The sequence below is a fragment of the Schistocerca cancellata genome, chromosome 9, assembly GCF_023864275.1.
Source record: "Schistocerca cancellata isolate TAMUIC-IGC-003103 chromosome 9, iqSchCanc2.1, whole genome shotgun sequence".
NCBI classification, from domain to species: Eukaryota; Metazoa; Arthropoda; class Insecta; order Orthoptera; family Acrididae; genus Schistocerca; species Schistocerca cancellata.
The window spans coordinates 380,464,792-380,608,970 of record NC_064634.1 but is presented as its reverse complement, the minus strand read 5'-3'; positions in this window follow the sequence as shown (position 1 = coordinate 380,608,970).

The window sequence follows — 144,179 nt, the reverse complement described above, 5'->3', positions numbered from 1 at the left end:
CAACCTTTGGTTCGCCTTCCCCAAAATATTATCTATGTGGTCTTTCCGACTGAAGTTGTTCGTAATTTTAACACCCAGGTACTTAGTTGAATTGACAGCCTTGAGAAGTGTACTGTTTATCGAGTAATCGAATTCCAACGGATTTCTTTTGGAACTCATGTGGATCACCTCACACTTTCCGTTATTTAGCGTCAACTGCCACCTGCCACACCATACAGCAATCTTTTCTAAATCGCTTTGCAACTGATTCTGGTCTTCGGATGGCCTTACTAGACGGTAAATTACAGCATCATCTGCGAGCAACCTAAGAGAACTGCTCAGATTGTCACCCAGGTCATTTATATAGATCAGGAACAGCAGAGGTCCCAGGACGCTTCCCTGGGGAACACCTGATATCACTTCAATTTTACTCGATGATTTGCCGTCTATTACTACGAACTGCGACCTTCCTGACATGAAATCACGAATCCAGTCGCACAACTGAGACGATACCCCATAGGCCCGCAGCTTGATTAGAAGTCGCTTGTGAGGAACGGTGTCAAAAGCTTTCCGGAAATCTAGAAATACGGAATCAACTTGAGATCCCCTGTCGATAGCGGCCATTACTTCCCGTCAGATCATCGAAGCTGAGCAGCATCGGGCGTTGACAATTTTCCCTTCGCCTTTCCGGCAGAGAGGCAGGAGGGTTGGTGACGTCAAATCCCATATCATTAATCTTTGCGCCAGTGTCCTGAAGTAAATTCCAACTTCTCTGCAATGTCTCATGAAGTGGGGGCATGCGACACTGTTTATTGAGATCCGTTCGTCGGATGGAGACATTACGCCTGACGGCTCCCTTCGTGCTATTTGAGAGGAGTAGGCTATGTGCCGGCCCCGGGTTTCACCCTCTCCCTTCTCTCATCGTCGTCTACAACACGAACATGACACTACACTACACCCTGCCCCCCGTTACAATCACCTACACTTATCGCATACAGTTACATACACTGCTCTCAGACTTCGCAAAAGAGAGAAGCCTGCGTGCACGAAGGATAGGAAAAACGTCTTCCATTAAGCGGCTGAACCTGCCGTTCGGGGTCTCCCAGCCAGTGTTACTAGTGACGTACCAGCGTAATGTTGACTTCCTGATTTCGACGATTGTGTTCATCTTTTAGTCCATTCATTTTTGTTACTCTTATACACTTTTGTAAAAAGGTATTTGCCGGTACTTTAGCATGTTTTTCTTCTCCATCACATATTGCCTGTTTGGCCAGGCCATCTCCAATTTCGTCCCACTCTTTGATCCAATACATTTTGACATGACGTTTAATGTTTTGGATTTGTCTCAATAGGTGAAAGAGACGTAGTCGTTGGGAAAGCAGTGAGAGACGGCTGTAGCCTATCCCTCCCTGTTATTCAACCTGTATAGTTAGCAAGCAGTACAGTAAAGAGAAGAAATAAAAACTTCGAGATATGTTAATGACATTGTAATTCTGACAGAGACTGCAGTAGACTTGCAAGCTCAGTTGAACAGGATTGATAGTGTCTTGAAAAGAGGTTATAAGATGAAGATAAATAAAAGTAAAACAAGGATAAAGGAATGTAGTCGAGGTAAATAACGAGTTGCTAAAAGAATAAGATTAGGGAATGAGACACTAAAAGTGGTAGATCAATTTTGCAATTTGGGCAGCGAAATAAGTGATGAAGGCCGAGGAATAGAGGATGTGAAATGCAGACTTTCAATAGCAGGAAAAGCGTTTCTAAAGAAGAAAAATTTGTTAACATGGAATATGAATTTAATTGTAGGAAAGTCTTTTCTGAAGGTATGTGTATGGTTCGTAGCTCTTTACAGAAGTTACACATGAACAATAAGTGGTTCAAGCAAGAAGACAATAGAGGCTGTTGAAATGTGATGCTACAGAAGAATTCTGAACATTAGTTGTGTAAATCGAAGAACTAATGAGGAGGTAATGGACACAGTAAGCAGGTTCAAGAGGATGAACGTTATGCAAGCTATGCAGAAATGAAGAGGCTGTCACAATATACACCATGTGATCAAAAGTACACCTGGCTGAAAATGGCTTACAAGTTCGTGGTGCCCCCCATCGGTAATGCTGGAATTCAATAGGGTGTTGGCCCACCCTTAGCCTTGATGACAGCTTCCACTATCGTAGGCATACGTTCAATCAGGTGCTGGAAGGTTTCTTGGAGAATGGCAGCCCATTCTTCACGGAGTGCTGCACTGAGGAGAGGTATCGATGTTTGTCGGTGAGGCCTGACACCAAGTCGGCGTTCCAAAACATCCCAAAAGTGTTCTGTAGCATTCAGGCCAGGACTCTGTGCAGGCCAGTCCATTACAGGGATGTTATTGTTGTGTAACTACTCCGCCACAGGCCGTGCATTATGAACAGGTGCTCGTCGTGTTGATAGATGAAGTCGCCATCCCCGAATTGCTCTTCAACAATGGGAAGCAAGAATGTGCCTAAAACATCAAAGTAGGCCTGTGCTGTGATAATGTCACGCAAAACAACAAGGGCTGTAAGCCTCTCCATGAAAAACACGGCCACACGATAACACCACCGCTTCGGAATTTCACTGTTGGCACTACACACGCTGACAGATGACGTTCACCGGGCATTCGCCATACCCACACCTTGCCATTGTATCGCCACATTGTGTACCGTGATTCGTCACACCCCACAACGTTCTTCCACTGTTCAATCGTCCAATGTTTACGCTCCTTACAGGAAGCGGGGCGTCGTTTGGCATTTACCGGCGTGATGCTTGGCGGCTGGTCCCGGCGGAGGTTCGAGTCCTCTCTCGGGCATGGGTGTGTATGTTTGTCCTTGGAATGATTTAGGTTAAGTAGTGTGTAAGCTTAGGGACTGATGACCTTAGCAGTTAAGTCCCATAAGATTTCTCACACATTTGAACATTTTTTGATGTTTCGCTTATGAGCAGTCGCTCGACCATGAAATCCATGTTTTCTCACCTCCCGCCTAACTGTCGTAGTACTTACAGTGTATCCTGATGCGGTTTGGAATTCTGTGTGATGGTCTGGATAGATGTCTGCCTATTACACATTACGATCCTTTTCAACTGTCGGAGATCTCTGTCAGTCAAGAGACGAGGTCAGCCTGTACGCTTTTGTGCTGTACGTGTCCCTTCGCGTTTCCACTTCGATATCACTTCGGAAACGGTGGACCTAGGGATATTTAGGAGTGTGGAAACCTCGCGTACAGACGTATGACACAAGTGACACCCAATCACCTGACCACGTTCGCAGTCTGTGAGTTCCGCAGTGCACCACATTCTGCTCTCTCACAATGTCTAATGACTACTGAGGTCGCTGATATGGAGTACCTGGCAGTAGGTGGCAGCACAATGCACCTAATATGAAAAACGTATGTTTTTGGGTGTGTCCGGATACTTTTGATCATATAGTGTATACTAGCGTGGAGAGCTGCATCGAAGTTTTCCGACTGAAGACCACAACAACAGCACACCAAAAAGTACTGTTAATGGTCTGATATCTGAAAGGCAATGTACGTATCTGAAAGGAACTCGTAATGCGCGTGTAGAGAGATATCGCGTAGCGCTGCATGTCGCGAACACAAGAAACAGCAGGGCTGTATTTCCGTGCAGTGTATATAGGCTACCCAACGCCCTCGTCGCAGTGTTAACAGTGTTTCCCGTCGTATTACCGAAGTTAAACATTGTCGGGCGTGGTTAGCACCAGGATGGATGATCATTGTGGTCTGCTGAGCGGTGAGCGGCGAGCACTCAGCCGTCTGAGGCAACTGAGGAGTTACTTGACTGAGAAGTAGCGGTGCGCTGACCACATGCTCCTCCGTATCCGCACCCGGTATTGAAAGTGGTGTTTGAAGACCACTAACTTATGAATGTATCTCAAGAAATTTGATTAGTGCGAAGTGTAGGCGCAAACCAGTTGGACGCAAAGATTATTTGAGTCTTTCATTTTTAAATGGGAATGTACCGTATTGATTGGAAATGTACTGTATTTGAATTAAATAAAAAAATTGTTTTCTAAATTCATTTTGTTATTGTGCGTTTGCTCAAGGAATGTTTATTTATAGTTAAAATATGTTATTTAAAAAATTTTAATGCTGATTTTCACGCAGAACTGAAACCTGCTTTTAATTTTTTTCTTTTCTTTAAAAAAAATAATGGTTTACACCATTGTTAATTGAGTTAAATGCCTTAAAGATTTTAATTCTTTTAATTTTAATCATACATTATATAGTAAAATCGTATAAAAATGTTATTACATTGCTGTGGCTTAGGCATTCAGAAGCCGCAAATGACGATGAGAAAACGTAAGAATACGCTGTTATAAATCCGCAGCCTAATATATAAATATGAAACAACGCCAAATAGTTTTCTGAAACCCAAAGTTCAAGAAAGTTTACAGATGTCCACATTTCATTTGAAACATAAAAAATCACAAGAACGCATTTAGCAGACAAATAAAAACCAAGCGCAGGTCAACTACTGCAATGGTGAGCGTAGAAAGTGCGAATAGGACTCGCGCAGCTAGGTTTCCGTAAAACCTCATAATGTTTATAAATAGGCAGCCATCGAGGGAATCGAGAATCTGCACAATTTTATCTGTTATTGATACCGACACTGACGTGATATCGATTCTGGGAATTGCAAGACTTTCGAAAATGTTGTGATTGTAAACTTAAATTTTTGTGTGATTTCGCATTTACTATTGTAATTTGTCATTGATTTTATTAACTTTGGAGTTACATTAACATGCTCTGCTAACGCAATTGCAGATTCATTGACTTCTTCTGATCTCGTTCTTGTTGAGATTACTGGTAAGATCTGATGGAAGTCTCCAGATACGAAAACGGCATAGCCAGCCGTAGGGCTACTGTTGTTATGCAGATGTCGTATTGTTGTGTGAAACAATTCAGTGGATATTTATGGTGTATCGGAACCTCTCCCAATCAGTTCTGCATCAGTTACCAGCATTACTTTGCTGTGAAATATCACAGAGGGTGAACGTGTCGCCGCGCGGGATTAGCCGAGCGGTCTAGGGCGGTGCAGTCATGGACTGTGCGGCTGGTCCCGGCGGAGGTTCGAGTCCTCCCTCGGGCATGGGTGTGTGTGTTTGTCCTTAGGTTAATTTAGGTTAAGTAGTGTGTAAGCTTAGGGACTGATGACCTTATCAGTTAAGTCCCATAAGATTTCACACATTTTGGTGAACGTGTCGTAGGCATAGACTGCCAGCGCAGCAATCGGCAGCCTTGTCGATAGATGGCAAAGCCAGGGGACTTCATCGTAGATGAGCGGATTAACACGAAATATTTTTAGGTTATATACACGAACGTTCCTCAGAAATTACTGTCCCTGTTACAGAAAACGATATCAAAATTCCTACAGCAGTTCCCCAGATTTTGACGTATTAGGAATGCAATGTAAGTTTGTAATAGAAAAAAAATTCTTTATGTGATATAATTGCACTTTTTTCGGATTTTTTCCTTTACTTTTTCTGTGTAACCTTGGTTCGTGACAAATTTCATGGTTCTGGGTCAACGGGGACGTAGCATGTAGGTTTGGTAGCCTATAACTTTGTGACGTAAATGAACTTATCTTTTGATTACAGTGACTTAGAAACATCAATTTTTTTACACCGCCAAGGGACCATAGACATTACTATGTGACGTAAATTTCATCATGATACGTCTACCCGTTCCTGAGAAAAAGGAATCTCAGCAGTAGGACAGACAGACAAACGGGCAACAAAATGATACTACAAGGGTTCCCTTTTTATCGACTGACGTACGGAACCCAAAAGAGGGCGCGAGGGGAGGGGAGGCATATGCCGCAATTTTACCGGAACATATAGTTTGAAGATATATTCTAGACGAAAACTCAGTTGACATGTTGTTCTAACAATCCTGTGTTCCAGGTTACACGGCATATAAATTTAGACTTGTGGTTGATATATGTTGGCAGACACAGGGCACATATAATTTGAAAAAGTTAAAGTATGTACGTCACTTAAACACCAACAAAATCTGATGTCAACATATTCGTAACCTACATAAAATGTGGTGGTATATATTTCAGAAATAATAAAGGGAAATACCGACTGAAGAGTCTCAATTTTCGTGAAACTTGTTTGGGGATTGAACAAAACAAAACAAAAATTAAGAGGGAGGATCCTCTTTTATTTATTCTTCTTTCTCTAAGCACATAAACAGACTTTAATATTCCATTATAATAACGTATTCACTTTTCTCAGCGACAGCAGCCTAAACGTGCTAGCTTTCGTCTCGACAGCCTTTTACTAGCGCAACCTAGAGGCACTGCAGACAGCGCACATTTTCGTGCACTGGTGAGGCAGACCACTAGTCATTGTCCTGTGCCGCTAACTCCACGCAGAAATTTAACTTCCCTCGAGAAACGTCCAAGTAGGGTTCTAAACATTTCTACCAAGGAGACATAGGTACATGTTGTGTGTGAATGACGTCTCTAGCCAGCTCCTTGCTTTCAAACGAATGTCTTATGTGTTATTGAAGAGGTAGTGCCTTACATCGGACACACGTCATCGCTTCCGACCTCCTGAGCGGATCTTGGAAATACGACGTAATGAGGCGCTTTGCCGTGAAGTGAACGACATACGGTGGGCGTTGCACCCGGCTTCCGGCCGTTACTTTGATGCGAGGCTCGCGCCCGCTTCCTTCCTCATTCGATCGCTCGCAGAGGGTGACGACACGGAGGCGGGAAATGCACAGGGGCAGGCGTCCTTGCATTGTGCACTTCCCATCCCGTACACAGCCGCTCGGTTCTCGGAAACTCGTAAAAGCTGCCTGCCACGCCCGCCGCTGCACTCGCGGGTGCCTTCCGAAACGGGGAACGCGGCCTCCTCAAGGTTCAAAACGCCCTCGGCCGGCTCTGCACTTCCGCGTCGCGAGGAAACTCCGTTATGGAGAATGACTGGTGTGCTGACGCGGCCACACGGCGCCAGGCGACCAGGATGCACTCTCGAAGAGAGTGTCTGCGAAACGTATGTTTCGGCCAGCCACCCTTGTTGCCGCTCTCCAAGCCTTTTTCTGCGAACTGTGCTCTTCATTTAAGCGTAACTGTTGCATCCCACATCGACGATTTGACTTATGGGAAGTTGTAAGGACACATTTAAGTCAAGACGGTATCATACATTTAAAAAACACACTTCCAAAACATGAAGGCGCAGCATAATTTTCGTGTGCACGTTCATTAATTTCAGTTGTTAATTCAGTTTGAGTTATTTTCAGTTATGTACCAATGAGCTGTAGAAGTAACAACTGAAGCCATCTATTGATAGATTACGGGACTTTTGCACAGATGTTGCCATTTTCCTGTACGATAAAAGTCATAATTGTAGATATTGTTATGTTTATAATTCAATTTTTAAAACGTTAAACAACACAAAAACAGTATAATGTGAAATATAGAGAAACTGAAGTATGTAAAATATTTTAGTATGCCTTAAGGGAGCCGCACTGGTTAGGCAGAGACTTTGTTGCTCGAACAGTACACAGGTGTACTGCCGGTCCATAGTCTCCAACGGGCACAATATTTCGGCTATCAGACATGTCGCCATCGTCAGGTGCACTGACGAACTGAGCTCCTGAGGGTGTTACCTGGGTGACCGCCGATTCTGCACATAAGAAGACCTCGGGACGTCAGATATCTAAATTCTCTCGTGTCTCCGGCAAACCATCGCTGGAGGCCCCACGCAAGACGGCCATCAATCTCACGAACGTTGAGCTGACTGGGGATGTAGTTTCTGTTCTGGAGAAGGGAATTTTGTTCCCACACCTAGGTTCACGCCGGTAGCGGACATTGTCAGTGCAGTTGAACAGGTTGTTGCGCGACTACCACCTACCACAGCTGAAGAAGTACGCCGGGAAACCTGCCATGCTCTGACGAGAACTAAACCGATCAAGTAGAATATTACCAGCAGGGAGAGGGCAGCCATTCGAGACCTGAGACAGAGCCCTGAGATTGCTGTCTTACCGGATGACAAAGGCATTGATACGGCTGTTCTTTCCCATAAGGACTACACTGAGAAGATGCAGAGCCTGCTAAATGACTAAACTTACAGGAAGATCAACGTTGACCCCACAAAGAAGGTGGAGAACAAGACTAGAGTTCTTCTCAAGGACGCAGATTTAGCAGAGGGTGTCACCAAGAAATTGACACCTGAAGGACCTGTACCGCCAAGACTTTATGGACTCCCTAAAGTCCACAAAGAAGGGGTGCCGTTACGCCCAATTGTCAGCAATATTAGGGCAGCTACATATTTGCTGGCCAAATACCTGGCAGAATTACTAAGACCTTGTGTGGGTAAATACCCTCATCACGTTCGTAATTCTGTGGATTTCGTAAAACGTCTCGACAACTTCAAGCTCAAAGACTCAGATATCCTAGTGAGTTTTGACGTTGTTTCGTTATTCACCAGGGTGCCTCTTCGAGAGTCAGTTGAGCTTATTGCACAGAAATTTGACTATAAGACGAGCACGTTCTGACCTCCACGTATTTTCTGTTTAATGGAGAATACTATGAACAAACAGAAGAAGTCGTAATGGGGAGCCCACTCTCGCCTGTGGTCGCGAATTTCTGTGTGGAGTGCTTCGAGGAGGAAGCTTTGGCCTCATCCAAATGGAAATCTACTTGTTTTCTACGGTATGTGCATGACACGCTCGTGATCTGGTCCTATGGAAGGGACAAGCACCTAGACTTCCTTACACCTGAACTCCATATATCCGAACATCAAATTCATTATGGAGGCCGAAGCAGAAAGAAGATTACCATTCCTGGACGTCATGGTCAAAAGAAGAGAGGATGGCATCCTGGTCCACGGTGTATACAGGAAGAAAACGCACACCGACCTGTATTTGCATGCGGATAGCTGCCACCACACTGCGCAGAAGAATGGGGTGCTAAAACCACTGGTGCAAAGGGCGCGCACCATCTCTGACGCAGACTGTATTCTGGAAAAACGGGTACTCGGAATCACAGATCAGACGCGCTGACCACCCCACCTCTACAGTAAGCGTATGGAGACGGAAGAAGTCACGGAGAGAGAGATAGCCACCGGCTATATGCCGTATACTGGCGCACTGTCGGGGAAAATAGGACGAATATTGAGGAAACACCGAGTAGGAATTGTCTTTTGCCTGCCAAATAAAACATGAGCGTTATTGGGAAGTGTCAAATACGATCTCGGTTTGCGGAAGGCCGGAATATACCAGACGCCGTGTCAATATGAGAAGACTTACATTCGACAGAGAGTGCGCACTACTGAAGATCGTTGCCAAGAACATCAGGGGCACACTCGACTTTGGTACCCTAACAAGTCGGCGGTCACAGAGCACTGTTTGTCCGAAAATCACGAAATGGGCTACCAACATACCAGGGTCTTGGCAGAGACATCTAAATACTGGGACAGCGTCGTTATAGAGGCTATCGAAATTCATACAAGGGATGGACTCATCAGCCGAGATTGCAGCTACAACCTCAGCAGGACATGGGAACCAGCATAGAGTCTAATTAAAAATACGCTCAGCAAAGGAAACGAACGGGCTACTAGGGCGGACGAGGCTATTACACCGACGCCACCACAGACGCAGCGACCGCTGACGCGCGGGTGAGTACCACGGAGAGAACGCCTCGCGAGGGGAGGGGATTTAAATCGGCCGCCCGCCCTCAGGAGCTCAGTTCGTCAGCGCACCTGACGATGGCGACATGTCTAATCGCCGAAATATCGTGCCCGTTGGACGCTATGGACCGGCAGTATACCCGTGGACTGTTCGAGCAAGAAATACGCCGGGAGAAGAATCACAGAGACTTTATTTGCTGTAACAGCATTGAGTACTAGGGTAGCGCTCTGTGGCAGTCGTCGTTGTGTGTGTGTTTTGAGCACAGCTGTGTATGTATGTAATGATCAACGAAGAGCATACGGCAAAATAATATAATATGGTTACATGCTGAGACGCCAGAAGAAGTTGACTGCTGTGAAATAATTAATGTAACACTTCAACAGAAGGAATGATGGAGAATGCGAGAATTGTTTATCTGCCACTGAGCCCCGCCAGTATCCGTGAAAGTATTACATTTTTTGTGAAGTGCAGTTTCACGATGACCCTTTCTTTCATATTCTGCTATTCAAGACATAGAGATCTTGTTTCTCTTATTGGTTATTTTACAACCGATCACCATAAAGGTATACTGGTTGTTAATGGAAGTTTGGCACTAAAGTGCTGAATAGTAATACCACCGAATTTTTTACGTGGAAACTCTTAAAGGTTTTTAAATAAAAAAACGTTATTAACATTACAGGAAGTTATGCAACACATTTTCATGGAAGAAGGTTGGTTTTACTCAGAATTCCAATACACCATAACATACTCCACTCTTTTGGCCACAAACCGTTATTTTTCAGCACAACCTCCGTTCAATGCGACGGCCATACGCCACGTTACTGGGACGGACTGTAGGCCCGCATGGGACCATTCTGGTGGTCGACGTCTGAACCAGTGTCTTACAGCATCAGTGAACACGCCATCATCTATTGTGCCAAACAGATAGAAGTCGGAAGGTGCGAGGTCCCGGCTGTAGGGTGCATGAGGAGGAATAATACAGTGACGTTTCGTGAGCTCCTCTCGGGTGTGCAGATTTGTGTTAGACCTTGCGTTATCATGGAGAAGTTCATTTGCATTTTCGTGGCGACGAGCACGTTGAAGTCTTTCCTTCAGTTTCCTGAGAGTAGCGCAATATACTTCAGAATTGATCGGTGCTCCACGATGGAGGACATCAAACAGAATAACCCCTTCAGAGTCCCAGAAAACCATTGCCATGTCTCTACCGGCTGAGAGTACAGTTTTGAACTTTTCTTCAGAGGTGGCCTAGAAACAACGTTCACCCCTCCTCCGGTGGACCTCGTCGCCAACCCCCCCCCCCCGCCCCCCCTCGCAAGGGAACGTTTCACACCAGACGAGTGTAACCCCTATGTATGCGTCGTAAAGTAATGGTGGTGTACGCGTACGTGGAGAACTTGTTTTCGCAGCAATCGCCGACGACATAGTGTAGCTGAGGCGGAATAAGGAGAACCAGCCCGCATTCACCGAGGCAGATGGAAAACCGCCTAAAAACCTTCCTCAGACTGGTCGGCTCACCGGACCTCGACACGAGTCCGCCGGGCGGATACGTGTCGGGGACCAGGTGCTCCTTCCCAATCCGGAAAGCTGTGCGTTAGACCGAACAGCTATCCAGGCGGGCTTCAGAGGAGAGGTGGTGCGGCGCCATTTCATGGATTGCCGTTTTGCTTCCGGTTGGAAGTGATGAACCCACGTTTCATCGCCCCCTGTCACTGTGTTCTACAAAAAAAAATTGTCACGATCAGCCTCGTAACGCGCAAGCAGCTTCGTAGATGGTTCTTTATTGCTCTTTACGGTCTTCTGTTTGGCGGCAAGGAACACAGCGGGCACACCTTTGAATATGGCAATTGGTAACAAGTGTCTCGACACACTCAAAAGACGTCCAGTTGTGCAGCGAGGTGTTTGAGTGTGATCCGCCGATTGCCTCGAATGAGAGTGTACGCACTTTCCAACATTGCCGGAGTCACAGCTGTGTGCGGCCGGCTGGCACGCGGGAGATCGGACACGTCTGCACGATCTTCTTACGGTGGTGACAGACGCCTCACCCAACGACTCACAGTGCTTTTCTTCACTGTCAGGTATCTGTAGACATTCTTCAAGCGCCTGTGAACATCTGCAATATTCTGGTTTTCCGGAAAAGAAACTCAATGACAGTTCTTTGCTTGGAACGCACCTCCGTTACACACGATACGGAATTTCATGAAACTATAGGATCTAGCACAGATATTCCACGACATCCTGCAACAAATGCCGCATTTTTTAACCGAGACTGGACAAGAAAAATATGTGTAGCATTACTAACTCAACGCCCCTCGTACATAAGTTTACATATTTGCAGCTCTCTGGCGCTATAGGGCCTCAATTTGTAGCGTGTAACTCGGCGGTGTGTAATGTAACCATGTCGGCGCATGAGAAACAGCGTGCTGTAATCGAGTTTCGGATTCGAGAGTTCGTCCTCACGTGGAACACCCTATCCTTCAGCATGACAATGCCTGACCACTACGACATCTGCAATAATCTGATGCCTTGGGTTCACTGTCACCGATCGTTCTCCATACGAACCCGACTTGACCCCATCCGATTGGCATCTGTTTCAAAAACTTAGTGGACACTTTCGAGGACTTCACATTAATTGTGATGAAGCGGTGCGAGCTAGGGATGGGAAAAATCGACCGGTAATTTACTTCTGAGTAACATATTTCTCGGTATTTATTTGGTCCCGGTTATAACATGTATTTTTTTTAAATTTTTTTTCTTCTAATCGAGTAAAAAAGTCGGAATGTCGATTAACTGTAGCAGCAGTGCTAAAATTTTTCGATTTTAATCAAACCTTTTTTAAAAGTGTAGTAATTTTTATTCGTAAAATGTGCACTGGTTTGAAATATTGCATTATTATGGAAAATGGGAAAAGCAAACAGTGCTATTTTAATAACAGTTCCAACAGAAACGAGCAACAAACACGAGCCATAAGAGAGCTTACAGTGTGTCATGGCTTGGTACGCGTATACGTGCAGTGTTCAAGTCTTACCCCGCATGGGGTATACGGTAGTTTCTCGCTGCCGTCGCCGGACATCAGTTATTTTGTAGAATGGCACCAGCCCTAGTCTGGAAGTATTTTTAAGAAGTGACGTAGCAAGGAAGCACAATATTTCATTTGATTTGAAACATTAATGATTTGTCTGTCATTCCTGTGAAATAGTAAAAGAGGGGGCACGCGTAAAACATCATCCGAAATTGTGCTAAACGCATTATCTCAAAATTATTTCGAGCAGTTAGTTCATGAGCCCACGCGAATATTAAACGGTTGTGAAAACATACTTGACCTCTTAGCAGCCGGCCGTTCTGGCCGAGCGATTCTAGGCGCTTCAGTCCGGAACCGCGCTGCTGCTACGGTCGCAGGTCCCATCCCTGCCTCGGGCATGGATGTGTGTGATGTCCTTAGGTTAGTTAGTTTTAAGTAGTTCTAAGTCTTTGGGACTGATGACCTCAGATGTTAAGTCCCATAGTGCTCAGAGCCATTTGAACTGTTTGAACCTCTTAGCAACAAATAATCCTGAGTTAGTAAAGAGCATCAAAACTGATACAGGGATTAGTGAACACAGGCTTGTCGTAGCGAGAATAAATATTGTAACTATTGTAACCCCAAAATACTCCAAAAATAAACTAAAAATACACCTATTCAAAAAATCAGATAAAAATTCACTTGACACCTTTCTGAGACAAAATCTCCTCTCCTTCCAAATGAACAATGTAAGTGTAGGCCAGATGTTGCAACTGAGAGATTTATACAAAATAAATTAACAAACGAAAGAGCTGATCCCGCATGGTTACCAAAAAGGGTCAAAAAGATGTTGCAAGAACAATGGAAAAAACATGCCAAATTCAAATAGACGCAAAATCTCCAAGATTGACGATCTTTCAGAGAAGCTCGAAATTTAGCGCGGACTTCAATGCAAGATGGTTAAAATAGTTTCTACAACGAAACTTTGTCTCGAAACCTGGCAGAAAATCCAAAGAGATTCTGATCGTATATAAAGTACGCTTGCGGTAACACACAATTAATTACTTCTCTGCGCAATAGCGATGGAAATACTATCGAAGACAGTGCTTCCAAATCAGAGCTACTAAACACAGCCTTCCGAAATTCCTTCACCAAAGAAGAGGAAGTAAATATTCCAGAATTCGAATCAAGAACAGCTGCCCACATGAGTAACATAGAAGTAGATGACCTCGGAGTAGTAAAGCACCTTTAATAAAAACAAGTCTTGCGATCCAGATTGTATACCAATTAGGTTCCTTTGGTTCAAATGAGCCGAGCGTTTCTAGGCGCTTCAGTCCGGAACCGTGCGACCGCTACGGTCGCAGGTTCGAATCCTGCCTCGGGCATGAATGTGTGTGATGTATTTAGGTTAGTTAGGTTTAAGTAGTTCTACGTTATAGGGGACTGATTATCTCAGAAGTTAAGTCCCATAGTGCTCAGAGCCATTTGAACCATTTTTTTGATCTGCTATTCTGACACAAAACATTAAGAGAACAAAGTTGGTGCATCTACACTAACTGACAAAGAGCGCAGAATCCAGAACGGGAGGAGAAAGTGAGATGAGACTTCACAGATTGACAGGGTATGTGGTGTTATTTCACTAATTACAAAATCAAGTCAGATTAACAAAAGAAATTGGCAGTTTGAACACACTTACCTGTATGACATTGCAGGGGACCAAATAATTGTTCTCGGATGGCAGCCGCAGAAGTGAATGGTGCACATTTTAAGAGCTACGAGCACTGTGAACCACATCTCTTCTACTGAATAAGTACTCATATTTATTAATATAGGAATTTTAGAACCCATATTCTCTGGGTAATTTTTTCTTGTTTTTATGGATACTGGTTCCTTTCAGAGGATGCTGATACAGTAGTTCCATACTTAACAATCACATACAACCGTTCGCTTGACGAAAGATCCGTACCCGCAGACAGGTCATACCAATATTCAAGAAAGGTGGTAGGCATAATCTAATAAATTATGTGCCCATATCATTAACGTCGATGTGCAGCAGGATTTTGGAACATATATTGTGTTCGCACATTATGAATTACCTCGAAGAAAACGGTCTATTGACACACAGTCAACACGGATTAAGAAAACATCATTCTTGTGCAACACAACTAGCTCTTTACGAAGTGTTGAGTGCTATTGACAAAGAATTTCAAATGGATTCCGTATTTCTTGATTTTCGGAAGGCTTTTGACACTGTATCACACAAACAGCTTGGAATCAAATTGAATGCTTATGGAATATCGTCTCAGGTTTGTGACTGGATTCGTGATTTTCTTTCAGAGAGGTCACAGGTCGTAGTAACTGATAGAAAGTCATAGAGTAAAACGGAAGTGATTTCTGGCGTCCGCAAGGTAGTGTTACAGGTTTTGCTGTTCCTTATATACATAAACGATTTAGGAGACAATCTGAGCAGTTGTCTTAGGTAGTTTGCAGGTGACACTGTCGTTTATTGACTAGTAAAGTCATCAGAAGAGCAAAACAAATTGCAAAACGACCTAGAAAAGATATCGGAATGGTGGCAATTGACCCTAAATAACGAAAAGTGTGAGTTCATCCATATGAGTGCTAAAAGTAATCCGTTAAAGTTCGGTTTCACGATAAATCAGTCAAATTTAAAGGCCATAAATGCAACTAAGTACCTAGGAGTTACAATTACGAACAACTTAAATTGGAAGGAACACATAGAAAGTTTTATGGGGAAGGATGACCATAGACTGCGTTTTATTATCAGGACACTTAGAAAATGCAACAGATCTACGAAAGAGACTGACCACACTGCGCTTTGCCGTCCTCCGAATGCGCAAATAGAGAGAAACGTTCACTATGACAAAATAAAGATCAGAGCTCGCACGGAAAGATGTAGACGTTCGTTCTTTCCGAGCGCTATACGAGTTTGAAATAATATAGAATTGTGAAGGTGGTTCGATGTACCCTCTGCCAGGCAATTAAATGTGATTTATTCATGTAGATGTATATGTAGGAAGGAAATTATGGTAACAGTAGTAAATTAAAGACTTGACAGCAGTTCATTTATAGTATACAGTAAAAATGGAAAGTACCTTATCTGCTGCCTGTGTCGATATCATATACCTTTACCTGCTTGTAACCCACGGAAATGGACAATATAGCACGAAAAACAGAGTTCTTCAACCTTAGCATTCGTCCTATAGCACTGACTATTCGTAATACCTAAATGGTGATATGATTCCCGATTACAACATAATTTTTGAGTTGAGTTCCAAAAATTAGAATCGGTATGAGGATTCTGGTGATTGTTTGTAATATTTAAACACTTAACAGCTTCCGAGAAAAGCAGCTAACGATGGAAGACTAAGTTGTCCGTTATTTGCCTATTTAATATTTTTATTCTATGTATCCTGAAACTGAGAGAGTCAAAATTTTTCAGTCTTTGCTCGATTTCTACATTTATTACAGGAAATAATAGGAATAAGAAACCGATAACCAGTTATTTCACAATCCAGTTACTCTTAGTGGTCTTAATGGTCTGTAGTGGAACAACAGGATTATGACCCACTGTGCATTGTTGCCAAATTTATTCAAGATGGCGGATCCTAGATAGTGGCAATAGATATGGCAACGTCGAAGTATCGTCGAGGCGGAAAAATAGGTCAATTGGACTACCTCCACTATCCTAAAGCTCTCCCCTCCCCCCTCCCCTCCCCTACTTCCCTTCCCGAACCTAAGAAAACGGCGAGAAGTTCAAATTTTGGTAGGGAAAAAAGGGCACTTAGGCTACCTCCGCTAACCTAAGTCATCTGACTGCCACCTCTTCCATGGAATTGGCAGGAAAAGGACTCAGCCTGTGCTGGGCTGCTGGATAGGATGTACATAAGTCTTTATTTTGCATGCAGTGCTTATTTAAACAATTTGAGTTGTCATAGGCGGTTACTCCATCCAGTGTGTTCACCATGAGGTCTGGTGTCCAACTCACCTAGTACACATTACTGCCACTAGAGGGAACTTTATCCCGTGGTGGTCTGGGGAAGAATGGCAGAAAAAGGACTCAGCCTGTGCTGGGCTGCTGGAGAGAGGAAGGAGTGCACTTTATTTATTTTCGAATAATTTATTTAGGGATAGATTGCATATAGTTTATTTATTACAATGATGCAAAACACTCGCTCTGACATGCTTGGGGCCACAATACACAGCCTACAGACCTGCACACTACTCGTAAATCATCGAAATAATTCAGTACACTGATGTACAGACATGCAATCAACTTGTAAATCACTGAAATAATGCATAACACAGCTTACAGATCTGTTATCAAAATAATGTAACAGACACGTACACTATGTGCATAATTGTTAAAATAATGCATACATAACACTCTGCCAAAACGCTCACAATGCTTAAACAGCCGAAAATACTGTAGTGCACAAACACTTATTGCAAGTAAAATCACTTTCGATCTTTAGTCTCATTGCATGTAAAATTGGTTTCGAACTATCGTTAAGAAGTTCAATCTGCGATGTATCAGGGAAGTATCTCCCTACAGTGGTTTCAACATGTGCATGCGCTGATGCTGCCAACTCTGGATATGAGCTACAACTGGGAAGATGAACACAGGGGTGTGAGCCAATATTCTCACGCCGCTGTCGCTTACAGCTAGGAGGCGAAAGTCGTGTCTATTTTCGGGTATACAGTTAGAATTCTTCGAGTGTCATACTGACATTACATGTCTATGTCAATAAGAGCCAAGTCTTCCTCTGGATGCACACGTGTTCACCTAACCACTTTGGCTGAGGCATAGCTGTCGGCCCAGTGCTGAGAGAGATGTTTGCATCGTGGCTCACCATCACAGGCGCAGCTAAAAGGTTCTCAATGTTATTTTGACGTCACATGTCTATGTAAATAACAGCTAAGTCTCTCTCTGGACATGCTATAGAAGTTTATTGCAATGCTACCCAGAATAATACAGGGTGCATTCTCCCTAGCAATCCTAATGGGATAGTGATCCCCATGCGACATGCCTCTGGCCACATATCTGTTTATCCAGTCATCACAAATACCTGTCGGTCCAGTGCAGGTCTAATTGCCAAGCAAGAGATGGCTGCGTAGAAACTCACCCATGCAGGTGAAGCTAAAAGATTCTGAATGTTATACTGACGTCACATGTCTATGTATATAAGAGCCAAGTCTACCTTTCAGAAATAGTAAAGTGCCACAGAAATAGTTAGCAGTCGCCTTTGTAGGCGCTTTCATGATGTCTCAGCTTTTATGCACGGAATTTCTTGTCCTAACTGTGTCAGTGAGTGGGTGTTATGTTGCTGAGTTGCACAATGGATTGACCTGAAAAGTACCCTTTGGCTCCTGCAAGAAGCATTTTCCACCCCACACAACTACAGAAGTCAGACAGATGCTCCTAACGTATCGAAAAGAAATGCCTGAAAAACTTTCAGCAATAAATATCTTCTGGATTCGTCTACTGTAAGGAAAAGACACGAAAATGTTCTATTTTCTTATGTAACTAGTGGGATACCTGGGTACTGGAACATTGCTAGTTTGTGTAAGAAAAACATTAAACGAACAGAAAATATTATTTATTGCAAAATCTGAGAAAATCAAGTGAAACTTTTATTTATAAACAGATACACCAATTTCCGGGTTCTTTTCGGAATAGGAGGTTACCTCTTATTGATAGGAATCCTGTTAATGAAATTTATATACAAAGTGTGGGAAAGCCCTTTTATCCCTTTTCTTTAAGAATATTATTTACTCGGCAGAATGGCTGAGAGCTGTGCCTACTCAACTTGAATAATTATCCGATTGAATTTTTCTAAGTACGATCGAGGCTGTCAAGTGAGAAATGTAATGGAGTGACGTGAATGAAGTATGTTATTTCTAATGGAGGAAAGATGGAGCTCACCTACGCTGTAGCACACAATACCATGAGCTGTGATGACTGCTGCCTGTGTCGTTTGCCACTGAAAAATAACGAAACTATCTCTTTGTATGTGGATTGACCTTCGCCAATTGAACTCTCACTACGTATTGATGATGTCAAGGACTCCTATCTGCCCCTAGTCTATTGGCATGGTACACCGGACAGATAACCAGTCCACCACGATGCCACTCAATGTTCGCTCGCAAGCGCTAACTAATACTCTGTGTTTACACCACACATTAAGTGTCACAGCTAACACAGTGTACAAACGCTTAATCATGAGCGACTCAATATAGAGTATCACTCCGATCCGCTAGTGACAGAGGTGCTCTCTCAGTGAAATACTGAGTAGAGACGTTTCTCCTTGCTCTCTGTGTACATGCACGAGCGCACTCGCTCGCGCTACATGTTCCCACTTCATGAGCGTCGCCAGAATCGCTCCTCTCCACGCAAAAAGCGAAAGGGTATGTCATCACCTGTCTTTTCCTCACTCCGCCGTCTCATTGCGTCAGAAACAGTTCGCCAATCAGCGTTACTCTTACAAATGGAAGAATGGGGCTCCATTTTAGCCGAACAATCCGGAAATATATAGCACGTGCGTTAGGTGTATACTGTCCACCTGTGAGAACTCTGAAACTGCACACTAGGTCCATCAAAAAATGTGTATACTGGGGCTCTACCAAACAATACAGCGGGTTTTGGTTTTAAGGTGAACACGCAAGCCATTATCCCTTTTCTCTGGCAAAAACTGTTTTGGTCCCTGGGCGGTTGGCCGGCCGGTGGAGCTGCGTGCTAACTCACCCTCCTACGGACTTTCCAGTGGGCTGGTTGCCTCCGCCGAACAAAAACTCCTGTGGCCGTCGTGTCTCGCATGTTTGTGTATGCCAGCCTCGAATTTTTAATCTCAGTCTGCACCTGCGATTTATTTATTAGATTCACATATCGATTAAATGGAAATATTTAAAACTGACCGGGTTCCCGGGTTCGATTCCCAGTGGGGTCAGGGATTTTCTCTGCCTTGTGATGACTGGGTGTTGAGTGATGTCCTTAGGTTAGTTAGGTTTGAGTAGTCCTAAGTTCTAGGGGACTGATGACCATAGATTTTAAGTCCCATAGTGCTAATAGCCATTTGAACCATTTTTTTTTTTTTTTTTTTTTTTTTTTTGTAAAATTGACTCTACCCTATCGAGTATGCGCTTGAATGAAATGGCTTGATACGCAGAATACGATGGTGAGATCGGAATATGTAAGAAATGAAGGTCAGGAGATCACGCCACCTTACAACAGGACTTGTTTGCAAAAATAGCCCATAACACCAACTGCATTCTTCCTGATGATCCTAACGAAGTATCACCTTAGTTATGAAACTAAAGTCTCGATTTTATACCCAAGATGCGACAGGAAATGGAGTATGTCACATAAATCGCCATTCTTATAAAGGAATGTGTCAAAACATGATGGCCCAATTTCATCACACATGAGATGGAAGTCCTCTGAGCGATCACCCTACCCACCCTGTCATCCTTTAATGCAGTTGCATGTAAGTTCAGAGGCACATGGTTCTCTGTTTTCCTGGAAAGTATCAAATAGAGTATCAACTCGCATGTATCTCTGTTACCTCAATGGACATACAGTAGAATGCTGCCTTGACAGAAAAAAAAGTGAGTTTCTCCAGTTCCTGGAGTTTCCATTTCAATGCTCCCTCTTGCTGTTGCGTACTTGTTCCCATGTACAAATTGTTCTGCGCCAACCACAAGACACTCAAGTACTTCCTCAATTTCCCTGCATTTCGGTGTATTTTCCCTCAATTTATACGTATTTTCTGTCTATCGATTTTATGTCAGTTCTAGCCATCCGATCACGACTCACTTCCCATTCCATGTTTTAAAATTGCCTGCAAATGTAGTACAGCTGCCAACCTAGCTCAAATGCACTATTTTTCTGATGGGGTGGTATAGTACTCGAATGCATCCAGTTGCCTCCCTCACATATTCCACATTTGCAGTGTGTTTGCAGAAAGTGTAGCACTAGCGATCTGAAAAGCCTGTATACATTTCTTACGACCTCAATCAGCACATCATCTGCTGTTTGTGATCATTCTCAATCAACCATCACCTATAACCCATTGAATATATTGCAGAACCTCTGACATGGGATTGAGACAGAATGTGTTACAAATACTGGAGGAATATCTAGCGGCAGCCTGAGGGAGCTGCAAATACTGGCTTCAAGCCACGTTCCTTAGCTGAATCACTTTCTAAATTGGGTGATTTTATTATGAGCTTACACCATCGGTGACGTGTAACCGCACTTTCTGTCTGTTAATATACAGTCCAGCGATCACCATCTATATTCAGTGTTGCAGTATTTGTCTAGAAAAGCCACTTTATTCGGAGGTAATGCAATACCTCGATTTATAAAGCTAGTATTGCTTTTAACATGGATACCTGTGAGCACTTGTGGCTTAAACATGGTCGTTGCAATCGTGCTTTTCTGTTAACATCTGGCGGCTTGAGGTTACGTCTCTCTTTCTAAGACACAGTGGTACCACTCGCAGGAAAAAGCTTATGAGAGTTGTTCACCCATAGCTGATTTCCGCTCAGTATTGTTTTGTATCAGCAGCAATCAGTTATTGGCGAAGTATTATACTTTGTAGTAGGGAATGTGTGATATGTTCGCCTTGAGTATCAGGCTTATAAATTGTGTGTGTATGTTCCGACATGTGCAAAGAAAATGACTATGTCCAGTCGTAAGGAAGATATGGATTTGACGTGGAATACTGTAATAGCAAAAGGAACAGTATGTCAAGTCATAAGAATGCTGCAGATATTTGTATTTCCAGAGCCACAGACGTTGGCAGGGTGTATTAACGATCCTTCACTCACTGTCAAATGTCATCCAATTGAGACGGCGATCGTAATATTTAATTGTAAGTATAGTGACCAAATATGTGTGTGGCTGGTTTCCTAGGACAATTCAGTCTGGGGGTGCATGGCACGCAGCGGTGGTGGCCTGTGGCGGCTAATGGCAGGAGCTGTCCTAATGGAGAGGCCTGTTGTGTTGGCTCACAGATTGTACCTGACCTAACTATGTCATCCCCTAGCCGGCTGTATAGCGAACTAATACTCACTATGTGTTGGACAGCATTTGTGTTTTTGGAAAGATTCAATATGGACGTTTGTTTGCGCTTGACAATTATTCCCTACCATGTAAATTGTCTGGTTGACTGCTTCTGCACATTTCCCGTCTTTATTTTGTTGAGACAACATGGATTGTGGTGTGCATACCCAGCACGTGAAAGATGGGTGGAAGATATGTTTGGTGGTTCTCTAGACATGAGAAACACCTTAGTTGACTTTGTAAATTATAAGGATGTTTTGGAATCTGTTGTATCACCGACAATGGTATTTGCAAGTGGAAATATCAGTTTCCTCTATTTTTTTCGAGTTTTCACGTAAAGGTCTTCGCAGACGCGATAATTTTCTAGTTACTCAGTGGTTTACAGCACTCTGCACCTCACTAGAGTTCCGGATTTCTAGAGAAATAATGTCCAGTCTAAATCTTCGGAATTATACTGTGGAAGCGATCGGTAGCATACTGCTATGTGCTTGATATCGAAAAGAATCGCGAAAAAATGGTATGATATTCTGGTAAACCATGTGAAAGTACATATGTACTTGTAATCTCAGAGTCTGTAGATGGGTGTAGCAAGCAAGCAGGTCGGGACCAGAAACAGTAACACCTTTGAGCTGAGGGGAACTGACCCTGACTTTGTACAACAGTTTGGAGAATGACTTCGGTCCGCTGAGGGCTCTCTGGTCGTATGTCAGGGGCAGATGACTTTTGACCTGCTGCAGTGGATGACCACCCCTCCTCGCAGGAAATATTTAGTGCTAAGAGGAGTATTTATGATGCATCTGCTTATACTGTCTGTCTTGATGGTACATGTACCAGTGTCTGGCGGTCGATAACCATATGCATGATGAAAAAGGAGCGATTTTGTATGGCACAGGTTATGCACTTATGTTTACTACATCAACAAGGTACACGGTGATATATTGCCGGGTTAGAGATCTGTTTCACACTGTAATATTCAAGCTTCCATCCTCAGTGGCAGAGCGATGTAACTGAGCAAGTGTCTTTCCGTATTTGACGATCTGTAGATCACTTTTACAGGGTTTAACTGTCAGTGCAATATGGCGATCTGTACTAAATAGTTTTGCTGCTGAAAGTCTCATCTGTAGAAAAAAATGGCGGACAGTGCTCCAGCACTGGCAGCAGCAGGTAAATTCAGTAAGAGCCAATGAAAATGCTCCATTCATTCACAAGACATCTTTTGTGCTGAGACGTAGGAGCCTCCAGGAAGGGTAACTAATGATACATCGTTAAGGTCATCAGGAAGAATGCAATCGGTGTTACTCTGGGCTACTTTCGTGAATGGGTCCTGTTGGGACCAAATTTCCATGCAGACAAGCTGAGATGTCACGAAAGCTCATACAAAAGTGACCGTTAACTATTTCTGCAGTACTTTACTATTTCTGAGAGGTAGATTTGCCTCTTATATACATAGGCATGTGACATCAATATAACATTCAGAACCTTTTAGCTGCACCTGCACGAGTGAGTCACTCTGCACGAGTGAGTCACTATGCAGACATCTCTTGCTTGGTAATTAGGCCTGCACTGGACTGGCAGGTGTGGGTGGTGGCTGGGTAAACACATATGTGGTCAGAGGTGCGTTGCAAGGGGGATGGCTGTCCCATTAGGATCGCTAGGGGAATGCACCCTGTATTATTCTGGGAAGCAATGTAATAAACTTCTATACCATGTCCAGAGGGAGACTTGGCTGTTATTTACACAGACATGTGACATCAGTATAATACTGAGAACCTTTTAGCTGCATCTGTGAGGGTGAGCCACTATGAAAACGTCCCTCTCAGTGCTGGACCTGCAGCTATGCCTCAGTGACAGTGGCTAGGTGAACATATACATATCCAGAGGGAGACTTGGCACTTATTTACGTAGACATGTGACATCACTATAACACTCGAAGAATTCTAACTGATGCAACTTCCACCTGCTGGCTGTAAGTGGCAGCGGTGTGAGAGCAATGTCTTACGCCCCTGTGTTCGTCTCCCTGGTTGTGGGTCATGTCTGTAGCCAGTGGCATTGGCACATGCACATGTTGGAACCTCTGTAGGGAACAGTTCACTGATATGTTGTGGTCGATCTTCTTAACGATAGGTCAAAAGCGATTTTATGTGCAATGAGACTATAGTTCGAAAGCAATTTTACGTGTAATACATGTTTATGCACTGCATTATTTTCGGTTGTTTAAGCATTGTGAACCTGCTGGCAGAGTGCATTATTTTGACAATTTTACACATAGTGAACGTGCCTGTTGCATTATTTTGTAAGCAGGTCTGTAAGCTGTGTTATGCAGTATTTCAGTAATTTACGAGTTGTTTCCGTGTCTGTACATCAGTTTACTCACTATTTCGATGATTTATGAGTAGTTTACACATCTGTAGGCTGTGTATTGTGGCCCCAAGCATGTCAGAGCGAGTGTTTTTCATCATTGTAATAAATAAGCTATATGCAATCTATCCCTAAATAAATTGTTCGAAAATTAATAAAGTGCTCTCCTTCCTCTCTCCAGCTGCCCAGCACAGGCTGAGTCCTTTTTCTGCCATTCTTCCCCAGACCACCAATGGATAAAGTTCCCTCTAGTGGCAGTAATGTGTACTAGGTGAGTTGGACTCCAGACCTTATGGTGAACACACTGGATGGAGTAACTGCCTATGACAACTCAAATTGTTTAAATAAGCACTGCATGTAAAATAAAGACTTATGTCCATCCTATCCAGCAGCCCAGCACAGGCTGAGTCCTTTTCCTGTCAATTCCAAGGAAGAGGTGACAGTTGGATGACTTACATTAGGGGATGTAGCCCAAGTGCCTTTTTCCCCCACTAAAATTTTAACTTCCTGCCATTTTATTTGGGTTGTCGAGGCGAGAGAAGGGGGAGAGGGGAGGTCTTTTGGTTTAGTGGATGTAGCCAAATTGACCTATTTTCCCTCCAAAATTTGAACTTCCCACCATGACATCATTGCGACGTTGTCATATCTATCGCTGCCAACTTGGATCCACCATCTTGAATAAATCTGGCAACAATGCAGAGTGGGGTCATAACCCTGTTGTTCCACTACTGACTATGTTGAGAAATAAATATGTAGAAGAATAAAGCAGTAGAACGATAATAACATTTGTTTTATTTTAAAAACTTTGAGGTATTTTCGAGATGCACTCATATAAAGTTGTTTTCAAACGCACTTCACCATCATTGCACTAAACAAATACACTCCTGGAAATGGAAAAAAGAACACATTGACACCGGTGTGTCAGACCCACCATACTTGCTCCGGACACTGCGAGAGGGCTGTACAAGCAATGATCACACGCACGGCACAGCGGACACACCAGGAACCGCGGTGTTGGCCGTCGAATGGCGCTAGCTGCGCAGCATTTGTGCACCGCCGCCGTCAGTGTCAGCCAGTTTGCCGTGGCATACGGAGCTCCATCGCAGTCTTTAATACTGGTAGCATGCCGCGACAGCGTGGACGTGAACCGTATGTGCAGTTGACGGACTTTGAGCGAGGGCGTATAGTGGGCATGCGGGAGGCCGGGTGGACGTACCGCCGAATTGCTCAACACGTGGGGCGTGAGGTCTCCACAGTACATCGATGTTGTCGCCAGTGGTCGGCGGAAGGTGCACGTGCCCGTCGACCTGGGACCGGACCGCAGCGACGCACGGATGCACGCCAAGACCGTAGGATCCTACGCAGTGCCGTAGGGGACCGCACCGCCACTTCCCAGCAAATTAGGGACACTGTTGCTCCTGGGGTATCGGCGAGGACCATTCGCAACCGTCTCCATGAAGCTGGGCTACGGTCCCGCACACCGTTAGGCCGTCTTCCGTTCACGCCCAACATCGTGCAGCCCGCCTCCAGTGGTGTCGCGACAGGCGTGAATGGAGGGACGAATGGAGACGTGTCGTCTTCAGCGATGAGAGTCGCTTCTGCCTTGGTGCCAATGATGGTCGTATGCGTGTTTGGCGCCGTGCAGGTGAGCGCCACAATCAGGACTGCATACGACCGAGGCACACAGGGCCAACACCCGGCATCATGGTGTGGGGAGCGATCTCCTACACTGGCCGTACACCACTGGTGATCGTCGAGGGGACACTGAATAGTGCACGGTACATCCAAACCGTCATCGAACCCATCGTTCTAACATTCCTAGACCGGCAAGGGAACTTGCTGTTCCAACAGGACAATGCACGTCCGCATGTATCCCGTGCCACCCAACGTGCTCTAGAAGGTGTAAGTCAACTACCCTGGCCAGCAAGATCTCCGGATCTGTCCCCCATTGAGCATGTTTGGGACTGGATGAAGCGTCGTCTCACGCGGTCTGCACGTCCAGCACGAACGCTGGTCCAACTGAGGCGCCAGGTGGAAATGGCATGGCAAGCCGTTCCACAGGACTACATCCAGCATCTCTACGATCGTCTCCATGGGAGAATAGCAGCCTGCATTGCTGCGAAAGGTGAATATACACTGTACTAGTGCCGACATTGTGCATGCTCTGTTGCCTGTGTCTATGTGCCTGTGGTTCTGTCAGTGTGATCATGTGATGTATCTGACCCCAGGAATGTGTCAATAAAGTTTCCCCTTCCTGGGACAATGAATTCACGGTGTTCTTATTTCAATTTCCAGGAGTGTAGAATCGCTAGCTACACAGTATCATTTGTAGCAATATCAATATTGCTTAGTTGATGAGTAGTAATATAGTTTGTGTGTATGATTGTGTGAATGTTTACCACATTTAGTACGGTGCTTGGTTACTATGTGCTGCAGTGAAACAGTATATTATATTATTAGCAAACCTACATGAACCTTCAAATAATCGTTAACGTTTTCCTTGTTACCAATTTCAAACTATTAGTATGTGCACATAAAAGTGAAATAGTGTCACTGCGTATACTTAAAATTTTGTTATAACATGGTGTTGGGTAGTACGATGTTCACATCTTTTAATCAAGCAAGGTAAGTAAATAGCGTTATCAGGTGTGTTAAAAAAGTAACGGAAATTTTGTAATTTCACGTGTTATATTAGTACAAATTGCGCAGTTTTTTCGTCGTTGCGTTGATAAACACGTCTTGAAATTATCTGTGCATTTGCTGTCTTCCACAGATATGTGGCACAGTCGTCATACACACAGAAGGCGCTACACAGCAAGACTAACTGCAGAGAGGCGCAACATAGTTATGTGCAGAAGCCGCAGAGGGTGCACACATCACGTACTATGTTACGCTTCCGCTTAATGCCATCCAAATAGGTCCCAAGTAGAGTTGTGGTCTACCAAATCTGCGGTTCGGTAGTTGCGGTACAGTACGCAAATGACGTAGTAAATGGTACGATTACCGGTAGTTTTGGTAACAGTGATAAGGAAAGAAACATAAATGAATGTGAGACAAAATATGCAGCCAATAAGTTCTCTTCGTTTTTTGTTTGTTGGTCTGCACATAATTAGAACCGCACATCGTTAAGTGTTGGTCCGTTGTGTATTTTATATGCTTGCAGAATGTAAATTACATCATATAAGTAATAAAAATTATTTGATTATGTGACTTCTGCGCTTTTATGTAAGCGAAGCAATTACTTCTGAAGCAAGTGCAATTTACACACACAAACATAATATATTGTTGTTATTTTGTACTCAATAGGAAGTTCTTCATTATGATCTAAGCGAAAAGTTTCCTATTATTGACAAGTCCAGAAGTCGTTTATGATTAATATAAACGCCTATTATATAAGCTAGACAAAGTGCTTAAGCAATGCTTGATATGTTTTTATTTTGCGTTTTATTTAATTTTTCTATTTTTTTAGGACACTGATATATAAGTTTTGCTGCAACATTCCCCTGTTCACATTACAAATCAACAATTTTCGAGTAAAACTTGAAGTAAACACTGACAGTCTCAATTTTGGTATAAATACTGTTCATTTTTAAGTAACAGATAGTGGAATAACTATGTAGAACGTTGATGTCTTGACGACCAAACTCGCCTGATGTAAATCCTGTGGAAACCATCTAGTGGCTATCGGGTGCCATCACCGCGTACGCAATCAGCGGCTCGTTATTTACGCGAATTACATGAATTGTGTGTAGACATCTAATGCTGCATATCTCCACAAACCTACCAACAAACTATCGGATCCCTGATACGCAGAATTAGTGATGTATTTCGTACCAAAGACGGGCAAACAATCTGCTAAGCAGGTGGTCAAAATGTTTTGGCTCATTAACAGCAACTACTTTCGGTGGTTAGGGTTTCTCTTCCTGCCACTTATTTCCGTTTGACGCCAACGGTATTTGCCAAGTACTACATAAGAACCTGGCGACGAGGGAAAACGGAATATAGGAATAGTGTTACACATATTGGATAGTTAGTTTATTGTCAGCTGCCAAATTGGTTCCACGGGTTTTGGTATTACCAGCGATTTTATATTTTGTACAAAAATGGGTCAGAGAATTTGTATTAAATTTCGCTAGAAGAACGAAATTAACTGTCTCAGACTTTTGGAAATGTTAAACATTGCTTTTTTTGAGAATTTTATTAGTAAAACTAGGAACTAGCAATGGAAGAAGTGTTTCGAAGAGGGCAGTGAAGACAATGATGATGACGAGCGCCCTTTGATGATTTTTTTCGGATGTTATTGGTTTTTTTGTTTGTTTGTTTGTATATTTACATCACGCTCCATTACATACTGTTTGTATTACTGCATGCATGTGTGTGTGTGTGTGTGTGTGTGTGTGTGTGTGTGTGTGTGTGTGTGTGTCTGTGTCTGGTGCCGGCACCCAGCCCACTCCTCCCGAATAGGACTAATCGGTTCGTTAAGCTTAACTTCCACATCCGGCGGACGTATCGGCATCAACAGTGTCACATGCCCTCACTTCATCAGAAACTGCGGAGAGATTTGATATTCAAACCAGGACGCTGGCGCAAATTCTGGTGATCAGGAGCGTTATGCCACCACCTCTCCTGCCCTTGCCGTCCAAATAGTTGCAGAGGAAATTTTTTACACAGCCAGGTTTCGAATCAGATTGCTGCTGGATGGATGTTATGGGTATAAAATATGTGACGCAAAACTTGTTCCAGAATTGTCGAATTTCGAACAAAAACAGCGACGAAGGCAAGTTGGTCACAGAAGTCGCTAGATGAATACAACAATGATGCGTGGCAACTGACACGTCTCGTAACAGAGGATGAAACACGTGTTTACGGATATGACGTCCAAACTAAGGTTCAAACGTCCCAGCGGTGGCATTCTGGACGCCCGAGACCGATAAAAACTCGTCAGATGCCGTCAGATGTAAAGGTTATGTCCACTGCGTTCCTCGCAGAGCACCATGAATTCTTGCCACTAGGTCGAAGGTAAATAAGTACTTAAATGTTCAACGGCGTTTGCGTGAAGCAGTCAGAAACATATTCCCGGCTGCACCACGATAATATATCCGTTCCTACACCTTGCTTGTTTGTGATCTTTTTGATCAGAAACAAGTTTGTAGTGGTGCCGCAGCTTCATATTTGCCCGACAAGGCCCCACGTGACTATTTTTGCTCTCCAAAATAAACCGGAAAGGGCCGTCATTTTAGAAGCACACGTAACTTTAAAAGCACGTTGCGGAGAGAGCTAATAGCTGTCCTAAAAGACTAAGTACAAGAAGTTTTTCAGGATCACAAAAATTACTGACGTAAGAGAATAATATCTAATGGGGAAAATTTTGAAGAGGACAACATTCGTGTAGACGAAGGAAATTCTTTCCAAAACACAAAAATCCCCGTCTGCGTCTGCGACTCTTTCTTTCCACCTACACTTCTATCAGAGTTTACGGCAGTAAAACATCTGCAATTCATTATGTTCATTTACTAGATTTTTTAAGTCATTCGCTGTAGGTCGGCTTTATAGTTTACTCTATCCTTCGATTTTCAACAGTCTCCAGCAAAATCACATTTGAAAGGCTTCTGATCCTTTTATTTTTGCCTCCCCACCGTTCAAGTTTTACACCAATAAAGAACTTTACTTCAAACGTAGCTTTTGACCAATGTTTTACTGTTTTCAGGTTTTTATATTTCTTGATGTTATAAGGTGTTTCCTTTTTCAGAAAACCCGTTTGGCTTGAGCAGTCCTTTACTGTGTCTTTCAGACATCTAACTTCTTTACCTGTTCTACTTCTGACACAGCAAAATTCACCGATGTCTTCAAGAGTCTTTTCTTTAAGTGTAACATTTAGCCGTTGCAAGCGTACCGCTCACCGTAGTCACGGCGCTGTATCCTTCCCTTTACCGTTGGTTCTTTTTTAACAACAGCACGGCTGGTGCGGACGACAGGCGTTGTTTGAGTGAACCACGTGGAGTTTGTCGAGTCTGGGGCCGAAGCACGGACACGAGACGCGTGGTGGCGTCAAAGTAGCTGTATGACAGTAGCTGTATGACAGTTAATTAACATGGAACAGACGAAACGATATTACTAATCATGTACTTAGGCTGTATCTTACGTTTATTACATCAGAAAGCTGAAAGAATTGTCCCTGGTAAAGGACTTACGTGTATGAAATGTAGAAATGCGATTTCAGCAGTGTGTCTATAAGAGCCGAAATCATAGCGACTAATACTTGGTAATACATACCATAACTGTCTTGAAGCTTGACGTTAACCGTCGTAATTTAATACTTCACCAGTCATGAATAGTACATACTTGTACTAATGATTTTAACTCTGGTCGTGTTGGTTAAGGACACACAATCATACTTAAAAGCGATTGCGGCCAATGGATGTGAGTTTTGTTACTAATTAAACAGTCCGACTGCCGAAAAGTAATTAAACTGTGATTAGACTTGACTAGTAGAGAGTTTGTGGGATGCTGCATGCGCTGCTGTTGCGTGCACCACATCTTTAAGTTTCTTTACACTTACGTCAATATTACAGCACCTCTAATGGAATGTCAGTTGATTAGGAGCAGTTGTTCATAATATGCATTATTCATTTCTTAAAATGGAGTCCTCCTGTTTTCAATAATTCCACAGGAGTATTTATAGGTCCAAGTGATTGACCATTCTTCATATTAGCAATTCAGCTGTTTGCTTCCTCTACCGTAATGACCATATTCCGAACAGTCTCTTCAGTCTTAACGTCTTCTTCTCTTGTCTGCTGGGTTTATTTTCATTAGAAGATCCGTATAATGCTTTTTCCAGTTCCTTAAAAAATTAATTTGGTTACTGCTTTGTTTACTGGTGTCTTCCTCATATCAATAATATCCTCCACATTTCTGTCCTTTGTGATCCGCTTATATTACATGGTTTCCGTTTTCAAGAAAGAGAACAGAGAAGACGATAACTGCTACAGAGGAATTAGTGCGAAGTGCCTGACGAGCCGCCTATTTGGCAAAATGGTATACGAGGAAATAAGGCAGAATTTTGGCCACTGTATTGGGGAAGACCAGAGTGGGTTCATACAGAACAGATCCTATCTATGTAACATCTTCATTTTACAACAGCTGATGGAGAAATATATGACAGTAGAGAAGAAATTATACATTGCCTTTGTAGAGTTTATCAAATGCTTTGACACTGTTCCTAGAGCAAAACTGTAGGAAGTTCTGAAAGATATAGATGGAGATGACCATCTTTTACAGATTATTATTGACATGTAGAGAGATAGTAAGGCACAGATTAAAAGAAGGTCAAAATTATCAGAATCTGTTAATGCCACAAAAGGGCTGAAACGAAGTTGTAGTATGTGGAAGTGACTCTCCGAAGATGGAAGAACAGCCGTGGAAGAATGGGAATCATTGTTAATCAAGTGCAGCTATTTTGGTTAATATTTCTGATGATCAAGCCATTTTATCACAAGATGAATACAATCTAGAGTTCATGGTACGACATTTACATCAGGAATATCACGAATGAGAACTACAAAGGAGTCTAATAAAACCAGGACATTTGGTAGTCAATAGTGACACTAGATTTGAAGTTCACGTCAGTGACGATGCAGTCACGGAAAAGGTAGGAAAGTTTAAATATCTAGGAGCACATATGATATTGACAAAAATGGATCGGGTAATACAGAAGTAAAATACAGAATACAACAAAGCAGAGAAGTAACAGGGTGTATGAATTCTTATTGATGGGACAATAACATTTCTAACAACAATAAGAAAAGAATGGGTAGGCTTTAATGGTTTAAGTTGCCCCATGTTATGGATCAGAAACATGGATTTCAAACACTGACCTCAAAAGAAGAGTAACAGCTGTGGAAATGGATTATTTAGGAAGGAGCGACTGAATATCAAGAATATAGAAAAAAAAAGTGTTATAACGAGCGTAAATGAGGCACTGATAGACAAAATTGAAAGAAATTATGAAATTGGTATGGGTTTTTATTGAGAATGCTAGATCATCAGTGGCCACAGAAAACTTTTTTTATGGAAATCACCTGACAAACATAAGTTCGGTAGACCACAACGTTCTTGGAATGACCATATCATCAAAATAACGGAGCATCACGGTACGCAAGTAGGATGCCCTGAATAGAGAGGGTTTGGAGAACATAACAGAAATACAGCAAATTGTTGTTATTAATTGATCTTTAATAATAATGATGTTACAGACATCAGCTAGCACCTTCCCCATTTCATTAAATATCCCACTCAGTTCGTATTCACTTTCGGCAACCACTACCGTGTCATCACCGAAACATAATAAGCTAGCTGTGTATCCGCGACAAAGAACTCCTACACCGAGATAGTCGTTCTAATTCCTTCATTTTGTCTTTATTACACAGATTATCAGTTACTCAATAATCCAGATGACAGGACAGTTGCGATGAAACGCATTATATCGTATATGGTGGGGGGTAGGATGTAGGATGTTGTTGGACTGGAGTGGTGTGTTTATGTTACGGATGAGGACAGTCGTTTAAAATATTGTGGGATGGGCTGAACGTGTTACGTCAAGCTCAGTAAGTAAGGAACCATGAAATGAAGTAGGGACGAGAACTCAAATTCAGACATGTCTTGTAGCCATCAAAATTCATAATGCTGAAACGCAGCTGAATTCTGACGGAGCAGAATGATGGTTTTCCCGAAAATTTCAGCTCGTGCAGGGCATGAACTAGTACAGTGACGCGTGTGTGCAGTGCGGCCATAGCATGGGATGACCACCACCTTGTTAGCGTGGCCATAGAGAGTAAAAGGCCTCATCCACAGTCTTACACTTCTGCAGCTGGTGTGGATTTGTGTTGTCGATGGTAGTCGCTGCCTCCTAAGGGCAGTAGAATTACCGAGGCGTGAAACGAAATAATAAAATAATAATAATTATTTTTACTGTCGTTCATTGTTACTGGTTGTGGCATCTGTCGCAGAAGATATGACTGAGTAGTCATTGTCCAGTCGATAAAAAGGCAATAGATAAAAAACGTCAGCGTTATAGTGTTTGATGATAGGTGTACACTCATATTATTGTATTACGACCATAAGCGTAAGTCTGACGCGACAGAAGTATTTCCTGACTTTTTTTATTGTAGTTTCAGTGCAGGAAAACAAGCAAATAACAATAATGCTTATACAGCCCAGCCAGGTAAAGTGTTCGTTTGAGAGCCTCAGAATACTGTGACTCGGAAGGAATCAGACGGAGTTTTTCGTGTTCCTGAGTCAAATGAAACATGAACCTTCCTCTCCAGGAAGGAAAGACAAAAGAATAACGAAGAAAGGCGTCTCGGACATACGGATTGCCATGTAGTTTCACATTATACCATTAACCAATTCCTTTCCTTATTGGTTTCTCAAAGATTATAGAAAAGCTCACATCTACAGGAGTTTTAAGACATCTAGGTGGATATATTTTCAGCAAAAGACAATTTGGTTTTCTAAAGGGTCTGTCAACCGAATACACAATCCACGCTTTTATAAATAAAGTTCTGCCGACTGTAAATTATTTTGTGAACACAAAATACTATTAAAAAAGCTAACTTTTTAGTAACAAGTGGTGTAGCATATACGTGGCTACTGTCATATCTGAAAGCTAGGAAGCAGTGGCATTAGCAGTAAATTTTGTGTTGTGAGCATTCACGGTTGCAGAACTGTACCATGATGAGAAAGACCGCTTCAGATGTATGATAAATATTTACTTATTAATTTACTTAATACCCAACTACTGTGAAGAGTCAAAGAAACAGGTACACCTGCCTAATATCTATAGGGCCCCTGCGAACATGGAGAAGTGTGGCAACATGACGTGGCATGGACTCGACTAATGTCTGAAGGGAATTGACGCCATGAATCCTGCAGGGCTGTCCATAAATCAGTAAGAGTACGAGGGGGTGGAGATCTCTTCAGAACAGCACGTTGCAAGGCATCCCAGATATGCTCAATAATGTTCATGTCCGGGGAGTTTGGTGACCAGCGGAAGTGTTTAAACTGAGAACTGTTCTTGCAGCCACTCTCTAGCAATTCTGGACGTGTCGGGTGTCGAATTGTCCTGCTGGAATTGCCCATGTCCGTCGGAATGCACAGTGGTCATGAATGGATGCAGGTCATCAGACAGGACCCTTACATGCATATCACCTGTCTGAGTCTATCTAGATGTCTCAAGGGTCCCATACCACTCCAGCTGCACACGCCCCACATCATTACAGAGCCTCCACCAGCTTTATCAGTCTCCTGCTGACATGCAGGGTCCATGAATACATGAGTTTGTCTCTATACCGTACACGTACATTCGGTCGATACAGTTTGAAACGAGACTCGTCCGACGAGGCAACATGTTTCCAGTCATCAACAGTCCAATGTCGATGTTGACGGGCTGAGGCGAGGGCGTAAAACTTTGCGTCGTGCAGTCATTAAGGGTACACGACTGGGCCTTCGGCTCCGAAAGCCCATATCGATGATGTTTTGTTGAATAGTTCGCACACTGACACCTGTTGAGGGCCCAGGATTGAAATCTGCAGCAATTTGCGTAATCGTCGCACTTCTGTCACGTTGAACGATTCTCTTCAGTCGTCGTTGGTCCCGTTCTTGCAGGATCTTTTTCCGGCCGCAGCGATGTCGGAGATTGATATTTTACCGGATTCTTGATATTCACGGTACGCTTCTGAAATGGTCGTACAGGTAAAGCCCCACTTTATCGTTACCTCGGTGATGCTATGTCCCATCGCTCGTGCGCCGAATATAACACGACGTTCAAATTCACTTAAATCTTGATAACCTGCCTTTGTAGCTGCATAACAGATCTAACAACTGCGCGAGACACTTGTCTTATATAAGCGTTGCCGACCGCAGCGCCGTATTATGCCTGTTTACATATCTCTGTATTTGAATACGCATGCCTATACCAGTTTCTTTGGCGGTTCCGTGTAGTTTCACGGCTTTAGAGCCACGTTTCCAGAGATACTTCTGTATACCTTCGTTACTTACAGTACAATGATACAGGCTCTGCTTTTGTGAGATTTATTTTACCTTACCATGTGAACGTAGGCTTCATTTGTTTTATACTTAAACAGTTGATCTGGTTTATCACTTTATTGTTGTTCTTGAGCCTCTGTATCGGGATGATGTTCGCTGCATTCTGCCGTATTTTAATTGGACTACCGATCTCTGTTAATGTTTGAAATAAATCATGAAATAAATGTGACTACATAATTTTTCTATATAGTTTCGTGTACAGTTCAACTATATTTTTAACCGAAACAGGCTCTTTATACGCGTTGCTCTTGTTTATACACAGATGTTTCCCTGAAGATTTGGCTCTGATGCCGCGAAACGAGGTTAATCACAAATAAATATTTACCATACAGCTAAAGCGGTTTTTTGAATAATGATGTAACTAGAATTAGACAATATAGATGATATTTACGGTTATTGGACTCCTTCATAATGGAGAAGCGTCAAATGTGTAGTGCCACAAGGATTTATTCTTCGTCGTTTACTGTTCGTGATATCTGTAAATGACTTATCACAATTTCCAAAACTACAGTGCTATTTTACTATTTTTGCAGATGAAACCATCATTATGACATGGTCGTACGTGTGAAAACATTTACGGATCTATTAAAATATTTTCGTTGATTTAGTAAAAGGAATTAGTCTCATTGGACTCTCGTTACACATTAATAAAACTTACTGTATATAAGGAAACTATACACAAACAAGTGATGACAAGGAAAGAGCTTCGACCACAAAAGAATTGAAACTAAATATATTTAATTTGCTGCAACTGACAGAAATAACTGTAAAATGTGCCATATAGACAACAGAAATAGCTGAAACAATGAACTTGCTGAGTGTTATGATTGATTCGAGAGTAAACTAGTCTCTCATGTAATAAACATAGACAGGGGACTCAGATAATGATATTTGTCTTACGTATTATCTCTGAGGTTGAGAAATTAAACACAATGAAAGCATCATACTTCCATTTTCTAATAAGTTATGGAATTATATTTTTGAGAAACCAGTCACTAGCAAAGAGAATATTCTTGACCCAAAAACGTGCTGTAAAAATAATTAGTGGTGCAGACTGTAAATGTAAGTGCAGAAACCTTTCAAGGACACTAAAAATTCTTACTACTACTTCTCAATATACACTCCTGGAAATGGAAAAAAGAACACATTGACACCGGTGTGTCAGACCCACCATACTTGCTCCGGACACTGCGAGAGGGCTGTACAAGCAATGATCACACGCACGGCACAGCGGACACACCAGGAACCGCGGTGTTGGCCGTCGAATGGCGCTAGCTGCGCAGCATTTGTGCACCGCCGCCGTCAGTGTCAGCCAGTTTGCCGTGGCATACGGAGCTCCATCGCAGTCTTTAACACTGGTAGCATGCCGCGACAGCGTGGACGTGAACCGTATGTGCAGTTGACGGACTTTGAGCGAGGGCGTATAGTGGGCATGCGGGAGGCCGGGTGGACGTACCGCCGAATTGCTCAACACGTGGGGCGTGAGGTCTCCACAGTACATCGATGTTGTCGCCAGTGGTCGGCGGAAGGTGCACGTGCCCGTCGACATGGGACCGGACCGCAGCGACGCACGGATGCACGCCAAGACCGTAGGATCCTACGCAGTGCCGTAGGGGACCGCACCGCCACTTCTCAGCAAATTAGGGACACTGTTGCTCCTGGGGTATCGGCGAGGACCATTCGCAACCGTCTCCATGAAGCTGGGCTACGGTCCCGCACACCGTTAGGCCGTCTTCCGTTCACGCCCAACATCGTGCAGCCCGCCTCCAGTGGTGTCGCGACAGGCGTGAATGGAGGGACGAATGGAGACGTGTCGTCTTCAGCGATGAGAGTCGCTTCTGCCTTGGTGCCAATGATGGTCGTATGCGTGTTTGGCGCCGTGCAGGTGAGCGCCACAATCAGGACTGCATACGACCGAGGCACACAGGGCCAACACCCGGCATCATGGTGTGGGGAGCGATCTCCTACACTGGCCGTACACCACTGGTGATCGTCGAGGGGACACTGAATAGTGCACGGTACATCCAAACCGTCATCGAACCCATCGTTCTACCATTCCTAGACCGGCAAGGGAACTTGCTGTTCCAACAGGACAATGCACGTCCGCATGTATCCCGTGCCACCCAACGTGCTCTAGAAGGTGTAAGTCAACTACCCTGGCCAGCAAGATCTCCGGATCTGTCCCCCATTGAGCATGTTTGGGACTGGATGAAGCGTCGTCTCACGCGGTCTGCACGTCCAGCACGAACGCTGGTCCAACTGAGGCGCCAGGTGGAAATGGCATGGCAAGCCGTTCCACAGGACTACATCCAGCATCTCTACGATCGTCTCCATGGGAGAATAGCAGCCTGCATTGCTGCAAAAGGTGGATATACACTGTACTAGTGCCGACATTGTGCATGCTCTGTTGCCTGTGTCTATGTGCCTGTGGTTCTGTCACTGTGATCATGTGATGTATCTGACCCCAGGAATGTGTCAATAAAGTTTCCCCTTCCTGAGACAATGAATTCACGGTGTTCTTATTTCAATTTCCAGGAGTGTATATTTTCGCATATTTCTTTAATACCATTCGGTATTTTTACTAATGAAAAGTAAAAATACCGAATGGTATTAAAGAAATAGTGATCGTCACGAATGCAACATAAGGAGAAAGCATGATTTCCACAATGACTGTAAAGAACTGACGATGGTACCGAAGGATATGCAGTACACTGGCAGGGGAGTTTATAATGCTCTCCCTCCAGGTATTAAATGTAACTCTGATAAGAACACCACGTTTATGGTGTCTCTGAGGCAATTTCTTCGGTAAAGATCTTTTTGCAGTTTGGGAGAGTTTCCTAGTCACAATGAAAAACCCCCTAGAATTATAAAATTCATGTTCAGTGTAATATAATGTAAGATTAAACAATAATAAATATAGTCATGTAACATACATAATTCTTTTCAATGGTTTCCTCGTTATTTTTCACTTGCTTTGTCTACTATATGGTGTAATCTGTCATGTATAATGCAATATTGCTTTTGTATTTCTGTAACATTAGTACGTATAAATTGATTTGTTCAGAGAGGGCACACAAATTGTCATACAAGGAAAAAAAATGTACTGACAAAAATCTTCGTCAGGTTATCACAGATGGATCGATTGAGTAAGAAACAAATAAATAATAAAAATAACAAGTCTGACTCTTCGCTTATCAGGGCTATATAATTTTATAAAAAACTGGGAGGCGTTGTTATAAATGTTTCTAAAACTGCAACTGGAACCTAAAATAAGTACACGCAAACAACATCAATTTTCTGCTTTAGTCGCTCTTGTTATAAGTCCACTACTTGTTTCAATAGTCGTACCCTCATCATCATTCAGTTTGCGTGTTGCACTGTATCTGTGGCATGCACGCGCGACTTGTTTGTAGCAGTGTTGAGAGAAGAAGGTCATATATCGTCTAGAATGCGTAACAGAATGGAGACACTCGCAACTGTTTCTGTTTTATTATGCGTACATGGTGACACATAACCAACCATCTTGTCTGACTGCTGTCTGCCAGACGCGTCACAAGTGAATACCGCAACTGCAATCCAACAAGTTAACAGAATGAAATATACGTGATGATGACGATACCTGGCGCATCGAATTGCACAGTTGCTAAGACAGGTAACAAATGATATTAGTGTCTTAGTTTATCGACCCAGAAACGCTCCCTCCCCACCCCTCTTCCCCAAAACCATAATTCCTCAAATAAATCGAACTTCCATCTATAAGACATCCACTTCGCACATCGCAATATTTATAAAGTCCTATCTCTTGAGGTAACTGTCGTACAGTGATATGATTTTCAGGTACATTCAGTGGTATGTGTGAATACTGTCTACAAAATTTGTTGCAAATATAGAGTTAGTAGAAAAAAGTGTTAAGTTAAAGCGTCATCGCTGATGCTACAGTTCTACTGCATGAACAGCGGCAATGTAATAAGTGATAAACTTTTATTGAATCCGTTATTTTGTGGGAATGTCGGCGAGAAAAAGCTTCGAAAAGGTTTGGAATCATGTGTAAAAGTTACTGGAAGACACTAAGTTCTCTCTGTCTCAAATACTGAAATAATACGGTACGGGTAAATCGCACCTCATGAGTTACACTGCGTGAAAATATAAAAGCTTTATAACTTTAATACTTGGCTTCCTGTGATAACCTGTACCGAACGATTATAGTTCTTCATGCGTAGATTAAATGACAATTTAATTTTTAAATTTGGTCAACAGTTGTATGAATTACTGAAAATCCATTTTTTTTTTACCTGAAAGCCGTTCGATAGATAACCTGGGTCCAGATGATTGGCGACCGTTTTATACGTTTAGTAATATAGATTGCTGCCATAGAAAGTATTCCGTCATTTATTTATTTTAGAGATTTAGCTCGCGCAGCTCTATTGGAGATAATATGTCTTTGCCTTCATCTTATCTTTGAACTGATACCAGTTATAAGGGTGGTTCTCACTTGGGTTTAGCTCTCACTCATTGAGCCACACAACCACGCTACTTGGCGGAGAAATATACAATATTAAACTCCAAAAAATGCGTTTAGAAAACATTTATTTATTTATTTTCTTAAACCTTTTTTTTGTTTGAACATGAATTAAATGTATATTGTCTATTATACGAGAGGCGTTCAATGAGTAATGCAACACTTTTTTTCTGAAAGCAGGTCGTTTTTATTCTCGATTCCAGTACACCAAATTATTTCCCACAAGTTTGGCTTCCAAACCCCATTTTTGAACATAATCTCCGTTCAATGCGACGGCCTTACGCCACCTTACAGGAAAGACCTGTATACCCGCGTGGCACCACTTTATTGGTCGATGTCGGAGCCAGCGACTTGATGCATCAGTGACCTACATCCACGTGCTGCTACCCCGGAGTGCATCCTTCATTGGGTCATGCAGATGTAAGTCGGAAGGGGCGATATCGGGGATGTAGAGTGGATGAGGAAGAACAGTTCAGTGAAGCTTTGTGAGTTCCTCTCTCGTGTGCACAGATTCGTGTGAGTAGTGGAGAAGGAGGAGGTCGTTTGCATTTTTGTGGCGACGAACACGCTGAAGTCGTTTTTTCAATTTCCTGAGGGCAGCGCAATACACTGCAAAGTTGAACGTTGCACCATGATGGAGGACACCATCACTTCCAAGATTAGGGTGTGGGTTCTAAGTTTTTCTTCGTGGGAGAGGTGGTGTGTCGCCACTCAATGGATTACCATTTTGTTTCCGGTTCAAAGTGATAAACCCATGTTTCATCGCCTGACAAAAAACTGTCACGATGAACATCGTAACGCACAAGCCATTCCGCACAGATGATCCTTCGCTGCTCTTTATGGTCTTCTGTGTTAGGCTGAGAGGATCCTTGCCCTCACATACCTCTGAGTACCCCACCTTATGGACGAGTGTGTCAGCACTACCAGCAGATGCGTCAAGCTGAGAGACGAGGTGTTTGTTTGTGATCCGTCTATCAGCTCGAATGAGGGTATCTGCAGGGCCCAATGTTGGAGGAGTCATAGATATGTGCGTCCGGCCGGCACGGGTGAGATCGAACAGGTTTGCGTGACCTTCTTTCGATTATGGCAGACGCCTCTCCCAACGACTCGCCGTGCTTCTGTTTACTGCCAGCTCCCTTCAGACATTCTGCTAGTGTCTATGACTACGTGCGATGCTTTAGTTTTCTGCCAAAAGAAACTCAGTGGCAACCCTCTGCTTGTATTGCACCTCCGCTACAGACGGCACTTTGAAGGATACGTATAGCGACGCAACGTATCGGAAATACATGAAATCATAGCGGCTAAAGCGTGAATATTCAACTATTTCCTGCAACAAACGCTGAATTTTTACTGAAATTTTCCGAGAAAAAATGCGTTGCATTACATATTGAACGTCTTTCGTACTATTTCCCTAGTCTTCATTTTGCCTACTACTGTCATTCTAACATTTACATGGCTGCCTATAGTTTTCATATAGCACCCTCAGTCGGGTCTTCCATTACTGTGGAAGAAACAGAGCCATAGGTTTTCGTTATTGTTAGCTGACTAATTTTATACAGTTATCATTATACTGAAACTTCCTGGCAGATTAAAACTGTGTGCCGGACCGAGACCCGAACTCAGGACCTTTGCCTTTCACGGGCAAGTGCTCTACCTATATCCTTTCTTCCAGGAGTGCTAGTTCTGCAAGGTTCGCAGAAGAGCTTCTATGAAGTTTGGAAAGTAGGAGACGAGTGACTGGCAGAATTTAAGCTGTGAGGATCGGTCGTGAGTTGTGCTTGGGTAGCTCAGTTGGTAGAGCACTTGCCTGTGACAGGCAAAGGTTCCGAGTTCGAATCTCGGTCCGGCACACAGTTTTAACCTACCAAGAAGTTTCATATCAGCGCACAGTCCGCTGCAGAGTGAAAATCTCATTCTGCTATCATTATACTACTTGCTGATATTAGAACTATTACCACATCATATACTACTGCTATAAAACAGTGTAATTACTACAATTAAAAGAAGTGGCTAATAGTGCTACCATCACCTAGATGATTATTTATTTCTTTTTCAGCAAATGCTGCTAATACTACCGTAAATCATGGTACTATAAGTGGGTCATCAAAAAGTATCCGTCTGAGGGCATTGCTGCAACGTGTATGCAACGTAGCAAGACTCCGAAGCCAGTATATAAGCATCTGCTTGTAGGAAATGGATTAGTGTGGTATTGGTGTGTTTCCAGCATGCGTAAAATAAATGCGGAAAATTGAACTATAACGACGTTATTATCTAATGTGTCCAAACAAGACCAACGTACTGTTTTTCTTTTCTTGGCTGAGTGAAGAATATATGTGGGGTAGAATGTCTGTCGAAAACTACCAAGGGGCGCTGCTGCTTCATGATAACGCACGTCCCCATATCGCAGATATAACGCAGGTGTTACCAGCGAAAGTGGGAGACACTCGAGCACCCGCGCCATAGTCCTGATCTCTCCCCATGCGATTGTCACGCCTTCGGTCCATTAAAAAGGGTCAACAATTCCTGTCGGACGAGGGTGTACAGCAGAAAGTTATGCACTTTTTGACGCAGTAGGACACGGTGTTTTACCAGACGCTGTAAGTAGGCTGTTTAGGCTTTTATGTTGGTAACGTCACGTAGCGCTCTATATGAAAATCACTGACTGTGCTGTGTGAAGTCTATGGCTGGTTTGCATTGCTGGAATATTCGCTATTGTAGTGTTAGGCAGCTGGATGTGAACAGCGCGTAGCGTTGCGCAGTTGGAGGTGAGCGGCCAGCAGTGGTGGATGTGAGGAGAGAGATGACAGAATTTTGAGAGCGGACGATCTGGACGTGTGTCCATCAGAAAGAGTAAATTTTTAATACTGTATATAATGAATTTATATATATATATATATATATATATATATATATATATATATATATATATATGATGACTTTTGAATATGATTAAGGTAAATACATTGTTTGTTCTCTATCAAAATCTTCCATTTGCTAACTATGCCTATCAGTAGTTAGTGCCTTCAGTAGTTAGATTCTTTTATTTAGCTGGCAGTATTGGCGCTCGCTGTATTGCAGTAGTTAGAGTAACGAAGATTTTTGTGAGGTAAGTGATTCATGAAAGGTATAGGTTATTGTTAGTCACGGTCATTCTTTTGTAGGGATCATTGAAAGTGAGATTGCGTTGCGCTAAAACTATTGTGTGTCAGTTTAGTGTTGATCAGAATAAGTAAAGAGAGAAATGTCTGAGTACGTTCACTTCTGCTCAGCTGTTTGAAAATCAAATAACGTAAGAGGTTTATCAGCACAGTAATTCACTAATTTTTGTAAGGGGATGTTACAACGTGTATCTTGAACCTGGTGCGTCGTTGCGATGATTACCTCAAAGCTGACGGCAATTTTGCCTGATTGGCATACCGATTTTGGACTGTACGGCATTAAAACGGTAATTTATGTAACGAACACTAATACTAATGATTTGATATTTCTATTATGATTATAAATGATCAATAGCCGGCCGGAGTGGCCGTGCGGTTCTAGGCGCTACAGCCTGGAGCTGAGCGACCCCTCCGGTCGCAGGTTCGAATCCTGCCTCGGGCATGGATGTGTGTGATGTACTTAGGTTAGTTAGGATTAATTAGTTCTAAGTTCTAGACGACCAATGACCTTAGAAGTTAAGTCGCATAGTGCTCAGAGCCATTTAAACCATTTTAAATGATCAATATTTGTCTTCATTGTACTCTGATATATATACATACAGTCGCATACCCTGGTATTATCGAAATGTATCTAGTCTCTCTCTATCTCTCTCTCTCTCTCTCTCTCTCTCTCTCTCTCTCTATCTCTCTACGTTTCGTACCAGGTCGGCTACTCCGTCAGGTGGAGCAATATTTTGCTGGCTCCAGAATGCAAGGCAACTGATCAAAGAGTATCATTGATGTTTCACTAGTCCGCCTGCTTAGCCGGTTTGAAGATTTTCACCGTTCGGGAACTGGGTGTTGTATTGTCCTTATTATCATTTCATCCTCATCAGCGGCCGCAATTCGTCCAATGTGACGCTACCTGAAATAAGACTTGTACTTGGCGGCCGAACCCGAATGGGGCCGCCCGGCCACCAATGCCAGACGATCATTTCATTTCATTTGTTACTTATATTTCACTGATTCCTCTCGGTCTTCATGCGTACACTTGTCACCACTTCCCTTCATTCATTCCTTTATAGAACCACGTGGTCAAACAACTACCGGACTTCGTTCACGTTCCCTCTGATCGCATAGAGGTCTTACTCGTCTCTGCTGTGGTGTCTGTTGGCTACAGTTACGTCTTGCCTTTTCTAAGCCAGCATCATCTACAAGATACGAGGTTTGAAAGTTTACTTTTTCTCTGTAATGTCATAAACACTTTTACCTTTAAAGCTTGCCAAGCAGTCCTCGTTATATCTTCAACTAAGGGACATTCCCGTCGGACATGATTTGTCTGTCACTGCGCCACAGTCACAGCTAGTCGTTGCCTTTTACCAATTCTATTTAGATATGTGTAGATGTGGTGCTGAGGTCTCCGAGGCATAGTAGTAGAATTGCTCGCTGCACGTTTCCTACCGCGTATCCGTTAGAGCAGTGCGGTGAAATTTGGCGTTGATGGGCTATATGTAGCAGCAGACGACCAACGCGAGTGCTTTTGCTAACTGCACGACATGGCCTGCAGCGCTTCTTCTAGGCTTTGATCATTTCGTTTGGACTCCACACGACTGGAAAACTATGGCCTGGTCAGATGAGTCCCGATTTCAGTTGGTAAGAGCTGACGGTAGCTTTCGAGTGTGGCCCAGACCCACGAAGCCATGGACCCAGGTTGTCGAGAAGGCGCTGTACAAACTTGTGGCGGCTTCGTAATAGTGTGGGCTGTGTTTACATGGAACGTTCAACTGAACCGATAATTGACTGCAAATAGTTATGTTGGGCTACTTGGAGACTATTTGATCCTATTCACGGACTTCATTCTCCCAAACAACTTTGGAATTTTTATGGATGACAATACGCCATGTAATCGGGCCACAATTGTTCGTGACTGGTTTGAGTAACATTCTGGACAATTCGAGCTAATGATCTGGTCGTCCAGAACGTCTGACATGAATCCCATCGAACATTTATGGATCATAATCGAGAGGTCAGTTCGTGCACAAACTCCTTCAGCGGCAACACTTTCGCAGTTATGACCGGCTGTAAAGGTGGCATGGCTCAGTATTCTGCAGGGCACTTCCAAGGACTTGTTTAGTCGATGCCACGTTGAGCTGCGGCACTACCACGGGCAAAAGCAGTTCTGACGTGATTATTATGAGGTATCCCTTTACTTTCGTCAGTGAATATTGGAGCTTGCTCCCATCCTGTTTTGGTAAGTAGAGGGTTACAAGGAAGATTATGGACACATAAATGTAGCTCCAGATTCGCTCCCTCGAATTTTAATTACCTCTATCATTTGATGTTTCACTGTGCCACAGGACGATTTCGCGCTTGCGTGGATACCAATTACAACAACGATAAAGAGTCTGACAAATGTGTGTGGATATTTCATCACTGTATTGCAAGTACAAAATGAGAATAAACCAACTGGTGTCCGCAGTAATAACTTTGACGACTACGATGTGCTCATCACATACCTGAAAGCAGGTTTACTTTTGATCTATTGTTGAGTGCTACTGCTGCCGCCATTGGGCATCTCCCTTCTTTATGACTTGCGCTGTTGTTGACGTGGTAGGTATCCGAGTACGGTTCTTGCATAGAGATTACCTCCAATTTCTGTTGTTCGACTTCTTCCGTAATTCAGGTAGCACCGTCACACAGTGCATTGAAAAATGGTTCAAATGGCTCTGATCATTATGGGACTTAACTTCTGAGATCATCAGTCTCCTAGAACTTAGAACTTCTTAAACCTAACTAACCTAAGGACATCACACACATCCATGCCCGAGGCAGGATTCGAACCTGCGACCGTAGCGGCCTCGCGGTTCCACACTGTAGCGCCTAGAACCGCTCGGCCACCCCGGCCGGCTAGTGCATTGCATTCAGCTGTGCTATTGGTGACGACTGAACGTTGGACGATGGGTATGAAGGTAAAAAAGCGGGATGATTTTGTATGATCAAACGCCACGCGTCAATGTGTGTCTACGGGTTGCTTGTGTAGTTGTTGTAAATTAAATTCCTCTTCTATTCTTTTTGCACTCTTTTAGTTAATCCAGTAAGCTTGTTTGTGCACGTCGTTCACTGCTTTTAGCTAAATTGTGTCTATTAATTCGGGATAAGGAAACATAACAAAAGTTACCATGCGGTATTCCACATGCAGTTCTCAAGGTAATGTTTAGAGTTTGTTTAGAAAACAGTCTTCCAAGTTAGTGGTGCTAAATACGATGAATACTACAAGGAGCACCCAGTAAGAGATGTAATACATTTCTTTTTCTGAAAGCAGATTGGCTGTATTCTGGATTCCAATCCACCATGCAATTTTCCCACCTTTTTGGCAATAAAATACTATTTTTCGACATAATCTCCATTCCGTGCGACGGCCTCACGCCACATTATTAGGAGGGCCTGTATGCCCGCTTGGTACCACTTTACTGGTCGACGTCGGAGTCAATGTCTTGCTGCATCAATAACCTCCCCTTAATCCACGTACTGCTTCCCTCGGAGTGCCTCCTTTATTGGGCGAAACAGATGGAAGTTGGAGATCCAGAGTGTAGGGTGGATGAGGAAGAATAGTCCATTGATGTTTTGTGTGCTTCTTTCTGGTGTGCGACTTCTGTGAAGCCTTGAGTTCTAATGGAAAATGAGAAGTTCGTTTGCATTTTTGTGGTGACGAACACGCTGAAATGGTTTTTTAATTTCCTGAGAGTAGCACAATACAGTTCATAGTTGATCGTTGCACCATGAGGAAGGGCATCAAACCCTCTTCAGAGTCCCAGAAGACCTTCGCGATAATTTTGACGATTGAGGGTTCGGCTTCGAACCTCTTCTTCGGAGGACAGGCCATGTGGGGTCACTCCACGGAATTCCGTTTTGTTTCTTGTTCTAAGAGGTGAACCCATGTTTCATGGCCTGTGGCGACGTTAGAGAAAAATTGGCACAGTCGGCTTCGCAGCGCGCCAGTAGTTCCTCACAGATTGTCCTTCGTTCATCTTTATGGTCTTGTATTACGCGAGAGGAAACCAGTGGGCACACATCTCGCGTGAGAGTGTCCGCACGTTCCAACATTTCGGGAACACAACTGTGTGCGGCCGGCTGGCACGCAGGAGACCGGACAGCTTTGTGCTACCTTGTTGCGATGACAGACTCCTCGTCCAACGACTCACCGAGCTTTTGTTGCCAAGTTTCCGTAACATTCTGGAAGCACCTATGCATATCTGTGACGCTCTGGTTTTTCACCAAGCGGTACACAATTACCACTCTCTGGTTGGAATGCACCTCCGTTACAGACTCCATTTTCAAGGGCACGTATAGCGCCGCCACTTGTCCGAACCTCATAAAGCTGTAGGGACTGAAGCGGGAATATTCCCCGATATATCACAACAAATTCAGAATTTTTTCAACCGAAATTGGCCGAGAAAAAAATGTGTTGCATTACTTATTGAAATTCCTTTGCATCTCTTCCGAAGTCATTAGCATTTCAGTCGAGCAATCTCGCAACATGTCATTAAAGACAACCTGCATCAAAAGAGATAAATGTTGCAGATATGAGCAATTACGTAAAATCCATAGCGGATGCAATCAATACCCGCAACGTAATCACTTGTAACTGAGAGACGGGAAGAATTTCCAGGAAACAGAACAAAATAAGGTTAACAGTGTTATTAAATAATTTAGACAGAGCGAGGACACAGCTACTATGCAGAAATGCAGAGAGAGGAAAGTCAATGAATTAAAATGTGTTCATTTAGACAGAAAGACTCAGCGAAGGAAATACGTCGGTCTCCACAAACAGGAATACAGAACAGCTCCATTAGGAGGCAGTTACTTCTAGGAACAGCTGCGCCGGTCTCTTTTACAGCTGTCTACCGTAAGTACTTGCAGAAACGTAACGAACAATCAAGGTTGATACGTCATACTTCTTGGAATAACGACAGCGAAGCAATTTGCTCTTTCGCTTATTTCACAGTAGTGTGAATACACACAATCAAAGTACATAATGTCTACAAGCCACAGGTATTTTAAACACGCGCCGTTTATCTTCCTTGGAATCTGTTTCCAGATATTTTACGTAAATGCAGTGTCTAACTATAAGTTTGTTGCAGTAAAACAATTGCATAGCTATTTGACCGTTTCGGCGAATAAAATAAACTTCTGTTCCTAAACTTTGGTTTATCTGTATTTATATCGAATAATTTATTAAATTATTTGTCGGTTTCGGGTCCATAGACCCAAATGCAACATTAATAAAAAAAATGACACTAGTAAATTAAAAATTACTTCACTTGACCTTAATATAATGACAGAAAAAATTGATACCCCAAGAAGGATTTTTTTTTTTTTTTGTGGATTGTCTCATAATAAACATAATCTAAATCATTTCATTCAGGTACGGGAAACATGTCAAAATTATGGTAAAATTTCACCTTGAACATAGAAGAGCTGATGCTAACAAATAGCATCGTAATAATAATACAATTTTGTTATATATACATACAATCAAAACTAACACTTAATTACCTCTTTCTGAAATTATCATTTTATCGTCAGTGAATTCTTCTATTGAATAGTAGCATTTGTCCCACAGAATTTGCTGCAGTCTCCTTTTTAAAATTTCTGACTTCATATTAAATATGTTTTTGCCCTTTAACTCGTTACGTATTGCCATCACTGTTTACTGTGGAGTCCGTGCATATAATTTCAACTGCAGCTGGTGTGTGAATAGAATAAAATTATTTTTATTTCTCGTGTATGTGTGGTTAAAATGATTCTCCTCAAATAATTTTTGTCCGCTGTGTAGGAAAACCATAATTTTATAAATGTATATGGAGGGAACAGTTAGGATTTGTAGTCCCCGAAATAATGGGCGACAAGACTCTGCTGTGCGGCACACATGTATCTGACAATTTTATTTTGCAGTTTCAGTATCCGAGATATACTACTTGAACTTCCCCAGAAAATTATGCCTAATAACAGATTCAAAATAACTATAATAAGCAATTTTTCGTGTACTCAAGTCAGTGAAATTAGCTAGTATTTTCATTGCAAATGCAAAACTTCATAGTTTTTTGATAGGAAGTCAATACCTGTATTCTAGCTTACGTTCTTGTCCTAGGAATTTCAGCGTGTCAACTTCTTCCATATGTTAATTGTTATGTTGTATTTTAAGTTTCACACATTTTGACTGTTTGGTTTTTAAATGTTCCATATGGGTTTTTGCAGTGGTCAGTTTCAACCCATTTAACTGGAACCAGTTTTATAACGTATCCAGTGTGCTTACGATGGAACGCGGAATTTTTTCTGCATCGTCAACTTCAATGAAAACAGAAATATCGTCTGCAAACAGAACTGATGGGGAATTTATATTTGTGGGTAAGTCATTTAAGAAGAATATGGGAGGACGACGGTTCAATCCCGTCTCCAGCCATCCTGATTTAGGTTTTCCGTGATTTCCCTAAATCGTTTCAGGCAAATGCCGGGATGGCTCCTTTGAAAGGGCACGGCCGATTTCCTTCCCAATCCTTCCCTAACCCGAACTTGCGCTCCGTCTCTAATGACCTCGTTGTCGACGGGACGTCAAACACTAACCACCACCACCACCAGCACCACTAAGAAGAATATGAATAGGATTGGCCCCAAAATAGAGCCTTGAGGCACACCTTGTGATACTATAGCCCATTTAGAACAATAACTCAATGCATCTGAAGTGATAGTTCCCCCTTTGTTTTCTGTTGTGTAAGTATAATGCGAGCCGATTTAGAGCACTGTCCTTAATCCCGTATTTGTCTAATTTGTAGCTAAACAAGTCACGGTTCACGGAGTCAAATGCTTTTGTGACATCACAGAAGGTACCCACAACTTTACTCCTCTGATCCAATGATTTGCGTATCTTCTCAATAAAGTTATTCAGTGCATCGAGAGCGTTTTTTCCAGGTTGAAACCCAAATCCATTATTTATAATAATGTAATTTTTTACAGTAAAATTTTTGATCTGGTTTGAAACTACTTTCTGTAACACTTTTGACAGGAATGGAAGAACAGAAATAGGAAGATAGTTTCTCATGTCTTCCCTTTCTTGAACAGAGGTCTGACTTCGGCATACATCGGGGAAGCATTCCTGTTAAAAGAGGTACGGGAGATGCTATTATGTCACACACTGTTTTAATCACTTTAGAGAGTATCTCATCCCACATAGTAAAGTTGTTATTTTTTAATACCAACCAAAACATGAACAGTCACAACCGCAAGAAACTTCTTTTTTTATAAGGTTACCGGTTTGCGTCTGTTGTAGACCATCCTCAAACCTCACATTGAAATACGTACATGCAATAAAATTAGAGAGATGTAGTAATGTATAAAATAAATCTTACATAACAAATAAAAAAAGAAGAAATTATACCCAATGTGGTAGACGATGGCTGTGAACGGAGCAGGCGCTTCGACTCCACGAACGCTAACAGCTAAGGAGAACAACGCTTAAATACGCGATGCTCCACCCCCTGCACACCGAATTACATCAGCGACAGTCAATCAGGCAGCAGGACGTCAAACGGTTGTTACACTAAAGGACATACAAAATGGTCATAGGAAAGCTAACAACAGATGAAGAAATAGGTGCCTTATACAAAGTAATAGCTATAAACAGCATTACGTTAGTCTGCGATAAAAATATACGAGTATATATGAAAGTGATAACCGATCATAATCCGTTATAAGAATACCGTAGTTATCTGTGGGGATTTATCGTAAACTCGTATATTGTATGGCAGCAAAGATGGCGGTTAGGGGACGCTAAAGGTTCCCATTGAGACGGCGAGGTCATATCGATATGCACCATCTAGCAGGAGAGGACCTGACAGCTGTGACAGTGGCTGGATGTCTAATACGTACTGGCATGCAGGTCGACACGTAGAAACGCGTGCAAGTGATTGACTGTTGCTCTTAGATCGTAATGCCAGCGAAAATACAGCTTGACCGACGCCGTTATTTATCACTGGAGCGGCACGGAGGTGACGTCATACACGTTTCACAATTTCGACAGCAACTAGTTTTACCAACTATTGACATGCAAGTAAGACGACTGTCGTAAAAAGTGTCAAATCCCCTCGGTGCCGTTAACCAAGTAATTAACAAGATAACAGATGAAGTGATGATGATGACGATGTCCCATACTCCTTGATAGAGCGTAGGAGACCCGCACCGCCGTACTAGGCAAGGTCCTAGTGGAGGTGGTTTGCCATTGCCTTCCTCCGACCGTAATGGGGATGAATGATGATGATGACACAACAACACCAGTCATCTCGAGGCAGGTGAAAATCCCTGACCCCGCCGGGAATCGAACCCGGGATCCCGTGCTCGGCAAGCGAGAACGCTACCGCTGTGGACCAACAGATAAGTATGATTCCTGAAGCATGAAAAAAGAAACCAATTATGTTAGCCCCCAATGAAGCTGATTATTTGTTTCGTAAATTGCAACACTGTCACAGAAAAATTGACAAAAATGACATACATGTGCCAAATTTCTGACAAAATCGATAAACTTTTCAAAAACATCAATTTGACAATAGCCTTTGCTACTAGTAACCTTTCACAGAATAGACTGAAACATACAACTGGAAAATGAAATAATGCCTATCTTAATTCCAGTGTTTATAAAATATTACGTAAAAATTGCGACAAACAGTACATTAGCCAGACAGGTAGGAACTTCTCTACTCGTTGAGAGGAACACACTTGCAGTACATCTCGTAGTAAATCAGTATTTGGCAAAAACCTAACACATCACAGTCACTCAGAAGGATCTGTAATGAAAAACTGAAGAATCCTTCACAATGCACCTAAAGGATTGTTACTTAACACATTATAAGGGATAAAAATTTATGCTCATTACAAAAATAAACCCTCATCCATACTCAACGAGCAACTAGACTTCAGAGAAAAATATTTCTATGATCTTTTTGAAGAATGTTCCTGCTCTTCCCTTCCTTTTTATTCTTTTACTTTTTATGGAATGTCTTCATGATTGTAATAAACTTTGTGCGCTTTATTCTAAACGCTTGAATGCTTAGGTTTTTATACTTTTTCATGATTATCTTAAGAGGCCCAGTTAGTGGGCAGTGTCTCATTTCATGCAATATGATGGTTATGTTCTAGGTTAACTAAAGAACGCTTACTGCAGTTCGTATTTATTCGTCTTTTATTTCTCCAAATAATGATTGTAACTTCGTATTTATTGCTACTTTATGGACTTTTCGAGTCTGTAAACAACTACAGTCACAGAATCCTTTAACGTTTGACCACGCCGTCCCCATGGGAACCTTAAGCGTCGCTTAACCGCCATCTTTGCTGCCATACAATGTACGAATCTACGATAAATCCCCACACATAACTATTGATGTTCTCATAACAGATTATGATTGGTTATCTCTTTTATATATATTTTTATCACAGTCTAACGTAATGCTAGTTATAGCAGTTACTTTATATAAGGCACCAAGTGGGGTTGTTAGTACGCCCATCGGGCGCCTCCCCAGGTGGCGGATAGGGGAATGCCTCCTAGATATAGGTGGTACTGGGGAAATCAAATACCCAGGGCGGACCAAAAACTAACGAAATGTAGCGTCTGAACTCCTAGAGGAGCGGCTACAAACAGCGTCTGTTCTCCATGTTAGGAGCGGCTGAACACACACTCTGGAACTTACAATCCCAGTTTTAACCTCGGAATGGCCCAAAAAGCCATCTCCCCCCTGAATTTCAAACAACTATGCATGATGTCAATTTCTCTAGATAGAACTACTCCAGGAGGTAACCAATCTTCCGCCGCTAACAGCAGCGCAATCACGCCTAAGGATTCTGGAGAGCCTGAAGCACCATGTCGATCAAGAAATTCAAAATCCTCTAAACTGAATAAAAACAACGTAAATTTCTTTGGAACCCTAAATATTAACTCGCTCTTGAAGCCGGGAAAACTGAAGCAGCTCACCAAAGTCTTGAAGGTATATAAAATCCAAATATGTGCGCTGCAGGAAACCAGATTTACAGATGAAGATTTAATGGATTATGAAGGATACAGGATATTTAAAGGACAGAAAGGCTGGAACCCATGTGGAAGAGGCCTTCCCCACCTTGGAACAGGCTTCATCGTGAAATCTAACTGGGTAAACTCAATAACCGACTTCCAGTCACCTAATGAACGCTTGTCTTTTCTCACATTCCGCGCCCTAAATAAAACCTATACACTTATTAATTGCCACGCACCCATCAAAAATGACAATAAGAAAAACCCTCAGAAAGTAGATACATATTGGGAATCTCTAGACCACGAACTTTCTAAAATCCCAACATCAAATGTGAAAATACTGTTTGGGGACTTCAATGCACAAATAGGCCAAGAAAAAAAATACAAAAAAACAGTAGGAAACTACCCGGCTCACAAAAGGACAAACAGAAATGGAGAAAGATTAATAGAACTATGCAAGGGTCATAACTTAAAATTAATGTCTACAAATTTCAAAAAACCTCCTAAGAAACAGAAAACATGGAAATCACCAAACACAAGTATTGGAGAGTTCCAGATAGATCACATAGCCATCACACACTATAATCAAAAAGAAATAATGAATGTGAGAGTTCGGAAAGGGGCAAACATTGTAACTGACCACTACTTATCGACAATCAAATTAAATTTCATACCACAAAGAAAGAAACAAATACAAAACAGGAAAACTCAAAAGATAGACGCAAACATCTTGAAAGAGAAAAGAGAAGAATTCTGTCAAAACATAGTTATATGTTCGGATAAATGGGAAGATATAAAAGAAGGAATGATAAGATCTGCTCAAGAAGTCGCAAAAATGAAAAAGAGAAAGAAACACGAATGGTGGGATGAGATATGTGAGGAAGCAATAGAACAAAGGATGAAGGCATGGAAGAAATGGTACTCAACCAAAAGTGATAAGGACTACCTGGAGTTCAAACAGCAAAGATCTTCTACATCAAAACTCATTAGATCAGTAAAAAGACTATTTGAAAAGAACCAACTTATACAAATGGATAAAGATTTTAAGAGAAACAATAACAGATCCTTTTACAGCACATTCAGACAGAAACTACAAAAGAAACTACAAAAATATGTAGCACCAAATCTGTGTTTTAAAGATACCAGTGGAAAACTGGCAATGAATAATGAAGAAAATTGTGAAATATTAGCAAAATATTTTGAACAGCTCCTCAACTGTCAGGAGCCTATTGAAAAATTACCAGCCAGCACCCCAAACACAGTAAACAATAATTCTGAACCCTCATGCCTCATAGAAATCAGTGAAATCATTAAAAACCTTAAGAACAATAAAGCACCAGGGGAAGACATGATAATTGCAGAAATGTGGAAAAGTGTGGATAATACAACTCAAGAAAAACTACTGGGAATAATCAATGAGATTTGGAGAACGGAACGTATACCGGAAGAATGGAAAACTGATTAATCCACCCCATCTTCAAGAAAGGGGATAAAACCGATGCAAATAACTACAGAGGGATATCTTTACTTCTGGTAACGTATAAAATTCTATCTAAGGCCCTACAAAACAGATTGGAGAAACAACTTGATGAAGAAATTGGTGAATACCAAGCAGGCTTTAGGAAGGGAAGATCTTGTGTGGAGCAAATTTTAAACTTGAAGTTAATTATTAAATATAGACGATTAAGAGGAAAAGACATCTTTATCACGTTTGTTGACTTCAAGAAGGCGTATCACTCCGTTGACAGAACAACCTTGGTTAACATCCTTAGGGAGTTTGGAGCAGACAAGAAAACAGTCGCAATCGTCAAAGAAACACTTATGGATACATATGCAAAAGTAAAGTTCCGTGGTGAGGTATCCAGACCATTCAAAATCAGAACAGGATTAAGACACGGAGATGGGTTGTCACCTACCCTATTCAACTGTGTGTTAGAAAAAGTTATTAGAGAGTGGAGGAAGAAAACGACTGAAGAAGGAATACAAAAAATCAGATTAGGAAGAATAAAGGATGGATTAGAAGTAGATTGCCTCGCTTTTGCTGATGACTTAGCGATTCTGGCAGGAAGTTTGGAAGAAGCAGTCAAACAGATCAATATTCTGAATGAAACAGCAGAAAAAGCAGGACTGAAAATCTCCTTTGAAAAGACAGAGTACCTAACCAATGTAAAAGAGGCACCGAACAATATGATTACAAAGTATGGCCAGATAAAGAAGGTTTCTAATTTCAAATATTTAGGGGAAATCATCCAGCCCAATGCTTCAGATAAAGAAGGAAATAAAACAAGAACAAGAAAAATGGAAATGGCATTCCAGCTAACAAAGAATGTGTACAAGAAGAAGTCAGTATCAATTAACGCAAAAATAAGGCACTACAACACTGTGATTAAGCCAGAGTGTCTGTATGCATCTGAATGTTTAGCAATGAACACTAACAAGGAAATGGAAGCTATAGCAAAAAAGGAGCGAAAAATCATTAGAAGACTACTTGCGCCGAGGTTTGAGAATGGGACTTGGAAGCTTAGAAGTAATAGAGAAGTGTGTGACAAAATTGAGAAAGTGGGAGATACTATGAGGAAGAGAAGAGTAAGCTTTTACGCCCATTTGAAAAGAATGAATGATGAAAGGCTGACAAAGAAAATATTCATGTTTTTTGACAAGAACCCCAGAACCCAAATTACCTAGTTCAAAGAAGTCAAAGCAGACTTAGAGGAGATGGGTATAGAAGAAGATGATATAACCAACAGAGACTTAATGAGAAAATTCAACATTTTGAAGGATTTGAAGTGAAGAAGAGAAGAACTGGAGGAACAGTGTGGACAGAAGACCGAAGGGAGCAGCACAGAGAGAGGATGAAGACATATTGGCAGAAGAGAAAAGAGGAGGAGCGCAATAGGAGAAATGTACATTGAAAAATAGTTGTTTAACGCGGTCCCTAGACGGCCAAAATCGGAATAAAAAAAAAATAAGGCACCAGTTTCTTCATATGTTATTGACTTTCGTGTGACAATTTTGTCTGTAGCGTTTGACGTCCTGTATGCCTGATTCGCTGTCGCTGGTGTAATTCGGTGGGCAGTGCGAGGAGCATCGCGTATTTAAGCAACAGCTGCGTTGCTCTCCTTAGCCGTTAGTGTTCGTGGAGCTGAAGCGCCTGCTCCGTTGGCAGCCACCGTCTACCATCATGGGTAAAATGTCTTACTTCATTATTTGTTATGTAAGATGTATTTTATATATTGCTACATTGTACGTGTTGTAGTGTGACGTAAGGATGATCTAAAACATATCGAAACCGGTAACCTCATAAAAAAAGAAGTTGCTTCCTGTTGTGACTGTTCATGTTTATTTTTAAGTAATAAAAAACCATTGTAGTCCAAGAGAATTGTTAACGAAAATTACAGAAAAACTTTAATTTTATCTTTCTCTAGCACTCTAAAATAGCAACTATTACAACATTTCGGTCCCTCAGCTCGGTACAGCAGCTTTCAAATATACACTCTCCATTCAAATGATTGAAATCATTTCTTATTTCATATTTTATATCAGAATGAGTAATTATGCAAGAGCCTCCATGTGAATCCTCTCCTCTTCAAAAGCTGTTGGCTAATTCGAAATTTTCAATTTTATTAAGAATTTTAATGTTGTCGAATGTAAGCCAATGTTCATTGAGGCAAATACTTTGATATTTCTACATTCAGATAGAATAATCTGTGATTCGTCCACTTTATGACTTTTGTTTGAAAACTCAACACTAAGGCCGTTTATATTAAACTGCATTATGTAGGTACATTATTTCCTATTTATGGTGTGAAGCATACTCTTTCTCGCGTGCCGTTTCGATCTTGCCATTTTTGGTACCAAACACTGTATCTCATTCCCATCATTTCTTATGTTTCCACTATTTTTCAGAGTATTAGATGTTTCAGTGAACATTTTAATAAGAATTTTGGATCTAAATCTATTTAAATGAAGACCAGCTTTAGTCTAACATTTAGTGCTTAAGAACTTATTCGGATTTATGAACACAGCTCCTAGATCGTCACAGTTTTCGTTTAAATCATGATTTATTCTCTCTATATATCGATCACTGACTGATATTCTGTAGATAATACCATTCACTATGATTCTAGACGTTCCGTAGAGGTTACTGGCATTCGAATTAAGTTTCTTGTTTCACTTACAATTTCCTCTTCAGTCTTGCTTCTACGATGAAGACTCCTTGGTAATCCTTCCGAGATGCCTCTGCAGAACCATCGTGCGAGCTATGTGTAGTGTAAAATTGTTTCTTCAACTGGTGGGTCTTGATTCCTGGACGAACGTCTATTGTGGAATTTGACAGTAGAACATCCTTCAGCAGAGGATCGCCTATAACAAGAAATTCACTTCGTTCGGTCAGTTTTTCGTTATTGAGACATTTCGAATTCTTTTTACTGTGTGTTACACTTGTCCACTCATATTTATTTTTGGTTCTTGAGACTTCTGCCCGAGTTTCTTCCGTAGGTGCAGCAGCCTCGTTGTTTGAGGAAATAACTGTACCATTTCCGCCTGTTTTTGGTGTTATTTCCGTCTATCGCCTAAGCTGTTTTCGAACAACTTTTTTCCCCGCGAATCGAGTCACGCGAAGCGACCTTAATAATTTCTTCCTGCGGACTCATTGTGGAAGCTTGTTTTGTGTTTTCGTCCTGCAAACAGTCAAGGCATGACCAGTGCATATTTTCGCACACCCTTCATGCAACTAGAAGTTGCACTTCACACATATGATTCCTTTTGCAACCCGTTTCTTACACTTTTTACACGCTCCACAATTTAACTTTTTCATGTTTACGAGCGGTGTGTCACTGCGCTTTTCATTGGGCGCCATCTTGTGTAATACTAAGTTCTGCGACATACATGAAAGTTGGTAGGCTTATTTCTACATCTCTAAGATGATGTCTATTCAAATTTCGCACCAATCGCATAAGAGTGGCGCCACTATGACGATGAAAATCCCGTTTGTTTGAAATACACGATGTAACGGACGTGAGCGTTAGTTATCATTGGGATTGGACGTGGTGAGTTGGTGTTAGTCAAGAATGTCTTTAAGACGACAAAGGCGCCTTTATCAACATCTCACTGAGTTTGAACGAGATCGGGTAATAAGGCAACGAGAAGCCGGATGTTCCTTCTGCGATACTGCGGAAAGACTTGGCAAGAATTTAGCCACTGTGCATAATTGATGGCAGCGTTGGTCAGGAGAATATACGCTCGCAGGATGACCGGGCTCCAGACTGTCACGTGACATTAGCCGAGAGGGAACACCATCGTGTTCAGCATATGTACCTGGTGCATTGTACTGCATCTGCAGCAGCAGTTGGCATGACAGTGACACAACGGACTGTTACAAATCGATTAGTTCAAGGATAGCTCCGAGCCAGACGCCCTGTAGCGTGCCTTTCACCGACCCCAAACCACCGCCATTTGCGGTTTCAGCTCTGTCAAGCGAGAGCTCATTGGAGGACAGGGTGGAGGTCTCCAGAATGAAATTTTCACTCTGCAGCGGAGTGTGCGCTGTTGTGAAACTTCCTGGCAGATTAAAACTGTGTGCGGAACAAGACTCGAAGTCAAGGGCTTTGCCTTTCACTGGCAAGTGCTCTACCATCTGAGCTACCCAGGCACGACTCACGGTCCGTCCTCACAGTCTTAATTCCACCAGTACCTCGTCTCCTCCCTCCCGAGCTTCACACAAGCTCTCCTGCGAACCTTGCAGAACTAGCACTCCTGGAAGAAGGGATATAGCGAAGACATGGCTTAGCCACAACGTGGGGGGTGTTCCCAGAATGAAAGAATGAAAAGCGACACAGTGCGGATTTTATTCTGGGAACATCCCCCAGGCTGTGGCTAAGCCATGTCTCCGCAATATCCTTTCTTCCAGGAGTGCTAGTTCTGCAAGGTCTGCAGGAGAGATTCTGTGAAGTTTGGAAGGTAGGAGACGAGGTACTAGCGGTATTAAAGCTGTGAGGATGGGTCATGAGTCGTTCTTGGGTAGCTCAGATGGTAGAGCACTTGGCCCCGTAAGGCGAAGGTCTTGAGTTCGAGTCTCGCTTAGGCACACAGTTTTAGTCTGCCAGAAAGTTTCAGGATGGAGGCCTGTTGCGTTTTCTGATGAAAATTGGTTCTGCCTCAATGCAAGTCATGGCCATGTCAGTTGAGGGCCTGGAGCCAGCCTGTCTACATGCTAGACACACTGGACATACGCCTGGAATTATAGTCTGGGTTGCAGTTTCGTATGACAGCAGGAATGTGACTTCATTCAAATTGTTTTATCCTCAAATGTTATTAAATATGGCACAAAACTATTGAAGGGTATAGATATGTCTTACGCAGCAGATAGACACAAAGACCAGACGCGAAGCCTGTCATTGGCGTAAAACCTAACAGGCAAATTCAAACGCAAGTCTTTCATGTTATTACATAAAATCATACATAACTATATTTAAAACTAAATAAGAGTGTTAGTTTTTATTTTGGAGAAAAAACTGCTAAATGTTTGTAGTACCCTGAACCACTAAAGGATCTGCATTATTTATGTAAAAAAGTAGGGTTTCTTAGTGGCGTGAGCCGAGAAGTGGAAGAGACACGAAACTGGGTCGTTCGTGAGGGAAGCAAGCAGTAGATGTGGTGGCAAGCCACCACGTGTAGGCGAGATACGAGCCACCGGTAGCAGCAACGCAGCATCCAAGTTCAGCTGATCCTGCCATTATATGCCACGGATCAGACGCCGTTCTGGAGACTCCATCCAAAATTATTAGCTAAGGAGAACCCTGGAGATACGGGAAGATTTCAGTTAGATTACATAATGGTCGGGCAAGAATCGGAAATCAAATACTGGATTTTAAGCATACCCAGGAGCAGATAGAGACTGTTCACAATTTACTAATGATGAAGAGCAGGTTGAAATTTAAGAGACTTGCCGGGGAGAATCAATTCTCAAAAAAGTGGGATACGGCAATAGTAAGGAATGAAGAAAAGTTTTGAAGCTATAGATAATGTGATAGTAAATAACTCAGTTGGCATTTCAGTTGAAGGGGAATGGACATATCTAAAAAGGGCAGTTGGAAAGAAAATCATACACAGAAGGAAGGTAGTTCCAAAGAAACTATGGGTAACAGAATAAATACTTCAGTTGATCAACGAAAGAAGGAAGTACCTAATTATTCAGGGAAATTCGGAAGTACAGTAATACAAGACACTTAAGGAATGAAATAAACAGAAAGGGCAGGAAAGCTAAGTCGACATTGCTGCATGAAAAATGTGAAATCTAAATAGCAATGATTGTCGGGCGATACACGGCATATAGCATAGTCAATCAACCTTCGGTGAAATTAAAAGCAAGATAGCAACACTACGAGTGGAGTGGGAGTTCCACTGTTAAACGCAGAGGAGAGAGCGGATAGATGGAAAGAGTACTTTGAAGTCTTCTATGAGAGAGAGGCCTTATCTGCTGACTTGATAGAAGAAGAGGCAGGTGTCGATAGTGAAGAGATAAGGGAATCGTTATTAGAATCTGAATTTAAAAGAATTTTGGCAGACTTAAGATCAAATGAGGCAGAAGGGATGGATAACACAGAAATTTCTACAATCATTGGGTGCATTGGCAACAAAAGGACTACTCACGTCGTTGTGTAGGATGTACGAGACTGGTGCTATACCAGCATACTTTCGGAAAAACTTCATCCACACAATTCTGAAGAGTGCAAGAGCCGACAAGTGCGAGAATTATCTAAAGGATCAATATCTGAAAGTAAATAAATGTTCAATGCACTTTATGTGCATTAAGAACTATTTTTATTGTATATCAAAGTAATAATTACATTTTGTGTCCCACAACTACAACATTAATATAAATGTATGAAGCTGACGATTAGCTTTACAATGTGAGGCATCTTGAGTACAAAAATGGATCAATAAGTGTGGAGAGCTCCGAATGAAATAAGTATGTCAATACGTACTTTTGCTTTCTCGTGAGAGTAGCTTGAGCGGAGGCCATTAATTTTCTTTTTTATGTCGTCAACCGTGCACCAGGCCCGTATCTCACGGCTAATGACCTCCGCAAGTTTTTGTGCCTCACGCTGTAAAGCGCATCGGCTTCATACATTTCTTTTAACTTTGTAGCTGACGGCACACACGACAGCCATGTCAATACTGGTGACAGAACGCTGCAGCGCTGCTAGCGCTCCAAGTGGTAACATTCCACAATGCAGTGACCAGAAGACAAGCGACTTTTATGATCAAACCTACGGTGAGGCCCTAGATTTGATCATATTTATTTGACAACAGATGAGATTTAACAAAGTTCCCTATTACACCATCACATTTCTTTGACATAAATATTTGACATATCAACTCTGACAAAGAAATATGATAGTGTAATACGAGCCTTATCAACGTTGTGACGAGCATGGGACCATGTTGCAACATCGCAAAGCGAGCGTTGCCGTCCGTAGTGATAGCACACCCTAAGAACCACGTTCCGCTGTTTGTAATCTCTACAGGACCACCACGAAGCGCAGCGACTTCAGTGTAATTATTGTCTTTGAATGAAAGTGTCGTTTCTGTTTTTCTCGTTGCATATATCTTTGAGTTACCTTCTGTACTATGCTAAAGCAGTTCTTTGTATGTATGGTCGAAGTTTTCATCGAGCTATGTTACTTGGCAGTGAAACAACATGCGAAAGTTACTTCGGTACTTAAGCTTTGTACACGAGTTTAAATTAGTGACTCTGTCCCCATCGCAAACATTCCTCCGGAAAATTCAGCGGTTAGCGATACCAGTGCAATTAGGGAACTGTGCGACATCATATCGGCGAAATCACTGCTATGAAGACGTATCAAGTACGAGGACTTTTTAACTACATAGAAATGTGACAAGCATACTTTATGGAAATATACTTAACCACCTGAATTAACCTTTGCTTGGTTAGCTGTCATTGTTTTAGCTTCCTACCACTACGTCAGTTACTATTTTTGTTCTCAATATTTCAGTTGTAAAGCTAATAAGGAATTTATTTTTCATTTCATTCGTGTATATACGACCTTGTTTTTTTCCGCGAAGTCGAGAGTCACCTTTCAGCATTGTTGGCCGAGGAATTATATTCAGAGCGCAGGTTAATGTAGAATGTAGCAATGTTTACTTTTTGGACAAGTCCCATTCACCCGCTGTGACGAAATATAAGCTAGAGTAGGAAAGGCTAAATAGTGAAATTAGTGGCAGTTGTGGCCCAGTCTGTTGCCTAGGAGAGAGATTTTTTGTATGGTGTTTATGACCACCTTTTAGCGGAAACAGAGTACTAGCATCATACATAAAACTCGCATTTCTGTCGTCAATAACTTTTGTTTTGACCATGCAGTATTGAACCTGACTCAATACCGTAACAAAAACGAAGTCCAGTTACCAAAAAATTGCTGCGACTAGTAGGAAAAGCCAGTTTTTGTGTCGCACAGAGAATGGTGCATTATAGGGTCGCGATTTAAATATCATGAGTGTAAGCAAGTATTGCAACACTCGCGGCCACAGGCAGATTCCACGCCCTCTTGGCAATGTCTATCATGTGAGAAAAATTGCGTGAAGTACTGCTTCACAGATTTAATCAAAAACGTTTATTGGCGGACCGGATAAATCCTCTTCACTGCTATACGTATAAAGACAGTTCAGTGGTCGCCAGCCTCAGTTTGACCCGCAATACAGGGTTCAACTTCGTACGGCTCCAATGTCAATAACTGAGAGCCACTGCCAGAAACATTCTGAGATCCGACTACTGGACTGAAATTTGCACGCCACTAGCAGTCCAATATAGCGCCTTCAGCTGCCTCCTAGTAACTTCCGCCGGTAATGTAGTTCAGTCAACAGGTAAAGAGTCAGACAAAACACGACACTCATATTTCTACGGAAGAAAATATTATTTATCGGCTTCAAAAAAAACGTCGCCAGGTTCGTATTGTTTAAGAGACACCACCGACCAGCTAGCTTCTTGGCTCCAGAAGATAATTTGAGGTCTCTTCCTGTCGAGCGTTTGCTCACTCTTTAAATGACAACGACCACGCTCACCTAGAAAACTGGAATGACTCCATCCGAAATTCAGGCCCGCTCACGGAAATGCACTTTCGGAGACTCTCGATTTGCCGTACGGCACGAAACAACTCGGCTGAACGTGAACAACCACCTTCTCTCGTCTTCTAAAATACACTACGTAAGAACCACCTCTGCACCAGAGGGCTCACGCCACGTACTCCACACGACGGACGGTTGCCGTGATTTCGCAGTTCGGCGAAGCCACTACATTATCTAACACACAGCCCTTCTAGCCTGTCAGTCTCAGGAGCAGGATATGGGCATTGGTCATTTTGTGGTCTCGGTCATAGCACTTCTGTAAAGTTAAGCGCAAATTGAGACGCATATAGCACGTGTGGACTGCGCGACGTGCTCGTTCCCCACATGCCGTGCGGTCTTGCTCATACTGAGACACATAGACATTCTTTGCACGCTCTCTCTGCGCTGATAGAATCAGAGCGTTCACCCTGTAATCTTTCTCAAATGATATTAAAAAAATTTTTTATTTTTATTTTGCTTGTAGCCTTATATACCAGCTTGATAGTGAAGAGTCCATCTGCTCGCTAATGGTCATACTACTTATGATTTTTTGCGTTTAAGTGAGACGCTTTTCGAAATTCATGAAGTTTGCATTGAATAACAGCGGTCGCTACGATTTTGCTTTTGTTGCTTATTACACCATACGTTGCTACGTATGAAATTTACTAAATATGTTGAAATTTTCATTATACTTATCATCAGGCTTCTGTCTCCAATCTTGAGAAAATGGATTTTATGTATCGCGTTCACTTTCGATACCACGTGCGCGAGAAAGAAATTTTCATAATATCCCTGATATCTCTAAACAGGCCGAGAAGTCTAAACGAGATGATAGCATGCAAGGACGAAAGTATTTGGCCAAATGGTTAAAACATAGAACTTCTTATCTATGGCGATAGATTTTTTTTTCAATCCAGTACTGTAATTTTCAACAGTCATCAACAACTAAAGTAAAGATAATTTCCGAGTATGAAAATAAACATTAAATTTCTTCTCTTATGTTATTGAAAACCGACATAGTGAGTTTCTCCGTAAGCTATTGACCCCTCTGATCGCCAATTGCTTGTTTAATGAGATACTCTGTTTCAGAATTCTGTCCACAATAGCAGCTGCACGGTGCGTTTCTGAAAATCATTGTGTGTTTCGGCAAAAGAAGCACAATTAAACCTGGCAACACGTGAAATGTAGCGATTACTCTTAATGGTGATAAGTCTTCGAATGAGAAAATGTTAACAATTTACACAAAGATAAATCGCAAATTTTGCTGCGATTTTGGTTGAATCCCCGTAACCCGTTGTGTTTTTAGCACCGAACGACTGGAATGGAAACTTGCCAAAGGGTTTCAATCCTGTTGTTCTTCATGTGAGAGATATTAAAATAATGACGAACGAGCCCAAAGGCGGAGTGGCGCGGACATGCCAGACGATGGTTACTTACCTACGGCTCGCTAAATTTGCAATGTGTGATTAACGAATAGCGTAGTTATTATTGAGAAAAGTAAACCATTGATCTTTCGCACAACACGATGGTCAGTGTACTATCAGCAGCTGAGAATAATGCGTGCGACATGTATATCGAAGCTTGCGCCTTGAGTGGATTTGAGTTCACGTAGTTCGAAAAGACATTGTCATCATTGTAGGCCTGCCTAGTCAGCAACACATTTCAGTAAGAAAAATATATCATACCACCAGACATTTCCAGGAAACTCATACTTTCAGAATACTACCGACCATATTCTTAATTCACACCCCCCCACCCCTCCCTCCAAGAACCATGGACCTTGCCGTTGGTGGGGAGGCTTGCGTGCCTCAGCGATACAGATAGCCGTACCGCAGGTGCAACCACAACGGTGGGGTATCTGTTGAGAGGCCAGACAAACATGTGGTTCCTGAAGAGGGGCAGCAGCCTTTTCAGTAGTTGCAGGGCCAACAGTCTGGATGATTGACTGATCTGGCCTTGTAACACTAACCATAACGGCCTTGCTGTGCTGGTACTGCGAACGGCTGAAAGCAAGGGGAAACTACAGCCGTAATGTTTCGCGTGGGCCTGCAGATTTACTGTATGGTTAAATTTTCTGTCGTCCTCTTGAGTAAAATATTCCGGGGGTAAAACAATCCCTCATTCGGATCTCCGGGCGGGGACTACTCAGTAGAACGTCGTTATCAGGAGAAAGAAAACTAGCATTCTACGGATCGGAGCGTGGAAAGTCAGATCCCTTAATTGGGCAGGTAGGTTAAAAATTTAAAAAGGGAAATGGATAGGTTAAAGTTAGATATAGCGGGAATTAGTGAAGTTCGGTGGCAGGAGGAACAAGACTTTTGGTCAGGTGAATGCAGGGTTATAAATACAAAATGAAATAGGGGTAATGCAGGAGTAGGCTTAATAATGAATAAAAAAAATAGGAATGCAGGTAAGCTACTACAAACAGCATAGTGAACGCATTATTGTGGATAACATAGGAAAGAAGCCCACGCCTACCACAGTAGTACAAGTTTATATGCCAACTAGCTCCGCAGATGACGAAGAGATTGCTGAAATGTATGATAAAAGAAATTATTCAGATGCTGAAGGGAGACGAAAATTTAATAGTCATGCGTGACTGGAATTCGGTAGTAGGAAAATGAAGAGAAGGAAACGTAGTAGGTGAATATGGAATGGGAGTAAGGAATGAAAGAGGAAGCTGCCTGGTAGAATTTTGCACAGAGCATAGCTAACACTTACAAGGGAATGGTCAGACTTGTCATGCCGAAACATGTACTGATTTTTTTAGCACTGTTATTTAACTGTGCAAAAGGTCCGTTTGCAAAATTGTAGCTGCTGACATGAACTGGAAGTCCCTAAAAAAGAATCACTAACATGGCTGTGTTTCCTGCTTGGCGCTTGCAGTGACGGCTGGCCACCCCTGGAAATGGCGAGTCGCGAGCGTTGTGCGCATGGTCGGGAAGTGCGGCCGTCTTATCGCGGCGTTCACTAAAGAGGAATATCGCTGCACGGTTTTGGTGGAAAGGGGAAACGAATATTCATTTCTGTGGCATGCACGTCCTTTTAATTTCTGGTACGTATTTCGAAACATACCGTCCTGAAACTGGTTAGAGATATGAAAGATGTTCTGTACATGTTCATCTATACTCCGAAGCCACTTTACGGTGAACATTCAATCTCCCCTCACAGGTGATGGCGAAACCTGTAAATATTTTGCTGCTTGCCATGGAGATATACCACAGACGCCAAATGAAGCAATCAACAGAAAACACGCTTGAAGACTATGTGTTGTGCGACATGGTTGTTAAACTTCTAGACGAGCATGTAAATGGCGCAGACATGTGGCTAGAGCCGGCCGCGGTGGTCTAGCGGTTCTCGGCGCTCAGTCCGGAACCGCAGGACTGCTACGGTCGCAGGTTCGAATCCTGCCTCGGGCATGGATGTGTGTGATGTCTTTAGGTTAGTTAGGTTTAAGTAGTTCTACGTTCTAGGGGACTGATGACCACAGATGTTGAGTCCCATAGTGCTCAGAGCCATTTGAACCATGTGGCTAGAAACAACTGGAACACTCGATATTGCAGACTGTGACTCTACAGATGGCGAAGACACCGACGAAAGTTGCACTCATGGAGACTCTTCGAGTGATAGTGCCACGTACCATCATCAATTATCTCCGAAAGTAACACCAGCAACTACAATTACCTTATCAGACAAAGAAAAAGCGGTGACGTATTGCTTGAACGAAAGTGGTAAGAAACGCCTACGTGTCAGTACTGTTCAAAATAAGTATCGCTTTGTCCGTTCTGAACGTGAATTATATAGATGTAAAAAGCAAGTCGCTCGATGACGTAATAGTCGACTGGAAATTGCGACGGAGAAAAAACAGCGACTTTTTGAGTTATTTACCGATGCCAGACAATAGTCATTTGGTGTGAGCAATACAATTTTGCGTGATTGGGCGTTAGAGATTGCCAACGCGATAGGCGCTAAAGAATTTACAGCTTCTCAAAGTTGGATTAGTCGCTTCAAAAGATCACATAAAATTGTGGCAAGAAAAATAACAAAATTTGTATCGAGAAACAGGTCGGAAAATGAAGTGACACAAATCGAAATGATACAAGCTTTTCTTACGAATGTAAAAAAAAATAAGATCGCTAGTTTTAGTGAATCGTACGTGTACAGTGCAGATAAATCAGGTTTTCAAAAAGAAATGCGTGCGAAAAGAACACTGTCATTCAAAGGGGAAAAACATATTGAGGCGATTGCGCAGTCCACGACTGCACTCGCCCATTCATACACTATAATGCCCATAATTAGTCTGGATGGTTCATTGATGCCTAAAATATATGTGTGTCTTCAAGAACCAACTGGACGTTTTGGACCACGTGTCAAAAGAACAATGTTCTACGCCAACAGTCTTGTAGTAGACGCATCGAAGTCTGGAAAAATGGGAAACGAAAACGTTACACTTTTCATGCGTCATGCTTTTCTTCCGTTCTGCGGGAACAAATCTCTTCTCCTTCTAGATTCGTGGTCAGGTCATAAAAGGTCTGATTCATTAAAAGCTGTATTTCGAGCCCACCCTGACAAAGAAGTAGAGATGCTTCAGGAATTTTTCCGCCAGTGGAAGGCATTTTACAGAAAACTAACAGAGAAAATTATTCTGTGCTGATCACTGCAATTTACTGTCTATCACCGTGACAATATTCTCAAGCTGCAATCAGTAGTACATTATCAATTTTCCTCTCCACGATTTCAGAAAAAATGGTTCAAATGGCTGTGAGCACTATGGGACTCAACTTCTAAGGTCAGTAGTCCCCTAGAACTTAGAACTACTTAAACCTAACTAACCTAAGGACATCACCCACATCCATGCCCGAGGCAGGCCTGATTCATTCCTAACACCAGCCCAGTTTTGTCTACGGACATTTAACAACGTCTGTGATGCGTAGGGCTGTCATATGTCGTCTTTGCTTGTATGTTCTTGTTGCACAAAAAACCTATGTTTTGAACATTGTATCAATGTTTCGCATTTTTGCGGTAATTACAAGAAATAAAATTTGGACGTGTTCTAAATCGTATATTTATTTGTGTTTATTTCATAGCTATTTGGAAAGAATGTCGTAGATAACATATCAGCCATATTTGTCAACGAATGTTTAATTATCATACGATCGCTTTCACTGGGGGAATCAGCTCTCTCCCCGCTGTGACAAGAGAGCGGCGCGTAGCTAACGCCACCTTGTCCCTAGATGGCGTTGGTATAACGTAGCGAGAGAGGTCAGGGTTGTACAAGAGGCAGTTATAAGCGTGGAAACCATGCGACAATAATGTCTTACTTCATAAAATAGTTTACGGACTTCCAGGTCATGTCAGCAGCTAAAATTCTGCATACAGACTTCTTGCAATGTTAACTCACAGTGGTAAAAAAAGCAACACAGGTTTCGACATGACAAGTCTGACCATTCCCTTGTTAGTTCAAGAATCATGAAAGAAGGTTGTATACATGGAAGAGGCCTGGAGATACTGGAAGGTTTCAAATAGATTATATAATGGTAAGACAGAGATTTAGGAACCAGGTTTTAAATTGTAGGACATTTCCAGGGGCAGATGTGGACTCTGACCACAATCTATTGGTCGTGAACTGCAGATTAAAACCGAAGAAACTGCAAAAATGTGGGAATTTAAGAGGAGATGGGACTTGGATAAACTGACAGAACCAGAGGTTGTAGAGAGTTTCAGGCAGAGCATTGGGGAAAGATTGACAAGAATGGGGGCAATAGATAGAGTAGAAGAAGAATGGGTAGCTTTGAGAGATGAAATAGTGAAGGCAGCAGAGGATCAAGCAGGTAAAAAGACGAGGGCTAGTAAAAATCCTTGGGTAACAGAAAATATATTGAATTTAATTAATGAAAGGCGAAAATATAAAAATTCAGAAAATGAAGCACGCAAAAAGGAATACAAACGTCTCAAAAATGAGATCAACAGGAAATGCAAAATGGCTAAGCAGGGATGGCTAGAGGACAAATGTAAGGATGTAGAGGCATATATCTCTAGGGGTAACATAGATACTGCCTATAGGTAAATTAGATAGACCTTTGGAGAAAAGAGAACCACTTGTACGAATATCAAGAGCTCAGATGGAAACGAAGTTTTAAGCAAAAGAAGGGAAAGCAGAAAGGTGGAAGGAGTATATAGTGGGTGGAAGGAGTATATAGTGGGTCTTTACAAGGGCGATGTACTTGAGGACAATATTATGGAAATGGAAGAGAATGTAGATGAAGATTAAATGGGAGATATGATATTACGTGAAGAGTTTGATAGAGCACTGAAAGACCTGTCTAAACAAGGCCCCAGGAGTAGACAACATTCCATTAGAACTACTGACAGCCTTGGGAGAGCCAGCCTTGACAAAACTCTACGATCTGATGAGCAAGATGTATGAGACAGGCGAAATACCCTCAGACTTCAAGAAGAATAGAGTAATTCCTAACCCAAAGATAGCAGGTATTGACAGATGTGAAAATTACCGAACTATCAGTTTAATAAGCCACGGCTGCAAAATACTAACACGAATTCTTTACAGACGAATGGAAAAACTGGTAGGAGCCTACCTCGGGGAAGATCAGTTTGGATTCCGTAGAAATGTTGGAACACGTGAGGCAATACTGACCCAACGACTTATCTTAGATTAAGGAAAGGCAAACCTACGTTTCTAGCATTTGTAGACTTGGAGAAAACTTTTGACAATGTTGACTGGAGTACTCTCTTTCAAATTATGAAGGTGGCAGGGGGTGAAATACAGGGAGCGATAGGCTATTTATTATTTGTACAGAAACCAGATGGCAGTTATAAGTGTCGAGGGGCATGAAAGGGAAGCAGTGGTTGGTAAGGGAGTGAGACAGGAGTGTAGCCTATCCCCGATGTTATACAATCTGTATATTGAGCAAGCAGTAAAGGAAACAGAAGAAAAATTAGGAGAAGGAATTAATAACCATGGAGAAGAAATAAATACTTTGAGATTCGCCGATGACACTGTAATTCTGTCAGAGACAGCAAAGGACCTGGAAGCGCAGCTGCACGGAATTGACAGTGTCTTGAAAGGAGGATATAAGATGAACATCAACAAAAGCAAATTACGATATTGGAATGTAGTCGAATTAACTCGGGTGATGCTGAGGGAATTAGATAAGGCAATGATACACTTAAACTAGTAAATGTGTTTTGCTATTTGGGGAGCAAAATAACTAATGATGGTCGAATTGGGGAGGATATAAAATGTAGACTGGTAATGACAAGGAAAGCGTTTCTGAAGAAGAGAAATTTGTTAACATCAAGTATAGATTTAAGTGCCAGGAAGTCGTTTCTGAAAGTATTTGAATGGAGTGTAGCCATGTATGAAAGTGAAACATGGACGATAAATAGTTTGAACAAGAAGAAAAAAATGGTTCAAATGGCTCTGAGCACTATGGGACTTAACATCTATGGTCATCAGTCCCCTAGAACTTAGAACTACTTAAACCTAACTAACCTAAGGACAGCACACAACACCCAGCCATCACGAGGCAGAGAAAATCCCTGACCCTGAACAAGAAGAGAATAGAAGCTTTCGAATTGTGGTGCTACAGAAGAATGCTGAAGATTAGATGGGTAGATCACATAACTAATGAGGAGGTATTGAACAGAATTGGAGAGAAGAGAAAAGAAATTTGTGGCACAAATTGACTAGAAGAAGGGATTGGTTGGTAGGACATGTTCTGAGACACCAAGGGGTCACCAATTTAGTATTGGAGGGCAGCGTGGAAGGTAATAATAGTAGAGGGAGACCAAGAGATGAATACACTAAGCGGATTCAGAAGGATGTAGGTTGCAGTAGATACTGGGAGATGAAGAAGCTTGCACAGCATAGAGTAGCATGGATCGCTCCATCAAACCAGTCTCTGGACTGAAGACCACAACAACAACAATTCTTAATTTGTGTAGGCTGTTGTATAATTAATTTATTCAGTGAACATATGCGACTTAATTGTTTTTTCTCGTTATTACAATTTTAAAAAATTCATTCGTGGGAGTTTCTTGGCTGTTTCCAGCTTACAGTTAGAATGTAGTGTATTCATGCATGTAGTATAATGTCTCTTATTCCATCCACATCCAAGTAATCAGAGAAGAACTTATATACCTCATATCTTGGACGCTTTTTTGACCTGGAGCACGAAGGGGATACACCTGTGGGAATGCCCACTTCCCGAATTCTTGTAATAGATCACACAAATAAGCTGGCATAGAAGCGACATGTAGACAACCTTGTTCCACTGTGTATTTAAAATTTCCTGCCTTGGTTCTCGGTCACATTATTTCATAATATTCCTTGCAATTACACTCCATAACAATGAATTGTCAGTGCCTTCATGCAAACGGAAATATTGTGGAGGCTGAAGATATAATACCACGGGCTAATGGCTCACCAATTATTGAATTCTGTATTGTCTTTGACAAAATAAAACGATAAGGAAACAAAACAGCAGAACTATACAGATTTAAATAATGAAAAATATAATGTACTAATGTAAAAAAAGAACGAGATCTTACATGGCGAGAAACGAAACACTACTCAGAGACAAAAAAGTAGAAGGTAAGGTAATATTTTTCGGACAACCAATACTACCACTGCCCGTATGCGTGGTGTCGAAGGTAGGGTACGGGAGAACTGCTTTTCCGGTCCCCGCCTTACCCGCGTGGCGCGCCGCGTAAGAAACTGTGCCACAACCACAACATAACGCGAGACGCGTCACCGTCGCGTCGCGCCCCTGTTTGCGCCGCCGCACTTGAATCTGTTAAGTTATAAAAATGCGCGCTGCCCTGCGCCGCGCTACACGCGCTATGTGCGTCTCAATTTTCTCTTAGCCTAAGGAGTTGCTTCCTTCCTGGGCGTTCAGTGTTGAAGAACACCAGTCTGCGTGGGAAAATTACTCTCCCTTGAGCCTCGTAGGCTCCGATCACCACTATTTAGGAGGATTACGGGAAAACCTGCCCATCAACTCCAGACTGAAGAAAATCCCCATTTCCCAGTTACCACAAAAGGGCCGTGCAGGCCAGACGATACAGACAGGACGAAGAGACTGGTGTGGCCAGGAAATGGTATGTTGAAAAACGCGATTCTGAAGATCTGTTTAATTTTGTCTGAAAGTACAGTAAAGTGGTTAGCTTGCTGTTCAACGTATCATTAAATGCACCATCAAGCTGAAAGGCAGCGGGAGAAGCCTGACGTGTCAAAAAGGTATTCCCAACGGCATTTTAAGGACAGTGTAGAAGATGCTATCTGGTAGCTAGAGAAGACAGACGTTGAAATAAGAGTGTCAGACCTGGTTAGATATTTTATATATTAGGTATGCCATTATCTTCATCCCTCTCCTTCCCCAAGGACGTCAATACATTATCGTAATAATCCTGACATCTTGCAAGGTAATAGTCTCAAGCAACAAAATATCATTATATGCATTATTAAATTGCAGATTATGGGGAGCCAAGATTGTTTTCTCCCATAACAAAGTTACCTCCGTCTTTATGATAATTTATGAAATGGTAGTCCGTGAAAAACCGTGTTGTCAGTGAACCACGTCTCAGAAACTGACGCCACAGAGCCACGTCGAGACAGAAGCTATAAAACCATTTCATTAATTTCCAGTGCTCTGTGTAGTCCATAGCTTACTAAGTTAATTGTAAGTTGAGCCCCTTCACTATTAAACACGATGCAAATGTTTGTAGAGTTCATGATGCGGTCTTTTTGTGTTCTATTAGTAGTTTTTTAAATTATATTCTGTTCTCTTTATAAATTCTTTTATCCGACTGAGAAATGGAACCAAATTGTCTCGGACTAAGCATTTCTTATATACTGATATTTTTCATCTATAGGAATTAATTTTTTCTGTTCTGTTACTGCCTCTGCAGTGGTTTTGGATGATGCGGCTCAGAGTTCGAGTTACGCGTGGCAGTAGATCTAAATTGCTAAGTTGACGTATGGCCGCTGCCAGCACACAACTGGCGTATCGAGGTCGTCTTCAACACTGCGCACTTACTACATTGAAACATAGACAACTATAACATTGTGTAACTGGAGGAATGTGGGGTAGAACCAACTATGACACGCACTGTAAGGAGATATGTTACGGAGGTTCAAAAATATGAATGTCAGGAGAACAACTGGGGAATGAGCGAAAGCACGTGTAGTTAGATCTGTGTTCGTCAAGAAGCACCTTTATTTGCACAGGGGACCAAGACTATATATTTTGCAGTATGTACCTTCTTTAAGTCTGTGTCAATACCACATATATTTTCTGCTTTTGTGTCATGTATGCTGAAACAAAAATTTCAAGCCGGTTTTTAAATTTTTTAAGCAACGGTGATATTGAAAGTTGCCTTTTGTTAATGAATATGTCAGTATCCTCCTGATAGGATGAGATACATGAAAGCTATCTATTATGGGGGGACTAGGTATCTTGACAGTGAGTTAAATGAAAGAGTTTCACTGTTGTTGTTGTTGTGGTCTTCAGTCTAGAGACTGCTTTGACGCAGCTCTCCATGCTACTCTATCCTGTGCAACCTTCTTCATCTTCCAGAACCTACTGCAACCTTCAACCTACAACCTTCATCTCTTGGTCTCCCTCTACGATTTTTAAACTCCGCGCTGCCCTCCAATACCAAATTGGTGATCCCTTGATGCCTCAGAATATGCCCTACCAACCGATCCCTTCTTCGAGTCAAGTTGTGCCACAAATTTCTCTTATCTCCAATTATACTCAATACCTCCTCATTAGTTATGTGATCTACCCATCTAATCTTCAGCATTCTTCTGTAGAACCACATTTCTAAAGCTTCTATTCTCTTCTTGTCCAAACTATTTATCGTCCTTGTTTCACTTCCATACATGGCTACACTCCATACAAATACTTTCAGAAACGACTGCCTGACACTTAAATCTATACTCGATGTTAACAAATTTCTCTTCTTGAGAAACGCTTTCCTTGCCATTGCCAGTCTACATTTTATATCATCTCTACTTTGACAATCATCAGTTATTTTGCTCCCCGCATAACAAAACTCATTTACTACTTTAAGCGTCTCATTTCCAAATCTAATTCCCGCAGCATCACCCTTTTTAATTCGACTACATTCCATTATCCTCGTTTTGCTTTTGTTGAGGTTCATCTTATATCCTCCTTTGAAGACACTGTCCATTCAGTTCACTGCTCTTCCAGGTCCGTTGCTGTCTCTGACAGAATTACGATGTCATCGGAAAACCTCAAAGTTTTTATTTCTTCTTCATGGATTTTAATTCCTACCCCGAATTTTTCTTTTATCTCCTTTACTGCTTGCTCAACATACAGATTGAATAACATCGGGGATAGGCTACAACCCTGTCTCACTCTCTTCCCAACCACTGCTTCACTTTCATGCCCCTCGACTCTTATAACTGCCATTTGGTTTCTATACAAATTGTAAATAGCCTTTTGCACCCTGTATTTTGCCCCTGCCACCTTCAGAATATGAAAGAGAGTATTCTAGTCTACATTGTCATAATCTTTCTGTAAGTCTACAAATGCTAGAAACATAGTTTTGCCTTTCCTTAATCTATTTTGTACGATAAGTCGTAGGGTCAGTACTCCCTCACGTGTTCCAGCATTTCTACGTAATCCAAACTGATCTTTCCCAAGGTCGGCTTCTACCAGTTTTTCCATTCGTCTGTAAAGAATTCGTGTTAGTATTTTGCAGCCGTGGCTCATTAAACTGATAGTTCGGTAATTTTCACATCTGTCAACGCCCGCTTTCTTTGGGATTGGAATTATTGTATTCTTCTTGAAGTCTGAGGGTATTTCGCCTGTCTCATACATCTTTCTCGCTATATGGTAATTCTGTTAGGCCCGGCTCTCCCAACGCTTTCAGTAGTTCTAATGGAATGCTGTCTATTCCCGGGGCCTTGTTTCGACTCAGGTGTTTCAGTGTGAAACTCTTCACGCAGTGTCATATCTCTCATTTCATCTTCATCTACATCCTCTTCCATTTCCATAATATTGTCCTCAAGAACATCGCTCTTGTATAGACCCTCTATATACTCCTTCCACCTTTCTGCTTTCCCTTCTTTGCTTAGAGCTGGGTTTCCATTTGAGCTTTTGCTATTCATGCAAGTGGTTCTCTTTTCTCCAAAGGTGTCTTTAATTTTCCTGTAGGCAGTATCTATCTTACCCCTTGTGATATGCCTCTCTACGTCCTTACATTTGTCCTCTAGCCATCCCTGCTTAGCTATTTTGCACTTGATCTCATTTTTGAGACGTTTGTATTCCCATTTGCGTGCTTCATTTACTGCATTTTTGTATTTTCTCCTTTCATCAATTAAATTCAATGTCTCTACTGTTACCCAATGATTTCTATTAGACCTCGTCTTTTTACCTACGTGATCCTCTGCTACCTTCACTATTACATCTCTCAAAGCTATCCATTTTTCTTCTACTGTATTTCTTTCCCCCATTCGTGTCAGTCGTTCCCTAATGTTCTTCCTGAAACTCTCTACAACCTCTGGTTTTTTCAGTTTATCCAGGTCCCATCTCCTCAAAGACCCAACTTTTTGTAGTTTCCTCAGTTTTAATCTACAGTTCATAACCAACAGATTGTGGTTAGAGTCCACATCTACCCCTGGAAACGTCTTACAATTTAAAATCTAGTTCCTGAATATCTGTCTTACCATTATATAATCTATGTGAAACCTTCTAGTATCTCCAGGCTTCTTCCATGTATACAACCTTCTTTCATGATTCTTGAACCAAGTGTTAGCTATGATTAAGTTATGCTCTGTGCAAAATTCTACCAGGCAGCTTCCTCTTTCATTCCTTACTCCCATTCCACATTCACCTACTACGTTTCCTTCTTTCCCTTTTCCTACTACCGAATTCCAGTCACCCATGACTATTAAATTTTCGTCTTCTGCATGCCCTCGGGAAAAATTACGGCTGTAGTTTCCCCTTGCTTTCAGCCGTTTGCAGTACCAGCACAGAAAGACCGTTTTGGTTAGTGTTACAAGGCCAGATCAGTCAATCATCCAGACTGTTGGCCCTGCAACTACTGAAAAGGTTGCAGCCCCTCTTCAGGAACCACACGTTTGTCTGGCCTCTCAACAAATACCCCTCCGTTGTGGTTGCAGCTACGGTACGGCTATGTGTATCGCTGAGGCACGCAAGTCTTCCCACCAACGGCAAGGTTCATGGGGGAGGGGAGGGGGGGAAAGAGTTTTACTATTATCAAAGTAATAGTAGAGTTTTACTATTATCAAATACACTCCTGGAAATAGAAATAAGAACACCGTGAATTCATTGTCCCAGGAAGGGGAAACTTTATTGACACATTCCTGGGGTCAGATACATCACGTGATCACACTGACAGAACCACAGGCACATAGACACAGGCAACAGATCATGCACAATGTCGGCACTAGCACAGTGTATATCCACCTTTCGCAGCAATGCAGGCTGCTATTCTCCCATGGAGACGATCGTAGAGATGCTGGATGTAGTCCTGTGGAACGGCTTGCCATGCCATTTCCATCTGGCGCCTCAGTTGGACCAGCGTTCGTGCTGGACGTGCAGACCGCGTGAGACGACGCTTCATCCAGTCCCAAACATGCTCAATGGGGGACAGATCCGGAGATCTTGCTGGCCAGGGTAGTTGACTTACACCTTCTAGAGCACGTTGGGTGGCACGGGATACATGCGGACGTGCATTGTCCTGTTGGAACAGCAAGTTCCCTTGCCGGTCTAGGAATGGTAGAACGATGGGTTCGATGACGGTTTGGATGTACCGTGCACTATTCAGTGTCACCTCGACGATCACCAGTGGTGTACGGCCAGTGTAGGAGATCGCTCCCCACACCATGATGCCGGGTGTTGGCCCTGTGTGCCTCGGTCGTATGCAGTCCTGATTGTGGCGCTCACCTGCACGGCGCCAAACACGCATACGACCATCATTGGCACCAAGGCAGAAGCGACTCTCATCGCTGAAGACGACACGTCTCCATTCGTCCCTCCATTCACGCCTGTCGCGACACCACTGGAGGCGGGCTGCACGATGTTGGGGCGTGAGCGGAAGACGGCCTAACGGTGTGCGGGACCGTATCCCAGCTTCATGGAGACGGTTGCGAATGGTCCTCGCCGATACCCCAGGAGCAACAGTGTCCCTAATTTGCTGGGAAGTGGCGGTGCGGTCCCCTACGGCACTGCGTAGGATCCTACGGTCTTGGCGTGCATCCGTGCGTCGCTGCGGTCCGGTCCCAGGTCGACGGGCACGTGCACCTTCCGCCGATCACTGGCGACAACATCGACGTACTGTGGAGACCTCACGCCCCACGTGTTGAGCAATTCGGCGGTACGTCCACCCGGCCTCCCGCATGCCCACTATACGCCCTCGCTCAAAGTCCGTCAACTGCACATACGGTTCACGTCCACGCTGTCGCGGCATGCTACCAGTGTTAAAGACTGCGATGGAGCTCCGTATGCCACGGCAAACTGGCTGGCACTGACGGCGGCGGTGCACAAATGCTGCGCAGCTAGCGCCATTCGACGGCCAACACCGCGGTTCCTGGTGTGTCCGCTGTGCCGTGCGTGTGATCATTGCTTGTACAGCCCTCTCGCAGTGTCCGGAGCAAGTATGGTGGGCCTGACACACCGGTGTCAATGTGTTCTTTTTTCCATTTCCAGGAGTGTATATGGAGAAGACTAAGTATCCTGTTGCTGTTACAGTCCATTAATGAATCAATACAGGGGTCACCAGATGCCTGAGCATCAATGATTAATACAATGCAAAAGCTGATAGAAAAAAATGCGTCATGTAAAAGAAGATATATAACACAGAACTGTCATTGGAAACAATCGCCCTCACAATTAAGCATGACTGATCGCCTTGACTAGCCTGTGTTCAGGTGACTGAGGACCAATTAACTACCGAAATGATACGCAGAAGAATCCCATTACCACACACAAAGATTCACACACATGGGAAAAGCTAGAGATGGTCAACGCCTTTGTCCAAAATAAATAGAAATGCTTGAAGTATTAAACTGTGTCAGTTACAAGTAATGCACATATTGTGGGTCCGCAAAGTACAGCGAAACACACTGTACAAGAGGCTTTACTTCCAGAGATCGGTATTGAATAGACTTTAAATAACATGGCAGGAACAAGAGCGTCGCCTATTGTATTACAGAGGCTATACGTGCACCGGAATTCATACGTGCAACAGGCGAGTTAACAAGCATAACCCATGATTCCCTGTAACAAACTTTCCATCCCGAAACACAAAGAATTGAAATGAGAAGATGAAAATCACGAACACGTCTGTGAAATGGTTCTGAATTGGTCGTAAGGTTCGTAAATTACACACGAGGCCCATCTCAATTAAATTCTTACATTGCAGCGCGAACAGTCACCATTCTGGCTGCCGCCTCGGATCCCGAACGAAGACCAGTTGCTCTCCCTCGATCTCAGAACCAAGAAGCTGATGTTCTCTACCGCTCCATGAAACAGAAAGTCCGCTCTACCGGTCTCCGAAACAGAGTGTTTCTCGTATTTGTCGTTTCTCTAGCTCTGGCGTCCCGACACAAATATTTGCACCAAAAACTGTCAGCCGACCAGCGCCCATGATAATTTGTTTGATGTATTGGAAGAGAGACAATTTTCAACACGAATTCCTTCCTCTCGTTTTATGAGCCTCAGAAAGGTCTACGCCAATGAATACTGTAGTCTTGGCGTCAGCCTTTGAGACATGAGCAAATGATCATTTCTTCCCCTACCATCCAGAACATTTTTTGAAACTGTCTTAACTCTTGCCACGGTTCTGGTAAACATATTTGGGGTCGATATGTCTGTCGGGGACATAATTAATCATTGACATAATTGATCATTGACTGTCAGTTTTCTACTGGCGCCAGCATGTTGCCTAGGGGTGTACACAATTTCCGAGCTGTTTTTTCGGGTCTGGAGCCTTGTGTCTGCAGGAGATGTGTCTCCATCCCCGTGCATATTGCTGAGAAAGGACCATGACAAACCCCCATTGAGCTTGTAAAGTGACCACCTCCGGGCACTGCCTCCCGGTTCTGCCTTGTCTAAGGGCCACAAGAAGGTTCATCTTTTCGGTAAGGGTGTACGACTCGCATGTGAAACTTGGTCGTCCTAACATTACCCCATACGAAAGAGAAACTATTATTTCAATTAAGTCTGAATTTCTTGTTCCTTGAGGAGTATCAAGTTGTCTATCTGGATTTTATTAAAAGGAGCTAATTACAAGGGTGGCTGCAAATCCTACTGCTCTGTTCACACTGAAATTACTGGTGGAAACCCATCTCAATGGACTTTTAATTACAGCAGATTGATGCCTCGGTCAAAATTCAAGTAGTGAGACACATGTCAGGATTTTCCCATGTTCCTCTTATTAACCTACCTCTCTGTCGTTTGTTGTCAGAATGTATTTTCATATTAGTTTGATTAGGAAGTAAATGATGGGTGTGGACTCAGACTATTATTTATCAAACATGCAAACCTAAATAAAACAATGACATTTAGTAAGCGGGAAGAGCCAATGAACAGTTTAGCAAAACAAAAAGATATGAGACGGGTATGACAGATCTCTCTCAGTGTAGCGGATAGAAAATAAATTCGAAGCTTTGGCACTGTTAATTTAAAAACCAATTATATTCCCACTTTTTTTGGTCATCAGTCTTCTGACTGGTTTGGTGCGGCCCACCACGAATTCCTCTTCTAGGCTAACCTCTTCATCTCAGGGTAGCACTTGCAACCTACGTCCTCAATTATTATTTGCTGGATGTATTCCGACCTCTGTCTTCCCCTACAGTTTTTTCCCTCTACAGCTCCCTCTACTACAATGGAAGTCATTCCCTCATGTCTTAACAGATGTCCTATCATGCTGTCCCTTTTCCCTATCGGTATTTTCCACATATTCCTTTCCTCTCAGATTCTGCGTAGAACCTCCTCATTCCTTACTTTATCGGTCCACGTAATTTTCAATACTCGTCTGTAGCCCCACATCATAACTCCTTCGATTCTCTTCAGTTCCGGTTTTCTAACAGTCCATGTTTCACTACCATACAATGCTGTACTCCAGACGTTCCTTCTCAGAAATTTCTTCCTCAAATTAAGGCTCGATATTTGATATTAGTAGACTTCTCTTGGTCAGGAATGCCTTTTTTGCCATAGATAGTCTGCTTTTGATGTCCTCCTTGCTCCGTCCGTCATTGGTTATTTTACTGCCTAGGTATCAGAATTCCTTACCTTCATCTACTTCGCAACCATCAATCGTGATGTTAAGTTTCTCGCTGTTCTCATTTCTACTGCTTCTCATTACCTTCTTCTTTCCTCGATTTATTCTCAATCCATACTCTGTATTCAGACTGCTCATTCCTTTCAGCAGATCGTGTAATTCTTCTACATTTCGATCAGGATAGCAATATCATCAGCGAATCGTATTACTGATATATTATCACCTTGAATTTTAATTCCACTCCTGAACTTTACTATTATTTCCTTCATTGCTTCCTCGGTGTACAGATTGAAAAGGAGGGACGAAAGACTGTATCCTTGTTTTACACCCTTTTTAATACGGGAACTTCGTTCTTGGTCGTCCACACTTTTTCAGAATTCCGAACATCTTGCACCATTTTACATTGTCTAACGCTTTTTCCAGGTCGACAAATTCTATGAACATGCCTTGATTTTTCTTTAGTCTTGCTTCCATTATTAACGGAAACGTCAGAATTGCCTCTCTCGTGCCTTTACTTTTCCTATAGCCAAATTTATAGTCATCTATCGCATCCTCAGTTTTCTTTTCCGTTCTTTTGCATATTATTCTTGTAAGCGACTTGGATGCAAGGGCTGTTAAGATGATTGTGCGATAATTCTTGCACTTGTCAGCTCTTGCCGTCTTCGGAATTGTGTGGATGATGCTTTTCCGGAAGTCAGATGGTATGTCGCCAGACTCATACATTCTACACACAACGTGAATAGTCAGTTTGTTGCCACTTCCCCCAATGATTTTAGAAATTCTGATGGAATGTTATCTATCCCTTCTGCCTTATTTGACCTCCAAAGCTCTTTTAAATTCCGATTCTAATACTGGATCCCCTATCCGATCTAAATCGACAGTGTTTCTTCTTCTATCACATCAGACAAATCTTACCGCTCATAGAGGGTTTCAATGTATTCTTTCCACCTATCCGCTCTCTCCTCGGCATTTAACAGTGGAATTCCCGTTGCACTCTTAATGTTACCACCCTTGCTTTTAATGTCACTGAAGGTTGTTTTGACATTCCTGTGTGCTGAGTCGGTCCTTCCGACAATCATTTCTTTTTCGATGTCTTCACATTTTTCCCGCAGCCATTTCGTCTTAGCTTCCCTGCACTTCCTATTTATTTCATTGCTCAGCGGCTTTTATTTTGTATTCCTGAGTTTCCCGGAACATTTTTGTACTTCCTCCTTTCATCGATATTGAAGTATTTCTTCTGTTACCCATGGTTTCTTCGCAGCTACCTTCTTTGTACCTATATTTTCCTTCCAAATTTCTGCGAAGGCCCTTTTTAGAGATGTCCATTCCTCTTCAACTGTACTGCCTACTGAGCTATTCCTTATTGCTGTATCTGTAGCCTTAGAGAACTTCAAACATATCTCGTCATTCCTTAGTACTTCCGGATCACCCTTCTTTGCGTATTGATTCTTGCTGACTAATGTCTTAAATTTCAGCCTACTCTTCATCACTACTGTATTGTGATCTGAGTCTATGTCTGCTCCTGAGTACGCCTTACACTACAGTAACTGATTTCAGAATGTATGTCTGACCATGATGCAATCTAACTGAAATCTTCCGTATCACCCGGCCTTTTCCAAATATACCTCTTCTTGTGATTCTTGAACAGAGTATTCGCTATTACTAGCTGAAACTTGTTACAGAACTCAGTTAGTCTTTCTCCTCTCTCGTTTCTTGTCCCAAGCGCATATTCCCCAGTAACTTTTTCTTCTCCTCCTTCCCCTATAACTCCATTCCAGTGTCCCATGACTATTAGATTTTTATATCCCTTTACGTACTGTGTTACCCTTTCAATATCCTCATACACTTTCTCTATCTCTTCATCCTCAGCTTGCCACGTCGACATTTATACCTGAACTATCGTTGTCGCTGTTGATTTGTTGTCGATTCTGATAAGAACAACCCTATCACTGAACTGTTCACAGTAACACACACTCTGCCTTACCTCCCCATCATAGCGAATCCTACGCCCGTTACACCATTTTTCGCTGCTGTTGATATTACCCTACACTCATGTGACAAGAAATCTTTGCCTTCTTTCCATTTCTCTTCACTGACCTCTATTATGTCTAGATTGAGCCTTTGCATTTCGCTTTTCAGATTTTCTAGTTTCCCTACCACGTTCAAGTTTCTGACATTCCATGCCCTGACTCTTAGAAGGTTATTCTTCCATTGAGTATTCAATCTATTTCGTATGGTAACCTCCCCCTTGGCAGTTCCCTCCCGCAGATCCGAATGGGGGACTATTCCGGAATTTTTTGCCAATGGAGAGATCATCATTACACTTCTTCAATTATAAGCCACATGTCCATTGGATACACGTTACGTGTCTTTAATGTAGTGGTTTCCATTTCCTTCTGCATCCTCATGCTGCTGATCATTGCTGATTCTTCCGCTTCTGCTACTGCTATCTTAATTTTCACAATTCTATTCTTGCATACAGTAGTCTCCTTATGACCATAAGATACACATTGCTTGGCCAAAAGAAGTGAAGCACCCACAAGGGGAAGAGGAAGCAAACCAAAACTTCTCACCTGGAGGGGGTATATTATGTTATTTCAGATATTACAAAATCGAGTAAAATTTACAAATAAGCGGGCAGTATATGCATAATCATCCCTATCTGTTCTGGACGCGTGCACTGTCTCCGTTCGTAAGGGTGTCACCAGTTCGTGGTATCTTCTCCCATTCATGTAACAGACTGTATTTTACCGTTATTTATTTACTAGTAATTTTATTCTCAACAAATTTTGCAAGCAGTATCCTTATGTATTACTGGATATACCTGCGAAATTATATATTGTACTTAGTTCAGGAGAGTATTCGATTCTTTAAAGAATCGGGATGCGATACAACTGGTAACTAATTTAAAAGTGTCAATATTTTGCAAACATGACTCATTAAACTACTGGCTCAGTAGTATCTACAATTGATAGCACCTGCCTTTTTGGGAACTGGAATTATTACGTTCTTTCTGCAGTCTGGTGGTATTTCTCCTATGTGGTATATCTTGTATGCCATATAGAATAATTTAGTCATAGATAGCTCCCTAAAGGATCTCAATAATTCCGAGGTAAATCGTCTACTCCAAGTGCCTTGTTTCGACTGACGTCTATCAGACCTGTCTCGCAGTATCATATTTCTACTCTCATCTTATTTACTTCCTCTTTTCTTTTTCCAATATTGTATTCAAGGTCGCTTCTTTGTTATAAATCTTCTTCATATTTCTTCAATCTTTCAATGTCTTTTCTTTGCGTAGTACTGGTTTGACGTCTGAGGTCTTAATATTTAAATGCCTACATTAAATAACATTCAGAGTGTGATTTTAATCGCATATGCTGTTCTACTACTTGTTTAGAACTCCCATTTTATCGTAACTTCAATATGTATTAGTGATGTAGCCCTAAATTAATATTCCGATTTTTAAATTACGTACAATACTACTTTTTATAATAACATCACCTCATTTGGGTATCTCAGTGTGCTGTACCCATGTGTTAAGCTCTTGTGTTTTTTTTTATTTTTGTGACATCGTGTGGTAGTATTCCTTTCAGGCCTTCTAAAAGAGCCGGCCGGAGTGGCCGAGCGGTTCTAGGCGCTACAGTCTGGAACCGCGCGACCGCTACAGTCGCAGGTTCGAATCCTGGCTCGGGCATGGATGTGCGTGATGTCCTTAGGTTAGTTAGGTTTAAATAGTTCTAAGTTCTAGGGGACTGATGACCTCAGAAGTTAAGTCCTATAGTGCTGAGAGTCATTTGAACCATTTGAACCTTCTAAAAGACGTCACTGCTGGTTCTTATTTTTCTTGTTTATACGTTGTGCTTGTCGTAATTTTAGAAGTATAGATTTAAGACGCGTATAACGCCACAGTCGATAGTTTGAAGTATTGTTGCGATATACTTGTAGTTCCTTACTCCGTCTGAATTCTTTGGTTCGTACATATTTCTGCGCGATTTTATGTGTTTTTACATAGTAGGACATGGATAAGGTTTTTGTTTGTTGTCAGCGGACACTAGATGGATTGTCCGCTGTCCGGAAACAGCGAGAAGCTGCATTGACCACGGTTGACAAGTTTCATTGTGTTGACCTAAGTTGCAGCAACATTGGGGCACCTGTGACGAAAGATGCTCACCGCTTTTGCCGCTGGAGTTAGCAGGAAACCGCCATGGTACTGGGCGATCCGACGTGAAACGTCTGATCACTTTGTGCTCATTGCAGGGTGAGTGACAGATATTGGTGGGATCGCGTATCTTTTGTCGAACGGCTACACACTTCCTACTTAGCGATACACTACGTGATAAAATTATCCGGACACTCCCAAAAACATATGTTTCTCATATTAGATGCATTCTGCTGCCATCTGCTGCCAGGTACTCCACATCAGCGACCTCAGTAGTCATTATACATCATGAAAGAGCAGAATGGGGCGCTCCACGGAAGTCACGGACTTCGAACGTTGTCAGGTGGTTGGATGTCACTTGTGTCCTACGCCTGTACGCGAGATTTCCACACTCCTAAACATCCCTAGGTCCACTGTTTCCGATGTGATAGTGAAGTAGAAACGTGAAGGGACACTTACAGCACAAAAGCGCACAGGCCGATCTCGTCTGTTGACTGACAGAGACCTCCAACAGAGGGTCGTAATGTCTAAGAGGCAGACATCTATCAAACTGCATCAGGATCCACTGCAAGTATTACGACAAGTAGGCGGGAGCTGAGAAAACATGAATTTCATGGTCGAGCGGCTGCTCATAAGCCACATATCACGCCGGTAAATGCCAAACGACGCCTCACTTGGTATAAGGAGCGTAGCGTAAAAATTGGACTACTGAACAGTGGAAAAACGTTGTGTGGAGTGACGAATCACCGTACACAATGTGGCAAATGCCCGGTGAACGTTATCTGCCAGCGTGTGTAGTGCCAAAATGGAAATGGGCATTTGACGTCATTGGCTGGGAGGAGCCTTGCGGGGCCGGTCTGGCCACCTTGGTACCGGTCTTATTACATTCGACGCCACATTGGGCGACCTGCGCGCCGGATGGGGATGAATTGATGATGAAGACAGCACAACACCCGTTCCATGAGCGGAAAAAATCCCCGATCCAGCCGGGAATCGAACCCGGTGTAGCGCCAATAGTAAAATTCGGAGGCGGTGGTGTTATGGTGTGGTCGTGTGTTTCATGGAGGGGGCTTGTACCCTTTGTTATTTCGCGTGGCACTACGTCTGTTAGGCACAGGCCTAAATTGCTTCCCACTGTTGAAGAGCAGTCGGGGATGGCTATCGCATCTTTCATCACGATCGAGCACTTGTTCATAATGCACGGCCTGTAGCGGAGTGGTTACAAGACAATAACATCCCTGTAATGGACTGGCCTGCAAAGAGTTCTGACCTGAATCCTATAGAACGCCTTTGGGAAGCTTTGGAACGCCGACTTCGTGGCAGGCCTCATCGACCGACATCGATACCTCTTCTCAGTGCAGCACTCCGTGAAGAATGGGCTGCCATTCCCCAAGAAACCTTCCAGCACCTGACTGAATGTATGCCTGCAAGAGTGGAAGCTTTCATCAAGGCTAAGAGTGGCCCAACAAAATATCGAATTCCAGCATTACCGATGGAGGGTGCCACGAACTTGTAAGTTATTTTCAGCCAGGCTTCCAGATACTTTTGATCACATAGTGTAGGTACGATGTGCTACCCGGTGTTGATAAGACATCTGCTAGGCCTGTTTCCGATTGTCCTGCCAAGTCAGGTTTTACCTATACCAAGCCTGAGGCAGATGATGTAGTATTCTAAGGAAATAGCAGTCAGTACGCGAAGAAAGCCCAGTATGTGCTCGATATGTTGCAGGGAGGTCTTGTCCAAGAAATGGGGGAGGCTGTGCCAGCGGCTTTTGGACTCTCTGGATCAAACTTTCTGCATATACTGGCTCATGTCAGCACGAATACCGCTTGCCGCCTGGATTCTGAGGCCACCCTCGGTTCATTTAGGAGGCTGGGTGAGTTGGCGAAAGTAGCTGCCATCGTACGTAGAGTGCAAGTGCAGCTAATCATTTACAGCATCGTACCTAGAGTCAATCATAGGCCCCTCTTTGGAATTTAGTGGCAAGCCTGTTTCTTAGACTCAGACGATTATGTGATGATCTCGGATGCGGATTTCTCGGCGTTGTACGTTGGAATTTCTTAACTTAGATGATCCCCATCATAGGTTCAAGATGAATTACCTGCCGTAATCGGGAAAAGCTCAGTCACATTACTCTCAGAAAAGAACGTTCGCTCAGCCACATCTACATACAAACTCTGCAAGTCACCGTACGGTGCATACCTGTATCACTATTAGTCGTTTCCATTCCTGTTCCACTCGCAGATAGAGTGAACGAAAAACAACTGTTTATAGAAATCCTAAATTGTGATTCGAATATACACTATCCGAACACTTTTGCGTAAAACAGAATAGACCACTAGTATCATTAAAGGCGGATGCGCAACAATAGAAAAGTATGTGGTGCATATTGTGCTGTCAAGTAGAGAAGCAGTAACACCAGACTTGATCAGTCAGATGAGCTCAGTGATACCCGACGTGGATTGGTCAATGGATGTCACCTGAACAACGAATCAGTCTGGGACATTTCAGTCTTTCTAAATCTGCCTACATTGACTGTTAGCTATATGACTGCGAAGTGGAAACGCGATGGAATGATAACAGCTAACCCAAACAAGGCAGACCTCATATACTGACGGCCAGAGACCGTCGCCATTGCAGAGGGTGATGGAAAAAATATCGCATGAAATCAGCGGAAGGAATTATTCGGGAGCTCCAAAGTGCTACCAGTTAGCACAATGACTATGGGTAGGGATTTCAAGATAATGGGCAACAGTCGTCGAGCAGTTCCTCATAAGCCACATATTTCTGGAGTCAATACTAAACGGTGCTCCAAGTCGTGTGAAGAGCCACGCCACTGGTCGGTTGATGACTGGTAAGTGTGATTTGGAAAGATTAACCTCGTTACACCATGTAGAAAATGGATGATAGACTTTAGCTTTTGGTGGACAACCTGAAAACGTTACCTGCCATGATGCACATTTTACAGCACTGTGTATTGCGTACAGCAGTCGTACAGTTCGGAGACGATAGTGGTTTGTATCAGCCTGATAATGCACCCTGTCGTAAAGCAGACAATGACATTCCTGAATTTGAGAGGCCTATTCAGAACCCCGATATCAATACAATGAGCCGTCTTTGGAATAAGTTAGAACATTGACTGTGCGCTGGACCCAGCGTCCAACATAATTACCTTCTACAGTTTCGGCTCTTGAGGAAGAATTGGCTGCCATTCTTCCACAGACATTAAGACACAGTAGAGTTCAAGCTGTGATAAAGGCGAAATTTGGCCACGCCGCATATTACTGTTGAGTAACAGGTATCTGGATATTTTTGATCAGGTACTATATACTACAAGAATGGTCTACGTACTAATGGCAGAGGTGTATTTGTTGCTGCAAGGAACTGAATGATATGCTGTCTGACAAAAAAAGTGAAACGCCGGGAAGACATGGTCTGATGTCAACGTAAATTCGTACGCGTGCACACTAGCGGCTTGTATGTGATTATAGTTACAGTTCTCTGTGGAAGGTAGAACGGCCACCAACATGCAAGAGTGTTGTTCGTTTTGTTACCAGGCCTGGTAGGGCATATAAGGGACGTGAAAAGCATCAGACGTTGAGAGATTACTGTGAAGCAGAAGGAGATGCCGTGTATTCGGGAGAAAGAGTGAACAGCGTCATCGACACGTAGCAGAATGTGAGAGCAAGCATACTCATCGTCAAGGTGCCTATCAGATACGGGTGACCACCACAAGGGAGGGCCGGCCGGTGTGGACGTGCGGTTCTAGGCGCTTCAGTCTGGAACCGCGTGACCGCTACGGTCGCAGGTTCGAATCCTGCCTCGGGCATGGATGTGTGTGATGTCCTTAGGTTAGCTAAGTTTAAGTAGTTTTAAGTTCTAGGGGACTGATGACCACAGATGTTAAGTCCCATAGTGCTCAGAGCCGTTTGAACCACAAGGGAGGACCGCCATATTGTCTACCCAGCAGATCATAACCCCTTCATATCTGCGCCTACTATCCAAGAAGAAGTAATGGACTCCTAGCAACGTTCTGTGTCATCATTGGTTGGAGACTGGCAGCAGCTGGACTGGATTATCAACGTCCCTTGCAGCAGCGTTCTGTGCCATCCCCCGTCATTGGTCGGAGACTAGCAGCAGCTAGACTAGGTGATTACCATCCCATGTTTGGGCTGTTGTTAACATCACAGCAGAAAGGCATGCATTTGAGTCTTGCTGCGACCAAGGAGCATGGACCGCTGACGAACAGCAGTTCTTCATTACACCGGATGCCCATCGCTGGCGACTGTGGCAACAACCTGGGAAGACGGTCCATTAGTCCACTGCTTTGGAGAGACACAGTGGTTTTATGCCTAACATCATGGTGTGGGGAGGCATTGGATATGACTTAAGGTCACGGCTGGTAGTGACTGAACGAACTCTAATGGCATAACAGTATGTCATGGACATTCTGCGTCCTCGTGTGTTACCTTTCATGCGACAGTGTTGTGGTGCCATTTTTCAACAGGACAATGATCATCCACACATGGCACGTGTCTCTATGGACTGTCTGCATGATGCCGAGGTATTCCCGTGGCCAACTATATCTGCAGATCGGTTCCCGATAGAATATGTTTGGGACCAGCTCGGACATCGACACCGTCCTGTTGCCAGTATGCAGGGTATTAAGAGGACCATTTACAAAGGTTGTAGTATAGCTTGCCTCGGCAGACAGTAAATTGGCCTTACGACACCCTTCTGAACCGAATCAGTGCATGCATCCAGACCAAAATGGTTCAAATGGCTCTGAGCACTATGCGACTTAACTTCTGAGGTCATCAGTCGCCTAGAACTTAGAACTAATTAAACCTAACTAACCTAAGGGCATCACACACATCCATGCCCGAGGCAGGATTCGAACCTGCGACCGTAGCGGTCGCTCAGCTCCAGACTGTAGCGCCTAGAACCGCACGGCCACTCCGGCCGGCCATCCAGACCAGAGGGTGTACAATGTCGTATTGATAACTGGGCTCATATTGCCAAGATGTTTATACATCTGACTCTTATTTGTAATTACTGAAATAAAATTACATACCTTTTCAGGTGGTGAACTTTCATTTCGCTTCCTCCTCCCCTTCTGGATCCTTCACTTTTTTGGTCAGAATCTCTTAACGACATTGCTGATTCTGGATGTACAACAACGTAGGTAAAGTTAAGCATCAAAGGTTAGTCAGATATCGTAATCGGATGTGTTTACAAAACACGAGACTCAGGAGCTGCAGTGAGAGAGCGCTCCAGAGGACTTGGAGAAAGTCGCCAATAAGTTGTCTGATCATGCTGTTATAATGACGGTAGGCTTCAAATAGTCAGCTACAGAATGGAAGGAATATGCCATTGAAACTGTGTCGCCGACAGGGATTTTATGTGAGATTGTTCTCAGTGTCTAGCCTGAAAATTATTTTTAGCAAATAGTGAGAGAACCGACTTGTAAGGATAATGTTCAAATGGTTCAAATGGCTCTGAGCACTATGGGACTTAACATCTGAGTTCATCAGTCCCCTAGAACTTAGAACTACTTAAATCTATCTAACTTAAGGACATCACACACATACATGCCCGAGGCAGGATTCGAACCCGCGACCGTAGCAGCAGCGCGGTTCTGGGCTGAAGCGCCAACAACCGCTCGGCCACAACAGCCGGCTAAGGATAATGTCTCATTCCTGGTCATGAGCAAACGCAATGTTTTAGAATCGCCTTACATTGAGAGGGGTATCAGTGATCATAAGGATGTTACAGCACTAATAGCTATAAGTGTTAGACGGAAAGTTAAGAAAGGTAGTAAAATGATTCTGCTAAGCAAGAGGGACAAGAAACAAGTTGCAAAGTATCTGAGTAATCAACATCAAATATCGAGCTCTGGGGACGAAAATACGGAGCAAAAATGGATACATATCGAAAGCATTGTACTATAGGCTTATAACAGCGTGTGTCAAGCAAGGTTGTTGGGTGTGGGAAAGATGGGCCTTGGGCAGCAGCCATGTTGGAAAGTTTAGCATCCGTACAAAGCGTGACAGCGTTGCGAACTGTAACTGTGCGTACGAACGTAAATTGTACAAGCCGACGGTGACTCGACAACAAGCTGGGAACTGAACGCCGGAAGAGGGAACGAAACGTGACGTGCGAGTCGATCTACGGGCGAACAGAGAGTGCGAACACTGCTAGAGACGAAGGACGGAGATAAGGACAAACTCGACCAACGCGAACGTCTGTTACCAGAACGCAGAAAACAGAGCACGCCGTGAGACGAGAGTCTGCTTCGAGATACTTGAGATACTTGAGATCAATGTAAGAAATGCGGGCCGGGCCTATCGCCACTGAAAAGCAAACACCTGAGTCAGCGGCTCTGCCCATGGGGTATATATGCAGCTATGGAATAAGTGTAGTCTATTGCGCATGTTCTCAACATCAAACCGGGCAAGTCACGTGATTTTTGGTCGACATTGCTTGCTTATATTTGGTAGTAATAGTGAAACTACAATATGACACGTATTCGCCTTCTTGTACACTCCTGGAAATGGAAAAAAGAACACATTGACACCGGTGTGTCAGACCCACCATACTTGCTCCGGACACTGCGAGAGGGCTGTACAAGCAATGATCACACGCACGGCACAGCGGACACACCAGGAACCGCGGTGTTGGCCGTCGAATGACGCTAGCTGCGCAGCATTTGTGCACCGCCGCCGTCAGTGTCAGCCAGTTTGCCGTGGCATACGGAGCTCCATCGCAGTCTTTAACACTGGTAGCATGCCGCGACAGCGTGGACGTGAACCGTATGTGCAGTTGACGGACTTTGAGCGAGGGCGTATAGTGGGCATGCGGGAGGCCGGGTGGACGTACCGCCGAATTGCTCAACACGTGGGGCGTGAGGTCTCCACAGTACATCGATGTTGTCGTCAGTGGTCGGCGGAAGGTGCACGTGCCCGTCGACCTGGGACCGGACCGCAGCGACGCACGAATGCACGCCAAGACCGTAGGATCCTACGCAGTGCCGTAGGGGACCGCACCGCCACTTCCCAGCAAATTAGGGACACTGTTGCTCCTGGGGTATCGGCGAGGACCATTCGCAACCGTCTCCATGAAGCTGGGCTACGGTCCCGCACACCGTTAGGCCGTCTTCCGCTCACGCCCCAACATCGTGCAGCCCGCCTCCAGTGGTGTCGCGACAGGCGTGAATGGAGGGACGAATGGAGACGTCGTCTTCAGCGATGAGAGTCGCTTCTGCCTTGGTGCCAATGATGGTCGTATGCGTGTTTGGCGCCGTGCAGGTGAGCGCCACAATCAGGACTGCATACGACCGAGGCACACAGGGCCAACACCCGGCATCATGGTGTGGGGAGCCATCTCCTACACTGGCCGTACACCACTGGTGATCGTCGAGGGGACACTGAATAGTGCACGGTACATCCAAACCGTCATCGAACCCATCGTTCTACCATTCCTAGACCGGCAAGGGAACTTGCTGTTCCAACAGGACAATGCACGTCCGCATGTATCCCGTGCCACCCAACGTGCTCTAGAAGGTGTAAGTCAACTACCCTGGCCAGCAAGATCTCCGGATCTGTCGCCCATTGAGCATGTTTGGGACTGGATGAAGCGTCGTCTCACGCGGTCTGCACGTCCAGCACGAACGCTGGTCCAACTGAGGCGCCAGATGGAAATGGCATGGCAAGCCGTTCCACAGGACTACATCCAGCATCTCTACGATCGTCTCCATGGGAGAATAGCAGCCTGCATTGCTGCAAAAGGTGGATACACACTGTACTAGTGCCGACATTGTGCATGCTCTGTTGCCTGTGTCTATGTGCCTGTGGTTCTGTCAGTGTGATCATGTGATGTATCTGACCCCAGGAATGTGTCAATAAAGTTTCCCCTTCCTGGGACAATGAATTCACGGTGTTCTTATTTCAATTTCCAGGAGTGTATGTACATTTCTGTGTGTCTGAGTCCTAGTAACAGCTATTGCTACGGTTATCAAGAGAAATATGTCAAATGAAGACCAGTTACTTTTCAGAGGTATGTACAGCAAATGTATAATTGTAAATGTATTTATATGAGGCACTTCATATGCTGGAAGAAAATCAAAATTCGGTATTATAGTCTTGTGCTGTGTCATTGTAACGTAATTAATTAGAACAGGGATTCGGCGGTATGAATAAATGTAATAGAAAACGTAAAAAATGTTGGATGCCACATCTTCCCGTAACCGAAAAAACGCAATTAAAGTGGAATCTGAGCTATCACACAGCGGCGAAAAGGCAAAATACTCTTGCTCGTCACATCTTTAAAGTCCCAAGTATCAAATGTTTAAAGATGCTATAAAACATATATACAAAGTTTCATGGTATTTCTGAAGGTGATCTATCTGTACCAGCGAAGTAACGTCACCTCAAATTCGCTAAGTACTGTGGGGCTAAAATACGCCATTCCAAAATCACGTGACTTCTGCTGCAGGAGACGCTGCAGACACAATTCTCGTTTTGCTCATCCGAATGTACACTTCATAGATAATTATACTTTACGTCCTCCGTGTCACACCAGGTCATCCGCATGCATATCGATGTCCGCTGGGGGGGAATACTACAAGAAATTAGTACGAAAGCAACGATAAGTTCATTATAGATCTAATCGAAATAAGATTTGTGAACAAAAAAACTGAAGGAAGCCAAAATGAATGTAAGAAGAGTAATGTGGGAAGCGTTCACTGAATTTGAGAGTAAAATTTTGCTGATCTATGTGGCCAAGAAGTCTAAGAAGTTTTGATCCTGCATGAAATCAGTCATCGAACGGAGATGGTCTATTCAGCCATTCAGTGATCATATCACACCAAAACGGACGATGACAGAGACTGAATTCGATCTCCGGAATTGTAGCACTGCGGAAGATCTTATTGGGGTTCCTTCTTTCAGTAACCGTACGAATGTTGGCAAATTCTGACACGGAGACAAGTGATTGTGGAATAGAAAATCAACTCAAACTCCACAGCAATGTAATGGCATATAGATCGCATTAGATACCTGTGGGATTTCGCAGAGATTTTGCGAAAGACATTGCTTCTGCCCTCGCAGAAGTTTACCTTAAGTCTGAAACCTCTGAGTCTTATTTTTATCATTTAAACTCTCGTCGTCATCATCATCATCATCATCATTTAAGACTGATGCCTTTCAGCGTTCAGTCTGGAGCATGGTCCCCCTTATAAAATTCCTCCATGAACCCCTATTCAATTTTAACATTGGTGCCTCTTCTGATGTTAAGCCTATTACTTCCAAATCATTCTTAACCGAATCCAGGTACCTTATCCTTGGTCTACCCCGACTCCTCCTACCCTCTACTGCTGAACCCATGAGTCTCTTGGGTAACCTTGCTTCTCCCATGCGTGTAACATGACCCCACCATCTAAGCCTGTTCGCCCTGACTGCTACTTCTATAGAGTTCATTCCCAGTTTTTCTTTGATTTCCTCATTGTGCACACCCTCCTGCCATTGTTCCCATATACTAGTACCTGCAATCATCCTAGCTACTTTCATATCCGTAACCTCAACCTTATTGATAAGGTAACCTGAATCCACCCAGCTTTCGCTCCTATACAACAAAGTTGGTCGAAAGATTGAACGGTGCACAGATAACTTAGTCTTGGTACTGACTTCCTTCTTGCAGAAGAGAGTAGATCGTAGCTGAGCGCTCACTGCATTAGCTTTGCTACACCTCGTTTCCAGTTCTTTCACTATGTTGCCATCCTGTGAGAATATGCATCGTAAGTACTTGAAACCGTCCACCTGTTCTAACTTTGTTCCTCCTATTTGGCACTCAATCCGTTTATATTTCTTTCCCACTGACATTACTTTTGTTTTGGAGATGCTAATCTTCATACCATAGTCCTTACATTTCTGATCTAGCTCTGAAATATTACTTTGCAAACTTTCAATAGAATCTGCCATCACAACTAAGTCATCCGCATATGCGAGACTGCTTATTTTGTGTTCACCTATCTTAATCTCACCCAGCCAGTCTATTGTTTTCAACATATGATCCATAAATAATATGAACAACAGTGGAGACAGGTTGCAGCCTTGTCTTACCCCTGAAACTACTCTGAACCATGGACTCAATTTACCGTCAACTCTAACTGCTGCCTGACTATCTATGTAAAAACCTTTAATTGCTTGCAAAAGTTTGCCTCCTATTCCATAATCACGTAGAACAGACAATAACTTCCTCCTAGGAAGCCGGTCATATGCCTTTTCTAGATCTATAAAACATAGATACAATTGTCTGTTCCATTCGTAACACTTCTCCATTATTTGCCGTAAGCTAAAGATCTGGTCCTGACAACCTCTAAGAGGCCTAAACCCACACTGATTTCCATCCAATTTGTCCTCAACTAATACTCCCACTTTCCTTTCAACAACACCTGAGAAGATTTTACCCACAACGCTGATCAAGGAGATACCTCTGTAGTTGTTACAATTTTTTCTGTTTCCATGTTTAAAGATTGGTGTGATTACTGCTGGAACCTGTCCCGACTCCCACGCCATTTCAATTATCCTGTGTAGCCATTTAAGACCTGACATTCCACTGTATTTGATGAGTTCCGACTTAATTTCATCCACCCCAGCCGCTTTATTGCACTGCAATATATTGCCCATTTTCTCAACTTCCTCAAATGTGATCCTATTTCCATCATCATTCCTGTCCCATTGTACATCGAAATCTGAAACATTACTGATCGTATTGTCACCTACATTGAGCAACTCTTCATTTAAACACTGACCTACGTAATTTTCGCTGACAAAGACAACTCAAACTTAACCTATTCATTTATTTACTACCCACAATTTACAAGCCCAACGCTACCAGCCTGCTATACACTGACAACATGGCTTCAGATAATTTACACAAAAATTGGCCCTGAATTGCAAGAAATCCTAACAATTTTTGGTAAGTCACTTACCTCACAGAAAATCTTCATAACACAAACTACAGCAATTACAGTAAGCAGCAATTACAGCCAGCTAAATAAAAAGATTCTAACTACTATAGACTCTAACTACCGGGAGGCATATGGTTAGCAAAAGAAAGATTTTGTTGAAAGGTAAACAATGTATTTTGAAGATTTTACCTGATTAATGTGACATCCACATCCAAAAATTATATAGCTGTCAATACTTCCACTACCCGAACATTAGCAACTACATCCATTGTCATTTTATAATGCATGTCCTACCAACATTGAGCCTCCACTAAGAAAACCATGTCCAAACGCTTCTGTATCCGCTCGCTAACAGCTAGTCCGTCCAACCACAGAATCTCTTGCTGAGGGCGCAGAGCGCTGTCAGCGACATTAATACAGTCTATAGCGCTTCCAACATATAATCAGACTACTTACAAGTCGTTAGAATAACGAAAGGTACTAAACGATTGAAAAATAAAAGTATATCCCATGTTCAAGAAATGTCGCCTGACGCATGCATATGATTATAGGTCTATACAGTCTATACAGCTGTCTTCAACCTGTTGAAGAATTATGAATAGTATTTATCGCTCACTTAATATTTCGGGGGTACCCGTATTGCGTTATTGTGTGCAATATGTATAAATGTTCTAGTGCCTAACGTCTGAAACTGCTGTTGTCTGCAGGAAGGTAGCAACGTCATAAGACGAAATGAAGATACGGAGATGACCGACGATTGGTACAGGAATTGGCTGTTGATCTTGAACATGGATAAATAGCTCTAAGCACTATAGGACTTAACATCTGAGGTCATCAGTCCCCTAGACTTAGAACTACTTAAACCTAACCAACCTAAGGACTTCACACACATCCATGCCCGAGGCAGGATTCGAACCTGCGACCGTAGCAGCAGCGCTGTTCCGGACTGAAACGCCTAGAACCGCTCAGCCACAGCGGCCGGCTTGAACATGGATAAATGTATCACATTGTGCATATGTTGGCGATGAGATCCACTAGTGCCCGATTACAGTATTGACGATAGATCGCTGAAAAAAGTAACAACAGTGAAATACGTAAGAGGTGCCATCCGTAGCGATGGTACGACAACATTAGTCATACGAAAAGCAGATTCCACAGGTTCTGTATGCTTTTCAAAGGAACTTTATACCATTCTTTCCGTAAAATAGTTGCAAGTTTGGATAACGAAGATTGTGATGGGTAGCGATCACGCAATCTTCTCTCCAAAGTAGGACACAAAGGCACAATAACATTAAGAACTGGTGACTGTGGCGGCCAGGGAAGATGTGACAGTTGATCCTTCTGTTTATAAAACCAATCCTGGACAATGCGAGCCGTGTGATCAGAGGCCCCGTCTTCTTGGAACACAGCAGCACCATTTGGGAACAAACACTGTATCATGGAATGGACCCAGTTACAGAAAATGGTCACATAATCTTTGGCAGTAATGCGGCCGTGTGGAGTAACCATGGGGCACAAGAAATAGGAAGATATGGCTGCCAAAATCATCATCGAACCCCCCGCCATATTTCATTGTCGGAACATGAACTCAGCCAGACGGTGGAACCATTGCGAAACAAGACTTGCCCCACTAAATGACTTTATTCTGTTACTCCATAGTCCATGTTTTATGGCTTCGGAATCACGTTTTCCGGTTACGGGGGTATCCATCAGTGACGAGTAACTTTTGAATTCCAGCTCGCCTTGCAATTCATCGAGCGAGGAGGCATAGAGGTTAGCACACTGGACTCGCATTCGGGAGGACGACGGTTCAAACACAACGCCCGGCTATCCTGATTTAGGTTTCCCACGATTCACTAAATCGTTTCAGGCAAATACCAGGATGGTACCTTTGAAACGGCACGGCCGATTTTATTTCCCATCTTTCCCAAATCCGATGGGACCGAAGACCTGGCTGTTTGGTCCCATCCTCCAACTCAACCAACCAAATAACCAACCAATCAACCGCCTTGCAGTTCCCTGCTTATTCGTGCTGACAGCCCGCGAGTGCGATATTCAGTTCTGTTGTGTCTTCTGCAGCTGTCGTCGTCTTATTTTTCGTCACAATCCTCTTCAATCATCGTCTGTTACGACCTCTCAAAACACACCTTCGTTCGTTTTGTGCCATAGTGGATGATTTTTTTCTGATTTCCCCGCTTGCGATAATGGTGCAAATCTACGATGTGGCACCTCTTGAAGCGCCAAACACTTCGATTAGCCTAGCTACCGAAGCACCCACCATACGAGCAGCAACAATTTGATCCCGTCCGAATTCGCTTATCTCTGACATAATGTACTCACAACTGCACAGAACACTCTTCCGACCACGACTGATACTTGCAACATGTTGACGACGTAGCACTGGTGCCGTTTGTAGTCGAATACAGCATTGCAACCTGGACACTTGTCTACCTTCTCTATTTATGTCCGCCTCGGTAGCTGCGCTGTCAGCGTCGTGGATTGCTAACCAAATGGGCCCGCGTTCGATTTTCGGCCGGGTCTGAGATTTTCTTCGCCCGATGACAAAGTGTCGTGGTATTGTGTTATCTTTACGTTCGTGACATCAAAAATGATATTCTACTGATGAGGTGGCTGTATGGGCACGTCCCGAAAGCCAACAAATTAAAAAATATTTGCATTTATGTTGACGCATTCATTTCGCTCGGTATTTCCATATTTTTGTCCAACCCCTGTAGTACATCCACGAAAGAGAGGGCTTACAGAACATCTGTTAGAGAGATTCTTAGGTATTACTCGTCAGTTCATGATATTTAGCAGGTTGAATTAGTGGACATACAGAAAATCTAAGAGCAACACGTTTCGTTACAGTAACAACCGTGAAATACGTAGGAGTTGCCGTCCGTAGTGATGGTACGACAACATTAGTCATACGAAAAGCAGATTCCACAGGTCCTGTATGGTTTTCAAAGGTTCGTTCAGTAAGTGCAAGAGAGTTACGTAGATGATCAATCAACTCCAGTGGTGATATAAGAGAGGCGTTGTGCATCACGAAGACTTTTGCTGTTGAAATTCTAAGAGCGTGCTTTGGGAGAAGAGGCGGGTAACATATCCTCAAATTACTTCTTCCCACACACGCCTCGAGAAATGAACATTACGAGAAAAATATATATGACAAAAAAATCTTTGTCATTTACAGTATATGCACTCCAAAACTAAGTTACTTCAGTCAGCGTCTAGTTGTTGATTACATACTTAAGAAAACGTAACATTTGCTTCATGAACTACCGTAAAAAACTATGAAAGAAAGCGTTGAGCGTGCTGATAATGTTGTGCTGTACCATTCCAGCTTATTAAATTTGTTGAATCTTAAGTGTTTGAGACAGACGTACAAATGAAGCTACCAAGTCTACCCGTGTCGCAGTCACAATGCAGAGCCACTGGTGGGAAATAGCTCGGTACGCCACAAGCGACGATAACACGGTCTGTTGTAACTTCCTGCCACAGTTTTGTCCATTTAACCGTCTGTAGCTACTTCACGGAAGAATCGGTGATGTGCGCGGAAAGGTCGTGCAATATCAATCAACGTACTGCTGGAAGGCGCTAGAAAAAAATTCAAAATATAGAGCGACTTACTCGGCGTGTGTTATTGGGACAGTGGGAATGAATGACGCGGGCTGTAACGTGTGCCACACATGTCAGTGGTGGTCATTGTTACGATAATACTGTCTGTACGAAAGTGATGGTCTTTCAAAAACATGAACGCTACACGTCTTTCAAAAAACTGCATTTGAAAAGTTGTTGTAAGATAAACCTTCGCAAACCATAGCCCTGTCACCAAAAAACTGTGTCATCACAGAATTTATTTGAAACATCATACTACGAATTCCTCTACTGTGCCAATCTGTTCGTTTCAAAGTATATTTAAACAGGTCCTGCAGTTCTTCCCCTTTTTTACGGAGGATAGCAATGTTGTCAGCGAGTCTTATCATTGACATCCTGGCACTTTGAATTTTAATTCCATTTCTGAACCTTACTTTTAGATAAAATAATAGTGGTAATAATAATAATAATAATAATAATAATAATAATAATAATAAACCCCTTGGAGGCCCAGGAAGAGAACAGGCCTCCGGTATGTTCTGCCAGTCGTAAAAGGCGACGAAAAGAACAAACCACTAATAGGGCTAACCCCCCTTTTAGTGTGATTAGTTGGTTCAGGACAGAACTAAAGAAGCCTCGGACAAGCGCCGTCGTGGTCGGGGACGACGTTTGAACCCTATGCCCGCCCACAATGGTAACGACACTGCTAGCCAACTGGAAAATGATTTAAATCCAAATAGAGGTGTTTTGCAGGATATGCTTCCTGCAACCACCCTAGAAGGAAAACAAAGACAGAGGATGAGATGGTCAGATGAAGTTAATCGACACCTCATGTACTGTTATTACCAAGCAACACACCTAGGAACCAACACAACTGGATACAGATCACAAGTATACACAACATTTATTATCAGATACCCAGAATTAAAATTTTTAACAGAACAACGACTAGCTGATCAGATCTGTGTAATAATCAAAAATAACAGGATACCCCAGTCAGAATTAGAAAACATCAAACAACAAGTACAACAAATACTGGAACAAAATAATGTGCAATCAGAATAAGAAGAAGAAAATACAGTAATGGACTCAAACATCCCAGAGCAAACAAACAAAGAACAACACGCATCAATTAAACAATCAGAGAAAAACGAAATCTTAAGACAGCCACCAGAACAAGCACAAATAGAACTCAAAGTAACACACATGTTAGGTATAGAAGAAAAATTTCAGCTGACATATATAGAATACAAAGACACAAATACAGACATTAGACCATTCTTGCATAGACCGCCAAATAACCCACAAGTCGAAACAACAATAAAAACTTTCAACACAATCATACACAACAAAATAAATAAAAACACAACTATGGAAGAGTTACAACTACTGGTTTATATAGGAGCACTCACTACACTTAATATACACACTAGGCAGAGATCGGAACCAACCAACACACAGAAGAAACCCACAAAACCAGCATGGCAACACAGGCTACAGATCAGAATAGAAAAACTGAGAAAAGACATCGGACAGCTAACACAATTTATAAAAATGAAATGTCAGAAAAAAAACGAAAAAGGTTAGGTAAAATCTCACAACAAGAAGCGATAGAGCAATTAGATGAAAAGAAGCAGAAATTATAAGCATTGGCCAAACGACTTAGAAGATACAAAAAAAGTGAAAATAGAAGGAAACAAAACCAAACATTCAACACAAACCAAAAGAAATTTTACCGGACAATAGATAACACACACATTAAAATAGACAATCCACCAAACATAACAGACATGGAACACTTCTGGAGCAACATATGGTCAAATCCGGTACAACATAACAGGCATGCACGGTGGATACAAGCAAAAACAGATACATGCAAGATGATACCACAAATGCTTGAAGTGATAATTTTGCAACATGAAGTCACCCAAGCAATTAATTCTACACACAGTTGGAAAGCCCCTGGAAAAGTTAAAATAGCAAATTTCTGGCTAAAGAAGTTCACCTCAACACATTCACATCTAACTAAATTATTTAACAGTTACATTGCAGACTCATACGCATTCCCTGATACACTTACACATGAAATAACTTATCTGAAACCTAAAGATCAAGCAGACACAGCAAACCCAGCTAAATATCGCCCCATAACATGCCTACCAACAATCTACAAAATATTAACTTCAGTCATTACACAGAAATTAATGACACATACAACACAGAACAAAATTATAAAAGAAGAACAAAAAGACTGTTGCAAAGGAGCACGAGGATGTAAAGAGCAACTGATAATAGATGCAGAGGTGACATATCAAGCCAAAACTAAACAAAGGTCGCATACATTGATTACCAAAAAGCTTTTGATAGTGTACCCCATTCATGGGTACTACAAATATTGGAAATATACAAAGTAGATCCTAAATTGATACAGTTCCTAAACATAGTAATGAAAAATTGGAAAACCACACTTAATATCCAAACAAATTCAAATAACATCACATCACAGCCGAAACAGATTAAGCGTGGAATATACCAAGGAGACTCATTAAGTCCTTTCTGGTTCTGCCTTGCTCTGAACCCACTGTCCAACATGCTAAATAATACAAATTATGGATACAATATTACTGGAACATACACAAAATCACACATTTGCTATACATGGATGATCTAAAACTACTGGCAGCAACAAATCAACAACTCAACCAATTACTAAAGATAACAGAAGTATTCAGCAATGATATAAATATGGCTTTTGGAACAGACAAATGTAATAAAAATAGCATAGTCAAAGGAAAACACACTAATCAGGAAGATTACATATTGGATAACCACAGCGACTGCATAGAAGCGATGGAAAAACTGATGCCTATACATATCTAGGATACAGACAAAAAATAGGAATAGATAATACAAATATTAAAGAAGAACTAAAAGAAAAATATAGACAAAGACTAACAAAAATACTGAAAACAGAATTGACAGCAAGAAACAAGACAAAAGCTATAAATACTTATGCTATACCAATATTGACCTAATGATTTGGAGTAGTGAAAGGGAGTAACACAGACCTAGAAGCACTCAATACACTTACGCGATCACAATGCCACAAATATAGAATACATCACATACATTCAGCAACTCAAAGATTCACATTAAGCAGAAAGGAAGGAGGAAGGGGATTTATCGACATAAAAAACCTACATTATGGACAGGTAGACAATTTAAGAAAATTCTTTCTAGAACGAGTAGAAACTCGCAAAATACACAAATCAATCACTCATATAAATACATCGGCTACACCACTGCAATTTCATAACCACTTCTACAACCCTTTAGATCACATAACATCAACAGATACGAAGAAAGTAAATTGGAAAAAGAAAACACTACATGGCAAGCACCCATATCGTCTAACACAGCCACACATCGATCAAGACACATCCAACACATGGCTAAGAAAAGGCAATATATACAGTGAGACGGAAGGATTCATGATTGCAATACAGGATCAAACAATAAACACCAGATGTTACAGCAAGCATATTATTAAAGATCCCAATACCACAACAGATAAATGCAGACTTTGCAAACAACAAATAGAAACAGTAGATCATATCACAAGCGGGTGTACAATACTATCAAATACAGAATACCCCAGAAGACACGACAATGTAGCGAAAATAATACATCAACAGCTTGCCTTACAGCATAAACTTATTAAACAACACATTCCCACATACAAGTATGTACCACAAAATGTACTGGAGAATGATGAATACAAATTATACTGCAACAGAACCATTATAACAGATAAAACAACACCACATAACAAACCTGACATCATACTCACCAATAAAAAGAAGAAATTAACACAACTAATCGAAATATCCATACCCAATACAACAAATATATAAAAGAAAACAGGAGAAAAAATTGAAAAATACATCCAACTGGCTAAGGAAGTCAAGGACATGTGGCAGCAGGATAACGTTGACATTATACCAATTATACTATCAACTACAGGAGTCATACCACACAATATCCACCAGTACATCAATGCAATACAGCTACATCCAAACTTATATATACAACTACAGAAATCCGTAATTATTGATACATGTTCAATCACCCGAAAGTTTCTAAATATACCGTACAGTTAAAAGGAAGTCACGCTTGATCAAGGTCCGCGACACTTTCCATTTTTGACCAGACATAACGTCTGAGAAAAGAAAGAAGGAAAGAAAGAATAATAATAATAGTAATAATAATAATAAATATACCGATATGTATGTTTCGCAATTATCGTCTCCACGACATACGACGAAAAAGAACAACCTCTGCATCACCGGATTGGTGAAACACCAATAATTACTGTCTCGTAACGAGAAGTGTAGTTACTGCGGACTCCCATGTGAAATTTTGTCACTCCCGAAGGAAAATAATGACTCTGGATCAGTCGTATGTGGTGCTGATCTTGCCCAGTACTGCTTCCAGCATATTCTCAGACATGTTCTATAGGACTGAGGCGGCTCGCGGTGCTCGCTTCGTCATCCTCCAGCTCATACTGTTGGAGCTAAAGTTGTCAAAAGAATGTTAAAATATGTGCGAATTCCTAAGGGACCAAACTACTGAGGTCATTGGTCCCTAGACGTACACACTACTTAAACAAACTTATGCTAAGATTAATACACACACTCATACTCGAGGGAGGAGTCGAACTTCCGGCGGGAGAGGCCGCAGCTAAAGCTGTCGATCGTACAAGAAAAGAATCACCAACAGCGCCAGAATGCAGCAGAGCGAACTGATATCACTCCCTTGAGCGGTCAAATGATCGTTTTGGATAAGATGGAGGTTCTTGCTTCCACCAGTTCTGCTTTCTTGACTGCCCACGCCATCAGCGAGACGAAGCACTGTTTAAGAAACTTTGGAAAAACTATAAAAATAACTATTCCCGAACGTCACGATTATGCCCACGCTACTGGCCCCATTTGTAATGAAACTGCAGTCTGTGTGGAGGTCGCAGTTGCATCTTAATGCATCAGGAAAGGTAGCAAAGTTCTTTAAATTGTACTCACTCTTCACTCCAAGTAGCTATCCCTGCACAGAGAAAGGCGGTACGTCGGATATTCATAGGGAACTGCTGGCTGAAACGGATTGCTACCGTACGTGGAAGACTAATGACGTAGTCGAGATTTAGGAAAGGATGCCAATTATTTTATTCACGAAGTTAATTAATATTAGTTAAACACGATCATAACAGAGTTGTGTGCTCACATCGATAGGCGATCAATGCCCAATATAATCCATATGTATAATTAATAAGCTTTTCATACATTAAGTAATCAGAGATAAAAATATAACACATAATTTGTCTGCGCTGTTCGAAGACTCGCAGCACGAAATACTTGTTTACTGGTTACTGCGAAGATTAGAATCCTAACTGTCTATCGCGTCAACATAGAACTTCAATGGTCGCCAGTAGGACCACAACTCTACTCACAGCCAATTCCTATCTCTTTTGTGGGGTTTCGTTCATGACAACACGAAGGCACACGAAGTGATTCTGGCTTTCTATTACTTTTTTTCTACTACAAATGTTATTGTCCGATTATTTTCATTACTACTAATAAATACGTTGGTGATGGACCCTTTACACTTACGCAGATTTCTATCTGATGTATTGGTAACTAACAATAAATAATGAAGTAGTAAGTTTTAGCGCGCATGCAGAATCCCAGAACTCAATAAGAAAGTAGGATCGCTCCGCCGGTGCCACTTCAGCTAAATGAACGAGAACCCTGTTGTGCAGTACAAGACGACACGTGTAGTATTCCTTAGCCACATACGCCAGTCAAAACTTTTTAATACTGCCTCATACAGTACGTAGCATGATTCAAATTACGAAGGCTTTTCGTGAAGCAAGGACAATCGGTCGCGAAATGGGAACCTCAGTCAAGACCCAATTAAGCTTTGCACACGTGTGTTGGGTAGTGTCTGTAGTACGTCCGTCGATCGTGTCGCGTCGCTCTTTGCAGTTCTAAGCCCACAGTGAGCTCGCAAAAATTCCTAGAAAATTGTGTCTCCCGTCAAGAATGGGCGCTTACAGACAGATTTCGCTTCATTTCATACAACCCTACATAACGTAATTGTCATACATTTTCTTCTCCATGACGGTTCTCGGCTGCAGACTGCAGGGGCAATGATGGCGCTCCTGTAGCGTTTTCGATGGGAAGTGTTTGACCCGATCACCCACCATACATCCCGGACTTGGCTCCCTTCGATTGGCATCTCTTCTCAGATGAACCAACAGCTGTGAAGACAACATTACGGCACAGAGAGCGAGCTGCAGACCAGCGTAGAAAATTGTTGAGAAGCACAGGAGGCTGCCTTCTATGACGAGGGTATTGGAAATTTGGTACAACCCTACGACAAATGTTTAAGTCGGAGCAGGGACTATATAGAGAAGTAGCTGGCAGGTGTAGCTAACTGTTCTGATTTTCTCTGTGGTTTCCATTCAGCGACAGATCGTTCCTTACTTTCCGAATAGCCCTTCTACAATAAAGTAATAATGGCTGCAAGGGCAGAAATATCACAAGTATTATTCAGGTCTCAGCCCATTCATACCGAATAATATTTTCTGTGATCCCTTTAAATCACTTCATGCGAATGTTCGGATGCTTCCTTCGACGGGATCATGCCACAGGTCATTACCCATTGTTAACTATTTAGTATTTCTTTTCTTCTCAATTTGGCCAGCCTTCCGAAATTCCTTCACCAAAGAAGACGAAGTAAATATTCCAGAATTCGAATCAAGAACAGCTGCCAACATGAGTAACGTAGAAGTAGATATTCTCGTAATAGTGAAACAGCTTAAATCACTTAACAAACGAAAGTCTTCCGGTACAGACTGTGTACCAGCAGTATATGCTGATATAATAGCTCCATACTTAACAATCATGTACAACCGTTCGCTCGACGAAAGATCCGTACCCAAAGACTGGAAAGTTGCACAGGTCACATTAATATTCAAGAAAGGTAGTAGGAGTAAGCCACTAAATTACAGGCCCATATCATTAACGTCGATATGCAGCAGGATTTTGGAACATATATTGTTTTAGAACATTATGAATTACCTTGGAGAAACTGATCTATTCTTGTGAAACACCGCTAGCTCTTTACTCACCAAGTGTTGAGTGCTATTGACAGAGAATTTCAAATTGATGCAGTATTTCTAGATTTCCAGAAGGCTTTTGACACTGTAATTTCGTCCTTGTGGAATATCGTCTCAGTTATGTGACTGGATTCGTGATTTCCTGTCAAAAAGGCCACAGATCGTAGTAACTGTTGGAAAATCATCGAGTAAAACAGAAGTGATTTCTGGCGTTGCCCAACGTAGTCTTAGGCCCTTTGCGGTTCCTTACCTATATAAACGATTTAGGAGACAGTCTGAGCAGACGTCTTTGGTGGTTTGCATACGACGCTGTCGTTTATCGTCTAGTAAAGTCATCAGAAGATCAAAAACATTTGCAAAACATTTTGTGAGAGACATCTGTATGGTTCGAAAATTGGCATTTGACCCTAAATAACGAAAAGTATGAAGTCATCCACGTGAGTGCTAAAATGAATCCGTTGAACTTCGGTTACACGATAAATCAGACAAATCTAAAGGCCGTAAATTCAACTAAATACCTAGGAATAATAGTCACGAACAACTTAAATTCGATGGAACACATATAAAATGTAGTGGGGAAAGCTGACCGAAGACTGCGTTTTATTGTCAGGAAAAAGTAATAGATTTACTAAAGAGGCACTAAGCTTGCCCGTCGTCTTTTAAAATACTGCCGGCCGGAGTGGCCGACCGGTTCTTGGCGCTACAGTCTGGAACCGCGGGACCGCTACGGTCCCACGATCGAATCCTGCCTCGGACATGGATGTGTGTGATATCCGTAGGTTCGTTAGGTTTAAGTAGGTCTAAGTTCTAGGGGACTGATGACCTCAGCAGTTAAGTCCCATAGTGCTCAGAGCCATTTGAACCATTAGAATACTACTGCGCGTGTGGGATACTTACCACATAGGACTCACGAGTACACTGTGAAAGTTCAAAGAAGGGCAGCGCATTTTGTATTATCACAAAATAGGGGAGAGAGTATCACTAAAATGGTACAGGATTTAGGGTGGACATCATTAAAACAAAGGCGTTTATCGTTGCGGCGGTATCTCCTCACGAAATGCCTCGGGCATGGATGTGTGTGATGTCGTTAGGTTAGTTAGGTTAAGTAGGTCTAAGTTCTAGGGGACTGATGACCTCAGCAGTTAAGTCCCATAGTGCTCAGAGCCATTTGAACCATTAGAATACTACTGCGCATGTGGGATACTTACCACATAGGACTCACGAGTACATTGTGAAAGTTCAAAGAAGGGCAGCGCATTTTGTATTATCACAAAATAGGGGAGAGAGTATCACTAAAATGGTACAGGATTTAGGGTGGACATCATTAAAACAAAGGCGTTTATCGTTGCGGCGGTATCTTCTCACGAAATGCCTCGGGCATGGATGTGTGTGATGTCCTTAGGTTAGTTAGGTTAAGTAGGTCTAAGTTCTAGGGGACTGATGACCTTAGCAGTTAAGTCCCATAGTGCTCAGAGCCATTTGAACCATTAGAATACTACTGCGCGTGTGGGATAGTTACCACATAGGACTCACGAGTACATTGTGAAAGTTCAAAGAAGGGCAGCGCATTTTGTATTATCACAAAATAGGGGAGAGAGTATCACTAAAATGGTACAGGATTTAGGGTGGACATCATTAAAACAAAGGCGTTTATCGTTGCGGCGGTATCTTCTCACGAAATGCCTCGGGCATGGATGTGTGTGATGTCGTTAGGTTAGTTAGGTTAAGTAGGTCTAAGTTCTAGGGGACTGATGACCTCAGCAGTTAAGTACCACAGTGCTCAGAGCCATTTGAACCATTAGAATACTACTGCGCGTGTGGGATACTTACCACATAGGACTCACGAGTACATTGTGAAAGTTCAAAGAAGGGCAGCGCATTTTGTATTATCACAAAATAGGGGAGAGAGTATCACTAAAATGGTACAGGATTTAGGGTGGACATCATTAAAACAAAGGCGTTTATCGTTGCGGCGGTATCTCCTCACGAAATGCCTCGGGCATGGATGTGTGTGATGTCGTTAGGTTAGTTAGGTTAAGTAGGTCTAAGTTCTAGGGGACTGATGACCTCAGCAGTTAAGTCCCATAGTGCTCAGAGCCATTTGAACCATTAGAATACTACTGCGCATGTGGGATACTTACCACATAGGACTCACGAGTACATTGTGAAAGTTCAAAGAAGGGCAGCGCATTTTGTATTATCACAAAATAGGGGAGAGAGTATCACTAAAATGGTACAGGATTTAGGGTGGACATCATTAAAACAAAGGCGTTTATCGTTGCGGCGGTATCTTCTCACGAAATGCCTCGGGCATGGATGTGTGTGATGTCCTTAGGTTAGTTAGGTTAAGTAGGTCTAAGTTCTAGGGGACTGATGACCTTAGCAGTTAAGTCCCATAGTGCTCAGAGCCATTTGAACCATTAGAATACTACTGCGCGTGTGGGATAGTTACCACATAGGACTCACGAGTACATTGTGAAAGTTCAAAGAAGGGCAGCGCATTTTGTATTATCACAAAATAGGGGAGAGAGTATCACTAAAATGGTACAGGATTTAGGGTGGACATCATTAAAACAAAGGCGTTTATCGTTGCGGCGGTATCTTCTCACGAAATGCCTCGGGCATGGATGTGTGTGATGTCGTTAGGTTAGTTAGGTTAAGTAGGTCTAAGTTCTAGGGGACTGATGACCTCAGCAGTTAAGTCCCATAGTGCTCAGAGCCATTTGAACCATTAGAATACTACTGCGCGTGTGGGATACTTACCACATAGGACTCACGAGTACACTGTGAAAGTTCAAAGAAGGGCAGCGCATTTTGTATTATCACAAAATAGGGGAGAGAGTATCACTAAAATGGTACAGGATTTAGGGTGGACATCATTAAAACAAAGGCGTTTATCGTTGCGGCGGTATCTTCTCACGAAATGCCTCGGGCATGGATGTGTGTGATGTCCTTAGGTTAGTTAGGTTAAGTAGGTCTAAGTTCTAGGGGACTGATGACCTCAGCAGTTAAGTCCCATAGTGCTCAGAGCCATTTGAACCATTAGAATACTACTGCGCGTGTGGGATACTTACCACATAGGACTCACGAGTACATTGTGAAAGTTCAAAGAAGGGCAGCGCATTTTGTATTATCACAAAATGGTACAGGAGAGAGTATCACTAAAATGGTACAGGATTTAGGGTGGACATCATTAAAACAAAGGCGTTTATCGTTGCGGCGGTATCTTCTCACGAAATGCCTCGGGCATGGATGTGTGTGATGTCGTTAGGTTAGTTAGGTTAAGTAGGTCTAAGTTCTAGGGGACTGATGACCTCAGCAGTTAAGTACCACAGTGCTCAGAGCCATTTGAACCATTAGAATACTACTGCGCGTGTGGGATACTTACCACATAGGACTCACGAGTACATTGTGAAAGTTCAAAGAAGGGCAGCGCATTTTGTATTATCACAAAATAGGGGAGAGAGTATCACTAAAATGGTACAGGATTTAGGGTGGACATCATTAAAACAAAGGCGTTTATCGTTGCGGCGGTATCTCCTCACGAAATGCCTCGGGCATGGATGTGTGTGATGTCGTTAGGTTAGTTAGGTTAAGTAGGTCTAAGTTCTAGGGGACTGATGACCTCAGCAGTTAAGTCCCATAGTGCTCAGAGCCATTTGAACCATTAGAATACTACTGCGCATGTGGGATACTTACCACATAGGACTCACGAGTACATTGTGAAAGTTCAAAGAAGGGCAGCGCATTTTGTATTATCACAAAATAGGGGAGAGAGTATCACTAAAATGGTACAGGATTTAGGGTGGACATCATTAAAACAAAGGCGTTTATCGTTGCGGCGGTATCTTCTCACGAAATGCCTCGGGCATGGATGTGTGTGATGTCCTTAGGTTAGTTAGGTTAAGTAGGTCTAAGTTCTAGGGGACTGATGACCTTAGCAGTTAAGTCCCATAGTGCTCAGAGCCATTTGAACCATTAGAATACTACTGCGCGTGTGGGATACTTACCACATAGGACTCACGAGTACATTGTGAAAGTTCAAAGAAGGGCAGCGCATTTTGTATTATCACAAAATAGGGGAGAGAGTATCACTAAAATGGTACAGGATTTAGGGTGGACATCATTAAAACAAAGGCGTTTATCGTTGCGGCGGTATCTTCTCACGAAATGCCTCGGGCATGGATGTGTGTGATGTCCTTAGGTTAGTTAGGTTAAGTAGGTCTAAGTTCTAGGGGACTGATGACCTCAGCAGTTAAGTCCCATAGTGCTCAGAGCCATTTGAACCATTAGAATACTACTGCGCGTGTGGGATACTTACCACATAGGACTCACGAGTACACTGTGAAAGTTCAAAGAAGGGCAGCGCATTTTGTATTATCACAAAATAGGGGAGAGAGTATCACTAAAATGGTACAGGATTTAGGGTGGACATCATTAAAACAAAGGCGTTTATCGTTGCGGCGGTATCTTCTCACGAAATGCCTCGGGCATGGATGTGTGTGATGTCCTTAGGTTAGTTAGGTTAAGTAGGTCTAAGTTCTAGGGGACTGATGACCTCAGCAGTTAAGTCCCATAGTGCTCAGAGCCATTTGAACCATTAGAATACTACTGCGCGTGTGGGATACTTACCACATAGGACTCACGAGTACATTGTGAAAGTTCAAAGAAGGGCAGCGCATTTTGTATTATCACAAAATAGGGGAGAGAGTATCACTAAAATGGTACAGGATTTAGGGTGGACATCATTAAAACAAAGGCGTTTATCGTTGCGGCGGTATCTTCTCACGAAATGCCTCGGGCATGGATGTGTGTGATGTCCTTAGGTTAGTTAGGTTAAGTAGGTCTAAGTTCTAGGGAACTGATGACCTCAGCAGTTAAGTCCCATAGTGCTCAGAGCCATTTGAACCATTAGAATATTACTGCGCGTGTGGGATACTTACCACATAGGACTCACGAGTACATTGTGAAAGTTCAAAGAAGGGCAGCGCATTTTGTATTATCACAAAATGGTACAGGAGAGAGTATCACTAAAATGGTACAGGATTTAGGGTGGACATCATTAAAACAAAGGCGTTTATCGTTGCGGCGGTATCTTCTCACGAAATGCCTCGGGCATGGATGTGTGTGATGTCGTTAGGTTAGTTAGGTTAAGTAGGTCTAAGTTCTAGGGGACTGATGACCTCAGCAGTTAAGTACCACAGTGCTCAGAGCCATTTGAACCATTAGAATACTACTGCGCGTGTGGGATACTTACCACATAGGACTCACGAGTACATTGTGAAAGTTCAAAGAAGGGCAGCGCATTTTGTATTATCACAAAATAGGGGAGAGAGTATCACTAAAATGGTACAGGATTTAGGGTGGACATCATTAAAACAAAGGCGTTTATCGTTGCGGCGGTATCTCCTCACGAAATGCCTCGGGCATGGATGTGTGTGATGTCGTTAGGTTAGTTAGGTTAAGTAGGTCTAAGTTCTAGGGGACTGATGACCTCAGCAGTTAAGTCCCATAGTGCTCAGAGCCATTTGAACCATTAGAATACTACTGCGCATGTGGGATACTTACCACATAGGACTCACGAGTACATTGTGAAAGTTCAAAGAAGGGCAGCGCATTTTGTATTATCACAAAATAGGGGAGAGAGTATCACTAAAATGGTACAGGATTTAGGGTGGACATCATTAAAACAAAGGCGTTTATCGTTGCGGCGGTATCTTCTCACGAAATGCCTCGGGCATGGATGTGTGTGATGTCCTTAGGTTAGTTAGGTTAAGTAGGTCTAAGTTCTAGGGGACTGATGACCTTAGCAGTTAAGTCCCATAGTGCTCAGAGCCATTTGAACCATTAGAATACTACTGCGCGTGTGGGATACTTACCACATAGGACTCACGAGTACATTGTGAAAGTTCAAAGAAGGGCAGCGCATTTTGTATTATCACAAAATAGGGGAGAGAGTATCACTAAAATGGTACAGGATTTAGGGTGGACATCATTAAAACAAAGGCGTTTATCGTTGCGGCGGTATCTTCTCACGAAATGCCTCGGGCATGGATGTGTGTGATGTCCTTAGGTTAGTTAGGTTAAGTAGGTCTAAGTTCTAGGGGACTGATGACCTCAGCAGTTAAGTCCCATAGTGCTCAGAGCCATTTGAACCATTAGAATACTACTGCGCGTGTGGGATACTTACCACATAGGACTCACGAGTACACTGTGAAAGTTCAAAGAAGGGCAGCGCATTTTGTATTATCACAAAATAGGGGAGAGAGTATCACTAAAATGGTACAGGATTTAGGGTGGACATCATTAAAACAAAGGCGTTTATCGTTGCGGCGGTATCTTCTCACGAAATGCCTCGGGCATGGATGTGTGTGATGTCGTTAGGTTAGTTAGGTTAAGTAGGTCTAAGTTCTAGGGGACTGATGACCTCAGCAGTTAAGTACCACAGTGCTCAGAGCCATTTGAACCATTAGAATACTACTGCGCATGTGGGATACTTACCACATAGGACTCACGAGTACATTGTGAAAGTTCAAAGAAGGGCAGCGCATTTTGTATTATCACAAAATAGGGGAGAGAGTATCACTAAAATGGTACAGGATTTAGGGTGGACATCATTAAAACAAAGGCGTTTATCGTTGCGGCGGTATCTTCTCACGAAATGCCTCGGGCATGGATGTGTGTGATGTCCTTAGGTTAGTTAGGTTAAGTAGGTCTAAGTTCTAGGGGACTGATGACCTTAGCAGTTAAGTCCCATAGTGCTCAGAGCCATTTGAACCATTAGAATACTACTGCGCGTGTGGGATACTTACCACATAGGACTCACGAGTACATTGTGAAAGTTCAAAGAAGGGCAGCGCATTTTGTATTATCACAAAATAGGGGAGAGAGTATCACTAAAATGGTACAGGATTTAGGGTGGACATCATTAAAACAAAGGCGTTTATCGTTGCGGCGGTATCTTCTCACGAAATGCCTCGGGCATGGATGTGTGTGATGTCCTTAGGTTAGTTAGGTTAAGTAGGTCTAAGTTCTAGGGGACTGATGACCTCAGCAGTTAAGTCCCATAGTGCTCAGAGCCATTTGAACCATTAGAATACTACTGCGCGTGTGGGATACTTACCACATAGGACTCACGAGTACACTGTGAAAGTTCAAAGAAGGGCAGCGCATTTTGTATTATCACAAAATAGGGGAGAGAGTATCACTAAAATGGTACAGGATTTAGGGTGGACATCATTAAAACAAAGGCGTTTATCGTTGCGGCGGTATCTTCTCACGAAATGCCTCGGGCATGGATGTGTGTGATGTCCTTAGGTTAGTTAGGTTAAGTAGGTCTAAGTTCTAGGGGACTGATGACCTCAGCAGTTAAGTCCCATAGTGCTCAGAGCCATTTGAACCATTAGAATACTACTGCGTGTGTGGGATACTTACCACATAGGACTCACGAGTACATTGTGAAAGTTCAAAGAAGGGCAGCGCATTTTGTATTATCACAAAATAGGGGAGAGAGTATCACTAAAATGGTACAGGATTTAGGGTGGACATCATTAAAACAAAGGCGTTTATCGTTGCGGCGGTATCTTCTCACGAAATGCCTCGGGCATGGATGTGTGTGGTGTCCTTAGGTTAGTTAGGTTAAGTAGGTCTAAGTTCTAGGGAACTGATGACCTCAGCAGTTAAGTCCCATAGTGCTCAGAGCCATTTGAACCATTAGAATATTACTGCGCGTGTGGGATACTTACCACATAGGACTCACGAGTACATTGTGAAAGTTCAAAGAAGGGCAGCGCATTTTGTATTATCACAAAATGGTACAGGAGAGAGTATCACTAAAATGGTACAGGATTTAGGGTGGACATCATTAAAACAAAGGCGTTTATCGTTGCGGCGGTATCTTCTCACGAAATGCCTCGGGCATGGATGTGTGTGATGTCGTTAGGTTAGTTAGGTTAAGTAGGTCTAAGTTCTAGGGGACTGATGACCTCAGCAGTTAAGTACCACAGTGCTCAGAGCCATTTGAACCATTAGAATACTACTGCGCGTGTGGGATACTTACCACATAGGACTCACGAGTACATTGTGAAAGTTCAAAGAAGGGCAGCGCATTTTGTATTATCACAAAATAGGGGAGAGAGTATCACTAAAATGGTACAGGATTTAGGGTGGACATCATTAAAACAAAGGCGTTTATCGTTGCGGCGGTATCTCCTCACGAAATGCCTCGGGCATGGATGTGTGTGATGTCGTTAGGTTAGTTAGGTTAAGTAGGTCTAAGTTCTAGGGGACTGATGACCTCAGCAGTTAAGTCCCATAGTGCTCAGAGCCATTTGAACCATTAGAATACTACTGCGCATGTGGGATACTTACCACATAGGACTCACGAGTACATTGTGAAAGTTCAAAGAAGGGCAGCGCATTTTGTATTATCACAAAATAGGGGAGAGAGTATCACTAAAATGGTACAGGATTTAGGGTGGACATCATTAAAACAAAGGCGTTTATCGTTGCGGCGGTATCTTCTCACGAAATGCCTCGGGCATGGATGTGTGTGATGTCCTTAGGTTAGTTAGGTTAAGTAGGTCTAAGTTCTAGGGGACTGATGACCTTAGCAGTTAAGTCCCATAGTGCTCAGAGCCATTTGAACCATTAGAATACTACTGCGCGTGTGGGATACTTACCACATAGGACTCACGAGTACATTGTGAAAGTTCAAAGAAGGGCAGCGCATTTTGTATTATCACAAAATAGGGGAGAGAGTATCACTAAAATGGTACAGGATTTAGGGTGGACATCATTAAAACAAAGGCGTTTATCGTTGCGGCGGTATCTTCTCACGAAATGCCTCGGGCATGGATGTGTGTGATGTCCTTAGGTTAGTTAGGTTAAGTAGGTCTAAGTTCTAGGGGACTGATGACCTCAGCAGTTAAGTCCCATAGTGCTCAGAGCCATTTGAACCATTAGAATACTACTGCGCGTGTGGGATACTTACCACATAGGACTCACGAGTACACTGTGAAAGTTCAAAGAAGGGCAGCGCATTTTGTATTATCACAAAATAGGGGAGAGAGTATCACTAAAATGGTACAGGATTTAGGGTGGACATCATTAAAACAAAGGCGTTTATCGTTGCGGCGGTATCTTCTCACGAAATGCCTCGGGCATGGATGTGTGTGATGTCGTTAGGTTAGTTAGGTTAAGTAGGTCTAAGTTCTAGGGGACTGATGACCTCAGCAGTTAAGTACCACAGTGCTCAGAGCCATTTGAACCATTAGAATACTACTGCGCGTGTGGGATACTTACCACATAGGACTCACGAGTACATTGTGAAAGTTCAAAGAAGGGCAGCGCATTTTGTATTATCACAAAATAGGGGAGAGAGTATCACTAAAATGGTACAGGATTTAGGGTGGACATCATTAAAACAAAGGCGTTTATCGTTGCGGCGGTATCTCCTCACGAAATGCCTCGGGCATGGATGTGTGTGATGTCGTTAGGTTAGTTAGGTTAAGTAGGTCTAAGTTCTAGGGGACTGATGACCTCAGCAGTTAAGTCCCATAGTGCTCAGAGCCATTTGAACCATTAGAATACTACTGCGCATGTGGGATACTTACCACATAGGACTCACGAGTACATTGTGAAAGTTCAAAGAAGGGCAGCGCATTTTGTATTATCACAAAATAGGGGAGAGAGTATCACTAAAATGGTACAGGATTTAGGGTGGACATCATTAAAACAAAGGCGTTTATCGTTGCGGCGGTATCTTCTCACGAAATGCCTCGGGCATGGATGTGTGTGATGTCCTTAGGTTAGTTAGGTTAAGTAGGTCTAAGTTCTAGGGGACTGATGACCTTAGCAGTTAAGTCCCATAGTGCTCAGAGCCATTTGAACCATTAGAATACTACTGCGCGTGTGGGATACTTACCACATAGGACTCACGAGTACATTGTGAAAGTTCAAAGAAGGGCAGCGCATTTTGTATTATCACAAAATAGGGGAGAGAGTATCACTAAAATGGTACAGGATTTAGGGTGGACATCATTAAAACAAAGGCGTTTATCGTTGCGGCGGTATCTTCTCACGAAATGCCTCGGGCATGGATGTGTGTGATGTCCTTAGGTTAGTTAGGTTAAGTAGGTCTAAGTTCTAGGGGACTGATGACCTCAGCAGTTAAGTCCCATAGTGCTCAGAGCCATTTGAACCATTAGAATACTACTGCGCGTGTGGGATACTTACCACATAGGACTCACGAGTACACTGTGAAAGTTCAAAGAAGGGCAGCGCATTTTGTATTATCACAAAATAGGGGAGAGAGTATCACTAAAATGGTACAGGATTTAGGGTGGACATCATTAAAACAAAGGCGTTTATCGTTGCGGCGGTATCTTCTCACGAAATGCCTCGGGCATGGATGTGTGTGATGTCCTTAGGTTAGTTAGGTTAAGTAGGTCTAAGTTCTAGGGGACTGATGACCTCAGCAGTTAAGTCCCATAGTGCTCAGAGCCATTTGAACCATTAGAATACTACTGCGCGTGTGGGATACTTACCACATAGGACTCACGAGTACATTGTGAAAGTTCAAAGAAGGGCAGCGCATTTTGTATTATCACAAAATAGGGGAGAGAGTATCACTAAAATGGTACAGGATTTAGGGTGGACATCATTAAAACAAAGGCGTTTATCGTTGCGGCGGTATCTTCTCACGAAATGCCTCGGGCATGGATGTGTGTGATGTCCTTAGGTTAGTTAGGTTAAGTAGGTCTAAGTTCTAGGGAACTGATGACCTCAGCAGTTAAGTCCCATAGTGCTCAGAGCCATTTGAACCATTAGAATATTACTGCGCGTGTGGGATACTTACCACATAGGACTCACGAGTACATTGTGAAAGTTCAAAGAAGGGCAGCGCATTTTGTATTATCACAAAATGGTACAGGAGAGAGTATCACTAAAATGGTACAGGATTTAGGGTGGACATCATTAAAACAAAGGCGTTTATCGTTGCGGCGGTATCTTCTCACGAAATGCCTCGGGCATGGATGTGTGTGATGTCCTTAGGTTAGTTAGGTTAAGTAGGTCTAAGTTCTAGGGGACTGATGACCTCAGCAGTTAAGTACCACAGTGCTCAGAGCCATTTGAACCATTAGAATACTACTGCGCGTGTGGGATACTTACCACATAGGACTCACGAGTACATTGTGAAAGTTCAAAGAAGGGCAGCGCATTTTGTATTATCACAAAATAGGGGAGAGAGTATCACTAAAATGGTACAGGATTTAGGGTGGACATCATTAAAACAAAGGCGTTTATCGTTGCGGCGGTATCTTCTCACGAAATGCCTCGGGCATGGATGTGTGTGATGTCGTTAGGTTAGTTAGGTTAAGTAGGTCTAAGTTCTAGGGGACTGATGACCTCAGCAGTTAAGTCCCATAGTGCTCAGAGCCATTTGAACCATTAGAATACTACTGCGCATGTGGGATACTTACCACATAGGACTCACGAGTACATTGTGAAAGTTCAAAGAAGGGCAGCGCATTTTGTATTATCACAAAATAGGGGAGAGAGTATCACTAAAATGGTACAGGATTTAGGGTGGACATCATTAAAACAAAGGCGTTTATCGTTGCGGCGGTATCTTCTCACGAAATGCCTCGGGCATGGATGTGTGTGATGTCCTTAGGTTAGTTAGGTTAAGTAGGTCTAAGTTCTAGGGAACTGATGACCTCAGCAGTTAAGTCCCATAGTGCTCAGAGCCATTTGAACCATTAGAATACTACTGCGCGTGTGGGATAGTTACCACATAGGACTCACGAGTACATTGTGAAAGTTCAAAGAAGGGCAGCGCATTTTGTATTATCACAAAATAGGGGAGAGAGTATCACTAAAATGGTACAGGATTTAGGGTGGACATCATTAAAACAAAGGCGTTTATCGTTGCGGCGGTATCTTCTCACGAAATGCCTCGGGCATGGATGTGTGTGATGTCCTTAGGTTAGTTAGGTTAAGTAGGTCTAAGTTCTAGGGGACTGATGACCTCAGCAGTTAAGTCCCATAGTGCTCAGAGCCATTTGAACCATTAGAATACTACTGCGCGTGTGGGATACTTACCACATAGGACTCACGAGTACACTGTGAAAGTTCAAAGAAGGGCAGCGCATTTTGTATTATCACAAAATAGGGGAGAGAGTATCACTAAAATGGTACAGGATTTAGGGTGGACATCATTAAAACAAAGGCGTTTATCGTTGCGGCGGTATCTTCTCACGAAATGCCTCGGGCATGGATGTGTGTGATGTCCTTAGGTTAGTTAGGTTAAGTAGGTCTAAGTTCTAGGGGACTGATGACCTCAGCAGTTAAGTCCCATAGTGCTCAGAGCCATTTGAACCATTAGAATACTACTGCGCGTGTGGGATACTTACCACATAGGACTCACGAGTACATTGTGAAAGTTCAAAGAAGGCAGCGCATTTTGTATTATCACAAAATAGGGGAGAGAGTATCACTAAAATGGTACAGGATTTAGGGTGGACATCATTAAAACAAAGGCGTTTATCGTTGCGGCGGTATCTTCTCACGAAATGCCTCGGGCATGGATGTGTGTGATGTCGTTAGGTTAGTTAGGTTAAGTAGGTCTAAGTTCTAGGGAACTGATGACCTCAGCAGTTAAGTCCCATAGTGCTCAGAGCCATTTGAACCATTAGAATACTACTGCGCGTGTGGGATAGTTACCACGTAGGACTCACGAGTACATTGTGAAAGTTCAAAGAAGGGCAGCGCATTTTGTATTATCACAAAATAGGGGAGAGAGTATCACTAAAATGGTACAGGATTTAGGGTGGACATCATTAAAACAAAGGCGTTTATCGTTGCGGCGGTATCTTCTCACGAAATGCCTCGGGCATGGATGTGTGTGATGTCGTTAGGTTAGTTAGGTTAAGTAGGTCTAAGTTCTAGGGGACTGATGACCTCAGCAGTTAAGTACCACAGTGCTCAGAGCCATTTGAACCATTAGAATACTACTGCGCGTGTGGGATACTTACCACATAGGACTCACGAGTACATTGTGAAAGTTCAAAGAAGGGCAGCGCATTTTGTATTATCACAAAATAGGGGAGAGAGTATCACTAAAATGGTACAGGATTTAGGGTGGACATCATTAAAACAAAGGCGTTTATCGTTGCGGCGGTATCTTCTCACGAAATGCCTCGGGCATGGATGTGTGTGATGTCGTTAGGTTAGTTAGGTTAAGTAGGTCTAAGTTCTAGGGGACTGATGACCTCAGCAGTTAAGTCCCATAGTGCTCAGAGCCATTTGAACCATTAGAATACTACTGCGCATGTGGGATACTTACCACATAGGACTCACGAGTACATTGTGAAAGTTCAAAGAAGGGCAGCGCATTTTGTATTATCACAAAATAGGGGAGAGAGTATCACTAAAATGGTACAGGATTTAGGGTGGACATCATTAAAACAAAGGCGTTTATCGTTGCGGCGGTATCTTCTCACGAAATGCCTCGGGCATGGATGTGTGTGATGTCCTTAGGTTAGTTAGGTTAAGTAGGTCTAAGTTCTAGGGGACTGATGACCTCAGCAGTTAAGTCCCATAGTGCTCAGAGCCATTTGAACCATTAGAATACTACTGCGCGTGTGGGATACTTACCACATAGGACTCACGAGTACATTGTGAAAGTTCAAAGAAGGGCAGCGCATTTTGTATTATCACAAAATAGGGGAGAGAGTATCACTAAAATGGTACAGGATTTAGGGTGGACATCATTAAAACAAAGGCGTTTATCGTTGCGGCGGTATCTTCTCACGAAATGCCTCGGGCATGGATGTGTGTGATGTCCTTAGGTTAGTTAGGTTAAGTAGGTCTAAGTTCTAGGGAACTGATGACCTCAGCAGTTAAGTCCCATAGTGCTCAGAGCCATTTGAACCATTAGAATATTACTGCACGTGTGGGATACTTACCACATAGGACTCACGAGTACATTGTGAAAGTTCAAAGAAGGGCAGCGCATTTTGTATTATCACAAAATAGGGGAGAGAGTATCACTAAAATGGTACAGGATTTAGGGTGGACATCATTAAAACAAAGGCGTTTATCGTTGCGGCGGTATCTTCTCACGAAATGCCTCGGGCATGGATGTGTGTGATGTCGTTAGGTTAGTTAGGTTAAGTAGGTCTAAGTTCTAGGGGACTGATGACCTCAGCAGTTAAGTCCCATAGTGCTCAGAGCCATTTGAACCATTAGAATACTACTGCGCATGTGGGATACTTACCACATAGGACTCACGAGTACATTGTGAAAGTTCAAAGAAGGGCAGCGCATTTTGTATTATCACAAAATAGGGGAGAGAGTATCACTAAAATGGTACAGGATTTAGGGTGGACATCATTAAAACAAAGGCGTTTATCGTTGCGGCGGTATCTTCTCACGAAATGCCTCGGGCATGGATGTGTGTGATGTCGTTAGGTTAGTTAGGTTAAGTAGGTCTAAGTTCTAGGGGACTGATGACCTCAGCAGTTAAGTCCCATAGTGCTCAGAGCCATTTGAACCATTAGAATACTACTGCGCGTGTGGGATAGTTACCACATAGGACTCACGAGTACATTGTGAAAGTTCAAAGAAGGGCAGCGCATTTTGTATTATCACAAAATAGGGGAGAGAGTATCACTAAAATGGTACAGGATTTAGGGTGGACATCATTAAAACAAAGGCGTTTATCGTTGCGGCGGTATCTTCTCACGAAATGCCTCGGGCATGGATGTGTGTGATGTCGTTAGGTTAGTTAGGTTAAGTAGGTCTAAGTTCTAGGGGACTGATGACCTCAGCAGTTAAGTCCCATAGCGCTCAGAGCCATTTGAACCATTAGAATACTACTGCGCGTGTGGGATACTTACCACATAGGACTCACGAGTACATTGTGAAAGTTCAAAGAAGGACAGCGCATTTTGTATTATCACAAAATGGTACAGGAGAGAGTATCACTAAAATGGTACAGGATTTAGGGTGGAGATCATTAAAACAAAGGCGTTTATCGTTGCGGCGGTATCTTCTCACGAAATGCCTCGGGCATGGATGTGTGTGATGTCCTTAGGTTAGTTAGGTTAAGTAGGTCTAAGTTCTAGGGGACTGATGACCTCAGCAGTTAGGTCCCATAGTGCTCAGAGCCATTTGAACCATTAGAATACTACTGCGCGTGTGGGATACTTACCACATAGGACTCACGAGTACATTGTGAAAGTTCAAAGAAGGGCAGCGCATTTAGTATTATCACAAAAAATGGGGGAGAGAGTATCACTAAAATGGTACAGGATTTAGGGTGGACATCATTAAAACAAAGGTGTTTATCGTTGCGGCGGAATCTTCTCATGAAATTTCAATCACCAACTTTCTCATCCGAATGCGAAAATATTTTTTTGGCGTCGACCTAGATAGGGAAAAACGATCCCCATAGTAATACAGGGAAATCAGAATTCGCACTGAAAAATGTTCGTTTCTTCCGCGCGCTGTATGAGATTGGAATAATAGATAATTATTATGAAGGTGGTTCGATGAAATCTGTGCCAGGCAGCGAAATGTGATTTGCAGAGTATTCACGTAGATGTAGATTACTCTAACGGCTGCTTCACACACTAATTTGGCGTCGCCCCAAGTAACATATTCCTTCCAAATGCAAATATTTTTGCTGTCAATTCATCAAACAATAAAACAAATATGCCCAAGCCTTTTCCATTTCATTATTACGACTTTTCCCTTATATGGCTTTCAATAACGTTAATAGCAATACCCTAAGTAGAATTCGGAAGTACAGCGAGTACGTCGAGTATAAATTTAATTTAAAGAAAATAATCCTGCTAAAAATTAAAAAAGAATTGTATGATATGTCAGTCACCATCTCTTTAAACGGTACGTCGTTTTTTTTCTAGGACTTTAATTGTTGGGAAGCGTGGGGCTTTCTATGGAACTCCAAACAAAATCATAAACAGTTCAAACAAGAGGAGAATAGAAGTTTTTGAAATGTGGTGATACAAAGCAATACTGAGGTGTAAATAGGTAGATCGAGTAAATCGAATTTGGGAGAAAAGATTTTTATGCCACAACATGATCAATTAAGGGATCGCTTGATAGGGCACATCATGAGGTACAGCAACAACAACATTTCCTGACGCAGACTTTCCGGGCGTAAGGACCGATGATACTATTCCCTGATATACAGACACAAAATGTAGTCATTGTGACATGATATTTCAACTGTCCTATTGGCCGCCATCTCCAGATGAATATGATGATGCACAATCTCGCTGAAACTGAGTTTCCAGCAGAATCGATACCTCCTTTACACACCTGGCCAGCTGAACACGCATGCGGAAGAAAAAATGTTCAAATAAGTGTGACAATTTATGGGACTTAACTGCTAAGGTCATTAGTCCCTACGCTTACACACTGCTTAACCTAAATTATCCTAAGGACAATCACACACACCCATGCCCGTGGGAGGACTCGAACCTCCGCCGGGACCAGTCACACAGTCCATGACTGCAGCGCCTAGACCGCTCGGCTAATCCCGCGCGGCATGCGCAAGAAGCACCTCGGCTGTCCTCAAGCACAAGTGAACTACACTCATGCTCATAAATTAAGGGTAATTGCAGAATGTAGTGCCACACAACGTGGCACTACATAAAACTGTCTGCCGCTCGTGGTCTCGCGGTAGCGTTCTCGCTTCCCGAGTACGGGGTCCCGGGTTCGATTCCCGGCGGGGTCAGGGATTTTCACCTGCCTCGAGATGACTGGGTGTTTGTGTTGTCGTCATCATTTCATCATCATCCAGGAAAGTGGCGAAATTGGACTGAGCAAAGTTTGGGTAATTGTACGGGAGCTGATAACCACGCAGTTGAGCGCCCCACAAACCAAACATCATCATCATCACTACATAAAACTGCCGCTAATAGAATAGGCACATAGGGAACACACACGACACAGATCTTTAAGTCCACGGTATTGCTGACAAGTTGAGAAAACCGTCCCAAAACACGTGCTACAAAACGCCACTGTTTCCTGCGCACGTACCCCGACATCAATATGGGATATGATCACCATGCACACGTACACAGGCCGCACAACGGGTTGGCATACTCTGGATCAGGTGGTCGAGCAGCTGCTATTGTATACCCTCCCCTTCTTGCACCAGTGCCTGTCGAAGCTCCTGAAGTGTGCTAGGAGTTTGAAGACGTGCAGCGATACATCGACTGAGAGCATCCCAGACGTGCTCGATGGGATTTAGGTCTGGAGAACAGGCAGGCCTCTCCGTTCGCCTGATATCTTCTGTTTCAAGGTACTCCTCCACGATGGCAGCTCGGTGGGGCCCTGCGTTATCATCCATTAGGAGGAAGGTGGGACCCACTGCACCCCTGAAAAGGCGGACATACTGGTGCAAGATGACGTCCCGATACACCTGACCTGTTACAGTTCCTCTGTCAAAGACATGCAGGGGTGTACGTGCACCAATCATAATCCCACCCCACACAATCAAACCACGATCTCCATACAGGTCCCTTTCAAGGACATTAAGGGGTTGGTATCTGGTTCCAGGTTCATGCCAGATGAAAACCCGGCGGGAGAATCACTGTTCAGACTATATCTGGACTCGTCCATGAACATAACTTGGGACCACTGTTCCAATGACAATATAATGTGTTTTTTACACCTGGCTTTACCGGCTATTCTGTGACCAGGGGTCAATGGAATGCACTTGCAAGTCTCCGGGCGAATAAACCATGTCTGTTCAGTCGTCTATAGACTGTGTCTGGAGACAACTGTTCCAGTGAACGCGGTAAGGTCCCGAGCAAGGCTACCTCTAGTGGCCCTAGTGTTCTACCCCTCATAACGTCATCAATGTGTGTTCTTTGAGCCATTTTCAACACTCACGATTAGAACGTCTGAAAACGTCTGCATACTTACTCGCTGCACCGTACTGTGACATGCATCAACACACCTCTACGTATGTGGACTGCTGCCAGCACCACCGTGCGACGACCGCAGGTCAAATGCACCGCATGGTCATACTCCGAGGTGATTTAAACCCGCAAACAGCCCACCAGAGCGTTGTTTCACCATGAATCAGCATTATTCGTAATTTATGAGCATGGATGTAGTACAAGTGAACTAGTAGCACAACAGTGCTTCAGAGTTCCTTGTTAGTTTTCATGTTGTGTCCTCTGGAAGATACCCTCTTGTGAATTGGTGAGGAAGTCAAAGATGAAACGACTAAATTATGTCGTCATGTGCTGACGTTGACTTTTTTTATTTATTGATACATATTTTCAGCAAACTGAGGCAGCGGCTATAGAGAACCCCCTTTCCCCCATATCGCCAATCTTGTTTGGAATACTTTGAAAACATGGCGCTGAGGACTTGGTTTCTTAAACCCACCTGTTTTTGGCGATACGTTAATGATAGTTTGATGGTTTGGTCCCATGGGGTTGATGCTTTGAAACATTTTTTTGCATCATCTTAATTGTCTCCATCCTAGTAACAGATTTATCATGGAAGTTGAAAAGGATTACAAACTTCCATTTCTTGATGTTTTGCTTTACGTAAGAGACCGTGGTGCTTTAGAGCATACTGTATATCGTAGGAATTGGACCATTTGAAAGTTGTTTTTAGGCAGGATGGGTATACCGACCAACAAATATGATGCGCTCTTGAGTTCGGACCGCCGGGGAAACCATAAAAGGATACTTATAAATCTGCTGCTTTTTTACCTTTTGCCGAGAGTGTGTTCTCAAAAATTTCAAAAAATTTAAGAAGATATGCCATCAAAAGTTTATCTATGGCACGAGCTGAGATTACAGTCCTTCTGGGATCAATGAAGGTTGCCCTGTGTCTGAGGAAACTCCTCAAAATTCCTTGTCATTGGGGGATAGTTTATATTGGCTAAACTATTCGTCATATTCAGGACCGATGTGTGGAACACCGTCATCACACTTTTTTGCTCCAGCCAGGGAAATCCACAGAGCAGAACTCAAATGACTGCTCGTGCATCACACTACTGGGAATGTGTTCTAAAGCAGTCTATTGAAATTTGATTATCTGATAACATTTTAGTAAGACATGCCAATAGCCTTCCCGCAGTGCTAAAACCGATTCCCATCAGATCACTGAAGTTAAGCGCTTGGTTAGCATTTGGATGGTTGACGTCTGGGTCTGGCGGGCGCTTTATCAAGCGGGGCACTCGGCCCTTGTGAGGCCAGTTGAGGAGGTACTCAAATGAAAATTTGCAGCTCCGGTCACGAAAATTGATAACAGCCTGGAGAGCGGTATGCTGACCACATGTCGCGCCCCAACATCCGCATCCAGTGACGCCTATTGTCGGAGGATGACACGGCGGTCGATCGGTACCGTAGGGCCTTCCGATGCCTGTTAAAACAGAGAGTTCTTAAGTAAGACCTTGAATTCGATTTTATCTGACACTAAATAACAACAGTCTTCATTTCGATTAGTGGATTCTTTTACTGTTCTGCTAGAGATACTTTGTTTTGCCTACTTCTTCCACCGGTGCGCTACTAGTTCACTTGAGCTTGAGAGCAGCAACGCTGCTCCTGGGACACGTGCAGTGGGCCGGGAGCGCTGTACACAGGAGCTGCCGATTCTATTGGACTCTCAGTTGTGGCGAGATCGTGTATCAGCATATTCATCTGAACATGGTCAGTGGTCCACTGAAATATTGTGTCAAGGTGACTTCACTATCCGGCTACATATCCCGTAAGAGTATCAACAACAATATATACTGAAGAGTCAAACAAACTGGTACACCTGCCTAATGTCGTGATGGCCCCAGCCAGCATGCAAAAGTACCGCAACACGACTAATGTCTGAAGTAGTGCTGGAGGGAACTGACACCATGAATCCCGCAGGACGGTCCATAAATCTGTAAGAGTTCGAAGTGGTGGAGATCTCTTCTGAACAGCACATTGCAAGGCATCCCAGGTATTCTCAATAATGTTCATGTCTGGGGAGTTGGTTTGCCAGCGGAAGTGTTTAAACTCTGAAGAGTGTTCTTGGAGCCACTCTGTAGCAATTCTGTGTGCTGTGTCGCATTTCCCCGGTACAATTGCCCGAGTCCGTCGGAATGCTTAATGGACATGAATGGATGCAGATGATCCGACAGGACGCTTACGTACATGTCACCTGTTGTATCTAGACGTATCAGGGGTTTCATATCACTCCAACCGCAAACGCCCCACACCATTACAGAGCCTCCACAAGGTAGAACAGTTCCCGCTGACATGCAGGGTCCATGGATTCATGAGGTTGTCTCTATACTCGTACACGTCCATCCGCTCGATACGATTTGACACGAGACTCTTCCGAGAAGGCAACATGTTTCTAGTCATCAACAGTCCAGTGTCGACGTTGATGGGCCTAGGCAAGCGTAAAGCTTTGTGTCGCGCAGTCATCAAGCGCACACCAGTGGGCCTTCGGCTCCGAAAGTCCATATCGATGATGTTTCGTTGAATGATTCGCACACTGACACTTGTTGATGGCTCAGCATTGAAATCTGCAGCAATTTGCGGAAGGGTTGCACTTCTGTCACGCTGAACGATTCTCTTCAGTCATCGTTAGTACCGTTCTTGCAGGATCTTTTTCCGGTCGCAGCGGTGTCAGAGATTTGATGTTTTATCGGATTCCTGATATTCACGGTACACTCGTGAAATGGTCGTACGGGAAAATCCCCACTTCATCGCTACATTGGAGATGCTGTGTCCTATCGCTCGTGAGCCGACTGTAACATCACGTTCAAACTTGCTTAACTCTTGATAAACCCCCATTGTAGCAGCAGTAACCGATATAACAACTGCGCCAGACACTTGTTGCTTAGATATGCGTTGCAAACCGCAGCGCCGTATTCTTCCTGTTTACATATCTCTGTATTAGAATACGCATACCTATACCAGTTTCTTTAGCGTTTCAGTGTGTGTTTGACAGGAGGGATAGTCGCATATTCTGAAAATTTGTTGGCAAAAATTGTTTCTTCGACTTTCCAAAGTGGCCGTTCACGTAACGCTTCACAGTTTCAGTCTTGCGCTGGCCGTTGCTGAACGCCTCTACAAGTGCCTCGTGTTGTAGGTGGCGTCCTAGGTCTGAGGCAGCAGCCATGGACGATTTCCATCCTTCGGACCGCTGAAAAGCGTTATTGAGTGGTAGACAAATTATAAATTATACATACATTCTGGGCGCTTTCTAGACTTTGGCGACACGCCTAGTAGGTTTTTCCTGAACAGCCTTTGGAAGCCGTGACGAGCCAATGGAATCTATGAACAAACATGGCGACTATACTGAAAAATGAGTGCTGCTTCAAAAGCACAGTGTATCAGTATAATTAACGTAACAATGTTTGTCCATGATAACCCTCTCTGCTTTGATTTTTGAGCTATCTATTGCGAGACGAAGGTAATGAGAATGAGTAGAAATGAGAACAGCGAGAAGTTTAACGTCACGACTGATGGTCACGAAGTAGATGAGGTTAAGGAATTCTGATACATAGGATGTAAAATAACGAGTGACGGAAATTTGAGGAACAAATTTCTGATAATGTACGTCTGGAGTACAGCATTGTATGGTAGTGAAACATTGAATGTGGGAAAATCGGATCAGAAGAGAATCGAAGCAATTGAGATGTGGTGCTACAGGCGAATGTTGAAATTTAGGTGGACTGATTAGGTAAGGAATGAGGAGGTTCTGCGCAGAATCGGAGAGGAAAGGAACATGTGGAAAACGCTGATAAGGAAAAGGGACAGGATGATAGGACATCTATTAAGACATGAGGGAATTACTTCTACGGTACTAGAAGGTGCTGTAAAGGTCAAAAACTGTAGAGAAGACATATTGGAATACATCCAGCAAATAACAGGGGACGCAGGTTGCAAGTGCTACTCTGAGATGAAGAGGTTAGCACAGGAGACGAATGCGTGGCAGGCCGCATCAAACCACTCAGAAGACTGATGAAAAAAAAAACTTGTACATTTTTCTATTTCATTTGGCGTCTCCTATACTCTGATGACAGCGTTTCCACACTTTATATATCCATTTACCTCTTATATGCTGCGCCTAGAACTAATTTTGTGTATTTCTTTCGTCATTTCACAGCTAACTATGAAAATAAACTATTAACAAACTACACCATTGCCTGAGCACAATCTCAAAGAGGTAGTTATATTATTTGCAAAGTTATTTAATTGTGGTAAAATCATAAAGTAAAGGAACAGTAAAAATCAACTATTCTTTGAACTGCTTCATTAATTAGAGGGTGCAGCCAACTGCAGGTGGTTGCTCATGTCGGCACTTAAGACGTGTCGCTATGGATTGGAAGAGATTCTCTCTGGTTTCCGGCGGCTATCTGAGTTGATGAAGACTGCCAGTCTTGCTAGCGAGATGAAGGCAGAGCTCACCATCTGCAGCATCGTCGACAGGACCGATTGCGGACCTTTGGTACAGAGCCGAGTGGAGCGTCTGAATCAGAGGCTCAAACGGTTCTGCGACCGTGTAGGCTGCAGATTCCTCGACTTGCGCCATAGGGTGGTGGGGTTTCAGGTTCCGCTAAATAGGTCAGGTGTCCACTATACACAGGAGCCGGCTACGCGGGTAGCAGTGGCTGTGTGGGGTGGACTGGGCTGTTTTTTAGGTTAGACAGTATCGGAAAAGATCAAAAAGAGCTCCACTCTCAAAGGGTACAGTGCAAAGAAACGACGAGAATCGACCAAGCAACAGTCGGTATTGTAGTTGTAAATTGTCGTAGCTGTGTTGCAAAAGTACTAGAGCTACAAGCCCTGATAGAAAGCAATGAAGCTGAAATCGTTAAAGGAACAGAAAGCTGGCTAAAGCCGGAGATAAATTCTGCCGACATTTTTACAGAGGCGCAAACTGTGTTTAGAAAGGATACATTAAATAAAGTAGGTGGTGGTGTGTCTGTGTCCTTTGCTAGTAGTTTATCTTGTAGTGAAGTTGAAATAGACAGTTCCTGCGAATTACTATCGCTAGAGGCTATACTCAACAGCCGTACCAAAGTAATAATTGGCTCCTGCTACCGATCCCCCGACTCAGATGACATAATTTGCTGAACGGCTTAAAGAAAACTTGAATCCCATTACAAATAAGTACATCACTCATACAGTTATAATTGGTGGATACTTCAATCTACCCTCGATTTGTTGGCGAAAATACATGTTCAAAGCCGGTGGTAGACAGAAAACATCTTCAGAAATTGTACTAAATGCTTTCTCTGAGAATTACTTTGAACAATTACTTCATGAGCCCACACGAATTGTAAATGGTTGCGAAAACACACTTGACCTCTTAGCCGCAAAGAATCCTGATCTAAAATAGAGCGTCATGACGGATACAGGGATTTGTGAACACAAGGTCATTGTACCGAGGCTGAAAGCCATATCAAACAAAACCACTAAAAATAAACGCAAAATTTATCTATTTAAAACAGCATATAAAAATTCGCTTCATTCCTTCCTAAGAGAGAATATCCATTCCTTCAAAGCTAATTATGTAAGTGTAGACTAGATATGGCTCAAATTCAAACATACAGTATTGACAACAAGAGATAGATTCCTACTTTATAAGTTAGCTCGAAATTTAGTGCGGACGTCAATGCGAGAGCCAAAATAGTTTCCACAAGGAAAAATTATCTCAAAATATGGTAGAAAAGCCAAGGAGATGTAAAGTACACCAGTGGCAAAAACAAGCCAATACCGTCACTGCGTGATAGCGATGGAAATGTTACCGATGATGGTGCTACTAAAGCGGAGTTACTAAATACAGTTTGCCGTAATTCCTTCACGAAAGAAGACGAAGTTAATATTTCAGAATTCGAGACCAGAACAGCTGTTAGCATGAGTGACATAAAAGTAGATATCTTAGGTGTTGTGAAACAACTCAAATCACCTAAGAAATTCAAGTCTTCCGGTCCAGATGGTATACCAATCAGGTTCCTCTCATAGTATGCAGACACAATAGCGCCTTTCTTAGCAATCATATACAACCGCTCACTTGACGAAAGGTCTGTTCCTAAAGTGTGGAAAGTAGCACAGGTCACGCCAATATTCAAGAAGGGAAATAGGAGTAACCCATTGAATTACAGACCCATATCACTGACCTTAATTTGCAGTAGGATTTTGGAGCATATACTGTACTCGAACACTATGAATCACCTTCTTGAAAATGACTTATTGATACATAACCTACACGGATTCAGAAAATATCGTTCTTGTGCAACGCAGCTAGCACTTTATTCCCATGAAGTAATGAGTGCTGTCGATTCCATATTTTTAGATTTCCAGAAGGCTTTTGATACCGTTCCTCACAAGCGACTGTTAATCAACTTGCGTGCATATGGAGTATCGTCTCAGTTGTGTGACTGGATTCGTGATTTCCTCTAAGAGAGCTCACATTTCGTAGTCATAGACGGTAAATCATCGAGTAGAACAGAAATAGTATCTGACGTTCCGCAATGTAGTGTCATAGGCCCTCTGCTGTTCCTGATTTATATAAATGATCTAGGTGATAATCTGAGCAGCCCCCTAAGATTGTTTGCAGATGACGCTGTAGTTTACCGTCTAGTAAAGTCATCAGACGATCAATTTCAATTACAAAATTATATATAGAGATTTTCTGCATGGTGCGAAAAGTGGCAATTGGCACTAAACAAAGATAAGTGCGAGGTCATCCACATGGTTACTAAAAAAAATCCGATAAATTTTGGGTATATGATAAATCGCGCATATCTAAGGGCTGTCAATTCGACTAAATACCTAGGAATTACAACAACAAGCAACTTAAATTGGAAAGACCACATAGATAATATGGTGGGGAAGGTGAAACAAAGACTGCACTTAGAAGATACGACAAACCCACTAAAGAGACAGCCTACATTACACCTGTCCGTCCTCCGCTGGAATACTGCTGCGCGGTGTGAGATTCTTACCAGGTGGTATTGATGGAGAACATCGAAAAAGTGCAAAGAAGGGCAGCTCGTTTCGTGTTTTCAACTAATAGGGGTGGGAGTGTCACTGATATACGCGAGTTGGGGTGGCAGTCACTGAAACAAAGGCGGTTTTCTTTGCGGCGAGATCTATTTACGAAATTTCAATCGCCAACTTTCTCTTCCGAATGCGAAAATATTTTGTTGACAACCACCTACGTAGGGAGAAATGATCATCATAATAGAATGAGAGAAATCAGAGCTCGAACGGGAAGATTTAGGTGTTCCTTTTTCCCACGCGCCATTCGAGAGTGGAATGGTAGAGAAGTAGTATGAAAATGGTTCGCTGAACCCTCTGTGAATTGCAGAGTAACCATGTTGATGTAGAATTAAAGTAACCCTACATCTTTATGCATATTTCTATCCAAGCTGCATCGCGCCAGTATCACTACTTTAGGAGTTGTTGGTTTTACATATTTCTCATTACGTTTGTATCACCCAAAACCAATTTCTCTCCAGTAACACATCACACAGATACGGCCGATGTTACGATCGTTGTCGGTGATAGCATTCCGTCTCTAGAGACATGAAGAAGTCTAGCTACATAGTGACCCTACATGCAGTTAATGAATGATTGCATATTTCCCCAAGCCCATATTTTGTTTCTGGTAATGCGGAACCATAACACCAGATTTTCAAAAATCAAGAGATACTGTATCCGTCTAAGCACCATTTTGGTTATCATAAATGAAGACTGCGCGAGATGCGTTCGACGTGAACACGTACGAAATCGATTCACATATTAACGGAAAACCTGTGCAGTCTATGAAAACTATGTTGTGACTTGTATTCACGAGTTGCAAGTACTTTCAACAATCACTTTCTAAATGTAGCAGCAAATTTTGGGTTAAATGGATCTGGTGAAGAAACAAGAGAATATAGCAGAAGTGTCATTCCACAAAACCTTAAGTAACTAGAAGCAGCACAAACATCCTTCTCTGAAATTATAAAATTATAACAATTCTAAAAAACAAAAGCTGTTGTGAGGTTGATAGCACCTCAAAAAGAATTCTGAATAGTTGTTCAAACTTAATAAGTAGCGTCCTTGGTGACATATACAATGCATCAGTGTCACAGGGAATTTTTCTAGACAGGTTCAAATGTACAAGTATTAAACCACTTCATAAGAAAGATGACAAGACAGACCTAAACAATTACCGTCCAATCCTTACTGACACCTTTTTCCAAAATATTCGCAAAAGTAATGTACTCAAGAGTAGTCACACACTTAAGTGGAAATAATTTACTTTAGCATATCACAGTTTGTATTCCAGAAAGATTGATCGATTGAGAATGATATTTATAAATTCACTCATCAAATAGTAAAAACCTTAAATAATAATACATAGCCAGTTGTCATTTTTTGTGATCTCTCCAAGACCTTCCATTGTGTAGATCATGATACTCTCGTAGAGAAACTCTTGTGGAAGTGATGGCCTTATACACAATTGGTTTGAATCATACTTGACAGACAGAATGATTCAGACAATGTCGTAAAGGTAGAAAATTTTAGTGACTGGGGTTAAAATCACAAAGGGAGTCACACAGCGTTCCATTTTGGGCCGACTCGTATTCCTTATGTATGTGAATGAGCTCCCACTTAACATTCAACTTGCAAAAGTGGTACCTTTTGCAGACAATATAGTTTTACAATAAAACTCGTTATAGAGGAAGCAACAGAAGCAGAATATATTGCAAAGACTTTCTTTGTGTTTCTCTGAGAACGGACTCCCCCTAAATTTTGAAAAAAGACACTACGTTCAGTACTGCTCAACAAATACTCACACCAACAATTGTGGTAGCACATGAGCAAAAGTCAATGAGTAGAGTCCTCCATATTTCTGGGTGCACGTTTTGATGGAAGCTTGAGCTGGAAGAAGCATATTACTGAGAGTTTCAAACAATTAAATTCAGTTATTTATCTTGGAAAATTACGTATCAACCTCCTGACATATTTTGCGAATTTCCATTGATTAATGTCGTACGGATTAGGTGTCTGGGGTAACTCATCACTTAAAAATAAAGTAGTGATTGTACAAAAGTGAGGAGTAAGAATAATATATGGTGTTCACCCACTGACGACATTTTCGCTAGTGAAATTCGTCCTAAATAACCCATCACAATTTCATTGTCCCAATAACATAAGATGTTTGACAGACAGTGAAGATTGTTTTCAATCTAATAAATCATTTCTCCTGAACAATTCCTTCTTTTCCACTGACGAATTTCTACTTAAAAACTGGTAGCTAATTAACAAAAACCTTGCCCTTAGCATAAGTTAGTTTAATTAGTGTGTAAGCCTAGGGACCAATGACCTCAGCAGTTTGGTCCCATAGAACCTTACCACAAATTTTCAAAAGTTTTTGAGATTCTACTTATATGAATAGGAACAAAATGATACGTTCATCAATGTTAACACTAATCACGTACACACATCCTGTAAACTGACATGTTCCACATCATTTGGATAAAACATTAGATCAAATGATATATGGTACAGGCAACTAACTCTAACTATCTAATTAACTAACTGTTTAGACACATATCTAGTTTACATTCTATCCCAAAATCATGAAACGGTAGTCTCGTGACAACATTCGTTGATATGATGTCAATAACGTGTTAAATGAGCCCATTGGAGAGAGCTGATTGTGCGTTTGTCCTTCGCCCACAAATATTAGCCAGCCATTTATTTAAGAGGCACAGTTTTAGTTCCTTCATTTCACTTGCATCTGTTGTATGAATACCTGACGTATCAAGATGCCGAATTCCCAGATCTAATCAAGGTTCTGCGCTATATCTGGTGTTTATCTCACGATCTCTGTCTTGTCGATGTACTGTCAAGATCAGTTTACATAACAAGCAATCTAATGCTGTCAGTACTATGACCTCATTTGAAGACTGTGTTGTCATGAATTCAATGAGACAAAATGTTCTACAACATTAAAACAAGCCTTGATAGTTGCAAATCGGTGGAGAATGTCATCAGACAGGCTAAAAGTGTGCATTATGCCACGATAATCGAGTATATACGCTGGAACAGGGAACTGGAGATATTTCGATATTTCATCCCATCAGTGGGAAACTGGAGACGGTATGAACTGTCAACTACCTGTATTAAATAACTACGTAAAACATTTAATAAATCTGTATTGGAAATATAGCTGGCAACTGTTATCAACATGTTATTGCTGCAGTCGAGAGTACAGAACATTTACTAGCCATGTACGTGGACAATTACGTCACATACATCTGTGGAGAAGAAAAAGACTCACTGAACAACAAGACTTGGGTAAATACCCGTAAATGTCAACTAGCCTTACAAATATCAGCGCATCATACATTGATGCCATAGGTAATGATTCGTGTAATATGTCTCTGAAGTATACTTATCCTCCAGGCAGACGACAATAAACCGTTTTAATGAATAAAAAAAAAAATAAAGCTTAGTCTTACGAACCAATTTCCTTACTACCAGTGTTTCTGAAGGTACTGGAGAAGATTAGTGAAAGAGTAGTTACAGATCTCATCACTATGCGTGATTCATTGTGTGCCTCACTTTGTCTTCAAGAAATGTCGAAAGACATCTTTTTATTTTGTGACTAAGACCCGGAATGATCAAATGAGACATTCAGGGCAGAGGATATTTTCGTTGACTTAAGCATCTCATGCCACAGAATATACTTTCTCTGGTCCTAACATGCCAGGTTCATCGATGTTTCAGAAACTAGAGTGCCTTCCTGCTGCTAATCCCCCTAAGCATAGCGCAAACTTGACAACTTCATGTATGCAGTTGTTCAAGAGCCTAGTAATCCCAACATTGTCGTCCCAGTATATATACTAACTCATCATTTCCACACACACACACACACACACACACACACACACACACACACACACACACACACACACAAGAAACAGATTGCATTTCATAGTTGTGAAGTGTTCCGGGTCAACAAAATACCGGAAAGACAAGCAACAAGTCGTTTTCCAACATGTTTACATGTGACAAATAATGACTCATGTGTATACCACCCTTGGGTGAAACTTCTATTTCGTGCTTCACTGTCACAGTATTTTTTTTTCCAGATGCAAGTGTAAGGTGTGACTAGATTAGTAGAAATAATTTCAGACACCTCCCAGGGTGTGAAATGTCATCGGGACTCTCACCAATACGTCACCGAAATTTATGGATTCCATATCAGTATCGTTTGTTATAAAATATTGTTAGATGTCATGGATTTCGGTCCCCCACCATCGTTACGATATCTATATTAGAACACTTGGAAAGACGACGTAGATTTTGATCTCATGACGGCATATGCCGCCTGGAGGACAGTAGATATACTGATAATGGTTTCAAAATCGTCCGCCAACGGATAGCGTAGTGGGAAAACTACCAGAGGCGCCATCTGTGTCTTCCCTTTAATCGAGCATACTCACAGGTCAGTGTGATGCAAACGTGTGAAACGAGTCTGGCGTGAGGTCGGTCGCTTGACAGTGCGTTTGGTGCGGCCCTGTCCGATGCCGGCGCGCCGTAAGGCACGGAGTCTTGCACTAGGGCGTATTGCTTCTAGTCGGGCGTGCCGGGGCAGTCCTCACAAGGGGAAGTGATGCGTCTATCATAGCCTCTCCTTCCCAAGTGGCTCTTTCCGCCTTTCCGTGGCGCCAGACGTTAAGCTCGGCATTTCTCGGGTTCGCCTGAATGCTGCCTTGCGACAGAAAGGAGAGGTGCGACCCAAACCGATGCGAAAGCGAAGGGTGCGTGGCACAGGAGGAGCTGTGTCTGAGGGACTGAAGATCCGTCCCTCTCTCTTTTCGCAGAGCACAGACCAGCAGGTGCTCTGCATGCCGGCGACCTCGTTTGTCGGCGTGGGATCGCGGCGCGTGTCGGCAAGGACGCTTCACCGCGCCCCTGGGTAACCGGGGCGTGTTCTGTCAAACCCAGGAGGTGGTGACATCGCCTGGGCCAGGTTAACTGGGTCCAGACCGATGAACGACTGGGTGACCGGCCCACCACCTGAGTAGGAGTGGGTCCTTGGCCGAGAGATGGAAGCTCGGGCAAGTGGGCGGCGAAGGGCGAGAGGTGTATCCGCCTCTCCAGAGTGCGAGGTGCACTTGCCGAGGAGCGTCGAGTGAAATCTTCGATGACGGGGCCACCGAGGGGGACCAGTACGTTGGCGTGGCGTGCTGAACCCGGTAGCTCAAGAGTGCCCTTGGCCTTGGGGCGAGGCCGGTGGATGGGATGCAGCATCCCCCTCCCTCCTCCCCCCCCCCCCTCCTCCCGCCATGCCAGAGGAGCCGGTCCGGGGCAAGAGACGGGCTCCCAATCCTTTTTCGCTTGTCGAAACTATGGCTGATGCAGAGACAAGCGATCCATGTGCGCCTTAGAGGGCTTCATTTCTTTCTGTTCCCTACCCACAAAGGGGCTCGGGGCAGATCGAGGAAAGCATTAGTGAGATGCATACAAGGATTACACAATTCCTGGAAGCTATTGTCAAAAACGGCAAAATAAGCCAGGCTGCGATCCTGATTTCGAAAAACGAACTCGCCTCCTGGGCCATGTGCTCACGCGAAACTCGAGGGGCGGGTTGAAGAACTCCAAAGGGAAAATGAAGGGCTGCACAAGCAGCCAACAAAATCATGGGCTGGTGTAGTAGCTCAAACTACACCTAAGAGCCAAACAACAAGATACACGATAGTTAAAGTATCACAAAGACGGGACACGGCCGTCTTTTTGAGACCCTTGCCCGGTCAAGACACCAAAAAGGTACAAGAGATATTTACAACAATGAGACACCCTGTAAAAGACAAAATAAGAGTGAACAAAGTTAAAGCTACAAAGAACGTTGTAATAGTCGATGTAGCAACGAAGGAAGATAAAAATAAGATACTAAGTAATCAAAAACTGTGTAAGGCTGTAAAATGCGAACCCCCAAAAAAGAGGAATCCGCTAGTAGTCATGTATGACATTCCAGTTACCTTTGACAACAATGACCTTTATGGGACAGTACGAAAGCAGAATTTTGATGACATAAGCTTGAAAGAATTCAAAAATGAATTCAAACTCAGATTCAAAACAGGACCGAGAGATAGAGATGTAGTACATCATGTGGCGGAAGTCTCTGGTAAAATGTGGAAAAAATTAACTTCAATGGGTAAGATCAACATTGGCTTCCACGCTATCAACGTGCGGGACTTTTTGGTTGTACCTCGCTGCCGTAACCTCGGAGATCTTTACCACATACACAAATACTGTGAAAGGAAGTCGGCTTGCTCCAGGTGTGGATAATAAAATCATGTTAAAAAGAATTGCACAAGACCCGGAATATGTATCCCCTGTACCAGGAGGGGCAAAAAGACATGCAACGTCACTTGTCGGAATTACCCAACGTACAGGATACTAGAACACAGATTAATATCAAGAACTGACTATGGCTGAGTCCACTCCGGCATCCAGGATGCCCAAACGAAAACCCCATGCAAGAGGCGAAGGGATACGGCGAGAGCAGCTCAGTTCAAACAATTCCTCGCAATACTCGCAGAAGGTCAAAATGGAAGAAGGGAAATGAAGGATGCGTGCGTCCAGACGGACCCACAGGAACAAGTGGCCGCCCCTTCTCCCTATTGCTGGGGACCACGAGCGCCAGGAAATCAGGCAATTCAAGATAGGCGTCCTGTAGTAGTGGTCCGACCAGTATTCGTTCAAGGGAGCCCTGTAATGGAACCGCCAGTGCAGGTCAACACAGTTAGTAGTTAAAACGCAGACACAATTAGTAATACAAATGTTAGTATTGACTCGGGACAACCACCAGCTGGACAAATAGCGGTTGATCCTTTCAGAATATACCCAAATCTTGAACATTCTTTGCAACTGTCCCGCCTGGAGGAGCTGGCTGTCCTGACGACGGCACTGCGACACCTAGTGCGGGTGGGACATAAATGTGGGCCTAAGGTCACCTTCTCGGCCATGGAGGCTGTTGACAGAGTACAACTAAAGACCACGAATCTTCCAACCGACTTCGGCGCCCTGCGTGACGTCATAAAGAAGATATTCGAAAGACGAAATGAAACCTTTGATCTAAACGAAATATACAATCAGTCTGTCCTATCTAATGGGAGAATAGCCTACGACTGGAGGGAGACATTTCCGGAATCTTATGTACGCACGTACTTCCCATGACTACAGAAATAGAGAAAGGACAGCTAAATGCACACAACAGCAGGCTGGTCATGCAGGGGCTTCGGAGAGTGGTGGAGGAGAGGAGCCTTGATGTGCTCTGTCTGCAGGAGTCATACTCTCTTGCAGGGAACATAGCTTTTGCTGCCATGAGTTGGCAAGTAGTTAGTTTCGGATACGACCTGAAAGCCATAGTAACCAATAGGGCACTGCGGTTAACAGTGCTCTCACACCTCTCTGACGATCATTGCAATGTCATAGAACTTCAGTCACAAATTGGCATCATATATCTAATAAATATGTACTTTCAGTACGGCAAAGACATTGCAGTGTTTCTTGACCAACTTAGGCAGGTGGTAACGGTGCTGAGAGGGAGAAAGATTGTTGTGGTGGCAGATGTGAAGGCCAAATCCCCCCTGTGTCATAGACGCCTCCCCCCCCCCCACACACCCATACAGGCGGGGGAGGCGAGGGAACGAACATTGATGTTATGTTGATGACAGCCAATATCGCTGCCAATGTACAAAATTGGATAGTTGGAGACAGAGACACAACTAGCGATCACAGTCTAATTACCTTCACAATCTCGGATAAAGATTGCCACTGGGACATAGGGTGGGAAGTACAGCTAAACTACAACAAAACTAACTGGGAGCACCTTGCAGTAGAGTTTGACGCCACGACATGGCCTGAGGGTGATGAAGATGTCAATAAACACGCTGAAGAGCTGGTGGGCGCATTCACCAGGACGGTGAAGGCTGCTGTACCAACCAGGAGGAGAGCCGTAGCGGCATCTCCATCTCGATGGTCTGCAGAACTTGGGCAGATGCGTCAGTCTGTCAGGAGGGCGAGGAGGTACTACCAGCGAAGTGTCGTGTGGGAAGAAAAACAAAGATGGCTGCAAACATACAGAGAAGCCAAAGAGCAGTCCCAGAAGGGAGAAAATTAAGTCGCCAATGGTGCTTTCCACAGTCAGGGATGGAAACCGGATGACGGGGTCTTGGCAGGAAACTGCTGAGGTCCTCCTCCGCTCCCTCCTCACTGATGGTAGAGCTGAAGAAGACACAGAAGAGCAACGCCTAATTAGGCAGGCCATGCAGAAAGAATACAGGAATAATACCATGGTCTACCCATTCTCGGAAGAGGAAGTAGCGGCACATATAAAATCATTAGAGGATAGGCCCCAGGGCCAGACGGCACTGTTGCGGAAGTGGTGCAATACCTCGCTCCTCATCTGGTAACACCTCTAGCAAGAATCTACAATGAGGCCCTGGACCTCGAAACGATTCCCTCTATCTGGAAACAGGCCAATGTAGTTATCATCAAAAAAGGTCAGGATAAAGACCCAAAAGAAGTAAAGTCCTACAGACCAATTTGTCTGTTGGACCTGTTGGGCAAATTGTTGTAGAGGTTGCTAGCTGACAGACTGACAGCACACCGAGTGCTGTGCGGGATGAGCGACAGGCAACTCGGTTTTCGACAAGGGCGGCCGAGGTCTGTGGGTCGTCTCCACACTAGTACATAGTTGGCATCATGGCTGATATCAGTGGTGCCTTCGACAACCTGTGGTGGCCTTCGCTCTTCTCCTGTTTGTGGGTGAAGGAGTGTCCAGGGCCGCTATATGGCTGTCTTAGGACCTATTGTATGGAAAGGGAGGTTTGGCTATCGTCCCCTAGCGGGCGAATTGGCGAGATTACGAAGGGGTGCCCATAGGGCTCTGTCCTGGGGCCGCTCTTTTGAGATATAAACAGGAGCCTCTCCTGGAGAGGTTGTAGAGCAGTGCGGTTGTGCTAGAGGCAATAGCCTACACGGACGACCTCCTCCTGCTGGTTGGCGGCCGGAGTCGCGAAGATCTCGAACCTAAGATTGAAAGGGCATTAACTATTCTCACACAATGGTGTCACAAAACGAAAATGACCTTAGCGCCTAACAAGTTAACATACTTACTACTGAAAGGCCAATTGGCCAGAAATCCAACAGCGAGGATCGGGGGCTCACCAGTAATTCGGTGTCACGAGACCCGGTATCTGGGAGGGATAATTGATGAATGATGGAGCTTTGCTAAGCATATCGAAGCGGCAACTCAAAGATCATTAGAAGTTCTGAACAACCTCATCATGATAGGACACAGAAGATTTCACCTTCCACCAGAACTCATAAAGTTATATCATAACACCATTCTTGCCTCCATTGTGGGTTACGAATCTGGAGTCTGGGCACACAGGCTCACGAGGGTCGTGCCTGCTATGACCGTGAGGAGGGTGCAGCGCAACATGCTTCTACGTTCCATTGGAGCATACAGAACATCTCCTGGAGGGGCACTACTGATACTCATGGGGGTGTGTCCCCTGGATATTAAAATTCGGGAACAGGCGACTTGGTATTGGGTAAAAAGAGGAGAAATAGAAAAAACTGAGAGCATTTTGGGGGTGCGTGTGGGGGATAAGTTTGCAATCAAAAGAAGAGGAGAAGGGCTGTGGCAAAAACTCTGGGACAGAGAGAAAACAGGCAGAAGGACTCACCAACTGCTGCCAAACATCAAAGAACGGCTCCAACTCTCGCACTTCCAACCAAGTAAGGGACTGCTGCACTTCCTCATGGGTCATGGACCGTACCCGGCATATCTTTGCCGGTTCAGGAAAAAGGTTACCCCCTCATGTGACTGCGGAGCTGAATTGGGCACTCCGGACCACGTGATCTACGAGTGCCCTATCTTCGATGACGTAGCCACTGACCTAAGACACCAGCTACCAAACAATGACACCTATCACTTAATCAGGAACCCGACCACATTTGAGATCATAAACCGCCTTGCCAGCGAGGTATCGGCAAAAGTCCTGCGGGAATATCGAAGGGAAAATATATGAACTATTGATCACGATATGACTTAATGCGACCTATCCCATTCCGCCAGGGCGTGGATTGGCTAATCGCCGTAACGGTAGGAATCCGCCACGTTCTGGAACAGGGGGAAGGTGCGCAAATATCTCGGACTTTACAACTGCTCACAGATAATGACTTAGTAGATCGATAATTTTCAGTAGGAAGTAGATCGGAACATCTCCAAACAGAACCTGCAGTGATTTTCTAAAGGCCAGCCCGGTGCCAGGGGCGCGCCCTCTCGGGTTAGCTCGGTACATTGACTGGCACGCCTGTAACGCTGCAGGAAGTAGCTTCTAGAATAGTTAGATTAGAGATTAGTTCGTACCCATTGAACAACTAAGTTATCATTTCCTGTAACATGTAAGAAGATTAAAATTAGAATTAGAAAGTGCTGCTAAATATCACTGAGTTGTATTGTAGATCTTAAGACCCACTAATGTATAAGGTGGTGGGCTATTATGTATGATATTATTGGATTGAATAAAGAATTTTTAAAAAAAAGAAGAAGTTGTGAAGCGAACAGGCACCCATGCTACGGAGACGCACTCAATTCCTACAGCCAGCTAAATTAGTTTGAAAAGGGTCAGAGTGTGGCCTTCCGAGTTGCAGGATGATCGTGTGGGAGAATTGTCACACAGGCTGGACGTGCTGCGTCAGTTTTGCAACGATGTCGGTATCAGTGACATGTTTCTGGACGTCCACGCATGTCAGACGCCCGCCAGGGTCGTCGTATTGTAAGGGCAGCAGTGGCAGATCGTACAGCTACCACAGCATAGGCAAGAACTATTGCGAACCTGTTATCAGTGGGATTACGGGCACATACACACCTTTAGCCCATACTCCCATCACACCATAGCATCGACGTGCACGGCTTGACTGGTGCCGTCAGAGGGTATCTTGAAAGATGGAAAGCGTGCCGTAGTCTTCAGCGATGAAAGCCTGTATTCTGCCTGCATGCAAATGACTGTCGTCAGCGCGTACGAAGTAGACCTGGTGAGTGCTCTCTCGTAGAGTGCACTCGTCCAATACGCACTGGCCCCACCCCAGGCGTGGAGTGCAATAAGCTAACTCTCGTTCACCTCTGATGGTTCCGGAGGGGATGCTAACCAGCGCTCGGTACGCGCAGAATGTTGTTAGACCCGTTCTTTTGCCGTTCTTGCAGCAGGAAGGTGATGTGTTGTTCCAACAGTGTAATGCTCGCCCACACACTGCCCGCGCAACTCAAAGTGCTCTGGAAGACATTCAGCAACTTCCCTGGTCAGCACGATCTCCGACTTTGTGGGATGCGATGGGATGAGGAGTGACTCGCGCCACTAGTCAACTTACAGCTCTTACAGAACTACGTGAACAGGTCTAGCAGGCATGGGATAATATAAATACGCATCAGAAGACAGTATTTGCCATCTGTACGATCTACTGGATGCCAGAATCGGCGCCTGCATTACTGTCCATGAGGGCTGCACCACGTACTAACATTGGTGTTTCAGCAGTCATCTGAGTGGTTTGATGCGGCTCGCCACGGCTTCCTCTCTTGTGCCAGCCTCTTAAGGTCATTGCAGCTCTTGCAGCTGCCCTCGGAGACCTTGCCAGAAATTTAATCGTCTTAGCACCAGCCACACCATCACCATCTGTGTTTTCTAGTAAATCATCAAAGTGAATCACATTTATTGTATTTATTCCTATTACTTTGTCAACTGTAAACACACCCTTATGTATATATTTTAATATCATTTAGCTGAAGAGCAGCAATATGGTTGTCACTAGCCTGTCTCCTTTGTGACGGGTATCGGTAATGGAAGAAAAAAGAAAAAGCAGCCCAGTGAGTTCGCTAAAATATTTAGGATGGAGGTAAATAACCCGATGATAACATCAAAGCAGGGTTGGAGACCTCAACTAGAGGAAAATTTTGCAGGTAATCATGGATCAGGAGGGCACCTCTGTGAGGTTACTGTCATGAAGTGACAGCCAATCAGCGAGGAACGTACAGATGGGTAAGAACGTAAACTAACTTGCCCCAAGGTGACTATGTCTAGAGTAACCTCCGATGTCACCTTCCGTTTGATTTAATCACAAAAAATTAAGATTTGTCGACAGAAGGTAATGAAGTAACTCCTAACTCAAAAACCAGAGTATGCAGTGATTTGATTAGAAGAAAGCACCGCTTAGAAAAGGAAATTAATGAAAGAGTATTGCGTCACAAATGACTTAGTGATGCTGCATCAGGGCGTCAGTAGAGAAGATATACCGTTGGAGGTGACGTCGAGAAAGCGAGAGACTACGGAAGACGCCAGAGGTGGACAAGGCAGAGACGCAGACGCAGGAGAGCCGATAGGGGCGATGCCCAGTTACGTTAAGAAATGATGAGAGAATTGTGACAGAATGATAAAAGCGGAAGATAGTGCAGAATACTGAATATACAGTGTGTCCCGCTCAAACCTCCCTGATTTCAAAGAACCAAGAAAAGAAATGCACAGTAGTTACAACAATGAAAAATGCACCACATTGTAGAGCATCTCAAAGAATTTATTTATTTATCATCAATACACCTTTACAAGTGAACCATTTGTAGCTCGAAGAATATCGAGTCTATATTCAATTTCTTGCCAAGTTCTTTGTAACATTTCCTCTGTTATTGTTGCAATCGCATTAGTGATATGATGTCGCAATGTAGGAATATCGTCCAGTTTGGTCGCATACTCGCGGTCCTTCACGAATCCCCACACGAAGAAATCAAGCGACGTAATGTCGGGTGAACGTGGTGGCCAGGCAATGGGTACTCGGCGTCCGATCAACGATTGCGAAATTTCCAATCCAGGAACTTGCGAACAGC